Source organism: Aplidium turbinatum, chromosome 1, assembly GCF_918807975.1.
Source record: "Aplidium turbinatum chromosome 1, kaAplTurb1.1, whole genome shotgun sequence".
Lineage (NCBI taxonomy): Eukaryota > Metazoa > Chordata > Ascidiacea > Aplousobranchia > Polyclinidae > Aplidium > Aplidium turbinatum.
The window spans coordinates 2,028,197-2,172,375 of NC_137472.1; the positions used below are offsets into that span (position 1 = coordinate 2,028,197).

The 144,179-nt window shown below is 37.9% G+C and overlaps 1 protein-coding gene across 1 annotated transcript; it reads right to left on the reverse strand.

The window, feature by feature from the left end:
- Window positions 1–40,522: 40,522 nt before the first annotated feature.
- LOC145769167 (membrane cofactor protein-like) lies at window positions 40,523–118,975 on the reverse strand. The gene is made up of 8 exons (XM_082580761.1): window positions 118,867–118,975; window positions 118,390–118,581; window positions 117,842–118,027; window positions 115,723–115,902; window positions 77,105–77,221; window positions 71,450–71,563; window positions 69,191–69,304; window positions 40,523–40,977 (listed from the first exon to the last, which is right to left on the reverse strand). Exons 1-8 carry the CDS (start codon window positions 118,946–118,948, stop codon window positions 40,775–40,777), a joined length of 1,188 nt encoding a protein of 395 aa, XP_082436887.1. The 5' UTR covers window positions 118,949–118,975; the 3' UTR covers window positions 40,523–40,774.
- Between the last annotated feature and the right edge of the window lie 25,204 nt (window positions 118,976–144,179).

Here is a 144,179-nt window from a genome sequence, read left to right on the forward strand (position 1 = left end):
GTTGACAAGGTAATTTATAAGGTAATCCGACCCTTGATACGTTTTTGTATGGCCGCACCTGCCGTTGCACAACGAGTTATTGTGGGCTCGCAGACACACAGAAATCATACAAATTCAATTTACATTATTTGACAAAGTAGTAAGGACATTATTTTTTCTGACAACAGTCATGCAAGCAAATTTAGAACCATTGTTGCATCATAATTGCGAAATCACATATCATCTCCTAGAGAGTGTACAGCAGATCAATTAATTGAATCTTAACCCTCGGACTGAGAAAGCTTCTTTAAGTGCTAAATTCTGGCAGTTTCGCATACTAGTAGAGGTTTTGAATCACTGATGCAGGCCCGGTCACCGAGATTGACAGAGTGAAGTTTCTGATGGTTGAAGTGTTGTTGCGGGCAATTATACCATCCATTAGTTGCTGCTGAATGGAGAGCAGTCCTTAACGTGTGGTGCTCAAGCGCACACTCCGAGAGTCAAACCAGCGCCGCTTGACCTTGAAGCTTCTTTGTTCACGAAGTCACGCGCTAACCAACTGAGCTATCGGGGTGGACTGGAGTAATGAATGATACAGGCGAGCATTCATTTATTCAATTTTTTCGAATCTTTCTGCTTGAAAGTTAATGAGGCTCCAACTCTCCTGCAACTAATTGATTTCTGCGACGCCGCAACCGACACCAACATCTTTCTCTCGTGTCTTTTCACCAGCCAACAAATAAAATGAAAACAAATTTTCAAATTGCAAAAGTTTGCAAAGAAAGTGTTGATCTTTGTTCATATTTATGTGAGCAGACGTTTTCAGTTATGAACGTGAACAAAAAACGTTTGAGATCAAAACTGGGCGAATCCCACTTACGTGATCTTATTCTATATGGGGGGGGGATAATTTAAATTTTAACATTAGCCCTGATTTTAGGATGCAACACTATATTCTAATATCTCTGGTAACATTCTTCTGAAATTCCATCCAATTTTCGATTCATACTTTTCGTTTTTGGATCCACATCGGTATGGTATCGGGATAGCAACAATTTTCCACTTAATCGTAAATTTTCTCTTTTGATTGTTCAATGAACAAATAAGTTTGAAAAGTTTAGTTCACGTAGTTTCGAAATCTTCTGAGCCCATCATATTTCTATTTGGTTGTTATGATAATAACATTTCAAAATCATGGCAATATTTCACTTATCTGATTGTTCGGGATCGCCAAATACAGTTAAACAACAAGCATTTCTGAAAGCAGTGGTTGATTGTTTTATTTCTGATTCGCCTCACCGCCCTCATACTTTGTTTATTATGTTCTCAGGAATATCAAGGACGCTTTAAATCCAACAATCATATGGATTGGAATGACTGACATCGACGTAGAGGGAACGTGGAGATGGATCAATAGCGATCTTGTAACTGATGCTGGTGCTTTGTGGTATAGTTCATTTGTATTAAGCATATTTGTATTAAGCATATAAATTGTTTTCAAAATCAGGAGTGACAGGCCCACAAGTAACATGCTAAAATGTAACATATCCGAAATATTCAAATTGTCAAAATCAACAACTTGGCAGTTCATTTTAAATATGTAAATTAGTTAAGAAATTGTGATGCAACCTAATGCCAAGTTGTTGATTTTGAAACGTTATGATAGCCTATAGGTATTTTGTAACATATGTCAAGCAGATCACAAGCAATTAGTAACGGTAGCCACTTCAACAAGAAAAACTTCAGCCATGCCACTGAAACCTTAAGCAGTCATACGCTATGTTTTCTGTGATGTGAAAAAGGGCGAAAAGAAGATGATACAAAGCAAAGTAGTGGTTAACCGGTTATTGCATTAAATCAGTGTTTGCTAGTAGTCTCAAAGTTTAGACTGATGACCTACAAAAAAACGGCATGCTAATAAAAAATTACAACACAAAGGAAATAAACAAAACATAACCTTTGTCAGCATAACTGCCTTAACTGGTCCATTCAATCAAATTTCCAGTCTGTACATAACCAATTAATTTAAGATGCTATGTCGCAAACTAGGTTCCCCAAATATGGAACAAGTTACGGTAGGTATCTGATTCTGCTGTATCTTCCTTCAGCCTAACTAGTTTTAAGTTAAATCTCAGGACTTTTAATATTTGTGACATTGTTGCTTTAAATTACTGAACCTACATACTTACCGATACTCAAATTGTCTTGCTAATGCTCTTTGTTTATAAATTATTTTTGGGAGCAGCTATTTTGAGTATCACAGACTGAAACCTATGACCGTTTTGTTGTATCACTAAATAAAACCACTTTATACACCTTTTTAAAATAAGTGTCAACTGAATTAGTTGATCAATCAATGTTTTTGGAAATGATGCTGGCTAAGTAGCATCTGCCAATTACGGTACTAATTTCAAGCCTACTTCAACTTAAAGCTTCCACAAATCTTTAGTAATTAATCCCTTCAATTATTAAGCTGATGAATATACTTGGTACATTGAAACTTATGAACTTTAAAGACCACTACTTCAAACTATAAACTAATCAATTCCTTAGTAATTTGAAAACTCACATTATCTTTTAACTACTTGTAGTCATGCTAACCTAAGCCTCAGAAAAGTAGACCAAACGAATTTTTCTAGATAATAACTGTAACTAACATCCTAAACATTCTACAATAGTTTAAAACAAGTCTGCAACCACAATATCATGCACAGTTTTACCGTTGATAGCAGACAATATGCCTGTATTTGCATACCTTCCAAGCAGATTCTGTGATTTAACCATAGCTTTCCTAGGTGGCGCTGTAAACAACAAACTCAGGCAGATTTGCCATTGACTTTCCAGACTATGTATATAGTGGCTCTGGTTAAATATTACTGGTTGGCTGCATGAACAACATGAGCTTGTAATTTTATTTAAATAACTTTTCTACCGCATCTAAGTAGATACTATTGTAGCCTATGTTTAAGATATTTTCTATACACTGCCTAAGTTCTTTGAAGTTCACGTGTTTACGAATGGCGATATATTGATAAATGCCCTTTTTGACGACATAGCAGCTTTCTCCTGACGACTGCAATTCATCAACTGCATCAATCATCAACTGCAATTGATTAACTGAAAAGTTTCTTGGTTTGAAACAACATAGAAAACAACACTTTGTTTTGGGAAATATTTTGCTGATTTCATATGCCCTTGCAAAACATGGCGGTTCCAAGCTTTTGTGAAGTAGTCATCCAACTTTTGTCGTCATCCAACTTTATTGTTTATTTATTATTTAATCATTGCCGTCTAACTTTATTGTTGCCTCCCTAATACTACTGTCTTCATTACAATAAGACTAAGAATGCTGCTAATTAGCCTTGATGGCTGCCATGGCACAAAGACATCAATAATTATCCTTTGCTAACGTTTAATTTTACTGGTTGGCTGTATGAACAACATGAGCTTGTAAATTCATTTCAATAACTTTTGCACCGCATCTAAGTGGATACTATTGTAACCTACGCTTTCTATTTTTGCATTTCTCTTTTATTGTGTGATTTGAATATAGACATTTTTGTCTGATGCAAATAGATAATAATTAATAATTATAAACTATCATTATAATCTTATAATAGTTACGAACTTACGCAGCAATGCGTCATTTGAACAGCGTTTATTGCAAATCAAAAACTCAACTTCTTTTGAATTGTGTTTGCAATAAATTTGTTTGATTGAAACAAAATTCTTCAATGAAAAAAAATAATTTGTTGTGAAACTAGAAATAAAGAAACTTTCTGGAAAACAAAATTTTTTAAAATATTTTTAACAGTGACGCAATAATACACAATAATAATACGTTTGAATGTAATCGTATGTGGAAAAAACATTGCATGGGTTAGTCTTTCAGACGGTTTGTTGATACCGAGTGGAATTATGCAAATTAGGAGGTTTATGTAAGATTGAAGTGTTTTCATTTCTACATGATTCTCTCTATAAATCAATTAGTTTTATTTAAAATTAATTTAAATCAGATTTATAAAGATTGCTTCCAAATGTTTATCAAAGAAATATCGGTTGGATAATAATCAACATGATAGTTCCTCTCTATTACTTAGAAAACTTCCTTTGGGATGTAATTCTTTGGTAGATTGCATTCTTAACAATATCAACAATTGAACACCAGCAGTTATATTTGTATTGAAGGAGTCTATTGAACACATTATAAATTAAGTTACCAACCACCAGCTTGTTTCCATCTCGTTGCATTATGACGTAGTGATCAGTCACAAGGGTCAACTGAATCATCACCTCACTTCCATTTACAAATGTTGAAAATCCAGAAAATCAAAGAGTAAACTTGGTTAAAAAAAGTGCACAGTATCACACTAAATCGACAAATTCAAGTTTATTAAGAAGAGCTTTTGCCAGACAAGTGTGCCTTCTTCGGTATAGTCTTATTATTCAAATAGAATCTTTAGTTCGCCTAGATTATTTTCCTCAACATGAATTTTGGTTCCACAAAATATTTTAACTCTTATTGCTATCATCGTTGATGTGCGTCAAGTGTTTGTGACGGATGTGACGTGCAAGACGCATGTTAAGTTTTAAACCTGGATTTCCAATAAATTGTTTGTCCACAATCGACTTAATAACTGTCTGCAATCGGCCAAATAGACCATTTGCACAATCGTTTTTTTACCAGAAGGCCGACGTTATAATTGATATCGAAACCTGAAGAATTACTTTAGCGCCTTAAAATGAACATGTTTATTAGGGTGCCACAGGTGCCCTCATGTGACCGAAATCACCTGAACTTTTTTTCTGGTGTGACATTTCACATATTAAGGCACTTTGCAAAGTTTGCAAAGTTTGCAAATGTTCATGAAATATTTCGTTTTAGTTTTGGCTTCTACCATTCATTTGTCTAATGGTGGTAATCGGAAGGAATGTTCGATGGTTTGCAGAACGTTTAACCCTAAAACAGAATCCCAACCAAGCAGCAAGTATGTGTTCAGACCATGTTCACGGCTGGATCAAATGGACAGCAATGTGGACAAACACCACTCGATGGGTTCAAGAAAGAGGAGATGCAAATCTGGTTTCAGCAAGGGGTAACACCTCATACTGCCAACGAAACCCTTGCTTGGTTGAGCCAGAGGTTTGAAGAGAGATTCATAAGCAGAAGATGCGATGTGGAATGGGCCCCGCACTCACCAGATTTTAACCCCCCAGATTTTTATCTGTGGGGTTTCCTCAAAGACAATGTATACCAGGGAAATCCACAAACAATTGAGGAACTGAAAACTGCCATCACAGCAAAAATAAAAGCCATCCAGAAAGAGGCGGGTTTAAAAGTGATTGACAATTTTGTCAGACGAGTACAGGTTTGCTTGCAACGAAATGGTGGACATTTGAAACACATTTTGGGAAAACCGTAAATTGACTAAAAATTGACAGAAAAAGCTAAAACTCTGGTCAATGGTCTCCCATAAACTGAATAATGTGTGGTTGTAATTTGAAATAAATAGCTTTTAAATCAAAGTCACAATTGAAATTTTCATGGGTACGCATCTTTTTGGGTCACCCTATACCATAAATGACTTTCCTTATAGTGGTTAAGATGAGATTGGTTCCAAACATGAACGACTGGACGTGTTTATGAAAGATGGTTGCGCAATTTATAAAACTCCACCTTGACAAAGAAAGAACAGTGACCAACTGACCATCTTTCGAGCAAATAATGGTCAGTTATGATGTTAAATCTCTGTTCACGAACGCACTTTTCAAAAGAAACTGTTGACATCATTGCTGACCATTATGAAACACAACCAACTCAATTGCCTGTCAAGAGTGACATGTTTTCTAAATTGATGCATTTATCTACTGAAGGGATTTTATGTACAAAGACCAATTGTAAATTGGTTTTTCTTCTCATAAATTAACAATGTTTCCTTGGGATCCTCATTTGGCTTTACTTTTTGTACGCTTTTTTCTGGTAAATTTTGAAACAAATCTAATTAAAAACCATTTAACAAGTCACCCTGAATTGTTCTTGCATTGCATTGATGAAATTTGTTTACGGTATTTAATAAGGAGACCTCATGTGAAGCTTTTTTGAATTTGCTGAACGCTCAAAATAAAGTATCAAATTTACGATGGAAAAACAGGCGAAACCTTGTCATTTTTAGACGTAAAATTTAAAGTTAATGCCACTGGATTTAATATTTGGGTTTGGCTCAAGCCAACCCATACTGCTTTGTTTCTTAAATTTAATGCACTGTGCCCTTCGAAATGGAAATCTGATTTGATCATGCGCCTTTTAGCTCGTTTCTAATGTAAATATTATTTTCTAGCGAAAAGCATCAACTTTTTCTCTGTCCTTCACGACTGATACTGCTAATGTTTTCGTATGAACACCAAATGAGGTGTTATCTTGATTTATCATATTCGTTCTTTAGAAACTCTCATTTTTGGTACCTCCCTTCAATAAGTAAACTAGAACCAGCAAGTGCGATCCTTATGACCAGTCCAAGATTTTTAATGCAGAAAGGTCATCTTCTGCCGTCAATTAATGTTCAACGCTAACCTTATTTTTGAAGCAATTTATAAACATCACAAAATCTTTAAGACTCGTTTAATTGCGGCCCACGTTCCATAGCCACTTCATTGTAGTCTGCTTGTAATAAACCAAAACCAAAGAAAGTTGCAAGAATTTTTTGCTAACATTTTTCTGAAAACTGTAATAAAAATGTGTTTGATTTTGAATTCTCTAGCGAAGGGCATCAACTTTTTCTCTGTCAATTTTGATTCATATGAACACGAACTGATGTGTTATCTTGTTTCGGTATCGCGTTTCCTTCAGTTATAACCAAGAATTCCGATACAGAAAGCTAATGTCAATTTATTGTCAATTTATTTTTTTTTATTTGTCAATTAATATCAGATTTGCAGATGACATCAGTTTTTTTGCATAGTCAGAATGCACTCTGTAACAAGTACTTGAGGAACTGAGCTGGGAAGGGAACAAGATGAAATGAAGATGAACAAGAAAAAGACAAAAATTATGTGTGACAGCAAGGAAACAACCAAGAACGGGTATTTTGTTTGATTGAGAAATATAGAGGAGGTTGATCAATACAAATATCTAGGAAAAAAGATAACACCAGAAAACGACATGGAAACTGAGATTACCCAAAGGATAACATCAGATTGGTCTATATAGAACTTTTTTAAAGAGTATAGAAACAATCTAATTAGCTTAAAGCGAATCATCATGGGAAGAGTTATTGACATATGGAGCAGAAACGTGGTCGCTCCCAAAACAGCAAACAAGAAAACTGGCAGCACCGCAAAGAATAATGTTAAACATAAATAGAAAAGACAAGATTACAAATGAAGTTATCACAAACAAAACACATATCAAAGATGTCATTAAAACAGCAACAAGTCTGAAGTGGCAATGGGCATTGGGCGGCTCCACTGCCCGCTATTGTCATCATCGTTGATGACGTAAATGACCCATGTTCAGGTTTTAGCCTCGATTTCTAATAAATTGTTTGCCACAATCGACTAAATAATTGTCTGCAATCGACCACATATATCTTTTGAATAATCGTTTGTCTACTAGAAGGCCGACGTTATAATTGAAATCGAAACCTGAAGAATTACTTTAACGTCTTAAAATGAACATGTTCGTGAAATATTTCATTTTAGTTTTGGCTCCTACCATTCATTTGTCGATTGGTGGTATCCGGAAGGAATGTTCGATGGTTTGCAAAACGTTTGATCCTGAAATAGAATCCCAACCAAGCAGCAAGTGTGTTCAGACTATGTTCACGGCTGGATCAAATGGACAACAATGTGGACAAACACCACTCGATGGGTGCAAGAAAGAAGAGATGCAACAAATAATTGAGAAAGCTGTTGAAGGTAAGTGGTCGATTTAATTTCTGGGAAAATTAATCATAAATTTGAAATTTTCTGCCATGAAGTTACAAACGAAAGATTTTTTAAAACATTTATCTAAATACAATCACTACTTTATCTAAAGTAATTCTTAATTCAAAAATGTTGGTTTGCAGTGAACTAAATTTAACACTTTGCTCCTCAAAGGGAGGCCGGATTTGGCCCCCCCCTCATATTTCCTTTAATTATTTGAAGCACAGTAACGCCATGCACTTGGTTTTTCTTGACTTTTCCTAAAATTGCCAGGCGGATCTGATGATATTAAATTTGATGCTAAAAGTTGTGTAGTTTTCTTGTAAATTCAAGATTTTGGTGAATTTTTGCTATTTCTAGCTAACTTCCAGCAAAGCGTGAAATGGATTACATTGCGATGACAAGCCATAAGCTCATAATTGCTTCGTGCATCGATATGCGCGAGCAGAGAGAAGCATTCTCTTGCTTTCTTTTGTTTGGTTTGACCTCAATAATACAAAGCGCGTTATTTCTTATGCTACAAAGAAAAGCCAGTGATCGCAAAGCTGTTAATTAGAAACAATAATAGCAAACGTTTTTTGCGTTATCAGCTCTACAAAGAAGAATAGCAATCCACGATCAAAATAGTAGACTATGGAGGCCACAAACTATTCAAAACAGTTGTTTCAAGCAGATAATATTCATTGACGAATAAAAAACGTTACAATAAGAAATCTTCTCTTGGATAAAGACACGAAAACTTGGTTTCGAAATAAACGTTCTATGGAAATGCTCTCATTGACAAAACTTGCAATTGAGGAAATGTATCACTGCAAATGCTTTTGGGAGAAGCCGGAGAAATAGCGTTTTTGCAAACAGTAATTGTGAGATACTCAAAATTATGAGATAGGCTTCATTTACACGTAGCAGCTAACTCGATGGCGTCCCTTCACTGATTTATGTCGCCTACTTGTTGTTATGTCCTGTATTTTTGTTTCACAGTGCACTGTGTTTTGTTCCAAAGAGCGCAAAATAAAGATGATAATGCTTCATCTACATTACAAAATATTTTGTAATGTAGGCCTACAAACAAAATGTACAATGTACACAATGTACATTACAAAATATTTTGTACTGTAGACGAGGCATAAAGTTAGGCGTCACATAAGACAAACAACAAATCAGCTTTCTTCATCATTGATTCAACATCTGAATACGTTGCGCCAATGTATAAGAGGCCGGCTATTGTGAAGACCCGCCATTTAGGCTATAAACGATCCGATTATACCAAAAGTGGGACAAACTAGTGGATCAAAGAATGAATAAACAATGCTGAGAAAACTAAATCTAAGTGACGAACAATACCGATGTCTTCATTTATCTTGGAAAAATGCTGCCCAAACTTATCAACAAAAAATACCGTAAATAACGGCAAGGATCCCGAAAGCAGAATTTGCTCAACTTTGGCATGAATTTAGTCAGACATCTACAGTAATAATTCCACACATACAATAACGGGCTCTCAACTGCTGTAAGATAACACGATGGTTCTGGTTCTGGGCGATTTGTGTAACAGTTTAGGGGAAGACACTACTTGAAATGATGCACCACACAAAAGATTTTCAATGAAGACTGAGTCTAAAAACCGGTGTGGATTGTGCTGCACAATGACTTCAAGTTCAGGACAGACAAGGCACAAAAATATCACGATAAAAATAAAGACCTTGTGGGAGATTTTCGAGAATCATAACACGATGCAAATACCAAAAACGCATGGTTTGCATGCTGCTCTAAGCTGGCCGGCAACCACAAAGGTAGACAATACAGGCAGTTTATAATTCGATAACAGCGCAATAAACATTATAAATACGTAAACCGACAATTTTCTTTTACAAACGTTTTACGTCTAATAGTAAATTTTCCCTCAACAATTTTTTGTGAAGCACTTGCAAACCACGGTTTTATAAAATAATTCATCATTATTATTTTTTACTTCTCGGATATTGTAAAACGTCATCAGCAAAATCACAAAAAAAATTTCATTACTTCAATGTAGTAGGCCTAAGAATTTCTTATAGAATTGTAGCCACGTTGTTTCAACAAAGAAGCCATTTTTTAGCAATATAGAGTTATAGAAAATAATTTGCAATCATGCAAATGGTTGGAAAGAATCTAGGAAGTCTTCTCACAATCTGGCACAAAATGATTATGTTTATTGTATCTCTGTAAAATGTTTTACGACAAACTTTGAAGCTTCGTTATAATCATTTTTATCTTTGAAGTCAAAAGTTATTTTTTTTTTTTTGGCCAGAAACATAATCACTGCCTTGCTGATGTTGTCGATATTACGCGTATTTTTAGTGCTTCAAACAATAAGGACCCAGTCAGCAATCCAGTCCTTTTACATTGATTCAACATTTGTAAACGTTAAATTTATGTAGATTTGCTGACTGTGGGTTATTTCACATTTCCTTTGTTTACGCACGTTCCTCAATTCGCTGTTGCATTATTTCGACGCTGGCGGCAATTCGCTGTTGCATTATTTCGAATTGATTGACACAATCTTCAATAAAAAGTGAGCTTCGAACTTAGCTTTGTTGATATAAATGCTGTATTTTTTGTGGATGTAATTTATGAGTCATGTTTATAAACACCCGTAAGCGAAATGACTTATGATGTGGCCTGCATGATATTTGTGATGCGACTTGACACAAATCCACAATTTCAAAAGCACCTAATTTGAACTTAGAAATTTCAGATAATTTCAACAACTTGTTCAACTGTCTTCTCTCTACTAAAAATATTCATACTACAAACTCAATTGTAGACCTAAATACACAAACGAAGATGTAAACAGCTATTCAAGCAGGCTAAGGTGTTACTTATGAGAAATTTGGTTCCATAAAACTAGAAGCTAGCCATGAGTTTGGGAATGCATTAGTTTAGGATAAAAATGTAAGACAACAAACGCAGTTTTGTTTTTTTTTCAAATTCGTGTAACAATGTTACTTTGATTGTAACTATTTTAGAATCAGTGAGTAGCTTACAATAAGATTTGCTCGCAAGTCGTAAATTCTAATCAATGCAATGATTCGGCACACCGCACACACACTTCGTGCGTTCGATCGAGCTCTTTGTTATTCAGAAGTTTGCATGAAATCGGATTAGCACGGTAATTAAATAGCGGCAAGTTAAATCAAAATTGTCGTTTTTGGGTACCTTTGCAAAAATTGAAATATCAAGTTTAACATATAAAATTTTAAAATAATGACTTTTCAAACTTATATACAAATGATTTGCTTTCACACCAGTGCAACTTCTGTTCAAATAGCATCAGCGGATAACACGTAACAGCTGATTGAATTTGATCCAAAAACGGCCCCCCCTTGAGCAGTTAACTTCCAAAAAAACGTTGAAAAGCAAAGGGTTAAAGTATATCATAAATGACTTTTCTTATACTGGTTAAGATGAGATTGGTTTCAGACATGAACGACTGAACGTGTTTATGACTAGATGGTTGCGCAATTTATAAAACTTCACCTTGACAAAGAAAGAACAATGACCAACTCACCATCAACAATTGTTTCACAACAATCAAGTTGACCACAAAATGGTAGAAGAGAAAAACTAACAAAATAAAAAGGAAAACCGTTAAAAAGTTGCTTGCAGCACTGAAGCAGAAGAAAGAGCCTCTACACTAGGGTGGATCGTTTTTCAACTTTTTTTCTTAATCGCTTATTAATAGTGCGGAAAAGTTGTGCACTGACATTTTAAGCACTATACAAAAAAAAATTTTCAAAAATTTTAATATCTTGGGTCGCCCCAAAGAAGTTGAAATATTAGAAAAAGTGGAAAATTTCCAAAAATTTTATTTTTTGTTTTAGTTTTTAATCGCTTGTTAAGAGTGCGGAAAAGTTGTGCACTGACATTGTAAGCACAACATAAAAAAAAAATTTCAAAAATTTTAATATCTTGGGTTGCCCCAAAGAAATTGAAATATTAGAAAAAGTGGAAAATTTCCAAAAATTTTATTTTTTGTTTTAATTTTTAATCGCTTATTAAGAGCGCGGAAAGGTTGTGCACTGACATTGTAAGCACAAAGCAAAAATAAATTTCCAAAAAAATTAATATCTTGGGGTGCCCCAACAAAGTTTAAAATTCAAAAAAGAATCGCAAATTTTTAATAATTCAATTTTTACACATTTGTAACTGCACTACCTCCTGCGAATCATTGTAAATTACACAGAAAATCAATAGTTACAAGTAGAATTACAAGTACATGAAGGATACGCAAACCTTTTAAGAACATAATCTAAAATCTTGTTTTGTATTGAGACGCGGCATGTCTTTTCTGGATTGTAGCCGACTTCTGATGAATCCATCGCGGTTAGCGGCACCACATACTGCAACAGAGGCCTCCGTGACAACCTTGACACCTCGCTCGACTGCTTGCGTGTGACAGGGAAAATTAAAAAAATGTTGGCTTGTGTTGATGTTTTTGAACGACCACAGTTCTTCTTTTGTCATTTTCATAGTTATTGGAGGTTCGGTTTTGTCGTTATCGGTTTGCCAGCATATCATATCAATATAACTGACAGCAGTAAAATTGAATTTTGGCAGTTTGAAGCGCCGGATTTCATTGCAAACGGGAGTTTCTCGTGCAAGCAGTATACGACGTATTCCCAGCTCACGCACATGTGATTTTTTGTCAAACAGCATTGACAAAAGTATGTTTTCGCTGTGGCCAAAAAATCCATTTCTTTGAATAACAGGGTCGACAATGGCCTTTAGTTTAAGCGTTTTTAAATTATCAGAGGGTTCTGTGGTCCCTATATACAACCGCAGAATGCGATTCCCCGCAGTTAGCCAGCGTGAGTGATTAAGCTTACCTGGACTTCTTGTGGCGAGTGAACTGGGAATTTCTCCTGTACAAACGCAATGACAAATGTCCCGGAGGTATCTTTTGTCCGTGCTTAAATCGGTCACACCCATATGAGGAAAATTACTTGGTATTGATTCAAATCGTCGGATAGGCATTTTATCACATGTAAGTAAAGCCTTTCCAATCTGTCCGGAATACCCACGAGGACCAGTTGTACTGCCATCCAAAAACTCAAAAAGATGTCGCAGGGGTAATTCGTTTGCGTGGAGTTGACATACCAACCATTGCAGCGGTTTTCGAAACTCTAATTCCGACAGTCGGATAACACCGCCTGCATGACCCGTATTTACCACAGTACCATCACACCCCACGGCTGTTATTAAGCTGGTGTCTGTTCCTCTATCATGAACTGCTGATATTATGGAGTCGGCAATGCTTCTGGCTGTTCCCGCGGTTGGACTTACATGGCCAAAATACTGAGATCCAGGTTCAGCGATAATACACACATGCTCTTCAACAACAGATCTTCTGTGAGACACCCCATGATCATCTACTTCAATCTTTAGTGTATTGTCTTTTCTGCCATCAAAATACAAACCGTGTAAAACGTCCGACCTGGACTCTTGCAATTCTTCTCGATTTCTACTTCTTGATCTCCTAACTTTGTTTCTATCAATAATACCAGTTTTATCAGCACTAACCATTACCATACCTACGTCGTGCAATGCAGCAGACGCTACAGCGGCCGCTGCTCGATCAGAGATGGCATACCGATCACACATAAGTGCCATCGAACGCATCGCCACAGGTCTGGTGGTCTGGTATCGTGGGACGAAATTAGAGTCATGGTCGTCGTCACTGGAGGAGTCGTCGTCCATGTGATATGTAGTATTCGAGCTACAAGCTTTTGGTTCGGGTGTCATTTGTGTTATCGCGGAAGTTCTGCGTGCAACCCTTCTTTGCAAAGAAGGCGTTTCCTTCGTGTCAATTCCTCCAATGATCATTTTACGCACAGTACGTTGGTCTATCAGGAATGCTTGCTCAATGGTTGGAACTTTTCGCGTCTTTTTACATAAACATTTATCCATTTCAGCACATTTACATGAACAAATATCAAAAAGTTTACCGGCTGAATCTCGGAAAAGATCAACTTTTTTGTCGTAGTTTGCACATTTACCAGATCTACCTTTGTAGGGTTTCTGCAGCTTCATGTATTTCTTGTAATATGTAATCAGAAGTTGCACAACTCGCGCATGACTCACGGTCGGTAATGACGCTTTCTCCCACATATACTCAACTTTTGAACTTACATTCTTGGCTATTTGAGCAAATGGTGGGTTCCTGCCATTCAGTTCATCTTTAAGTCTAAATTTTTCGGATAAACAGGCTTTAATAACATTAACATATGCTGGAAGCTGCCTGTCAGGTAACTCACAGGCCGCACCAAATATTGCGCATGATTCCTTTGATCTTCTCGCCATCTAAACCAGAGATGAAAGCAATAAATAGTTGTTCTATATCTTTCAGTAAATTACAAAAACCCAAACGTAAAGCCTCACAATAATGAGAACTTAGACTATGCCAGTGGTTCTCAAACTTTTAAGTCCTGTTGCCCTCTTACAATGGCGCATTGTATCCAACTCTCAACACGAGGAAGGAACATTATGATGATGATGCCCCCCTTACAACAATCTACATATCATCATCACCCTCCAACACAGCAAAAAATTCCTTAGAAAAAATTCCTTAGATCACTAGAGTAATAAGCTCGAAGAAAAACGTAAGGATAGGTTTCAGTCTATGGTAGGCTATAGTCTATTCTATAGTGTCAATGACTGAACTAAACTGACTTCCAATTAAGCTGAACTCAAGTCACAAACTAGCCTAACCCCTACAGTAACTCATGAATATAAAAATTTGGGCTACTCACAACGAGCATTCCAGCAAGTCCGACCTACCACAATTGAACCATGTTATTTGAAACCTTCTCACAAGTAGCCTAATTATGCAATTCGAGTACAACTAACAGGTAAACAAATAAAACAAAGTCATCGCCCCGTCCGGGTTTTCACCCCCTATTGTAACTCTTTCGCCCCCAAGGAGGAGATATCGCCCACTTTTAGAACCACTGGGCTATACAACAGTTGCAGCCACTGTCCTATAAGCTAACTTTATGTAGAGTAACTGGCTAAAAAGTTGGCGATGCAGAAACACAATAATACTACCAAACACTGCTGCTGCTAAACTAGCATCACTACCGTAGTATAATAATAATGCTACCAGCACAGCAGTCGGTTTACTTTCAAACACTATAACTCTGTGGTTAGCCTATTCGGTAAACCTCTACCACGAGTAAAATTGACAAACAGGCAATTTAAAGGTCACCTAGCAAGTCAAAGGTCACACAAAAAACATAATCACAAAGGATTTATGAAAGGGAAAAATGTGGAGATAGAAACCTAGCCCCTGGACTCAAACAACGATATGTATGCAACACCTAAGTCCTACACTAAAGCACATAAGATCGATTTGCAATCCGAGTAGCTGCGTGAGAGCGATACAGCTTGAAACCTGCAATAAGTCAAGTGTGTGCTGTGTTGCCTACACATAACACACAAAAGGCCCGCACTAAGGGGAAGGCAGCAAACGTTGGTGAATGTTCATGTTATTAAACAGGATACAAACAACCATGACATCAGCAATGCGAAGTAAATATTGATTTTCAGAAATTTTCTGAAGCGCTTAAAAACTAAAACAAAAAATAAAATTTTTGGAAATTTTCCACTTTTTCTAATATTTCGACTTCTTTGGGGCAACCGAAAATATTAAATTTTTTGAAATTTTTTTTTTATGTTGTGCTTACAATGTCAGTGCACAACTTTTCCGCGCTCTTAACAAACGATTAAAAACTAAAACAAAAAAAACAAAATTTGGAAATTTTCCACTTTTTCTAATATTTCAACTTCTTTGGGGCGACCCAAGATATTAAAATTTTTGAAAATTTTTTTTTGTGTAGTGCTTAAAATGTCAGTGCACAACTTTTCCGCACTATTAATAAGCGATTAAGAAAAAAAGTTGAAAAACGATCCACCCTACTCTACACTCCATTAAGCTTCATAAAACTGGTGATGAAACTATGAGTGGTTACTAAAGCAAGACCAAAAAAATTGCTCTAATTCTAAGCATCTTATAGCTAAGTATCTGTCGCCGATGCCAACAAGACTGGGGCAAGTGTAAAAGTTTACAATTATACTAAATGTGTTGTTCAATACTGTTGTTGACCAAATGACCAGAACGTGCAAGGTCAGAAGTTTTACCAGAAAATAGTCTGTGATGACTTAATTTTCTACGTGTGGCTAACATGTAGGGTTGGGACCCCGGGAAATCCCGATCCTGGAATCCCCGGATTTTAGCCCATTTTTTTGATCCCGATCCCGGGATTAATTTTGTTAAAATCTCGGAATTTCTAGAAAACATCCACAAAAGCTGATGTAGCGCCATATCGCTTGACGCTCATATTATTTTGGTTTTAAAGCAGCTTTACACTATCAGCCGGTTGTTTTGAACAGAACACTCCACATTAGTATGCTATTTACCAACTATGACAATACAATGAACTACGTAATCGCTTCAGTCGTAGCATTAGTGCAACTGGGTATCGTTAGTATCGTAGTTCGAAAGACGGTTGTGCTGTTAATACAGTTTCTGCTACTTCTGCCCTAGTTTTTTGTAAAAGATAAATTAAAAGTTAGCTCAGAAAGGCGAATTTTGAAGATGTAAGTTCAAAGAGAAAATCCGAGGTGTGACAAAACTTTTTGTATTGTAAATGTACGGAAAAAGCAAAATGCAACTTGTGTCAAGCCGTTTTGAAAGCTTCAGGGTCCAGTACAAAGGGACTAATAAATCGGAAATAAGCAAGAACTTGAAAAAAGGCTTTAGGTTTGGAATCGATGAGCGTCGGAATGTCAAACTGGTTCACCTTTATGGGTAGCCTACCTCAAGAAACCTTCCTACATCGATCAACCGCAGGATCATCTTGGTCATAAAATAAAGCGTCAGAAATTCGCTGCCCTGGCCACGAACGTTCTTTGAAGATTATTCCCAAGCCCAACTGTTGAATTGGATCGAGGCTCTACTGAACAACATGAAGATGCCATGACAGAAGATAGTAGCCTTGAGCTGATGAACCATGAACTTTAGCTCAAGAGTCGCATGCTTTCGTAGTAGAAGATGAAAGTGAAGAAGCATAAAACTGTGATGTCGGCGCTCGAGTGATGCAAAAAGAAATGCTGTTATATGAAGCAAGCAAAAAAGGCCAGAAAAACCTGAACGATTTATATGCAGCATTGTAATTTTTAAAGTATTAAGCCAACGTCTGTTGAGGCTGAACGTGCATGTTCAGTTCTTGGATATTTTGCGCGCAACATCAAAAATCGTCTTTAACGATGATACTCATGATGCTCTCATGTTTTTGCGTCAGTATTACAATAAATAAGTGTGGTTTTGTGTAGCTTGCATGTGTATTTTCCTCTTTTTCTAATCCCGAGAAATCCCGGGATTAAGGAGTAAAAATCCCGGGATTTCAAATTTGATCCCGAAATCCCAACCCTAGTAACATGTTGCTGAAGTACTTTGGTGTGGCTTGAAATGCAATAAGTCCTCAACACAATACTAGAAGGTTTTCCCACATAATCTATGAGTGGGACTTGGCTTTTTTTAACGACTCTGACTGCGGACACGTCAAAATTCCTCCGACTCTACGATTCCACGACGTCGACTCCACAGCTCTGGCAAAATTCGATAAACCACCCTAATGTTTGCAAAATATTTATTATAATAGATTAGACAAGATTCGATATCCAAGGTACAAAAATTCTTGCTTGTGGTGTTTTATAGATTTTGAAAAAATCACCTGTGATTCTACTCTTAACTTTTCTCTTATTGAACACAGCGTGAGACCTTAAGGTTTAAGAGATGATATAAAGTGGTTTTAGAATGCACTGAGCAAGCTCTAGTACAGAGCTTGAGCCCTGACGAAAGCTCTGGCACCTTTATCAATTGTTCTGTTACTCATCAGAAATTCAATTTAAAGTGTCTAATATGATTGTCATAACCGTTCAAACATGTTTGTCAATTTGTGCTTTTTGGTTTTACTTTGTCAAGTCTTTGGTTTCACATTGTTAAAGATTTTTATTTAGATCATTAAGATTATTTTACAAACATTTCACTCAATTACATGTTATTATTGTTTCAGATGAAATATCATCTCTTAATGAACAAACGGCATATCAATCAGGTAAAAAGAAACAGTTTAATCGAATTATTTGAAGTAGGTGATGACCTTGCAACACATAAGACCATACAACACCGATTAAAATTTTGTTGTTTATCAACAACTTTTGTGTAATGTAACGCAATATTGACGTTCTTAATGATGTGTAGATACAAATTACAAACGCTTCAACATGTGGCTAAATGAAAACCTGTTTCATTCGACAATGTATGATGTGTCCACATAATACGTGGAAGTTACAGCATGAGTAGGTTGGATGATGCCAAAGTACAGTGCAATCGAGTACTGTACTTTGCATTAGTGCATTCGAGTATAGTACACAATTGCTGCTATTGTTAGCAGTAAACTACCATCATTCTCATCTGCAGGATAGTGATATCTTGACGTCATCAATATAGTCATCACAATCATTGTTGTCGGCAAAACAGCAAAGTTTGGTCAACAGAAACTATCATCTAGTTTTAATTAAAAGAAAATTGTTACTGCACAATGATCAAAGCGCAATGGCTATTAGTGTGGTGGTTGATAGAGTAATTGTATGAGTGCCCCAAACTCTCAAAGTTTGTGTTTAAGAATATGTCAACTTAGAGCTATTTCTAAACTGACGCAATTATTTGTCGCTAAGGCCAAAGACCAGGGCAAGTGTAATAGATTACAATTATACTAAATCTGGTGTTCAATATTGTTGTTGACTAAATGACCAGAACGTGCAAGGTCAGAAGTTTTTCTGGAGGATAATCTGTGATGCCTCTTGAATGTGGTGCCTTTGCATATGTTTAACGACATCTTGGACATGATTTGCGATCTCACAACTTCGACTCCACAGTCCTGGTACAACAATTGCATGTTTTGATAAACCACCCTAAAGTTTGCCAAATATTTATTGTAATAAATTAGACAAGATTCCGTGTCCAAGATACAAAAATTGTTGAGTGTGGTGTCTTACATATTTTGAAACAGTCACTTTGTGATTATACTCCTAAAGCCGACATTCTCCTACAGAGTGTAAGACGTTTTGAATTTAAAGGATGAAATAAATGTTGAACAAAGCCTGAGACTTTAAGGTTTAGGGGATGATATAAATTGGTTTTAGAATACACTGAGCATGCTCCAGTACGTAGCTTCAACCATTGACGAAAGATCTGGCGCCTTCATCAGTTGTTTTGTTTTTCAACAAAAATACAATCCAGAGCAATGATTCTCAACTCTTGTATCTTGGCGAACCCCTTTTGTTGCCCTCATAGCGATTGCGGACCCTTGAAAGAAAATTTATTTTAAGTTTTAGTACAGTATATAGAAACAAACGTTTCATAAGTTTCGAAGCGACATACTTAGAAGAATTTGCTGAACTCGCGATGCACTGATGACACAGATGAAGTTATGTAATGAGGAATATGTTGAAATATAAAATGAATAATTTATAATATTTTTAATATGCTGATTTGATGTGTTTTCTATAAATGTTATTGAAAAATGATAAAATCTTGCAACATTTAGAAAGGGTTTCTCTCTTTTTTCATTTGAAATCAATATTTCGTTGTAATCACAATCATGACAACACTGTGAGTGCTGATATTCTGCTGATTAACGTTTGCATTTCTAAATCAGTCATTGATCAACAATCTGCTGTTTCAAAAGAATTAAGCTTCAAATGCATGCCCTAGTTTGAGAATCAATGCATTGCACTAATAAAACAGAACCAATTTTTAAATGTGGTACTTTATCAATCATGCGCTTAATGCAGAATGTTTATAGAGCCATTAACCCTATTCGGACTAAGCTATTTTTGTGAGGTAATGGCCTGACGTGTGGACTTATACCATCCACACTTTCAGTTGCTAATAACTTTTGATATAAAAACGTAACGAGGTTGCTTTTTTCGCAAAGTTAAAGCAAAATCATTGACAAACTGGTTAAAATTTTAAGTGGACGCACATACTTTACCAGTTTTTTGCTATTGCTTTTTTGCTAAAAGTAGTTATTTTTTTAAAAAAATTTCTGATGTCTCAGTCATAATCTCCTGAAAACGCTAATATCTTCGTTAAAGGCACACGGTCTGGTGGCGGCGGTGTTAGAAGCAGCACCACTTGTGGCGCTTAGGTAGGAGCGATAGAGAGCTTCACACTCAGAGTCCCAGCATGGTGTATAGCTGGTTCGATGGCCACGTGGTATTGTGGCCTTTGCCGCAGTTATTATGGCATTGCAGAAGTCCTGCTATGCCTCGTCTGCGTTGCATGTTTCAGGTGATGGTAACTTTGCAGCAGACTCATTGGTCAGGAGGCTGTATTGATTCCAATCGGCTTTTTTGAAGTTCCATCGCTTCATCGGTGAATTTGGGACAGGAGCCACAAGTTTTGGGGCGATGATGAGGGACGGCCGGTGTTGGGACCGCGGGAACTTCTCAAGCACACGTCTGTCTGGAAGAGAGCTGTCGACACTCGCGAAGGCCAAGTCAGGGTTTGTCCCTGTTCCCCAGCGGCCGGAGTGATAACTGGCTGGTTCCTTTGGGTTAAATAGGAGGGCAAGATGGTTTGTAGAGGCCCAGTCAGCCAGCAATTCTCCATCGCTGCTTGTGTTGTTGTAGCCCCAGTCGATGTGCTGGCAGTTGAAATCGCCAGCGTAGAGACTGGGGGAGGGGAACGTTGGAAGGGATGGTGGCAACATTCGCGAGGGTGGGGGCTTGTAGATGTTGACGATGTTGTAGTCTGAGATACAAACGCACACCCACTCAATCTCAGCATCAATTGGAGATTGGTCGACAAGGGTCCACTTCAGGCTCTCATGCACAAACGTGGCAATGCCGTGCTTCCTGCTTAAGGTAGACCCGGCTAGCGTGTAGTTGGGAATAGCTAGCCTATCTGCAGAGGTGCAGTGGGTCTCTTGGAGGAGGATGACGAGTGCCCGGTTGGTTTGGGCAAGCTGCTCCACAACTTTGATCTTGCTTGTTGTGTAGCCTTCTATGTTGAGTTGAGCTGCAGTGTATGGTCTATGTATGGTCTATGTCATGCGTTCTAACATTTTTGAATGTTCTCACATTATATATTGCAACAAGCAACCAGTTCTTTCACTTATTACCTCCAAACTCAGAATTGGCTACATTGTGTTGTAAGCTGCAACAATGCAATGTGAATACTGTAATACAAGCTAAGAATAGTGCATTTCTAAATAACACACATACAATTAATGTTTTATTAAAATTGTTAAGTTTTTAAAGTGCAAAAATGAACAATGCACTTACTAAAAACTATCCAAAGCAAACCCAAAGTGAGATGTAGGTAGCCCATTGTATTAGCTATTGCACCGCCTTGCTTTACAAATACAAAATATCTTGAATAACTTAGGCAAAGAAGCAAGTTTGTTAGCAACACGTTTTATTTATAGGCTACTAAAACGTTAATTTTTGTAGCTGCAAAAAATGCAATTATTACATCAAATGCAATGATATTGCAACAATATTTTCGAAACAGTATTTTTTTCTGTGTCCTGGCTTAGATTAGCAAAGAAGCAAGTTTGTTAGCAACACGTTTTATTTATAGGCTACTAAAACGTTAATTTTTGTAGCTGCAAAAAATGCAATTATTACATCAAATGCAATGATATTGCAACAATATTTTCGAAACAGTATTTTTTTCTGTGTCCTGGCTTAGATTAGCAAAGAAGCTAAGTTTTGTGTCCACTAGGATGTGCCAAAAATGGCGAGGTTCATGGATTTTTGTAGTGGACTTTTACCAAAAAGCGTAAAAAAAATTGAGAATAATGACGTCACATGGTCGCGCTGTGCGTTTCTATGGTTACCAATACCCATTTTCATAAAAATTTTCATAATAATGCATTAACTAATGATGCAAATGCATTTGTCAAAAATAGTTCCCGTAACAAAGTCTCAGGAAAGAACAATGTAGCAATCTTCCACAAATCAGCAAACACTAGTAGAATCGGCATTTCTCACCAAGAAGGTTTTCTAACAATATGAATAAGGTGTGAAACAAGTAAAATTTAATATGTCATTTTTTCTATCCTAAGAAAATATCAAAGATCGGTGATCTATTTCTCAAAAACAAAAGTAAACGCCACAAGTTAAAGATGATTGGCTACAGTTGCATTAGGCTGGGTGACAAGTTAAAAGTTGCAGGTTGTACAGTGTACACAATGTGTTAGATGTGTGTACTCGGTATCAGACAAACAATATCACCAAAGAGTTTGCCATCCACTAAATAGAGCAGGTCTACTTGTCTTGGATGACAAAATCAAACATTGGTTGACTTCAGTGAGGTTCAGCTAAGCAACGATAATAATCAAAAAAGTGCAATGATGAGATTCCTCTAACGATGATAAATGTAACTGCAAAATGTAAACTGGCTATAGATTCTTGTTAGGTCCTTATTTCTCTTTACGCTCGACCTCTGTCATTCGATTGGAAACACTGGCGTGTATATGCACAAAAAATTAGGCTATTATAAGACGAAAAAATGACAAACTGTATGTTTTTTCGCAGTTGGCCATGCGTTTTGAGCAGCAGCAAAAATACAAAAACGAGAGCAGACTGCTGTTTGCAGGAAGACATGCAGTATATAACGATGAAAAGAGTTAGCAATCATGATTACTAAAACAGTCAGGACAACCAGCCATAAATCATCTCACCATCAGCTTTACTGAGTGCACATTGTTCTGCAAAAGCTACTACAGCTGATTTGAGGAAACCCACAGCAACGATTCTACTTGTTCTTTCTTCACTCAAATATCGCTATTCCATACTCGTTGCTGAGGGTGTAGGCAGCAAGGTCTGATTGTGGAATATTAAGCTTCTCCGGGGTCAAACAACGGGTTTCCTGGATCATGATCACCGCTGCATCGTTGTTGTTGGAAAGCTGGGTGATCATGTCCAGTTCAGCGTTGGTGATGCTTTCAACATGCAGTTGGAGAATAGTCACTCCTTGACCAACAGTACAACTGCTCGTACTGTTCACCCTGAAAAAGGCGCTGTGCTAAGTCTGGGAGTGCCCTTCTAATTGTTGTTTTTCCGCATGATGATTTCACAACCAATGAGGCAAACATTTTAAATAACACGCTAAAATTGGCAATAACAGTGTAGCCTTTTTGTACAAACATCTTCGACTCCTAAAGCTCAAGCTTTAATGATAAAACGTAGACAAACAACTTTGTGATCGATTTTGCGGATCGGTGTAAGAAAATTTACGATATCGGTTGTTTTCGACCAAGACTGATAAACTGTTTAACCTCGGCAGCAATAAAACCTTTTTAATTTTTTTGACTTCGTCTATTGCACAAATTGTGACAGAGAAATATTTTTGTCAGGTCATACTGGTCACAGCGGTAAATCATAATATCTTCGTGGGAAATTTGTAACATAAAATTCACGGATCCGTTCGTCTGTATGCAATGACACCGAAAAAAGAATACTCTTCTGGAAACGTCTGTTCAAGAATTTTATTTCCGCAAAAAGTAGTCACAGGCTTTCGAAAATTAGTGCAACGTGTATGCACTACGCAGTAGAAAACTTGTCACCACAATACAAATTTCTTGGATAGAAGACGGAAATTTCGTCTACTTGGTAAGCACAAGCAAAGCAGTTTTAATAATCGACCTACTTTTACAACTACAATTCTAAAATGAGAGAATTGATTGCGATATTTCAAATGCACGTAACCAGCTTCTGTGACGTAATAGTCCATACGCATTGTTATGCAATTTCACAGGTGTTCAAACGGTTTGTGCAATGTTTTAGAGATGTTACGAAGAGATGATGCAATTTCTGCTCATTTTTAGAAATATTCCAGTACGTCAGACGCTAGGTTCAGTAGACCTAAACGGTTTTATGTGACGTCTGATTTGTAGAAACGATTGTCCGTAACACTTACTATTAAAGGCGCAGCTTCTTCTTTTGATATTCGTCCGTATTTCCATTCAATTTGTAAATAAATTTAATGTCTATGTTTTCAGCAATATATGATTCTCACAAAATCTTGCTCGCGCGGTTGAAAATGAAGTGCCTTTTGCTCAATATTTAACAGTAGGCCTATATAAATAATTCTCTGAGAATTTCCTCGATTGAAATCTTAGTTTTTCTAAACAAGTCATGCAGCAACACACTGAAAAGACATTGGGATTCATGGTTGATTGTGAAAATCTCTCATAGGACTGAGAAAACCTTTATGAATGTTAATCCTTGTAGTTTCGCATACTTGAACAAGGGGCTTTAAATCACTGACGCAGGCGAGACACCGAAATTGATGGCTACAAGTTTCAGTTTGTTATATGTAAATTATTCCACTCACTAGGAGGAATGAAAAGCTATCTTTGAAGTGTGTTGCTCAATCTCTAGTCTTAAAAGTCGAACCACCGTCTAAAAGCTTTCGAGTCTTCATCAGCAGAATAATTATTTGTATGAATTCTCAAGCAACTATAAAATTTATCATGTACGTTGTAAGATATTTTCTCTACACTGCCTAAATTCTTTGAAGTTCACCTGTTAACGAATGGCAATATATTAATAAATGCCTTCTTTGACAGCATAGCAGCTTTCTCCGGACGATTCATCAACTGCAATTGATTAACTGGAAAGTTTCTTGGATTGAAACAATATAGAAGAAACACTTTGGTTTGGGAAATATTTTGGTGATTTCATACGCCCTTGCAAAACATGGCTGTTCCAAGTTTTTGTGACGTAACAATTTACTGAAATCATAACCCTTAGGGATTTAGTTCATGGCGTACAGAAACAACATTCCATGATTTCATCGAAAATACATTTTTTGATTTGTTGCTTTTTATTGAAACTTGAAATCCTAAATGAAAATCCATTGACCTCTTGTACTTACTTAACTGAGTGTACAAAAGCAACACAATATATAGCAAGAAAAGAAACGCAAGGCATGTAACTGAGAGACGTGATACAGAACGCTAATTTATTCCGACGCGCAGTGGGAAGGTAATCAATTCCAACGCCCCTGGACTGAGTGTACAAAAGCAACGCAATATATACTGTAGTAAGAAAAGAAACGCAAAGCATGCAACTGAGGAACGTGGTACAGAACGCTAATTGATTACGACGCGCAGTGCGGTGGTAATCAATTCCAACGTCTGTACCAGAAAACGCTGAAAGTAATTTTGCAGTGACGCTGGTCACGAGTTACATAATATGAACGTACATTGAATGGCGACTACAACACCTCCCGATAATTTTTATACACAAATATAAAAAATGAACAGGACACCGCATTAAACAATAAAACTCAAAGTCAGAAACGAGCCGGAGGTCTGCGGCGACGCCTCGACCTTCGTGGATTGTGTGGCCCGAATTCCGGTACAGTAGTTGTCTCTTCCGAATTCGTGCGAGCTGAGGAGGAAACAACGGAGGAGTGGACCGTTGGTGTAGGGGTTGCTCCCTCCGATGATGCCTAGCAAGGTTGTAGTTGGTCCATATGGCACCTCCACGTGGGATCATGTGGCAGTAGACGTACCAGGAATATTCGGCTGCCCTTTCGATTAATTACCTCAGCTGGAACCCAACGAGGGTCCTGGCTCCGTCGTGGAGTGAAGGATAGCGCGCAGCAGGAGTTTCCCGGTTTAAAATGTCGTTTCGTATTTTCGGAAGCGTCCGTGTTGCTAGTGTTTGTCTATGTACGACTTGAAACGATGTGGGGAGAAGCGTGTCGATCCTGGTTCGTATCTGACGATTGTTAAGTAATTGGCTTGGAGAGTAGCCACCCGGAGTGGGCGTGCGTCGATACTGCTGTAGGAAACCAAAAGACGGCCTGTTTCGAAGGTAGGAAAAATTTGCGCAATGCTTGCTTGAATGTACGTACGAGGTGTTCCGCCGCTCCATTGGTTTCCGGATGGTAAGGGGCACCCGTGATGTGTACCAGAAAACGCAGAAGGTGATTATGTAGTGACGTTGGTCACGAGTTACATAATATGAACGTACATTAAATGGGGACTACAACAAATCCTGTGTAAAGAATTTCAGACTGTAGTTTTAGCATGATTTTTGTAAACCTAATATCCGCCATTTTGCCGAAAATGACTTATTTGCATTTTTCTACGTTTAAAGACTTCATGTATCTCCTGAGAAAAATTTGTGCCCTAATGTAGTATGGTTTTCGAGATAATTGGTGTGTAAAACCCAACATATTCTAATCTGTGCAAGAATAATTTTCTGAAACCTAACATACTCGTCTACTCCAATCACGTAACAGGATGTCGTTACGTGACAAGCAAAATTTGGGCAGCCGAGCAATAGGCTACTTCACCACATTTTACATCTCTTGAGTTGCATGAAACGGATTTAAAAGCGTTCGATAAACTAGATTGGGCTAAATAGTTGTTTAGCACTAAGTAAGTTTAATTATGTAGGCTAGACTAAAAGTGTCCGTCCAAACACACTAGCTTTTCTTTTCATTAAATGCCGCATCATTTACGTCTCGTCGATCAGTTTGATTTTTCCTAGCCTACCGGTGTGCTGATGGCTTAGTTGACTTTACGGTACGCTGAATAACTTAGCTTGCATACGATCATTAAAATTTTAAAAGCAGAGGCCAGGAGTACGCTACTCAGTGTGTTTGGTCATTTTTAATCAACCGTAACAGAAGCTGTGTAGTAGGGTGGATCAAAAATGGCAAAAAAAAATTTTTTCTCTATTTTAATTAGCTAGATAAGGAAAAAGTTGCTAATATATCACCAAAACACAAAATAAAAAATTGAAGAGGTTTGAACAAGTTTTTGATCTCCCCCCGCAACATACAAATTTAGGCACTCATACATACAAGAATTGCATGGCAATTTTTTTTTTCTATTTTAACTCGCTATGTAGACATGGCAAAAGGTTGTAATATAACACCAAATACAATAAAAATGTGTGTACTTAAGAGTTTTGACTTCACCCTCTTTCAGCATATGAATTTTAAAGTGACTTGGCAGATGGACCACCAGCGGTTCCAACAGATAAACGCCTATTAACATTCACCATCAGATGGCCGACTATAGACTCAAAAGCTTAAACTTTATATGACTGGGTTGACAGGTGGCCCATTGGCATAGCCACTTCCTATTAATTTATGCGCTCATGCATAAAAAGACTGCAAGCAATATAATAAACAGTTACAAATTGAAGTGAGTAAAGTCATGTTTAGACTCAAATGTTGGCATTAACTGACGAGAAGCAAATCGGGCACGAATGAAGCCATCTCGATATTTCGGTCCACAAACTGCTTTAGATGCGTCGGTAACCAGCTTCACAAGCCTTTCAACGGCGGCGTGAGACATGGAAATTTGGGAAAAAAAATACAGCGAGAGTCACATCTATCATGATGAATTGCAGGAGCTCGGCATCCGCCATTGTTTTAATTACAGGAGGCTTGGTGATAGGAAGATCTGTCCAGTAAATCAGTTCGAAGTATTTCACTGCATCAAAATTAAGCTTTGCGGGAACTTTAAATTTTCGTATTTTTCCGCTGGGTTTTGCAGCTCTTAGCTTTCATCACTCCACGCAGGCCTAGTTCTCGAATATGTGGTCGATGGTAGGCCTACTACTGTAAGTTATCATAGCCAAAATTATGTTTTCCGGATGAGCAAAGTATGAGTTTCGGTGTATAAATGGGTCGATAGTTTTGATGTGCTTCTGACTAAGATATCGTGATGTGGTTATCATTTGGTGAATGTGTCTAGCTCCATCTTTGCAAGATGAGTGTGGTTTTATTGGGAACCACACTGGAGCATAAACACGGATAAGGAACATAACCAATGCTTGCAGTTTCTCATACGGATTGTTATCGCTGACATATAATCTCAGGGTTAAAAAAAACAATGAAAACTATTAATACTACAAAAAGTGCTCAATGCTAAGCAAAAAGGCAAAGTAGAGCGAATTAAATCAAATATAGTTATTACTATCTGAATCCTTAACAGCCTGTTTCACCTATACGGATCATCAGAAGTTCTTATTCAAATAGAATCTAATTGATCTAAAGGTTCTATTAATTAGCTGTTGTCAGCCATCGTGAGTATCTGAGTGATTCAAGCATCCTGGGTTTCGCATCGCCAGATCAATGCTACATTCACCAGTGCAGTCAAACTGGTACGCTGAATGGTGAAGATTGATGAAGGGAAGCACCAAGTAGGCTAATAATAAAACTAGGTTATTGTCCAGTAGGGTTACCGGTAGGCTACTAGTCTAAATGAACTGCCTTTTAATCTGTGATGGTGATGATGATGGCGTATGTGCGATCTTTCCAGGCTAGATTGGAGGGCAGGAAATTTTCAGCCACTCAGCAGTCTCGTCGTCCAGGATTCTCAGACCATGCGCACCGTGTGGAGGCCGGTGGATTAGGCAGTGGTGGATGACATGGTCTGCGGTCTGTTCCGTGGCACCACACTCGCATTCTGATGAAGGAGCCAGGCCCCACTTGTGCATGTCCGAACGAAAGCTGCCGACGCCAGTTCGCAGGCGGTTAAGCCTGACCCATGCAAGCCTTGCGAGGGACATCCCTGGTGGACGGGGATCGACGTCGGGTATGAAGTCATGGAGCGTGGAGGTGTGATTTTGCCACTCCGTGTTCCACATGTGGTTCGTCCAGTGTGCCGCACTTAAACCAAGTTCTTCTGCGTTTTTAAGGAGTTGTTGTGCGGCAGGCACAAAGGGGCGTCTTGATTTCAGCCGCTGCTTTATAGGTGGTGATCTCTTGAATGTTGAATGTAAGAGATGGTCCGGGTCCAAAGCGCGGCAAGCGAGAGAAATTGTGGCTCCTTTACGGCGTAGCTCAGCGGGTTGGATGCCTGCTAGAATGGGTAGGCAGTCCGTTGGAGTGGGACGCAGGCATCCAGTCACAGTACGCAGTGCATCGTTGATGGCGGTATCAATCTGGTGGGTGTGAGAACTACGACACCAGACCGGCGCGCTGTACTCAGCGGTGGAATGAACAAGGACTAGGGTAGCTGTACGAAGAGTTTTAGCACCAGCTCCCCAGCCGAAACCCGCCAATCGCCTCAAAAGTGCGACGCGTGTAGATAGTTTTTTGCGCAGTGACTTCAAGTGCCGGCGGTACGTGAGTGACCTGTCCAGGGTTATGCCGAGGTATGTAGGTTCGGCACAGTAGGGCAGGCGTTCCCCATCAATCTTGATGTTTATCTCACGCTGTGCCTCCCGGTTTTTGAGGTGGAAGGCCGCCGACACTGTCTTTAACTTGCTGAGCTGTAGCTTCCATTTCTGGAGGTATGCTGATAGTGTTTGCATGTCTTGGTTGAGGTTCCTCTCCACTGACTGCCAGTTTCCTGCTGAGTGCAGGAGTGCCAGGTCGTCTGCGTAAGCATATTTCCTGGAGATGGTGGGGGGAAAGTCGTAGGTGTATATGTTGAACAGGAGAGGAACCAAGACTGAGCCCTGTGGGACGCCGTTTTTAAGTCGGCGTAGTCTGCTTCGACGACCGCTACCGGTTGTGAGGGTAAAACTGCGGTTTTGCACAAGTTCCATCATCATATGGACCATGTGTCTGTCAGGGAGCAGACGGAGTAACTTGCAGGTAAGGCCGCTATGCCATACGGTGTCATAGGCAGCCGTGAGATCAACAAACACGGCGCCAGCCTTCGTCTTAGCCGAAAAGCTGTCCTCAATTTCTTGGGTCATAAGTGTGACCTGATCTACGGTTGATCGTCCGTGTCGGAAACCAGCTTGTTCACGGGGGAGCTGCGGATATATTATTGGTTCGACACGGGCGTAGATGAGTCTCTCGAGGATCTTGAAGGGGATGCAGAGCAGTGAGATTGGACGGTAACTCTTCGGGTCCCCTGGGGGCTTCTTCGGCTTAGGGACTGCAACCACAAGGGCTCTTCTTCAGATTCTGGGAATTCTCAGGTGGCGCAAGCAGCAGGAAAGAAGTCTTTTAACCAGGACTTTAAGGAGGCAGCAGCATGGAGTATCAACTCCGGGCATAGGTGGTCAGGGCCCGGGGCTTTACCTGGCTTTATGTGCTGGAGGGCGGCGGAAAATTCTTCCGGGGTGAACTCACCCGAGATGTTGTCCCCGTCTGGGGTTGTTACCCTCCAGAGGTCCGTCATTTCTTGCAAGACGGATCTATCTGATTCACGGTCTCTCGATTTGTATTTCCCGTTCTCCACAAGTTGTGAGGCGATGGAATTTGCTTAAACGGGACATTGTTGGCGAGAGGCACGTGATCTGCCAGTTAGGTTGTTCAGTGTACTCCATGCTATGCGGCTGGAGTGCGTGAAGTCGATTGATTCAACGGCTTCTGTCCAGCGCTCCTTCCTCTTTAAGTTCAGCCTTGCCAGCAGAGCTGTGGCTGAGCTGTTGGTGTCATTGCCCTGAGGGGCGTGGAGGAAGTCAGAGTAGAGGCTTTCGCACTCCTTATCCCAGCACGGTATGTAGGTCTTTCGTCGGCCGCGGGAGATGGATTGTTTTGCCGCTGATGTTATTGCATCACAAAAGTCCTGGTAGGCTTCTTCCACGTTGTTGGTGTGAGGGGATGGGATATACTGTGTGGCTTCATTGGTGAGGACGCTATAGTACTCCCAGTTAGCCATTCTGAAGTTCCATCGATTAACAGGCTTGCTCGGGACAGGCATTATGAGCGTTGGAGCCGTGATAATCGAGGGTCGATGTTGGGACCTGGGGAACTTCTCTAGCACACGTCTGTCCGGTTGGCAATTATCGGGGTCATCACTTGCGAAAGCCAGATCGGGGTTTGTACCAGTGTTCCAGCGTCCGGAGAAGAAGCTCGCTACACCCTTGGAATCGTGCAGTAGGGTGAGGTTGTTATTGGCTGACCATGAGGCCAGGCTTTCTCCGTCGGTGTTGGTGGTGTTGTAGCCCCAGTCAACGTGGTGGCAATTAAAATCGCCAGCATAGAGGCTGGGTTGGGGGAACACTGGGATGGCTGTTGGTGTTAAGCGTGAGGGTGGTGGCTTATAGACATTGATGATGTGATAGCCTGATATGTCTATGCATAACCACTCTATCTCCGATTGGGCACTGGACTGGTCTATTAGCGTCCAGCTCAGTTGCTCATGGACAAACGTGGCGAGGCCGTGTTTCCTGCTGATGGTTGCGCCTGCGAGTGTGAAGTTGGGTAATACCAACTTATCCACAGATGTGCAGTGGGTCTCCTGGAGGAGAATAACGAGGGCCTGATGTTTTGTGGCCAGATACTCGATGATGCTGAGCTTGCTGGCCGTAATGCCCTCGGTATTCAGCTGCAGTACGGTGGGTCGTCGGTACTTTTCGACAGAGGAGCTGCCGCGCCCTGAGAAGGGCGTTCCCTATCCACCCTGGGCTGAACCTGGGCCTGGTTTGCTCGAGTGTGACAAGCTTCGCTTCGCATATCTTTTTCTTAAAGATATGGTACTGACGGGAGTGACCACGAGAAGGTGCTTGTTCTTCCCCCCCAAATCTGTTTTTAATCTGTAAGAAGCGCATATAACTTTTATTAAACTTTGTGGAACCTGCAGTGCAAGCAAATTCCAATAATTGTACTATAAAGCTTCTTTTATATCTAGAATTCTTTTGAAGAATTAAATGCTACATCAGCTAATTGTTGAGATACACAACCAAGTATTTTAGCCATAGTGATAAAACGGCCAATTGTAGTCTATCTGTTTAAATACAAGTCGCTTATTATGACATCATAAAGCGCATAAGTGAGTCACACAGTATTTATGCTTTTGACCAATTTTGTGGGAGACTTTCTCGAACCTGATATTAGGGAAATTAAAACCTTGCGGGGGGCGATCAAAAAATTGTCAAAACCCAACAAAAATTTGCATGTATGTTATTATGGGTATTTCGCACCTTTTTGACATACTAGCTTAGAAAAATAAAAATTTTGTATTTTTTGATCCACCCTACTGTGTAGCCAATGTAGTACGGTAGCCTTAAATGAAGGCATGGTTATCAAGTAGGCTACCAGAATCCGATTTTAAATCGGCGATAGCCTTTAACCTAGCAAGCTTCTGTGATATCAGCAAAGTTATCTACAGATTACAGTGAAGAAATGAGACACAGTTCTGGGAGAAATCCAGAGGCTTACCGGTATTTTAGGTTTGATTTAGGCTTACAAAATCAACATTTAGCAATTAGGGTTTACCATACAAACGCAATACATTAACCCATTTACGGCCGGTGTCCTTTTAAAAGGACATCGTTTTGAATGCATCAGTGTTGCATCATTTTATTTTGATTGAATCATTTTGGACTTGCTAGTAGTTGTTTAGGGTCTGTTTTGGAAGGTGTTGATAAATATTTGCAAACAACGTACTTTTTCTGAATTTTGTACAAGTTTGAAAATTGTTGAAAAATGAGAAGAGCTGGATGAAGTGAAGTGAGGAGGAACATGCATGTTTTATTGCCTATTGGTGATAGATATGAATTAGGTCTCTTCATAGTTTGACACTCTATAGTATTGTGCTTCCTACTACTCTCTAATTTGTGTAAGGTTTTGGTTCTTTTATTTGTTTATTTTGCTTTATATTTATTGTTGCCTTTTAAAAGGACACCGGCCACATGACCACATTTTTTTGGTTGTTTGTAACACTGTCAAAGAATATTGAACATCGTGTAAAAGCAGCACATTGTGCCTATGGAAGACTTAACCATCGTGTTTTCAACAACCATGCTATATCTATCCGCACAAAAATTATGGTCCTCCGTAGTCGTTCTATCCACCCTTCTCTATGTTTGTGAAACCTGGACATTATAGGCTACCGCCGTGACATCAAACGTCTTGAAAATTTTCAGCAGAGGAAACTGGGTCAAATGCAAGGCACTCGTTGGGAAGATTGTCTCACCAAAGATGCAATCCTTGATCGCGCTAGGTTGCCCAGTTCAGAAGCCACCATATTGCAACACTGCCTTCGCTGGACAGGACATGTCATGAACAGGGACAACGAGGAGGGACAACTAGAGATAGGAACCCCCCCCCCCCCCCAGAAGACCAAAGATGAGATACAAAGATCAGCTGAAAGTATCCCTAAACCATGCAAACATTGATCTGGATTCATGGGAAAGCCTTGCTAGTGACAGATTACTCTGGAGAAAAAGATCTAAGAAAGGCACGGAAATTTTCGAAAAAAAAAGATACAAAAAACGAAAGAAAAACGAACACTAGAAAAGCTAAAACTACCACGTCCCTCCCTCCATACAATCCATATCCCCCATACAATGTGACTTTTGCCCACGTCTTTTCCATCATAGACTGGTCTCCAAAGCCATATATGACATCACCATTCAAAGCCAAATTCGATTTTATGACGAAGCCAATGCTCGGTCACGAGCTGGAGCCGACAACTGTCAGTGGCGCATCGCTATGGTTTGTGACCCCTGCAGCGGACCATGATTTTGCACCCCTGAACGCGTGAAGTAGGAACCAGCAAATAGAATTCGAGCCAAATCCGTTTCAAAAAATATTTTTACTATGTGTTTTCGTTTACGTTTAAAAGTATTCGGCTGCCCTAAGCTTCCGACTGGGGGGGGACTGCCTAATGGGGGGGGGGGGGCACCCTCCCACTAGCTACGCCGACGGTTATCGTGAATATAATATGTTCATACAATAACTTTGAAACGTCCTTCAAGAAAGATCTGAGAAATTTCTACCGAAACAAACACCTTCTTATGTTAAGGTATCGCGAGATTTACATTTGACTATGTGGCCGGTGTCCTTTTAAAAGGCAAACAAAAAAATGCATCAAAAAAACAAAAATCATCAAATTTTTTTAAACTAATTCAAAAGTTATGACAATACAACTTTGTGGCTGAAATTTTTCCTCAAAAGAGCAACGGGAACTTGTGGCGGCTTTTAATGGGTTAAATAAGCCAATAAGGCGGTTAAAGTCAACATCGAGAGTATATATTAGGATTTAAACATAATACATGTTTTAAAACTAGTTATCTGGCAAAACCAAATATACGTCATGTTTAAATAAACAAACAAGAACCTGGCTCAAATTTCATTCCTAAAAACTTTGTTTGGTTGTCCGTTCCAGCCTTACAAAAGTCTACTTCGAGTGTTTTACTTTACAGTATATAGTAATTTTACAGCTTTAATCACAAAAAGTAGTTTATCTTGAACACTTGAAAATGGCGGATATTAGGTTATGCCAAATCACGGCAGAGCTATTGTCGAAATTCCACCGACTTACTTGGCAAAAATTGGTATGGACATTTTAATCATGTGTATTTAGTTGCTGATTTAATGTTCTTCACAGTGCTTCATAAAGCGCTATCGACGTATATTCAAGATATAGTAATATAAAAAACTCGCAATAATCATTATTGCCTTGTAGATTTAGGAAAATGCATGAGTTGTGCTTTTATGTTATTTCAGAAAACGACTTCTCTTGTCACTGTTCTTGTTAGGTTCACACGGAATTGTGGTTTGAGAGATTGTTAACGAAAACGTCAAGTATCATTGTAATTTGCTCCAATTCAATAAGCCATTTCCATCTATATTCGACAAACAACAGTCGGATTACCCTTGCGGTCGAGCCTAGTGATGTAGGATAATATCACATACGTAAAGATTCAAAGCTGGTACAATATGTGCAACAAGGTGGGCCGTTTTTGATTTTTTTTCGAAATTCAAAAACGGCTAGTCATAAAAAGTGGCACATGCATGAAAAAATTACCTGTGCAAAATTTTGTCAGTTTGGGGGTGCATTTTCTGCCCCCGCAGGGGGTCAAACTTTCAATTTTTTGAAAAAAATGGGGAAATTTAACTTTCCGTTTTAACATAATTGTTTTTATAATTTTACTTCTGGCTAGTTATAAATTGTAAGTGGGATGTACCCAGAACTTTCCTATGTAAAGGCATGTTCGAAGCTTAAGGTTTACTGCCCCCGCATCGACGACCAAAATGCTGAATTTTCACTAATTTGAAATGCTATTTTGTCATTGCTCAATAAACAAACTTGTCGCAAAAGGGCGAGATGGTGTTAACGCTGTACACTCATTTATGTTCTGTCCACTAACTTTGCAGGATGATACAAACTGACAAACTATAAGACGTAGTCTTGCTTAAATTAAATGCAATAGTAGCCTACGTTTGATCAGTTGCAGCTATAAAACGCAACCTATAATTTACTTCAGAATAAAAGCAAGATGATTTGCAGGTTCCGTAAATGGAATGTACTGTACAGTGTACAGTTCCACGTGAATTGTTATCATGATTTTGTTAATTAAACGTTAAACGTTCACTTGATAGGCTACTACAGAACCACATAAAAGAGTAAACTTTGTTTGACAGCAATGTAACGATAAAAAAGAACTTGTGTTAACCAAAAAAACGAAATTGTGTCAAAAATACAACAAACGACAATGTCTTTTAGCCAGTTCCCCAGATTATTGCTCAAATTTAGTTCTGGCTGAAGTCTAATGAATCATAAAATCTTGTCTCGACTGGAACCTAGGAATTTTTTTTCCTTGATTGTAATATTGCTTTAATGTAGACTACCCAATTAGGGTGCCACAGGCGCCCTCATGTGGCCGAAATTACCTGAACTTTTCTGGTGTGACATTTCACATATTAAGGCACTTTGCAAAGTTTGATTGAGATTGGACAAAAATTGGATGTGCAAATTGAAAACGAACGTCTAAACTGAAATACAGTAACATTAGGGGATTTCCTTAGTTTGAACATCAGTTTTTTTGCTATTTCTCATCTTTTTCTCAACATTGAAACAAGGTAAATTCAAGAATTAGGTTAGGAGACCAGTGCCAGTATGTCAAGATCTCAATTGAGGTCAAGCATGACAGCTCCGCGCCTGTTACATTGATTCACCATCTTGCAACATTGAATCAACATAGCTGGCTTGACCTCACTCAGGGTCTTGGAATAATGGCTTTAGTATTTCTTCTTCTGTTGTATCAGTGTTGCAGCACCCAGGAAAGCTTAGTATTAAACCCATGCAAGTTGTGACTTAATCTCTGAGAATATAGCAGACAGCAAAGATAAGGCAGGTAGCCTACTATAAGAAAGGGTTATGTTACCTTCGCTTCTTGCATAGGAAAGGCGAATAATGTTGCAAAAATTATGGTTGTATTGTTTTTTAGGTTATTCTACTAATGATAATTGATACGGTAGTGCTTTTACAAATCGGTCTGGTTAGTATTACAATAATGAACAGCCAGTCTCAGAATGCTGAGAAACAGTATCTTCTTCTTTCTACTATTCCAACAAAAGATGATCAGAAAATCAAGGGAAGTAAACTGCCAACTTATCATCAAGTGATTTTAAGCTTTCTTGCCTTTAAGCAGGAGCTTGAATCTCAAAATCCCACGAAAAGGAAAATCCAAATATCAGTAGATGCAGCAAACGAGAAAGTGAAGGACATCTTAACATTTTACTACACAGCTAATATTCCAACAATTCATCCAAAAAAAAAGGCTAAAAAAATTCAATCTTTTCGAGATGAAATAAGTCTTATCTTCAAAATTCAGATCGAATACTTCCATAGGAGTGATGGAAAGCAATCGGAAAGGATTAAGGAATTTAAAAAGAAACTTCAATTGACCTTTCCTTTCTGGCCTCGCGATGTAATGAAGAAGATGTCAATTGAGGAAGATAAAGAATTTTTGTAGAGCGTGCAAACTACCAGAGAGGCGTCAATGACAGGGAGAGACAATGCTTTGCGTAAGACGTTGAAACGAAAACATTCTAAAAAAGAAGCAGAAGTGCAAAGGAAAGAAAAAGAAATAAAACGTCAAAAGGCTGAATCCAGCAGCAAAAGTAACATTTCACTTTCTTCTAGCGATGATACCAGTGATGAAGTGACTGCAGTTAACACTGCCGAGCCTTCTAGATCCACAGGAAGTAAAAGGAGTCACCGTCGAGTTGTAAAAACCGGTACCACAATATTTGTACCACACGACATTTTACGATCACCTGGTTTAGTGGCCACAAGTTTACGAAACAGAATAACACCAACTGCATTATCTGCAACACTACACTCGTTACCGTTGGGATGGTAAAATGATGGAGTCACTAACAAACCCTAATAAGCAAGTTGATAGGCTTCCGATATTATTATCAGGTATTGGAGGCTCAAAACTGCTTGGTGTTCCTTATTTGCCTGCACAAACATCCGATCCAAAAGGAAAGCAAATAGCCAATGCAAGCATGGAATTGTTAAACAATTGGAACTGTACTGCATGTCTTGCTGCAATGGTGTTTGACACCACAAGTAGCAATACGGGTCACAAAACTGCGGCCTGTATCCAAATACAAGATCATCTTGGAAAAGGCCTAGGCCTACTTTGGGCAGCATGCAGGCATCATATTGCGGAGATAATACTGACGCATGTTTGGGAAGAACTCAAAATAGAAAGCAGCAGTGGACCCAACATTTCCATATTTCAACGCTTTAAAAGCATTTTTCAAACTCTTTCTGATAGCGCATCAGGTTGTTTTCATACATCAAAATCGCACGAGGAAATTGATCTGCTTACCAGCAAGCGGGAAGAATTGTCTGAGCTGATAAATCAGATGAAGCTCCATCCAGAATCATCCAAATTTTTAAGAAGCGACTACTAAGAACTTTTGAATTTGTGTCAATTGTACTTGAACATTGAGCAACCTACCAGTAAGGATATGTCTCTCCAAAGACCTGGTGCATTACACAGAGCCAGGTGGATGAGAAAACTTATATATTGACTGAAAATTGTGCTCTTCCAAGACGAAATTCATAAATTGCCCCAAAAAATGGCATCATGAAAGCATCTCAACTCGAAAAGTTAAAGAGGTTTCTATAATTTACAGTTTATTTCTATGTATCATGGTGGTTTACATCCTCCATTAGCTGTGATGCTCCGCTGAATGACCTACAATTATTACAAGCATTTTCTGCATACAGAGAAATTGATTCAACAGTTTCTCAATGCGCACTCAAAGCTTTTAAGAAACATTTGTGGTATTTAACAGAGGAAATGATTCCATTATCACTGTTTGGTGCCAATATTTCTAATGCTGACAAGGATGCAATTTCTCAGCAATTGCAACAACAACAGAACAATAATGGGATTTTACTGAAAAGATTTGGAATTGGATTTGGAAAGCCAATTTTTCCAGATGTCACTGAACTTAGTGAAAATGCTTCCCTGCCTGATTTTATCGGTCCCGATTCGTGGAACTTTTTTCATCTCATGAAGATAAACTCCTCATTTCTTTCTAAGTCATCCGATGAGTGGCATGAAGAACAATCATATGTTGAGGCGAAAAAGAAAGATGATGCTTTCAGAGTCGTTAATGATGCCGCTGAGCGAGGCGTCAAGTTGGCCCATGACTTCTTGTCAACTTCAAACCTTGAAGAATGCTACCAAAACATTCTCCAAGTAGTCGAAAATGCGAGGAAGGTATTACCTAATCAACGTACTCGACAACTACAGTCTGAGGGCACATGGTTTTTAACCATGTAATTGTCAAAGTACTGACTGTATAACTCCATAAAGTGTTGTCAGCTTGCACAACGATGCAATCAGCATTGTTTGCAGCCTGTCATAGCATACCAGTAGCCTATTATGCTGCATTTTATTTTGTAATGAGATACTAGATAGTTGTGTGTTATTAATTGCCATTTTACTTTTCCATTTCACTATTATTGCAAGCGTTAAAATAAATGTAGGCCTCCATAAATTTTACGCTATTGTGATTTTGTTGTTAAGTAGTGGATGTCTGGAGTCTGGACTCTAAGCATTGTGCTTTGTGTTTATCTTCCTGTGTTACGTTTTTACTGACTATGTTTAGTGCGTAAAGATCCAAATTTTTGTTTTGAGTCCAAGTTCCGTACAAACATAGCTGAGATTTTGATCTTCAAAGACCAAAAAGTTTTCAATAAACAAAAACGATTAGTTAATGATTTTACTTTTGATTCTTCAAATGCTGTAGTAATTTCATCTCAATAGTCATTTTCTTTTACATGGATCCTTTTTTATAATGCATGAAGCCTCATATTTTTAGGCATTTTTCATAAATTGTTGAACATATACAATTGACACATGGTCTGTACGATTGTAAATTAGTAAGTAAGTTCACCAGAAAGTGTTCGAAGTTGAAATACTCTGTAACTGAGAAGAAATGTCTGAGTTTTGATGATCTAGAGAAGATTTTACTATTGAAATTGTGCAAATTTACCTTTAAAAACTTTAAACTTAATCTGCACGTCCAAATTTTATCAAAACTTATTGAAATTTCTCACATATGCTTTTTTTACCAAGTGTCACATATAAAAAAAAGTTCAGGTGTATCGGACCCAATTTTAATTTTTTAGGGGCGCCTGTGGCACCCTACTACCCATCTCTTTCAACGCTGTCCATCACATGTGATGAGCAGCTGTTGTATGTGGCAGAGAAAAGGTAGAAAACAACTGTTGTGAAGGCATCTTTGTTTTGGTGTGCTCTTTTATCACATTGCTGTCAACACCACGCATCGCTGGGGCTTCCGTAACTGGAATATTTTGCCAGTCTATCATCTTAAAGTAACGTTCGGAACTGAACTGCAATATGGGTGAAATTTTGCTGAAGAGTGCTGTGAGATGATAATATTCTTGAATTGAAAATTCTTCTCCATCCCAGTTCCCTTACATATAATCTTGGGTATAATATATGATTGCAATCAAAATGTTTTCAGGATGGGCATAAAACGCATTCCTTTATATTACTTTGTTGAGGAAATTGCGAGCTTTATTCGATAGCTTCTGAGCAGAGTGTAGAATTTTAAAGAAATGTTTTTGGCCATTAGTGAAATTGCTTTCTTTTATAATGGCAAACAATACTGGAATATAAACATTAATAATACAGACCACACGTTCCACCAATACAGCTGACGCGTTAGATGCAACATATAAACGTAGAATTCTATTGGCTGTGTTCAACCATCTTGAGAGGTTTATCATACCTGCACTCCTATATGCGAAATGATTTGATATATCTCCACTTTTCACTGCTCTGTGCATGTGTAGAAGATATTTTTGGTCAGTGCTGAGGTTATTTTCATCAATATCAATCTCTGGAGCCGGAACTGCTTTATATTTTACAACATCTAGTTGTGTTGAAAAGGAGCGATCTTCCTGGCGTCAGCACTACCTGATTACTCACTACAGAACAGTTACGCTGTTGAACAAATTGAAAATGATTTTCAATGCTCTTGTGTTGTCAAATAACTTATCTGCATCATGTGAAAATTTGATTGATCTATCTTGAGTAGTTTTTGAGTTACACGAGTTCAAAGTACTAGTGTCGAACCGACCCTCCCCCTCTCTTCCGCAGGTCAACTGAAAAAAAAACTTCACAGGAATTAGGGTTAATCAAAGCAAATCAGAATATGAGTTTGCAGACATTTAGCGTAATAATTACGATTGAAAGCTTTATAACAAAGCCAACTCATAAGATATCTTTGTTGCAGTTCTATGTACTGAGACGCTCAACAAGCATATTAGTTCCATATAATTTGACAACAAAAAGACAAGCTAGTAACAAACTAAAATATCAGTGTAAGTTGAGAACATAGTCCTATTTCCAAATTTGCAAACCTATATAGGTACCACAAAAATGTTATTCGATGCGGAATAACCACTTGAATATTTTTTAGGAAAAGTCATAAAGTTTCAACCACATTGGTTGGATAAATCTTTATTAAGATCGTTTTAAAAAATACCACGGACAAAATGACCAGTCCCACAGAATAAAGAGTTAAACAATTTTTCTTTCAATAGTTATCTGCCCGGCATTGTAGATTATCTTGGCCACTCCATTCAGCATTATATTGACAAGTAGTTTGGTCAGAAGTAGGTTGACTTCCGTTTGAATAGAACAATTGTCCATTGTTAGAACAAGTAAATGTTCCAACGGCATTGTATCCAGCAAATTTGGATTGAACAGTGACGTTGTCTTCGAGTGTTTGTGGACAATCTGAAAAAAAAAGTTTCTCTTGAACAAAACAACATTACTTAGAAGAAACAACAAATCATCAGCAGCAAATCTAAAATAAAAACTGTGGGGAAAACGTATTTTTATCCAAACAAAAATATTACCAAAGAATGTACATTCAACAAAAACGCTGAGGTTTGAAAAAACGCCATTTTAGTAGAGGAATTAAGTTGCTTAAGTAAAATTTTTGAAAAATCTTTCACTTTTTTGGTATTTTTTATGTATCCAATATTGATGGCGCAATAATCATTTCGGCTTGACGCACAATATTTGTTGGATGAAACCAAAGCTAAATGTTTTTAAAAGTTGGAACTAAATATACACTTACAACTAAGTTTTAATGACAAAAAGTACTCAAACCAACTAACATCACTTCGCTTCAACTTCTGCCTGGAATTGCTCTCCCCAACATCAGAAAAAACGTGAACAGAAGAAAGAAAAGATCTTGTCATGACAGGGATAAGAGACACCCACTGCATGACCAAACTTTAGCACGCAGGCGATTGAAGAAAAGAACGAGTTTTATCGTTTCAATTGTCTCACTGGGTCAAAACAGGGTCGCCGCCAATGTGCGGATTCAACTATGGCAGCCGGCAGCCGTGCCGACATTGGCCAATATGGAGTTCTTTCCCATAGAAGGCCTTTCTCCTGGAAAGTGTGAACCATGGAACTATTGGCGACGCCTCAACCACCTGCGAACTTATAATGGCGGGTGTAAAAAGTAATTGTCACAACGTTTTAGCAGAAACTAATAATCTCCAACGGAGATGCAAGGCAGTTGGAACTACAAACTTTGTGAAGTGATAATATAGGTCTAACTAAAACTATATTCCACACATGGGTCTCCTAGTCGTCTGCTCTTTAGATTCCAAAGCAAAAATAAGCAATGTTTATAAATTATTTCACAAAATGTAGATAACCTACAATTCGCTGTAGTAGTAGCGGTTTGCACTAGCATTCGAAACACAGTTCCCTAGTCATGTGCTATGACAAACCAGGCTAAAACAGGTCGTTTGTATCTACACCTGTTAAGTAAACAAACTATCATGTTGCTAAAAGCGAAACTCAATCTAGCCTATTGTTTACAAATTGCTTTATTGTCCTTTCCTAAAAATAAATGCAACTATCTCTGCTCTGTTTATAAAAGTAATATAAGTAATAATGACACTTCACCACTTACTGTATGCCTAATTAAAGTGCCTCTGACAGGTAAATAAATTCGCGAAATTTACCTAAGATACCAAAAAGTTGACACTAACAAACTTCCCTGACCAGCAAATTGTAAAAAATATCAACAGGCTACTAAGTTACACGCTTGCAAACTTTCGCTGACATCGGAGAATCTGGCACTCATTCAATTGCGAAAATAAAAACGGCAATACCGCTGTGACGTCACCGTAAGCGGGAAGGATACATTCTTTCTCTGTGGTGACTTGGTAAGGTACAGTATAGTATGGCTACTGCAAAACGTGAATATGTGGGGCTCTGTTGGTCTAAAGCATGTGCAAATTAAGAATTACCGAAATGAAAAAGTGAACTTATTATTACTACCAGGTTTCGATCAAATAGGTTAAGTTTATTTTTATCAAACAGCATCTCAATTCAATTGAAATTGCAGTTTCATAGGGCTACAATTTTGATAATTTTTTATTTGTCCTAATCTGGCTATAGCCATTTGCAGTGTAACAACAGTATCTCACAAACAGTACCTTTAATTTATGGTAGAGGCAATGCCTACAAATTGCTGTTTATGTGTTAGTGACAAAGACCGTGTTCTTTCTTTTCACGCTTTCCCACAAAACAAGGTGCTGAGAAGAAAATGGTCAAAGTTTTCTTCAAGTGTTCGAAAGTGGGATGGGCCATACAAAACTAGTCGAATATGCTCTCTTCACTTCACTAAGATGATTTTGTTAATACTACTCAAGTAAAAATGGGCTTGAGCAAACTTTACATTTTGAAGAAATCTGCCATATCATCTATAAAAGTAAAGATGCAACCAGTTGCTGATGATGATTCCAGCACTTCTAAACAACAACGTTTACAAAAACGTACCGTTGCACTGGTGAAGTAGGCTTTTACATGTATAGACTCTGCTATGTACGTAAATTGGATCTTCCCAGCAATGAGTGGCGTGCTGGGAACTCTAGGTGGTGCGTTTGCCACAAGTGCCAGTCTATACCCCAGCCCAATGAATGTGTATGTTGCCATGAAGTACCACAGACGAAAGAACTTTTAAAGAAGGACGCATCTAGTTGTGTTACAGAAAACGGAAACCTATCCAACGAGTAAGGATGCTACATTAAGCTAAAAATACCCTAAACGCTAAAGAATGCACACGAAAAGAAGTGATTTTATTTCCTTGCAGGCAGTATCGGTTAGTTGCCTACAGGCATGTGTTGGAGTGGATACTACAAGGTGATGCTCTCGGAAGCAACAACCGGATTGTGCTGCCGTCATGCAGTGTTTGGCGAATCTGAAACAATTTTCCAGATCCAGATGGTCGTTACACCGGATTTCAATGGCCAACTGAAGGCACATTATGAGAGAGAGAGAACTTTTATTTATTTTTGAATAGTGATGAATGATGATGAATTAAATATAAATGATGATTCGTACGATTTCTTCATTTTTCACTTCAAGTATATTTTAGGTTTTGTAGGAACGTATCCAGTACAGTTTTATTAAACTGCAAAAAACAATAGATCTTTGAAAAAAGCAACCACTTGTACCAACTCCGACCAAATTGTGATCCACCAATTACACCTAGGAAACGTTTTGTCACAATCATGTGTATTGCCTCGGGATGGGTTGCTTTGTATCTTCAACGAGCGTGTTGTTTTGGTTGTAGAATAGGGTGGCTCGTTTTTGAACTTTTTTTTTAAATTCTTTCGGGGTAGTGGGGAAATGGTGCCAATGAGTGAGAAAACGATTATGACAAAATTTGAGATTTGTAAAAAATTGTCTTCAGCCTCCTCATGGGGCCCAAAAATCGAAAAATGGGGTCAAAAACGCAATTTTTTTTTTAATATTTTTAGTTTGGGTAGATACAATATTGTTTAGATATATCTAATTAACCTAAGAAAAAATATTGGAGTCATTTGAACTATTCCTTTAGCTTCCTTACAGCTTCTGAAAATTTCCATTTTGCTGAAAATTTTGCATTTTTGTGGGTGGGTACATGCTACATAATTGCGTTAGACATTTTGCCAGCTATAAAACGTCATTGTATTTCTCTTTATAGACCTGCCCTGAGCTGTTGCGTCATTTTTTAATGAAATTGGGTTAATTTGGTAGGAAAAAGTGACGTCTTTTATTTGAATTTACGTCACTGACGAAGTTTGTAGTTATGTAACCACAAACAAAAATGCGAAATTTTCAGCAAAATGGAAATTTTCAGAAGCTGTGAGGAAGCTGAAGGAATCATTCAAATGACTTCAATTTTTTTTTATAGGTTATTTAGACATATCTAAACAATATTGTACCTACCCAAACTAAAAATATTAAAAAAAAAATTGCGTTTTTGACTCCATTTTTCGATTTTTGGGCCCCATGAGAAGGCTGAAGACAATTTTTTACAAATCTCAAATTTTGTTATGATTGTTTTCTCACTCATTGGCACCATTTCCCCACTACCCCGAGAGAATTAAAAAAAAAAGTTCAAAAACGAGCCACCCTATTGTAGAATTCTGGTGCGATGTGTTATTATCGGTTATGACCTGAAGTAACTTCTGATTACGAAATCTGTATTATGTAAAGTGTGTTTTCTAGAATAATTTTCCCTACGTGACTTTCTAGAGACTTCTGTTGTTTACATTTAAATGCTGCTTGATAGAACGATGGTTCTTTATGATGTAACCTTATGTAACCTTCTCGAAGTTACTGGACTGAACAACCAACTATAAATAGTGGTGTAAATATTCTGAGATTATTATGAGTTGATTATGAGAGTTGTGTTATGAGTTGTGGCTTGATAAAAGGTGCAGAATTTATTGTTGATTGAGATTTGAAGTAATTGAATACAAGTAGATGAGAATTGGTGCTGATATAAATTGTGTTTGAAGTTAGAGTTATTTGAGAAGCCATTCGTTAAAGTCCTTCAAGAATTTTCAGTATCATTTCACCAGTAAAACTTATCCGACATTTAATTGACTGCTTTTCGGTTTAACCCATAAAACTATGTCATTGAACCTTTCCAAGTCTTTTTCCTGGTAAGAGATAGAAAGAAATCGTGACACGTTTGTTTCATCCGTTACTAAGAACGCCCCTTAGGATGACGTAATACCACCAAAGTCGACCCAGAGCAGTGAAATATGGAGTTTCGCATGAGGTGGCACTGCGGAGCGGTCGTTTGATATAAATTACGCCCTAACCAGACGAGCTACGAGGTTAAGATTAAAAATTTGCAAAGTATAATTCTGCGCTAGGAAATGCTTAAAAAAGTTACTATACTTGGATTCAACCTGTCAGGGGCACTTTAAAACAAACAATGTTGATTTACTGCTAGTACTTCTCAGATTAAAAGATTTTTGTAGATTGCAGTGAATACTGCATGTAAATTGTTTGTGAATGTTTCTGCTGCTGTTGCCTGCCTGGTTGTTTACATAAAGTCAACATATCTGGAAATGTAAACAAAATGGTGACATACGCGTGGATACATCAATGCGTCATCAAACGAGCAGTTTTACGTAATCAGTTTCAAGAAACCAGAAAGTATGCTTTTAATTTTGCAATTTGCTATCTCATTGTATTATTGATAAAATCATGGAACGACTTACTTCGACAGATGGGTATCCCTCGAGTCTAATGTAAATATCACTAGACTAAACGGAAAAAGCCATCTAGTTGATAAAATTGAAACCCAAAGACGATGTGCTGCTTGTGGAAATTGTAACAAATAGGCATGTGTCAAATGCACTGTAGGACTGCAACCAGAAACTTTGTAAAATTCCATCAGTAGCCTTATACTGTGCTATATTGCCAATGTGTAGGCTATCGGGAGCATATCCAAGGTCTTCAAATTAGAGGTGCAACCCTGAAATACCTCATGGTACTGTCAATTTACACAATTTTGTGTTTTTAGGTGTCAAAACACACTCTCAATAAGGGGTCAAAATCAAACCCCAGGATACACCACTGTTGACTACATTAACCATGATGTATCACTACATCATTTCGACAGCTTATAGGTCTAGGTCTATAGAAGACTAGGTAATGTTCTATAAAAGTAGATGTGTGATATTATGGGTGAAACACGTGTCTATCGCTGTCAATTCTTGCTACAATCGGCTGCAGAGAAACATGTAGTTGATTGGATGGTCTGAATGGCTAGCGTGGAAGCTACACAGTTATGGTTAGCGAATCGCAACTGCTCTCTGTACCAGTGAGTGCTAAGCCATGTGCTGATGGCAAGGAAGAACGCCCCTTCTTTACAATGTCCTCCCCTTGGCGCTTGCTGGTTTTGTTGAGTCTTTTCTTTACACAAAGATAAGAGCTAAACTGACAGGTAAAAGCATAGGTCGAATACCCTTGCGGCATGAATTAGTGGTGTGATACGAGCTCATTAAAATTTTGAATGATATTGTGCTCTGGCGGTATTGAGACAGTGCTGCCAAAAGTGCTTACCGATAAACTTTGCTTTCCTCGCTAGAGCGAGCAAGTTAGAGCACTATCTACCCCACTTTCTGCTAGCCTTTTTGGATTGTTTTTAAAAGTTAGCTATACAACCTAATACCCAGAAAGTTTAGAAAATAGCCTATGTCAGCTAGATCAGTGGCTCTCTCATGCTGGGAACCACTGATCTAGGATAGTTGTTAGTTTTTTCCCATCCTAGTTTTATTTTTTTGGAAGCGGCCATTACCCTTCAACAGAATCAGCTGTTTTCCACGTAGACAGGTCCTGTGAGAATAGCCAGCTAGCTACAGCGCGTAGACATTACGTGTATTCGCACGCCGCGATCGTGACGCGGTAAACGGTATTTTTTTCTTTTTTCTCGCGTTTCTGCATTTTGCACTGTCTTGTACAAAAAGTAGTCTCTTGTATAAAAGCAAACATTGTCAGTGATTGACATTTAATTTTACATCAAAATAAAAGAAAACTTTGTAAAATGAATGCAGCAGTGGTGTCTTATATAAATTAAATCCAAAAAATGTCCATCTTTAGCTCTGAGACGGTCACGGTCAGGGGTGGGAAAAGATATTTTTGGCCAAGTTTTGGGTACTTTGGAATTTGTGCTGATTCCAACATCTCACGGACTAACATGACTTTGAAGTTTGGCAAAGTCAATCGTCCGTGCCCTTGAAAGAGCATTTTGAATAGCAGAAATGAATTCACCAATGCAATGTCCACTATATAAAAAAACAACTTTTTGTACCACCTTGTGTGCTTTCTTACAGAGCGGCAGGTTGCTGAAAGCTGATCTGAACGATCAACTCCTCCCATCCCTTGATTGTAAGAAATCACATGTGGGTTTTATGATGGGATTTCCATTGAGGTTGGTTTTACCGAATGGCGCGGAACGGTTTTGCACTGGGAGGGGGCTGGATTATGAAAAAAGGGCACTTTTGTTGCTGAAAGGCCATTTTTTTTAAAAGTTTTAAGACAAGACATAGCAATAATTCTCATTCATCAGCTCATCATCGAGTAATGATACAACTGTACAGTATACAAAGAACAATGGCACGGGAGGGCATTATGTTATGTTATGATGATGTAGGCTAATTACCTACTGTGATACAGAATTTTGTGTCGTAAATATTATTTTGAGGCAGAAATGAAAGATTATAATTAGGCTTAAAGCTAATAGCTGAAATTGTTATATCGTATTGCAAAATGTACAGTAGCTTCTAACATGACCTTAAAAGGGCACCATTGCCCTCCCACCTACAGAAAATTGGAGGCCAGGGAGGCATCAGCCCCCCCTTCCAGCGCCCCTAGTTTTACCTGTTGGACATAGTTTTGATGAATGCCATGTAGAGATTATTTTTACATCCTTTCTGTCCTTCCACACCATTGCCATTACACGGATGGATGGATGGTCATTTTATTTTTGTTTGGATGCAAAACGCCAAAACGTACATAAAACAAAAACGTACAGTGTGCATCCAATGAGACAGTGCGAATGACCGTAGCCCTGAAGGCGTAGGAGGTCGTCGAGTCTGCACTCTCTCATTCAAATAGTTATACAAAAGAAAGTAGGCTATTGCGTTTTTAAATACTGTAACAAATTGACACAAAAAAGAAGAAGGAAGGAAGAAAAAAAAAAAAAAAAACACAAACAAATATAGATAGAGACGCAAGAAACACAAAAAAACAATAACAATGGACATAAAGTCAGGTAGTGGATGTCGTTTCTATAGCTCTTGATTATTGAAGAAGTGTTTTTTGCACATTTTACTGAAGAATTTGTAGCCTTTTTTCATGTTTTTTTCTTCATATTTTGAGGTAAACTGTCCCATACCTTGATTCCCATGCATTTTAAACTTTTTTGAAATAATTGGGTATTTGCCTGTTTAGTATAAAGCGAATTGGAACTTGAGCGTCGGGTGTTATACGAATGAATAGCTGATACATGTGTAAAGAAAGTTTTGAAGTTTTCCGGTAGTTTGTTGTTATAAAATTTGAACATAAATTTACTTATTTCTAGTTTATAAGTATAATTAACAGTTAGTATTTCATTTTCTTGATAGAGTGGCAGTAATTTAGTTTTCATTTCAAATGCTCCTGTAACGATTTGAATTATCTTATTTTGTCTAACTTGGATTTTATTCAAGTATTTTGTGGGTGCGCATCCCCTGGGTGCGGGTGTACAATGCTATAATAAATATTGATGAGAACTTTTCTAGAAGTAAATTTTCTAAGTTTACTCAGTACGCCTGAAGAAGAGGATAGTTTTTTCGAGAGGCTATCAATGTGTTTATTCCAGTTGAGTTTGTTATCTATTGTGATTCCTAAGTAGCGCGTGTGGTCAACTTCCTTAATTATTGTACCATTTAATTTAATTTGCATATCGGAGAGTTTAGTCTTTTTCTTGTTAAAGAGTATGTAGTTAGTTTTACTCAAGTTGAGTGTCAACTGATTGTTATAGAGCCAAGTGTAGAGTTTGCATAATTCTTTATGACCAGATTAGGTTTAGAAAATTCGCAAAGAATAAAAACTAAAAGTCAAGAAATTTCACATTTCTAGCATATTTCCTTCTGTGAAATATTTCACTACTAGAGTGGGGCGTCCTCATAAAGACCCGTGTCGTTACAGACAAGATTAAACATAAGAAAATTACTTGAACATTCTACTTGGTTACATAGTAACATTTCCGCGTGATGATTTCTTGTGACAAGTACAAATCAACGACACCAATTTATTCAACAGAACCATTAAGTGATGATTTGTTTATCATTACCGCAACTACTTCTATTGTGTTTTCACCATTCACCACTGAATCAGTTCCTCAGAATTTCTTTTGTCGTGTCTTACATAATGTTTATTTCTTAACAATATGTTATTTGAACAATTTTCCGCTTTTTATGCATATCCTCATCTCAAACAAATTGCTTGTGAAGACTGTATTTTTTAATTGTTTCCATATTTTAGTACAGAGTTCCATGTTTCCTTTCACTCTTTTATCTTACTCCTGCATCTAAACTTATTGTTTGGTTCCTCTTGAATTGTCTTTTGGCCACATGTTCCCGGTGCCTCATCTTTAACACCTATCTCACTTAGAATACACTGGTTTGTGGTTAGTCTATGTGATACTGACATATGCACTTTGTACTAGTTTTTACTTCCAGACAATAGATTCATCCTCTTTATTCTCACGTAATCTTACAGTACAACCGCTTTAAATTCTTCCAACCATCTCTTCTTTAGTCTTCCTCTGATCTTATTGGCTCAAAACTTAATAAGTTTACCAACTAGTCTTTTTGTCTTCACGTATCCATGGTATTTTACCACCATTTGTGTGTTTTTCACAGATGCAAATCCAAAGGTAAAGCTTTAATTTTGTGTAACATTTTCAAAATAACTTCAAACGATTTTTTAACCCTATTCGGACCAAGCTATTTTTGGCAGCTAATGGCCTGACGTATGGACTTATTCCATCCACATTTTTATTTTCTAATAACTTTTGATATAAAAACGTTACGAGTTTGCTTTCTTCGCAAAGTTAGAGCAAAATTATTGACAAACTGGTTAAAATTTTAAGTGGACAATCATGTTCGATCTACCAGTTTTTTGCTATTTCTTTTTTGCTAAAAGTAGTCAATTTTTTTTTAATTTTGCCTGATGTCTCGGCCATAAACTCCTTGAAATCGCTAATTTCTTCGTTAAAGGCACGCACGGTCCGGGCATACTTTCTTGACATGACCTACTTTCTTCCGACAACTGCTGACGCAAAATCTAGCGGTGGAGTTAATCTTTTTTAATCCCTATTCAATTCCACGCTGATTATTGTTTTACTTGTTTTGCAGACAATTTTGGCAGTAGGGTGTCAAAAACTGCTGATAACTAAAAAATTGTACAAGACAAAAATGTAATTTTTATGCTAAGTCAAAAATGAACAATTTTTAGGAAAAATCATAAAACTTCAGTTAATTTGAGCCATTAGCTTTTATGTAATCGATGAATGTTTTAGGTATGGACGGAGCCCGTCCACCCATCAGTCCCAATAGGGTTAAGACATGCACAAAATATCATAAAATTGTGTTTGAACCTAAAAACAAGAAGAAAAAGATGTACAGTAGTCTATGTAATACTTTTCGCTAAACACAGATGCAAAATAGTGAAGTCACTCAGTTTTGATGATCACTGTCTGTTACACAATAACAATCTATCTTTTGCTTGAGAAAAAACGTTTTTTTCTTTTAGATAAGTCACATATCTGTACACACCTTTCCACAGTGATTGTCTACCATAGTGGTGCTCCTTCCACATCACTTGTTCGAGATGTTTGTGGTGACGTACTTGTATTTAATATGATTATGCTAACTGCAAGCTATCAAACAAAATCTAAGACAATGTAAAGCATTCACCAAAGCACATTTGCCAAAAAAAACTAGAATGTACTATAGAGAAAAATACTTTAATCCATTCTATATAATTTTTAATAGGTATAATATGAATATAATAGAAACGTATAATTTTATAGGAAATACTAGAATATACTATATAGAAAAATACTTTAATATATTCTATATAATTTCAATGGGTATAATATGATATATATATAATAAGAATATAATAGAAAGATAACTGCAGACAGTGCACACCGTTTCGACCTCCCGGTCTCATCAGTGCAGTAGTTAGTCTTAAACTGTTTTATTTGCATCAACAGCGCACGGGTACAAATAATTGACACGGCGAGAGAGCACAAACAAACATAGCCAGGTCGAAGACTTTCAGAAACCGGCCTGCCACACCCCGCGGCGGCGGGGAGCGGCGTGATTTAGGGGTGACGATGCACCCGGAGGGTAAGTCCACCAGCTTAGGTCGCGGGGGCCAGGCTGGGGAGTCGAGGTACCTGTGAAGGGAGAGTGTGGATCGAAAACGTTACATGACCCGTCCGCAAATTTAGAATGGCGGAGCGGGCCAGGGAGACAGACTCTTTCTGCATTGCCCAGAAAGATGGCCTGCAACGGGCCGGGCGACCCGTCGCGTGTGGACGCTGGAACCGGCAGTAATTGACCGCCGGGCGGCGCCCACGTCTCCCTCACGCGACCTCGGCGCAGGTACTTGACTCTTATGCCCGGTCTGCCAGTAGGCAGAGCGGATCAAATTGGGGTCTACCACGAGGAAGAGAGTCAACTATTTAAGGATAATTTGGCTCTCATAGCAGACAAAATTCAAATAAAAATGTGGAGCAGAGGCTCGATTAATCAATAGAAACAAAAAATATAGGTGGGAATGTAATACATACTCACTGGAGAAGAGTAAGCTTTGATTCGGCGAGCACGGATGTGCACTGGCCAGACGTTGAGGTAGGTTCGCCCAGCTGGGTTGGAGAGGCTAGCGATCGAAACCAGAGGCACTGATAGGCTACATTACCAGGAAAAAGTAGAAAATTGGGGTGGAAATTTTGAGGCTGCATCGAGTTGATCAGGGAATCGTGTTGATCAATGCGTTGAAAGCAGAGCGAGGTTGATCCGAGCGGGCAAGAACAGCGTTACAAGGCGAAGGCAGCGTAGGATAATTCGAAACAAGTGATTGATTAATACATAGAGATATAGCGATGATGGAAGTTACTTAATTGCTGTTAAACCAGTCTCGATTCACAATGTACATTAGATATTTTATTCCTTTCCTTTGTTCATTTTTGAATGCTTGGGGTTGATGAGACTGGAACATTATAAAAAAGATGACATTGGTTTATAGACATAAGTTGATGATATAAGGTGATGAATTTTAAGACTATTATTGATATAAGGTTATGACGTCTAAACGGTTTGCTGTCTTGCGCGCTCGCATACTTACTGCAACGTTTCTGTTATTGGGGAATAAGTTTCTGATCGCTGAAGTCGTCTTTTCTATGACGTAGCCCCTCCACAAGTGAGTCCGGCGTTCCAAGCTTTCCAGACGCGGAAGGATCCTTTGATTGAGATGGAAGCCACTTTTCTAGCCACCTCTGCTACCCCACGCGAAGGAACGCCCAAGGCCGTCAGAGCTCGTCGGGGCATAGCTCCCGAGGGAGCCTACGACGAACGGAAATGACAGGACGTCCCTGCAAGGGCGCTTCCTGTCTTCCTTTATGTTGACACATAACTCGCCGTACTTCTCGTGTTTCCTGTCGGCGGCTTTTCGAAGAGAATCCGCGCCGTTGTCGAACGAACATGTGACGTCACATACGACCGTGACACCGTCAGGGCGTTGCAGGACGGAGATATATATAGCTTCATGTGACATTTTCCCATTTGTGGTACCTAATCAGTAACCAAAAATGGTACTACTGCCAACCTTGCCAAAGTGCTCATAAATTTATATGATAATCTAGATATAATATGTTTTTCTGCAAATGCGCTTTGGTGAAAGTTTTACATTGTCTTAGATTTTGTTTGATAGCTTGCAGTTAGCATAACATAATCATATTAAATACATGTACGTCACCACAAACATCTCGAACAAGTATTGTGGAAAGAGCACCACCATGGTAGACAATCACTGTAGAAAGGTGTGTACAGATATGTGACTTATTTAAAAGAAAAAACGTTTTTTTCAGGCAAAACATAGATTGTTATTGTGTAACAGACAGTGATCATCAAAACAGAGTGATTTCACTATTTTGCATCTGTGTTTAGCGAAAATTATTACATAGACTACTGTACATCTTTTTCTTCTTGTTTTTAGGTTTAAACACAATTTAATGATATTTTGTATATGTCTTAAAAAATCGTTTGAAGTTATTTCGAAAATGTTACACAAAATTAAAGCTTTACCTTTGGATTTGTATCTGTGAAAAATCACACGAGTGGTGGTAATACCATACATATGTAAAGACAAAAAGACTAGTTGGTAAACTTATTAAGTTTTGAGCCAATAAGATTAAAGAAAGGCTAAAAAAGAGGTGTTTAGAAGAAATTAAAGCGATGGTAGTGTAAGATTAAGTGAGGATAAAGAGGATGAATCTAATGTCTGGAAGTAAAAACTAGTACAAAGTGCATATGTCAGTATTACATAGACTAACCACAAACCAGTGTATTCTAAGTGAGATAGGGTGTTAACCCTTAGAAGGTTGGGCTCCTGGAGTCTTGCTCAGTTTGGGGCAGGGGGCTGTCGATTCTTTTTATGCTTTAGGAGTGATATCTCTGTTATTTTTTATAGCACGGTTTAAAAACTTGGGTTCCACTTTGTAAAATTATTCACGCTGAGCATATCAGAAAATTAAAACTATGTAAATTTTAGAACTGCTCATATACCTTGAAATGTTGAGGTGATTGATGACTTTGGATTAAAGCAATTGTAGCGTGAGTTTACACTTTATTTTTTGGTAGAGCAATGAAGAAACAATGTTGTGATTAAAAATTTTTTACATAATTTTACATACAGCCAATTCCCTTCACGCTGTGAAACAGTTAGGATTAACGAAGCATGTGCCAAATTAATTACTTTCATCCAGCCGGTGGGAAAAATTTGAACAATAGAATATGAAATATTTCAGAGGATGTACTGAGAAATACCTTATATCTCTCAATTTATAACCTTACTCGCTCAAAATTTCAGCTCGATGGAGGTGAATAAAAGTTAGGAAAGTCAAGAAATCTCGTAGTTGCAGCCTCAGTGGTTTTAGAGATACAACTGTTGATACAAAAAAGTGGAGTTGACAGACCCCCCCAACCTTCAAAGGGTTAAAGATGAGGCACCGGGAACATGTGGCCAAAAGACAGTTCAAGAGGAACCAAACAATAAATTTAGATGTAAGAGTAAGATAAAAGAGTGAAATGAAACATGGAAATCTGTACTTAAATATGGAATCAATTGAAATATACAGTCTTCACAAGCAATCTATTTGAGATGAGGATATGCATAAAAAGCGGATAATTGTTCAAATAACATATTTTTAAGAATTAAACATTCTTCAATAACATATATGATTCAGGAGAGATGCTTACCGACATGAACAAATCAATTTTTATAGCATTACCTAAAAAACCTGGTGCAAAGGAATGTGAAAACCACTGCACAATCAGCTTGACGTCAAATATTACAAAAATTTTACTACGCATTATCATGAACCGAATCAAGAACAAAATCAACGATGAAATTGATGAAGAACAGTACGGATTCATGCGGCACAAGAAATGCTGTGTTTGTATTAAAAAATATCGCTCAAAGATCAATTGAAATGAAGAAAGATCTGTACATCGCTTTCATTGATTATCACTGGTCAACAGCCAATTTGCTTCTGAAACGAATAGGGTCAATCTTGGCTAATTTGGGCTCGCTGATCACGAATATCAATTTGAAATTGGTTGATTAGCTCTAGTTTTTGAGATATGGTACCATGCCAAGGGTCTGCTACTATTCGGTGAGTCCGATTCGGTGAGTTCCCTATTCAGTGAATTAAAAAAAAAAATTGAAAATTATTGGGTACCGTAGCCTAATTATCATTGCCGCTTTTATATCGTTTTAACGTCGCTAAACATTGAAATAAGACCCTAACCCTAAACTCTAAACCTAACCCCTAACCCTTAAACGGCAGTGATAATTAGGCTACGATACCCGATAATTTAAAAAAAAATTCAAAAAATCACCGAATCGGAAACTCACCGAAAAAGGCTCTCACCGAATAGGGAACTCACTGAATCGGACTCACCGAATCGGACTCACTGAAACGGGCCATTCCGCCATGCCAAAATGTGCTTTACTTGCTGACGCGGAAAGCAGTGTGAGTTTATCTGTTGTAGCTTCCATCGGTCAGATAGAGTTGGGCACTTAACCCATTAAAAGCCGCCACAAGTTCCCATTGCTCTTTTTAGGAAATATTTCAGCCACAAAGTTGTATTGCCATAACTTTTGAATTAGTTTAAAAAAATTTGACGATTTTTGCTTTTTTGATGCATTTTTTTGTTTGCCTTTTAAAAGGACACCGGCCACATAGTCAAATGTAAATCTCGCGATACCTTAACATAAGAAGGTGTTTGTTTCTGTAGAAATTTGTCAGATTTTTCTTGAAGGACGTTTCAAAGTTATTGTATGAACAATTGAATGTATTATATTCACGATAACCATCGGCGTAGCTAGTGGGAAGGTGCCCCCCCCCCATTAGGCAGTCCCCCCCCCCCGGTAGGAAGCTTGTAGCGGTAGAATATTTTTAAACCTAAACGAAAAAAGCATAGTAAAAATATTTTTTGAAACGGATTTGGCTCGAATTCTATTTGCTTGTTCCTACTTCACGCGTTCAGGGGTGCAAAATCATGGTCCGCCGCGGGCGCCACAAACCATAGCGATACCTCACTGAGAGTCGTCGGCTCCAGCTCGTGACCGAGCATTGGTTTCGTCATCAAATCGAATTTGGCTTTGGATGGTGATGTCATATATGGCTTTGGAGGCCAATCTATGATGGAAAAGACATAGGCAAAAGTCACATTGTATGGGAGGTATGGATTGTATGGAGGGAGGGACGTGGTAGTTTTAGCTTTTCTAGTGTTCGTTTTTCTTGGGCTTTTTGTATCCTTTTTTTTGAAAACTTCAGTGCCTTCCTTAGATCTTTTTCTCCAGAGTAATCTGTCACTAGCAAGGTTTTCCCATGAATCCAGATCAATGTTTGCATGGTTGAGGGATACTTTCAGCTGATCTTTGTATCTCATTTTTGGTCTTCTGAGGGAGGTTTCCTGTCTCTAGTTGTCCCTCCTCGTTGTCCCTCTCATGACATGTCCTGTCCAGCGAAGGCAGTGTTGCAATATGGTGGCTTCTGAACTGGGCAACCTAGCGCGATCAAGGAATGCATCTTTGGTGAGACAATCGTCCCAACGAGTGCCTATTTTTTGACCCAGTTTCTTTCCTCTGCTCAAAATTTTTAAGACGTTTGATGTCACGGCGGTATAATGTCCAGGTTTCACAAGCATAGAGAAGAGTGGATAGAACGACTGCCCGGAGGACCATAATTTTGTGCGGATAGATATAGCATGGTTGTTGAAAACACGATGGTTAAGTCTTCCATAGGCGCAATGTGCTGCTTTTACACGATGTTCAATATTCTTTGACAGTGTTACAAACAACCAAAAAAATGTGGTCATGTGGCCGGTGTCCTTTTAAAAGGCAACAACAAATGTAAAGCAAAATAAACAAATAAAAGAACCAAAACCTTACACAAGTTAGAGTGTAGTAGGAAGCACAATATTATAAAGTGTCAAACTATGAAGCAACATAATTCATATCTATTACCAATAGGCAATAAAACATGCATGTTCCTCCTCACTTCACTTCATCCGGCTCTTCTCATTTTTCAACAATTTTCAAACTTTCACAAAATTCAGAAAAAGTACGTTGTTCGCAAATATTTATCAACACCTTCCAAAACAGACCCTAAACAACTACTAGCAAGTCCAAAAGGATTCAATCAAAATAAGATGATGCAATACTGATGCATTCAAAACGATGTCCTTTTAAAAGGACACCGGCCGTAAATGGGTTACAGTACATTAGTTGGAAGGTAGATGACGTGTCTATTCATATTATTTTTATTTTGACATATGTTTGAGTTGAGTTGTTTGCTTGCTTCTTTTGTAAAAACTTCATGTGTTTAGCCTTAACTGCTCTTTCTGTAGATGCCTCAAAATGCATCAATAAAGCAGGCAATTTCTCCTACATTTGTGGTGAAATAACTTTTTCTTCACAAAAACGAAGTAGAACGGCCCTTACGGCTGTGGTCAGGAAAGCATGCCACTTGTATTTTGGATGTAAAGTTGGTGATCAGGGCAAGAGTCGGGCCCCTCACATATGCTGTAACTCAAATCTTCGGCAATGACTAAACGGAAACTGACAACATAAAGCAACTTCTAAGATGCATAAAACATGACCAACATCAATGGCAGCTGTGTGGTGACAAAAGTAGTAGCTCTTGTTATGGGTCTGCAGCTAGGTTATACAGTACTAATGTGAATGGAGATAGTCGAGCGAAACATTCCCACTACAACTACATCAAGAAAGAATGGCCTCTCCGTCAATCATTGACTCCAGGGGAGAAAAACGTTCTACAACCATCACTTGTTGAATCAAATAAGATTCTGTTGCCACCGTTGCACATAAAACTGGGTTTAGTGAAGAGCTTCGTCAAGGCAATGGACAAAGCAGGAGCTGGTTTCATGTATCTCGACAAAAAATGTCACTGAATGAGCGAAGCGAAAATAAAGGAAGGTGTGTTTTTAGGTCCCCAGATAAGGAACCTTCTCGAAGACGGCGAATTTGATCAAGTGTTATTTGGCAAAGAGAAAATTGCATGGCTGAAGAGCTGACAACTAGACATGAAAGTGGTGTCCAATCTCATTAAAGCATACAGATGCATGGGGTGCAATATGTCACTGAGGATGCATCTTTTGGACTCGCACCTGGATTTTTTTCCACCAAACTTTGGAAAAGTTAGCGATGAGCTTGGTGATTGGTGAGCGATTTCACCAATACATATCTACAATGGAAAAGAGGTACCAGGGAAAACAGAATCAACCAATGCTTGCTGACTTTTGCTGGATGATAGCTATCTAGGGATGCTCCATTAACCGTATACAAGCGACAGGGCAAAAGGAGAAGAACAGATAAAATAGATTAGAAATTTATATTTGAAGAGTGACAGTTATTTGTTGCATGCTATGCTGAACTATTAGCGCATGCGATTATTACACTGTTTGTAGATTGTTACTGTAGTGTTCAATAAAGTGCACCCAGGCTTGCCATATGTAGATCAACATACAAAAATGAAACAAGTTTTTATCTTTTAAACTAGAGCTAATCAGCAATTTTAACCGACATTTTTGGATTCAGCGTCCAAAAATACATAAAAATCAAATGTTTTCTTACCGGAAGCAAACAACTTTTGAAAAATTGTTGAACAGTGTTATAAGAAAGCTTTCGATCGAGTAAAACATACCAAATTACTGGAGATGCTAGATAACATTTGAATTGACGATAAGGATCTACGTATTATTCAAAACCTTTACTTTGATCAAATTGCAGCAATAAAGATCAATCACAACATCAGCGATTGGATATCAATCAAGAGAAGCGTTAGACAGGAATGCGCGCTCTCTCCAAGCCTTTTTTCATTATACAGTGAGATCATCCTCCGATGTCTTGATGATGAATCTGGCGTAAATGTTGGGGGTGTAATATATTGGAAATGTGCCTTTAAACTTTTAATCTTTGGAGAACTTGCCTTTTAAGTTTGTACCTCGTGTTTCACGTTTTGCCTTACGCGTTTTCCATGACCTCTTGATTGGCCGCTGTTAAATACGCTTTCCTGACAGCGTTGCGCTCTTTCATTTCATTCTCCAACTCGAGTTCAACTAGTTGTCAAAGTCAATCGTTAGTGCCGCAGCTATGTGGGCGTGTACATTGTCAATTTATGTTTGAGATTCAAATAAAGTTATCTGTTCGTCTTTGAGAGTTCGTCCGAAACAGTCAGACGTAAAGGCGAGCACGAAACATTACATGGTGTCAGAAGTGGATTCGAAGTGCGCGAAACATAACATGGTGTCAGAAGTTGGATTCGAAGTTGTCGAAGTCCACGGAACATTACACGGTGTCAGATGGATTCGACGCACGCAACAAAGACAGCAATGAACTTCCAACAAGGAAATGTTGCGAAGAATTTTAAAAAGTGGAGGAGGATGGTCGAGTTAAAGTTCGAATTTGCGAATTTTTGTGATAGTTGGAATTGGAAAACTAATCACCGAATGTTTAGCACTCCATTACACCCCAAGTTAACCCTGACGAGGTTGGGCTCCCTGGAGTCTTGCTCAGTTTGGGGGGGGGCTGTCGATTCTTCTTATGCTTTAGGAGTGATATCTCTGTTATTTTTTAAGGTACGGTTTCAAACTTTGGGATTCACTTTGTAAAATTATTTACGCTGAGCATATCCGAAAATTAAACCTATGTGAATTTTAGAACTGCTCATAGACGTTGAAATGTTGAGATGACATGATTTTTGGATTATTTTGCGATTAAAGCAATTGTAGCGTGAATTTACACATTATTTTTTGATAGAGTAATGAAGAACATGCATTGCAATGTTGTGATTAAATTTTTTTTACATAATCTCAATTTGAATCTATATTTTTCATGCAAAATAATAACTTTTCCCACGCTCAAAATAAACCTCGCTACTTGACTAAAAGAACAATGCTTCATCTATTACATGCAGTAATGAGATTTCTGAACGCGTGTCACACCAATTTGGATTATGATCTTGTGACCTCGGTTCCAAGAACAGCAACTCCTACGCTTTATTAACAAATGTAGACCAGCTGAAGAAGCAGGGTCGCGTTTATCAAATACTATTATGTAATCCACGAAACGAATGGAAGATCATGCAACAAAAAACGAGGTTTAAATGCAATGTATTGTAGTTGCAACAGCGTCTCTCAATGTAAGTTCAATGTGAACTCGGCTACATACAAGGCTAGTACTAGGAGTAAGATTACCCGATAAAGTCGATGATGCTCTACGTAAACAGAAGTCAGAAAGAAATTCAAAATAAAACAGTTACGGTTCATTAATAAACAGAACGTCACAACGCTTTTCACCAAAAGGAAAATCTGTAATGCCTCGGGTCATTTTCTTGTGGATTCAATAAGCTCTCTAAGATTCATATGCCACACACTAAAATCCAAACAATATTTAGATTTATTCAAAGTAGTATTTATTATGCGTCAAATCATTGTGAACCTGGAGAAATACTTTACAAAGAATTAGCTGCCTAATGGGCGTTTATGCGATAAAAATGTCAGTTTGGCAGCAAAATATTGATAAGTATTTTGATTTGGTTACAGCAATACCGGACTGCAGCAATTGGCACAAGGCTCTTGCAGCAACGTTTTTCAACTTGATTCAATGGTAAAGCAACCTGTGTTCTGTCAGGTTATGTACACACAAGTTCAGAAATATTTAGGAATATGCAATGAGGCACATTGAAATTACAAGTGGCTGCACATTTACAGTTCGATAATACGAGGAATTGAATACAAGCTAATACAATCATTTCGACGTGAATTCAACATTGCAAGACAATGTGAACATGCGCGGGTTTGCAATTAGATTACTTCTCTTCTATCCTTGTTTGTATAAAAGTCATAAAATCAGTCGTTGTATCCGTGCTAAAATTCAGCTATGTTCAAACCGCATTATATTGATATTTTCTAAATAGAAAATGGATTTATAAAATATGAATACAATACTGTTTCAGCATATAAAAATGCTGAATTTTACATCCAGTATTACGATTAGTTTTATGACCCACTTTTTATACAAAGAAGGATAGATGATTTTGATAAGCAATCAAATTGCAAAACCGCGCATGTTTACAAATATTCAACGTCTTGGTATGTTGAATCAACCTAAAAATAGCTATCTGTCTAATGAAAGGAAAAACTTTCATTGAGCTCCGCGTTTTATTTAGGCTGTGGTTGAAGCCAATGTTTATAAAACCGCAATCATTCAAATAGTTTATTCTGCCCAAAAGCAAGCTTGACATACTCGTGTGGAATGTGCAGGGCATAAAGGCTTTTCACAGCACTGACATTGGCCACGGTTTTTTGGTAGTTTATTTTTTCTGGCTTTGGCACCTTCTCCCATAATAGCGTGTTTGCATACGTCGCATCTACGTCGTGTCGACGATAGTTGTGGCAGAGTGGCCCTTCTGCCGCTTGGAGTTGTTGTTGAAGATTGTTTCCCTATTACTGCTTCAATCTTATGTATGGTGTGATAGTTCAGGCCCTGGAGAGATCGCGACTTTATGAATGGCTTCACGAGTTCCATGGCCAGTTCCCAACCGAAGTCGAAGGATTTTCGCTTGCGTGGATCAGTCCCTTCATTTAGTGCTAAAACTGTAGATGCGTTGACGCGGCAAGTATCCAAAAAATAAGCAAACGCAGTAGTTGTCCACCGTGGGGACTTCGCTTTGCACGTGAATGAACCCATCCTTTGGTCGATGATATCGGTGCCACCCTTTGTGAAGTCGTAAAGCTTATACAAGCCTGGCTACTTTTTGCCGTCATCCTTGGTAATCCCCAATAGAGGTTGCATGGTCGTCAACATCAAAACATTCCGCATGCCAGAACTCTTCGTTTTTACTACATAAGAATGTAGACTAAGATCAGCCTCACTCGTCTGCCAATAAATTTCGTACGAAAATTTCTCCCTACCACTCACTTGCTTCACTTCCAGGGGTATTCCTCTACGTATAGCGTTGAGGGTTCCCACTGACGTTATACCCCTGTCAAGCAACCACTGCGCGAGTGGTATGGAGGTGTACAAGCGGTCATACGAAATATTCCGACCTTGAAGGTCACCGTGTTGTTCCAGGCTCATCACCATTCCTTTTACCACTTCTTCTGTTCCACGAACGTAAAAATGAAATGGCTCTTCCTTCAGTTTACCTGAATAGACCGATGCCGTAAATGTGTATGGGAATCTGCTGGCGTTTACCGACTTGAACAGAAGGCCATATTTCGCAGGCTTGTTTGGATTATATTGCTTGAAGGCAATTTGTGTCCTCATGGGGTATAGCGTTTTGTCCAACGACAAGTAGTCACCTGGAATGACATGTTTGCCGCAGTTTTCGTTAAACATTTCGAAAATGACTCGAAATGCGGCAAACCGGTCATTCTTCCAACGTTGCGGCCTAGTATTTTGGTCGTCAAACGAAATGTTCGAAAATAAAAATTTAAAGCGGTTCTTGCTCATTGTTGCACTAAACACGGGATGCCCTTGCAGTTGATTGAACAATACATCCGTGGAATGACCAGCCTGTCCTAAAAGCCCCCGAAAATACCACAATCCAACAAAGGCCAGCATCTCCTCGTTGTTGGTTGGGCCAAAATAGCAGTACCTGCTGTCATGTAAAATTCTCTCTGGCAATTGAGAAATGAGTGTGGCAATTTTTCTATTTGTTTCTTGAACAATAATGTTCAAAATGTTTAAAGAAAAAAATAGTTCCCATGCTTGCCGAGGAGTTTTGGCTTCTTTGGCTTCTCCTCTAACACCAGTCGGGCCAGATATAATGTTAGCCCGGCCCCTTCTCCCATTGTGCACCGGTCTCGCATTAGACTAAGTAATGCTGACGCCGCCCTCTTGTCTGTTCTTTGGCTTTTCTACAAAAGTTGTATAAGACTTCAGTGTGTCGGGAAACTCAACAGCATCGTAGTTGTTCATGTCGAGAGAGGAATCTATGCTGTTCATCAGTCTTTTCGATGTTATAATCCGTCGTGGTGGCGCAAACTCCGCTTGAACATCGCCCATGAAAGGTAACTGGTCGTTAATCTCGATCGGAATTGCTGTTGCGGAAGTTGACGGAGAAGAATCCGCTTCTTCATCTGCATCGGAGTGCCATGAATCCTCCAAATCATCCGCCTGGCTTTCGTCGTCAGAATCCAGTAAAACATGTTGCAGTATTTCTACAGCACTGAATCCTTGCCTTGCCATGTTTTATTTAAAAGTGAAAAGGAAGTAATTTTTTTAATAATGGCGTTGAAATACTAAAGAAAATGTATAATGAAACAAATTGTTAGTCACATATAAACTAGTTAGAAAAAAGCTGTTATACAGAATTATAGAAGTCAAGAATAAACCAAAACTTTGCAATATAATAAATTGTCAGACTGTTGTCAAAAATTGTTAAGTGGACTTTACATATTTTCTGATGATGAAACTATATGAATATTATGGTTATCTACGGTGATTCAGATTAGCATCTTGAGAAATGCTTTCACGTTTATGATAAACTACACGTAGAAGGGAAATCCAACAGGCGTTTGCATAATTTCGTCGTTTAGCGACGTAGATTCGATGAAAGCGGCATAATAATTAGTAGGCCTACCTGGTATCAATATTGGCTGTTTCTGCAATGTTGCGTTATGAACATGAACGCCGCGTGGCTTGAAAAACAACATTGTAACGCTGAATGAAACCATGTGCATGAAACTGATAATCATCTAATAAAATTATCTCTGATGTAAACTCAACGATTGGGCAATGGTATGTCTCAACAAAATTACCAAATATTCCATCATTTTGACGGCTAGAATGCAGTGTTGAACCTAAACCGAAAAATATAGATGCGCTGTTCATCCATAATTTTTGATATTTGTTTATATGTTTAGTGAAAATAAGCTGTCATTCTTGTTATTATATTGAAAATTAAAAAAAAGTTTGCAAAACGTCTATATTACCATGAATGCGGTTTCATCTATTTTGATTGTCCCTTGCTGTAGGCGTACTTAGGCAAGTTGTAATTATCACAATCTAACTTTTCCCAACTATGAGCACTATATCTCGATGCGCATTTGTGTATTGTGTAAAATTTTGATGGTGTCCAAAAATCAAATATTATTTACAAAATAACTCGATCTCTTAGAATATCCTCATATGTCACATCAACAAATACTTTCCTGACTTACAAATAGGCCTAACTAAGGTAATAAAGAAACATTCTACTAACGGACAATTCAGTGATAAAAAAAATCCAAAAGTTTGATATTTCTTGCAAATGCAAACAATATAAGTTTTTCATAACAAGATGAAGTTCAATAGCATTACAAGAATTCCATCACCATAATTCAAAAAGAACCTTTCCATTACTTGGGTTGACCCTTGCAATTAATCCGCATATGGGGTATGTTATGTACCACTATGGTTCACCGTACTGCCGATTGTCTAAAGCATGAAAAAAGTTGCATCTGTCTGCGGTTATAAGTTATATTTTTTTCTAAATTGAACTAAAACAGCTATTCGCATTATGAAACAGTTGGATAAGTGCCATAAATCAAACTATGGAATAAGTTTGTTTCCCTATAAAAACGCCTGCCTGCAAGATGATACCATGTTCATAAAAATTACTCGATGTAGCCTGCATAACGCAATATACTTTATGATATTATATTTTCTGATTATACATTTCCAGTCCTTGTCACAGACTGCATAATGCTCACTCATTCACTTGCAATGTAACTGAAAATAGTTGTTAGATAAAACCTATATATCACACGCGCTATCAAGTAAAAGCGTTCTATTTTACATTGATTCGATTGGCTCAATATGAGATGGCTACTTCTAAACTACACTTATGAAGGCAGAGTCTGCAATTACTTGAATTTTTGCAGGTGTGACCTACAATAAATAATGCGATTAATCGAATACAATTCTCACATAACTCGTGAATATGTCTAGTCAATCAGCGCTGACATAATGCTGGATGATGCATTATTGTTTATTGAATAATTTAGTAAATATGCGTAACTTCATCTGTTTGTTATTGTGAGACGAAACTAGGAAGAATGGAAATAGAAATAGATAAAATAAAGGTATTTTTATTCAATGTAAACGCGCTGCCGCGTGTCATTATCTAACTAAAATATCTCTCGCCGCTAGCCTATCTCGATTCACCGTTTTCTGACGTCACGTCCATTCGACAACAAACGATTTCTTTCATGCATTCTCAGTTCAGGTTGGCAGTTACCCGCCTTTCCGTCGATTCAACATTGCAAGACGTCGCATAAGTTCATATCTTTAGTTTGGTAAACAGAGATAATATTTCATTGTGACATTGCTATGTAAACTTATATTTCACATGAGACAACTTGACAAGTAAATATACAAGTTTTCACAATTTACGACGAGTTATAGCACATGGAAATGTTACGCTACAATTGCTTTGCGAGGTACTGCATTGTGGTTTAGTTTATCAGTGACAGTGAACCTGGTACAAGAAGCCTCGAATATATTGATTCAACTAAGCTGCATCACGTATAAACGTGGTGGAACGATCGTCCTTTTCACAAAAGCGTGATGTTCTGGTTTATCCTACACAAATGAGAAGCGTATTGCATTTCAAATCTTTACATGTCGACTTGGAAATAAATGTTTACAAGTATATGTGAGAAGCTTTGGGAACATCGACGCCTTTTCTGCTTTTGATAGTGTGTCGGACAAAAGGAAAGATTTGAAACCAAAATCATAATATGTTACAGCGCAGCTTCTACAGTAGCTAAATTTCTAATTATTCAAAAAAGCGTTGTGGCCCAAACAGTACAATCTAAAACCAGTCCACAACGTTGAATATGTCACGAGAAAGGAAAATGCAATCAAAAGAAACCAGCCAATCACTTTCAATACTTATCTCACATTTTATATCAAATCTACTCCAAATGACGCTGAGTCATTGCAATAACGTTGTAGCCTATGCTTTGTTTGATTGAAAGGACATCATTTTCTGCGAAAAACAATTGTCGCGCTAGATGTATTGTCACCAAGTCTTATGTTTAATTTTACGCAATTTCAACCGCAAGCGACGGTAAATCATCGTATCAAAGTTGAAGCTTTTCCTGTATCGACGTCGCTTATAAGCCGTGGTGAGAACAAAAGATCCACGCATTCTGCCAATTTCCTTCACGCTGTGAAGCAGTTAGGATTAACGAGACATGGACCAAATTAATTACTTTCATCCAACTGGTGGGAAAGTTTTGAACAATAGAATATGAAATATTTCAGAGGATGTGCTGAGAAATGCCTCATATCTCTCAATTTATAACCTTTATTCGCTCAAAATTTCAGCTCAATAGAGGTGAATGAAAGTTAGGAAAAGTCAAGAAATCTCGTAGTCGCAGCCTCAGTGGTTTTAGAGATACAACTGTTGATGCAAAAAAGTTGAATTGACAGCCCCCCCCCAACCTTCAAACAGTTAAATGTCGAGAAATGCAGCAACTTGCAGCTGATGAAAAAGCTGCTGCTGATGAAAAGTTGTTGCTGATGGAAACGTTGCGCTGCTGATGAAAAGTTAAAGGAAAGTTGATTTACTTTTGTGCTGTTTGTTTTGAAAGCTTTTAATTTGCTACTTTTGTTTTGCAATATGTTAATGTATTGTTTTGATTGCAGAAAACAATGTAATCCCCTTATCTTGGTGAAATCATAGTTTCAAAGACAAATTCATTCTTAGTCAAATTCCACTGTAAAAGCAGAATCAACTGCAGAAATGCTTTGTTTGAGTTAATGAAATGCTAACAACGAGGGTATACGTGCTATAAGTTGTTCTTGCTGTTCACCTAAGCTTTTGAAAAGTAAATTGTGTAGTAGATGTGATTTCGTTATTTCATGTGTATTTGGCAGTGTACCACTCTTCATAAGTTCAATTTAATCTGTTTGTGTATTGTGAAATAGTTTTTTCCTCAGACAAAGGGAGATGTAATATATTGGAAATGTGCCTTTAAACTTTTAATCTTTGGAGAACTTGCCTTTTAAGTTTGTACCTCGTGTTTCACGTTTTGCCTTACGCGTTTTCCATGACCTCTTGATTGGCCGCTGTTAAATACGCTTTCCTGACAGCGTTGCGCTCTTTCATTTCATTCTCCAACTCGAGTTCAACTAGTTGTCAAAGTCAATCGTTAGTGCCGCAGCTATGTGGGCGTGTACATTGTCAATTTATGTTTGAGATTCAAATAAAGTTATCTGTTCGTCTTTGAGAGTTCGTCCGAAACAGTCAGACGTAAAGGCCAGCGCGAAACATTACAGGGGGAACTTTAATAACCTGAGGAATGCTGACGACACTGTCTGGGTGGCTGATTCGGAAGCAAAATTACAAAATTTGTTGAACAAAGTAAATGAAAGAAGTGAAGAATTTGGAATGGAAATGAATGAAAAGAAAACGGAAACGATGGTAATCACAAAGAAAAAAGAAAGTGAAATTCCAATCTGTCAAATTAAAATGAATGGAACAACTATAAAACAAGTAAAAAGTTTTCGATATCTTGGGACAACAATAAACTGGGACGCCAAAGATGACAAGAAGTTCAATATTCGTATTGCTCAAGCAAAAGCCTCTTTCCAGCAAATGAAAACAATATTATGCAACAAGAACATATCTTTCGCAACCAGACTCAGAGTATTGAAGTGTTACATTTACCCAATTTTTAAATGTAATTCAGACACCTTGACAATTACCAAATCAATTAATAAAAGAATAAATGGGTTTGAAATGTGGGCATTCCGAAAAATGCAGAGGATTTCCTGGACTGACAGAAAAAGCAACCAAACTGTTTTAAATCAAGTCAAACAAACAAACAATCTACTAAAAAATATCAACAAAAAAACAAGTTCAGTTTTTAGGACAAGTGTTGCGAAAAGGAAAGTTAGAACATCTCTCTCTCACAGGCAAAATTGAAGGGAAGCGTGCCCAAGGTAGACAAAGATTAACTTACTTGAACCAACAAACCGACAAAACTAACACCAACATACAACTAATACACAAAGCAAACAACAGAGAATCTTGGAAACTTTTCATACAAGATGCAGTCAATGCTTGGAATCAAGTGCGAAAATAAAAGAAGAACAAGAAATCATCACGCGTAAATGCTATAGTACTATGTAACCAAGTAGAATGTTCAAGTAATTTTCTTATGTTTAAGCGTAAGTTGATGGTAAACAAACCGGTAAGTAAACTGGTACAGACCAAAACAATTATTAAAATCTACGAACACAAAGTTTTTTGATGTTGTGAAACAAAATTATTGCAACTGGTTTGGTTCGTGGTTGATATACGTGGGTCATTTAATAAAGCATCATCATGTGTTTTCAAGCATATTTTCATCAAAACCAGTTTAGACCTGTTCAAAAGCTACCATAAAATGTATCAGATTGATTGATTTTTGTTTAGATCTTACCAAACACTTAAAGTTACACAAAAGACTGGGCTATTTACAAAAAAATTACCAAACAATAACACGGTGAAATAAAAAATGTACCTATGCATGATGTAAATAAATGAACATTTACTGAAAACTCAAGAAAAAAAACCTTTGTCACAAAATCAACTTGAAACTTTGTTGTGATCGATTTAACATAAACCGCTAATCTCAAATAAATCGTGTTCAGACTTGTTTAAAAAAATAGGTTTCATCGATTCTAACAGAATGGTTGGGATTATATAGCTGGAAAAATTAATAATTTTGGTATTGCTGTATACAAGCCAGTAAACTGTCATTGCTATATGTGTTTAACTTTGGTTCAGTTTCAAAATTGACATTTTTTTATGCACAAATTTATCGCAAATCACAAAGTATATGCCATTCTAAGTTGAGTTTCTTTATTTTCATCCGAAATTTTTATTATAAATGTACTCGTGATAAGTAGATTGTAGCTAGAACACACATAAAACTTAATAAGTTGTTGCAAAAGTGTTGACAAAACCTGAATGCTTGCCAGAAATAATAAAATAAATCACAGGTAAAAGACATAACATTCGTTCTTACAAGTTCATTCGATCTAGGGTCCGTACCGGTGGTTCTTACATCATCACGTCATAACATTCTTTCTTACAAGCTCGTACCACAAAGTTCAGACCAAACAACCTTATGTAGGGTTCTTACCGAAAGCGAGGGTTTTTACCGAAGGGCAGGGTTCTTACCAAGCGAGGGTTCTTGCCGAAAGCTAGGGGTTTTTCAGGGATCTAACCGAGGGTTTTTACATTTATTCCCAATACCATGCATCAACCACTACTTACACTTACGTGTACCTATTTCGCAATTATATCCTCCATATCCCCTGGCACACTCGCACGTGTAAGATTGAAGGTTTCCTCTACACCTTCCTTGGTTTTGGCAAGGCGAGCTCCAGCAGAGGCTTTCAACTGAAACAACAAAACCAAAAGTGATAAAATGGAAATTTAACCCTATTTGTAGCGACACGGGTTATGAGGTCGCCTCACTCTAGTAGTTAAATATTTTACAAAATGAAATATGCTAGAAATGTGAAATTTCTTGACTTTTAATGTTTATTCTTTGCGACTTTTTTATCCTAGGCATTTCGTCTCAGGTGGCTAGACATTTTCGTGCAATGCTAGTTACATATATGTTAATGCAATATAAATGTTAGTGCAATTACTTTGTAATGTAAAAACGCTCAAACATGCCTTATATTTATGAGGAAAAGTAATTTTTTGTTTAGTTTAGCATTACTCTATGTCAGGGGTCACCAAACTACGGCCCGCGGGCCAGAACCGGCCCGCGAACTGATTTCATCCGGCCTGCCACGTGCTGCGGAAATAACAGCTGCACTACAATTGTTTTTTATGATTTTTTTTTATCATTGTTTCTATCATTAGGCCACCACAAATGGGGACGGCCTAGGCCAAATTTGGAATAATGAAATGTTTTTTCAAGAGCACGGTGCCCTGCAGTGTATCACAGCAGGGGATAACTTTTCCAGCAACCTTTCGATTTTTAGCACAACTTTGCTATTCCACCGCTGACTTTGTTATTTATTGTGCTCAATTTAAGTCAATGGAGATTCTAAATAGTTGTATATGGTTGGTTGGTTTTGAATCAATTATCCTCGGACTGATAAAGCCTTGATAGGTTCACTGATATTCCTGGTAGTTTCACATACTTGTAGACTTGTAGAGGCTCTTGACGCAGGGCCGGTTACCGAGATTGGCAGAGTGCAGTTTTCCGATTGTTGAAGTCTTGTTGCCGGGGAATTATTCCATTCACTAGGTGCCGCTAAATGGAGAGCAGTCCTGAAATGTGTTGCTCAAGCGCACACCCCGAGAGTCGAACCAGCGCCGCGTGATCTTGAGCCGGGCGCGTAACCACTGAGCTAGAGGGGCAGACGTATATCTTTTCGCAATTTGCATCCGGCCCGCAGCTGTTAATCTCGCAACAATCCGGCCCTCAGAGAAAAACGATTGGTGACCCCTGCTCAATGTTATAATTCAAAAATTTCAATTTTGAAGCTATTTTCGGGAGATTAGAATAAAAACCGACTTTCTGAGATTTTTCGTCTCAAACACTTTATTTCAATAAATTTGTTGGGCAAAACAATACACATGGCTATTGTCTTGTAAAATATTTTGGCTGTGTTATTATCATAGCTCTCGTTATTAGCGATTAATTAGCGCGGGGCTAAGATAGCCCATGACGTACTTTCCACGTACGAAAACAGCTCGTACTACTAACATAGGGTTAAACTTTGTCAGAATGTATAAATTTTTAATACTAACTGACATTGCAAAATCTGATACACTACAGAGCGTGCGCAACAGATAAAGCTGCGCCAATGCAAGATATTTGGTTCATGCTGAATACTCATCTGGAGAAGGCCTACACGCCACATGATTATATGACTAGGTGAACAATTCTATATCGAGGACAATGTATACACTGCCTTCCATAGTGGCACGTTGAAGACAAGCACAAGCTTTCAAACAGTCACAACATAAACAATATTACTAGAATTTCTTCTTGTGGTTATTTTTCATTAACTTAATTTGTTTGTTTGAATAAAGGAAAGAATAAGTGTGACTGTGACGTAATTTCAATCAAGAAGTAAGTATTAGAAGATCAATCACGAACAATCAATCAAGAAGATCAATCAAGAACTAAACAGTCATTCAATATTAATTGCAATGATATTGAAACGTTGCAATAGCATTATAACATAGATTTGTGGAAACAGAATATTACTTTTCCAAGCCGATTACTTTTCCAAGCGCCGTGGCTACGCCCTGATGCTGGTGTTCTCAAAATATTTTGTGCTCGCTTCGCTAGCCTAGCACGCCTCTGAATTTTTACAACAGTTCACTTCTCACTATATTTCTAAACTCTACAGGTGCGACATAAAATAAAAAAGGTTAAGAAACACTTCATTATGTGCTTGGGGTTCCACGGACTCCAAAACCAAACCATGTAATTTTTTTCTAGGATTGTAAGATTAAAAGTTTTAACGTGCGTGTGCCACCTGCTGATTTTCTTCAGTTACTGTGGATACTTTTTACCTGTTTGGCAACTATCTCCCTCATATCCACTGCTACACTCGCACGTGTAAGATTCACGGTTTCCTCTGCATCTCCCTCGGTTTAAACAAGGCGAGCTCCAGCAGAGGCTTTCGACTGAAACAACAAAACTAAAAGTGATAAAATGGAAATTTAAACTTTGTCAGAATGCATAAATTTTTACATACTAACTGACATCGCAAAACTGCACACTGCACAGCGTGTGCAACAGATAAAGCTGCGCCAATGCAAGATATTTGGTTCATGCTGAATACTCATCTGGAGAGAGCCTACACGCCACATGATTATATGACTAGTTGAAGAATTCTACATCGAGGACAATGTATACACTGCCTTCCATAGTGGCACGTTGAAGACAAGCACAAGCTTCCGGACAGTCACAACATAAACAATATTATTAGAATTTCTTCTTGTGGTTGTTTTGTTTATAGGCAAATTTTTCGTAAGCAATTGTTCGTAAAGCAATTGTTCGTAAACAGTTTTTCGTAAAACAATTGTTCGTAAACTGTTGTTCGTAAAATGAAATCCGTAAAACAATTCTTCGTAAAGCATTTCTCGTATACATCAAATTTCAACTGCATGCATGAAAAAATGCTTTAGGAAGAGTTGTTTTACGAATAATCAATTTTACGAACAACTGTTTTATGAACAATTGCTTACGAACAATTGTTTTACGAAAAACTGTTTACGAAAAAAACGTCGGACACCGGTTGTTTTGCATTAACTTAATTTGTTTGTTTGAATAAAGGAAAGACTAAATGTGACTAAGACGTAATTTCAATCAAGAAGTAAGTATTAGAAAAAATGTGTATAAAATTGAATTTAATATAAAAATACAGCATATGTATAAACGTTTTAATCATATTTCAGTAGATAAACATTAACCCTATTTGTAGTGACACGGGGTTTTATGAGTACGCCCCACTGTAGAAGTGAAATATTTCTCAGAAGGAAATATGCTAGAAATTTGAAATTTCTTGACTTTTAGTTTTTATTCTTTGAGAATTTTTTAAACCTAAACTTGTTATTTTTCGACCTTCCTGCCCTTCACAATAAGCATTTCGTCTCAGGTGGCTAGACAATTTCGTGCAATGCTAGATATATATAATTTAATGTAACTGCAGACAGTGCACACCGTTTCCAATTTTTTTATCGCCCAACGTTCGGAGTTCAAGTTGGATACCACTACATCTTGCAGGTTTACAATTTTCCATACGAAATGGTTTTGTTACCTGTCTCATCATTAATGCGTCCGCTCCGGGAGCCGTCCACACACCTAAACACTCAGCAGGCACACCAAACTTACGTGGAAGATACCTACTAGGGAGGCAAGGTACTTACTCCGGCCGAAGGACCCACCGCGGTAGATGGTAATCTGTGGATGTCAAAATGATGGTTATTGGCTGCCTCAAGCTGATCTGTCTGTCTCGACTTTCCTCTTGCTGATGTTGGAGCAGACTAGGAGATGGCAGGCCAAGCTAGAGAACTAGCGCGTCTTGGTAGGGAGTTAATTTTATTTGAGTTTGTTTGTGTGTGTGTATCTTCTTGTTGCCCGCTTGAAGAAGGGCCCCTGCTTGTGGGAAACGGGCCATTGCAGTCTGGCATCTCATTTGGCGGAGATGCCAGAGAGGAGCGGCCAAAGGAAGGGTAGCTTTCGCGGACCCCAGAGTCTTCTTGGGATGGGCTGCAAAAATTCTGTCTTCTCAGGGCTTCTCTTGACAGGAGGAAGTGTTTTGCTTCTCTGGAGTTGTTAAAATGGTGAAGGATACGAAAAGAAGTTGAAAAGAATTTTGTTGAGTTCTTTGAGGTGCTGCTGTGTTGGCATCAGCACACTACTCAGAGGCAAAGTGACGGGTACCAAGAGAGTGTTGATGATGGAAATCTTTCCGTAGAAGGAGAGTCTTCGTGGTTTGTGGATGTTGGCGATCGTATGAGATTTTTGATGGCGGTCTGCTGGTTCATTTTGTCAAGTTCTGTTTTTTTTTTGTTCCTAGCCAGATGCCCAGGATCTTGATGTTGTTCAATATCGCAGCTTCAGGAAAGAGCTGCTGAGCTTTTTGGGCCAGATCAGGTTTGGAAGCCAGGATTTGGGTCTTTCCCTGGTTCACTTTCTGGCCGGACATCGTCCGGTAGATGGCTAGTTCTCTGTAGATTTTTTTGAGAGATGGTATGTCTCTTGTTATGAATGTAGAGTCGTCCGCAAATTGCAGAATTTTGATTGTCAGCTTGGAAAAACGAAAACCGTTTAGCAGATATTGTTTTTCTATGCGACGGGTAAGCGCGTCGGCACAGATTATGAAATAGAGCATGCTGAGGGGGCAACCTTGTCGAATGCCTCTTTTGACGTTAATTCGTTTTGTTAAGGCTCCGTTTATTTCTATCTTTCGTTTTGTTTTGTAGTAAACCAAACCCAGGTAATTCATCATTAAATTTGATTTACGCCTAGTTTCTTCAAGATTCCATAGAGAAAGGAGTGACTAACTCTATCAAATGCTTTTTCAAAATCTGTTATCATGTTGTACAAGTCCCTGTGTTGTGTTTGAGATGCTTCCAGGGCAGCTTGTATGTTCATAGTGACATGCTCTATTCTGCGGTTTGGCAGTCCACAATTCTGATTTGGACAAATCAGGTTTGTAATCATGGGTGTGAGTCTGTTAGAGAAGATTTTACTCAAAATCTTGTAATCGATATTGAGTAGAGAGATCGGTCTCCAGTTTTAGAGCTTTTCTTTTTCACCTTTTTTAAAGATTAACTTCACTTTTGCTTCTCTCATTGATGGAGTCATTATTTTCCTCAAGTAGCAAATCGTAAGCATTTCTAAAATGTCGTGTTTCAGGAAATGCCAGCATTCTTGGTAGAATAATGCACCGAGACCATCGGATCCAGGCGAAGAATTTAAGAGAAACGATGGCGGTTTTTACATCTTTTAGACTTGAGCTGTTCCGCTTGTTCAGCTGTGTCTTCCTCAATTTTGGCCTCTCCAAGAATGTTCAAGTATCTGTTTTGTTCTTGAGAATCGATGTCGTCTTCTATACCCCATAGGGAGTGGTAGAAGCTGTGTACTTCTTTGAGAATGTCATCTTTCTTAGTGAGAGTTGTGTTGTTTGCATCGTGTATCTCAGTGATAGAGCTGCTTTTACAATTTTGTTCCTCTGTTTTGAAGAAGCTTTTACAGGGCACTTCGTCGCTTGTTGGAGTCGTTCTGGGTCTGATTTGAAATTCGATAACTGTGTAGTCGTCGAAATTATTGATTGTTTCCAAGAACTCCGGTCGACGCTCTTCCAGGATGTGATTCGGGTAAGCGTCCAGAGTGTAGAGCATGTTTTTGGCCTGATTGTAATCTTCTCTTCGTTTGTTTTTTTTTTTTTTTTTATGTTTACAAAGTGATTTTGTTTGCGTAATAACGCACGATTAAATTACAATACTGGCAAAAAAATAAACGAGTAGATAATGCAAGAAAATTATGTAGCCTACATATGGTGACATTGCTTGGCAAGTTTAAGGGTTTATATCAAGATTTAGTGCAGTTTGCAAGAATCCACTGAAGTCTGAAGGTTCTTACTTTATGAACAGTCAAGTCTAATGTAAAAGACGTTGGAACAATGCATGATTCACATTTATATTGCGTAATGGTGATTGTAATGGTCACTTCAGGTCATGGTAAGCAACTGATAAGATTACATGCTAAAAATAATGCTTTACGATAAATGAAGCATACACTGTGTTGGAGGTGGTGTTACGTAGTGTGATTGTAGTGCGATATGATGTTTTTAATTGAGTTGATTGTGTATTTGTGTATGTCTGTGTTGTTGGCTAGTGATAGTGTATAACATGCATGTATGGATGACTTAATAGGCTTTAGTATGCTATTACTGGTGAATGTGCGATTTTCATATATTATTTTATTGCGTGCTTTTCATATGTGGTATTTTGTGATGGTGATGAGGTATACTATTTGATCGAGTTATGTGGGGTTGAAAATGTCTTGATTGACATTGTAGTTGATTGGGGTCAAATCTCCGATGATGTCTAGATCTAGTGTGGTTAGCTTTTGTATAACCCCTTGAGTGTAGCTCCATATGGGGAGAAGCGTTTGGCATCTGACCAGGGAGTGCATGGCCGAGCCTGGGTTGTTGAAGCAGAAAACGCACTTTGTGAAGCTGTCATCATATTGATATGTTTTGTATTTTGTGCGGAAGGGTAGGGTGTCTTGGATTGTTTTGTAGTTGAAAGTTTTCAAGTAGTTAGGGAGAATTGGGTTGTGGATGTTTTTTTCCATTTGTTTGGCCGGTTTATTGGTCTTTTGGGTGTTTGTGATGTAAAGATTCTTTGATATATTGGTTTTAATTTGCCTAGTGTGAGTTCTTTCAGTGTGATTTTGTATCTCTTCAAAAGTGTTAAGGAATGTGCGAAAAAGGGTGATGGAGTGGCGGTGTGAGGTATGTGATTTTCTTGAGATAGTTTGTATAAGTTAGATAATTGGTTTCCTATGTAGTATTCTATGATTTGTGTGGTAGTACTTGTGGGGTGGTGGTAGACTCTGAGATGAAAATACTTAGTTATGTTTTTTAAGTATGTGAGATCAGCATAGATTGCTAAGCTTGCAATGTTGTATCCTCCATCTAGGCGGTCTCTTTAGAGGACGGAAATCGGTATTTTTAAACCGCTTTTCCCTGCTATGAAAGCTTCTATTGCATTGTTGAGGGTATTTACTTGTTGTTGTGGAGGGAGTGAGAGTTTGCTGTGCAAAGAACAAGTGGAATGATCTTGGATTTAACAAGAATAAATTTGGCGTCAAGTGTGAGTGGAGCTGTATTTAGTCGTTTTGCTTCAAGCTTTAGGTTTGGGATGAGTTCGTTCCAGATTGTGTCTTCATTTGCATGGCCAATAGTTGTGCCGAGAAGAAGAAGCGGATTTTGTGTCCATTCTATAAGAGGCAGTGGAATGGTCGAGTGTTTGCTGTTTATGATTACGCCCTTTGATTTGAAGCAGTTCAGTTGTAATGCGCTGGCGAGGGTAAACTGTTTTAAAGTTTCAAAGGCTTTTAAGATTGAGTATCTTCTATTGAGAGTGAATGTAATATCATCAGCATAGCTTGGGCATTTAATATTTTGTCTGCCATGTGTTCCGAGTCCTTCAACTTGAGGATTTTTGTTGATGGTGTTTGCTAGAGGTTCTGCTGCTAGCAAGAATAAGTAAAGACTAAGGGGTATCCCTTGTTGTGCAGGCAGGTTGCACTACATTATGTCGCACTGGAGTTTTTTTTTCCATTTTAGAAATCGAATTAGTGACTATGAAGAAAACAATATAAGATATGAAATTGTTAACATTGTAAGTTAAAAAAGCGAAGAAGATTTGTTTGTTGTGAAGTTTTCGCCTTTTCCATATTGAAAGCCTACAAGTAATAAGGAGGACAAATGATGTAACGGCCAGGACCAATTCGTCCTTATTAGTTTAAGATGACAGGTTCATGGAAATGGATTTTATTGCAAAGCTGACTTCTTCGAAGAAGCGATTTGGATAATTTAATTGATATTAGAAATAATTACACAACAACCAGTATTTGAAAACAAACAAATAACTTTTACATCTACTGTGTATAATAACTAATTGTGAATATTTTAGAGTAAATCTTACTGCTTTCACAATTATCTCCAGAGAAATAACGATGACAGTGACAAAAGCATTCATGTGATGAACAATCCACCATTATTCCTCCGTTCATGCATGGATTGTTGTCACATGCCTGAACTCCTGAAAATATGCAATAATGAACCTTTGGTGCGTCACAATGCGTGTCACAAGGTTTAAAATATATGATATAAGGTTATTGTAGGCGATGTTGCCATACGTAGGGATTTTGGGACATCTGTAAGGAATCTCTAAGGAATTTTTACAGTAAGCTAACTAAACTTGTGTCATTTTTCAACTTGACACTCACAATTAACAAATCAAGTAAGTAGATTATTCAAAAAATGATCTTTAGTAGTCACTCCCTCTTGTTTAAATCTATAATTAATTGACTTGACCAATACATTGATTGGCATTAAGTTATAATCCAGTCAGGGCTGGATTAAGATGGGGTCTAAAGGGGCTGCAGCCCCAAGCCCACCAAAAAATACGTCCACCGATAACAACTTACTAAGAGCACGTTGCATATTTCTCATCAACTGCATGCGAGGAATTTATTGACATATGTGCAACGAAACCGTTATTTTAATTGAGTTATGGTCGTGCATAATGGAATGATTTCATAAAACTAGTCGGGCGGTGCAGGATAGCAAAAAAATTACTTTGAATAAGGCAACAAATTTGCTTCAGGGTCTACATGACTTTGTTCAAACATTAACCCTTTGAAGGTTGGGGGGACTGTCAATTCAACTTTTTTGTATCAACAGTTGTACCTCTAAAACCACTGAGGCTGCAACTACGAGATTTCTTGACTTTTCCTAACTTTCATTCACCTCCATTGAGCTGAAATTTTGAGCGAATAAAGGGTATAAACTGAGAGATATAAGGCATTTCTCAGCACATCCTCTGAAATATTTCATATTCTATTGTTCACAATTTTCCCACCAGCTGGATGAAAGTAATTAATTTGGCCCTCCTAACTGTTTCACAGCATGAAGGGAATTGGCTGTATGTAAAATTATGTAAAAAATTTTTAATCACAACATTGCAATGCATGTTCTTCATTACTCTGCCAAAAATAATGTGTAAACTCACGCTACAATTACAGTCATAAGTCACCTCAATATTTCAACGTGTATGAGCAGTTCTAAAATTCACATAGTTTTAATTTTCGGATATGATCAGCATTAATAATTTTACAAAGTGAATCCCAAATTTTGAAATCGTGCTTTAAAAAATAACAGAGATATCATTCCTAAAGCATAAGAAGAATCGACAGCCCCCCCCCCAAACTGAACAAGACTCCAGGAGTCAAACCTTCAAAAGGTTAAGATCTCAATTTCAAGAATTTGAAGAAAAGGGTCGAGTATTAATTGGCTGTCATTATTATATTGAAGAAATTTCAAGAAACAAGAGAAGAAAAGTATGCTTGGAAAGCGAAGGTTGGTCTGAAGACACATCACTTGATCCATGGAGCAGATTCAAAGTAGACCCATAGTTGCCAATCATTGACCAAATTATTTTGTGTATGAAATCCTGAATTGCAGCATACGATCGTCTTCAAATAAGATTTTAATTTCTGGCGGAATTAAATACCATTACTAACTGTAAAATTGAAAAGAGTACTAAAACATTGCTTCACAATTATCCAGATGATCTAATCTAGAAGAATCACTGCCTTAAGAGATGATTCATTTTTCTGCACTGCTAAAACAACACGCTCATGGTCGAGCACAATGGCACATTGTATCCAACCCTCAATACGAGGAAGGAACATTATGATGATGATTGATAATGAAAACAACACCATTTTAACAGCAAATGCAGCAAAGAAACTAAAATGTTTAGATTAATCAATGAAAATGAGTTTATGTATGCATTTCCTAATGTATCTGTTGTCCTGAGAATATATCTTTGTCTGAAAATTTCTAATTGTTCAGGCTAGCGTTCATTTTCAGTGCTTAAAAGAATAAAGAATCAACTACGTTCATCCATGGGCCAGAAAAGGTTGCATTCCTTAGCTCTACTCTGCATTGAAAAGAAAATTTTGAAAAAAATAGACACTGATGATGTTATTCACAGCTTTGCTTTGTCTAAATCCAAAAACACATGTCATTTGAATGTGTTTAATAAGTAAATACTGTACTTCGGGTATAAGTTTTGTTATTTCATTTTAATTGTGATTGGTAGCCTACAATGAGGGGAATACAATATAGGCCTCAGATTGCCATATAACCCCAGGTCCATCAAAACATTAATCCGGCCCTGAGTCCATTGAACTCCATTTAATTACTTGTGACATAAATATATTGCTTTTTCTATTATTAAAATTGGGTAACCAAATTAACTTCCAATCTGCCTTGAGCCAGCATGGAACTATGGACGCAGTACGGCTCATAAAATCACATGGAACCCAGTCAAGTAACCCATGTTGATGCGCAATCTGCTGCAAGCGGAGATAGCGAATGATTATTAACCAAACTAAACAAAGATAGATTGATTAACCTTGATTGATTAACTGGATTGATCGATTAGATTGATTAGATTGATTGATAGATTGATTGATTGATTAGATTGATTAACTGGATTGTAGCTTTTCAAGCTATGGTACGTCTTTGGTACGTTCAGAAGTTCTCTACATCAAAATAAAATACATTTATAGCAGTAAATATCCATTTTTAAAGAAAATCAGTGACCGATCAGTGCCGACGCTTGCGTTGGGACATGTAAGGGTTTTAGAATAAGGTTTGGGAAGGTTTAGCAATTTTTTGCGTGGCAACACTGATTGTAAGTCAATTATAACACCTCAGGTTATTGGTGATAATTTTTGTGCTCAACCCTAGAACTACCAAATTCGTTAACACTTTGCTCTTCATAGGGGAGGCCAGATTTGACCCTCCCTCATATTTCCTTTGATTACTTGAAGCACAGTAACGCCATGCACTTAGTTTTTCTTTGACTTTTCCTAAAATTGCCAGGCAGATCTGATGACATTAAATTTAATGCAAACATTTGTGTAGTTTTCTTGTAAATTCAAGATTTTGGTGAATATTTGCTATCTCTAACTAACTTCCAGCAAAGCGTGAAACGGATTACATTGCGATAACAAGCCATAAGCTCATAATTGCTTCGTGCATCAATATGCGCGAGCAGAGAGGCGCATCGTCTAACTCTGGTTTTCCATTGTTTTGTTTGACCTCAACAACACAAAACGCGTTATTTCTTATGCTACAATATAAAAGCTAGTGATCACAAGGTTGTTAATTAGAAACAATAATAGCAAACGTTTTTGCGTTATCAGCTCTACGAAGAATAGCAATCCACGATCAAAATAGTATGTAGGCCACAAACTATTCAAAAAAGTTGTTTCAACCAGCAAATATCCATTCACGAATTAAAAACGTTACAATAAGAAATTTTCCCTTGGGTAAAGACACGAAAAACCTGGTTTCGAAATAAACGTTCTATGGAAATACTCTCATTGACAAAACTTGCAATTGAGGAAATGTATCACTGCAAATGCTTTTGGGAGAAGCCGAAGAAAAACAGTAATTGTGAGATACACTCAAAATTATGAGATAGCTGCTACGTGTAAATGGAGAATAACTCGATGACTACATGTCCCTTCGCTGTTTTATGTAGCCTACTTGTTGTTATGTCCTGCCATGTACTTCTAGACTACCTGTACTGGACACAGGTTTTTATTGAATACGCTAGTGGCCCCATGCGACGAAAACCGTTATTACCGAACAAAAAACACCGCAGTACTGTTTAGGTGTGAGTTATGTAGAATATAGCAAAGAGTTAGCTGCAAATGTTTGTTTATTAATTTTAGTACGTTAAACAGCACAGAAAATTGCTATGCAACGTGAATTTAAGGAGAGGTGTGACATTGATGCAACACAAACAACAAGGTAGGCTACGCGGAACAATGTCAAAGAAAGTTATCACTGAATTATTCCCATCGCATTCTTGGCTGAAACTTTGTGTTGGTATAGCTTTAATTAATTTCTCAATGTTCGAGGTATGATTTCACTGACGACGACGCTCAAAATATCGCTTGTCCGTTAATAGACATAGACTACCAATATTGAACTAATTCAATAGCACATTTGTAAGCAGTTAAATAAAAATATAAAGTCATATCTCTGGTTGTTGTTAGCATCCAGTATCCATCAGTTTTTATTATGTTATGGTTGTCAATATCAGGAAAAGAAAATACTCTTCGATTATGCAAATTGTTGTAAATGTTTTTTAAATTGTGCACTGAGTCGAACAATAAAAACAAAGGCTTTTTTGTGATTGGATAAGAAACAATCGGATTCAGAACATCTTCATACAAGACGTTTTTAAAGGACGAACGATTCACAGGGTGATTGTCACAGCAGAGTGATACAACATTAAAATTAGATTCAGCCAATAAGTGTAAGACATCCCACGACCCACATGGCAAGTTTAAGTTTCTATCTATCCAGATAATAAGTAGGGACCGATGCTATCACATCTTGGAATTTACCGCATAAAGAAGAGGCCATAAAACACAGAATAGTGGAAGCAACTTTCCCTCCATTAGTCAGGCCCACTAGCCTTCCAGATGCAGATGCATACTCAATTCTGCTAGCTGTGTAAATTTCATCCAGCATGAGGTTGACATTAGATATACAGTAAGTGAAGTTTACTCAGATCGCCAATCGCCATGCTTTTAAATATTTAACAGAAGCATTTTGAGTGACATTGATTGACATTTTATTTTTTTGTTGCGACTATAAACACACATATTCAGCAAGTCAGATAAAACAAACGGTAACGTAGAATGTGTGGATACTGCAACAGGTGGCTGCGAAGTGACCTGAAAGGTCTTCTAGTCGAGCAGCCACCTTCAACAAAAGAAAAAGTTACAAATTAAACATCAAAGAAGCGAGGCAAAAGAATCTAAAACATAAATTTACGTTATAGTTGCTTGAATGAACACATAACACATCATCTAATAAAAGTTTTACATAGGCCTGTAGCCATCATCATTGACATTAGTAATATGATAATAGTAAATTTTTGTAAAGATTTTTAAATGAGTTAGGTGAGTTTTTTCATATTTCCAATGGGATTGAATTCCAAATTTCCACTCCTGTATACTTGAAACTACGTTGAAGTTTTGAAGATGAGTAATGAGGAACATAAAAATTATCCTTGTCAATTGCATTTCTGGTATTGCCAGAATGAACATTTTTTGCTTTTTTAAAATAATTAGAAAAAGTACATGGTAGTGAGTTGTTTTCATATTTGTGCATTAATTTTGAAGTTTCGAGTTTGAACAAATCTTTTATTTTTAGAACATTTAGTTGTTTGAAATATGGAGTCACGTGATCCGACCATCGACCTCCCGCGACTATTTTTATTGCTTTGTTTTGGAATGCTTGGAGTTTGTCGACATGTGTCTTAAAAGTGGAACCCCATATTGTTATTGCATATTGTATATGAGGATGACAAGCGAGTGATACAATTGAAGTCTTGTTTTTGGAGGAATGAAAGATTTCAATTTAGACAAGATGCCGACGGACCGAGCAAGTTTCAATTTTATATCATCGAAGTGGGGTTTAACCCTTTGAAGGTTGGGGGGGAGCTGTCAATTCAACTTTTTTGTATCAACATTTGTATCTTTAAAACCACTGCGACTATGAGACTTCTTGACTTTTTCTAACTTTCATTCACCTCTATTGAGCTGAAACTTTGAGCGAATAAAGGTTATAAATTGAGAGATATAAGGTATTTCTCAGCACATCCTCTGAAATATTTCATATTCTATTGATCAAAATTTTCCCACCAGCTGGATAAAAGTAATTAATTTGGCCTCGTTAATCAAATGATTCGTTAATCAAATGATTCAAATTGAGATTATGTAAAAAAAATTTAATCACGACATTGCAATGCATGTTCTTCATTACTCTACCAAAAAATACCAAATAACCCAAACGTCATAAGTCACCTCAACATTTCAACGTATATGAGCAGTTCTAAAACTCATATAGTTTTAATTTTCGGATAATATTAGAGATATCACTCCTAAAGCATAAGAAGAATCGACAGCCCCCCCCCCAAACTGATCAAGACTCCAGAGAGCCCAACCTTCTAAGGGTTAACCGAAAGCTGATTGTTATTCCAAGGTATTTAGCGTGGTCAACTATTTCTAATTTATCATCGTTGTAGAGAACATGGATTTCATCAAGATTACTGTAGTTTTTTTTTAGACGGAATTACTAATAAATTTGATTTGGAAGCATTGATAGTTAACTTGTTGGCATTTATCCAGCTACTGATTTCGACTAGATCCGAGTTGAGCTTGTTTTCTAACAGACTTAAGTTTTCAGCTTTGACAATGAGACACGTGTCATCAGCAAACAATCTTGGTATTGATGATATGCTATTGGACAAATCATTTATATATAACAAGAAGAGCAATGGACCTAGTGTTGATCCCTGTGGAACGCCGTACTCAATAAGCTGATGAGTGGAAGAGTAATTGTTAATCCCAACATAATTGTTGACGGCTATTTAAATAGGATGAGACAAGGTCGTTTGCTACTCCCCGGATACCATAGTGGTCAAGTTTGCGCAAGAGTCGTTTATGGCAAACAATATCGAAAGCCTTTTTTAGATCCAATAAAGCAAGCCCTGTAAAATCGTTGTTTTTCATTTGATCGTAGGAAGTGCTGATGATATCGAGAGCGGCATGTGTTGTAGAGCGATTAGTACGGAATCCATATTGCGTAGGAATGAGTACAGAATTTTTACCAATAAAACAGGAAATCCGTTTAAATATTATCTTTTCGAATACTTTTGAGAAGCACGATAACAACGAGATAGGTCGATAGTTAGATACATCTTGTTTGTTACCAGACTTATAAACTGGTATAACTTTGGCAACTTTTAACTTGTCTGGAAAAATGCCATATGTGAATGAATAGTTGATCAAAGCTGTCAAAGGAGGTGCGATAATGCTTGTTACAGGTCGGATGAAATATGGCGATATATTATCATAACCATACGCTTTATTAGTATCTAAAAGACGTAACTCATTGTCTACTTCAGTTTCATCCGTTGATTCAAAATAGATGGAAGATTGGACTCGATTATTCAGGTACCTAAGATAATAATCATTTCTGGGTTCAACATTATCGGCCAAGTGTTTTCCAATCTTACAGAAATGATTATTGAAGTTATCAGCTATAATATTTGGCTGGGAGATCTGTGTTACTTCTACATTAATAGTAGGCCTACCAACAGTAGCTTGGGATGATTTTTTATTTGGTAAAAGCAAGTTAATAGTTTGCCATGTTTTCCTGGCATCATTACGATTTGCATATAGTTTTTGTTCGAAGTAATACTTTTTTGCTAAAGATTTTACTTTTGTTAGTTTATTGGAGTACTTTTTCTAAAGGAACCTACTTATGTCATTGCCCTTTAAGAAATGAGTTTTATACATCTTTTGCTTATTTTTATTGGACACATAAATTCCTTTAGATATCCAGGGTTTTCTATGCAATTTAGCCTTTTTACGCGAGATTTTTCTAAGGGGTGCATGGTTATCTATTACATTTTTGAATATTTCAATTAGCTCGGAGAATTTATCGTTTAGACTTACAGATGATATAGCTAGTGTTGATATAGCTAGAGTTGGTGCATCAAGTCTGTGTGTGATACGGCGAAGTGTTCTTTCTGAAGGCAAAATTAAATTTCATTTTTTAAAAGAACTCTGTAAGCACTTGCACTTGTTGACCATACCAGATATGCAAAAACAGTGGTTAATCTAGAGTATTTTCGTCGGTTTGTAGAACCTCCAATAAGCTTCAGTTATGAAATTTATTCTTTTACAATCAGGAAAAAATGCTTCAAAATAAGTTGTAAAATCATGAAGAACATCATCAAAGCTAGTTGTGTGACAAGACGGTAACTGACATTTAAGTCAGCAAGCAGGTTTGTGACTTCACTGAAACGACTTATTGTGCCATTTGCAATATTAATGTCATTGTTCTTTCTTTTTTTTACAACTCAAAAAGGACTCGTATGACAAATCAACAAAAATTCGCAACCCCATGCTTAAAGATGGAATTTCAGCAGTCATGTCAACAATACAAAGAAATAAAATGTCATCTTTCAACAACGCAGTAATTTCAGATGGCATGGCTTGTTCTGTCTGTATTCGCTCATATGTCTTCAATTGACCTCACCTGGTCTTTTTCTAAAAATAATTTGCTCATTTTCTTTACATTTTCTGTATCTTGTTTGTTTCTGGCACTGGCAGATGTACTTTTGAATCGTTAGGGTGGTGGCTCACTGGACATGTAAATTGGGCAGTTGGGAAATAATGTTGGCAATTAGAATGCATCACTCCTCAGGTTTCTGTAAAAGTGACAATACAAAAACTATGCTTCTCTTTTAAGATTAGAGTTTTATGATAGGCTAAACAACACATACCGGTACTCTATGAGTCAAAACATTCAATGGAAGGTCTCAATTTCATATTCAATAAGCCTAAGGCTGCATATTATTGGTAGGCCCAACATGATTAACACTACTTTTAACAGCCTACTAGGCCTATATGGAGAAAATAAGATATGAGGTAGCACAGCAACATAAATCTTAAAAGATAATTAACTAGAATTTATTTATTTGTTTGAATTTATTTGTGTTTTGAATAATTTTGTTTTGTTTTTTTCCTCTCTCTTGTCAACAAAACCAATAAACTGAACTAAACTAAGCTTTGGGTCTTGTGTACTTTAAGCCGTCCACGTTCAATGCGGACATCTTTTGTACTAAAGACCATTACCTTTTTTCTGTACAATCTGAGGCACCTTCTTGTGAGATCTGAAGTTCCTTTCTTCTTAATTCGACTTGTATTGGAATCTTCCGATAAACTCACACAGCAATCATCAGTAAAACGCAAAGAATACACCTTAGAACTTTTGCTTGAAAGAAAATTTTTTTGAGAAAGTTTACAGATCCATTTTTTTAACAGTTCATGATTTTGAAAAGGAAAACTGTGCTTTGACACACCTTTTGGTGTTTTGTGCCTACCATAACCACTTTTACAGCCATAAGCAGAACAACATTCCATAATTCGAAATTTGTACCAAGCTACACAACTTGCAATAATTCATCAGGTGTCTTTATTTGTAAATTGAATGAAATTCGCCGCTTTGTGAAATTTATTGCATTTTGTTATATCCCGTGGTGGCGAACTGCTCCTGAACCATCAGCTGCTCCAAAAAATGACCAACTGTTCATTCACTCCTTCCTTAATTATCATGCAATTGATGGTGCCATTGCGGGTGTAGCTCTGAAAAGTTTTGGAAAACATATGTGGTATCTGACAGAAGAGCTTGTACCGTTGGCTTTTTTGAGTCAGAGTGTGAAAACTTCAACCAAAGAACTGATGGCACAAAAAATGATCTTAGTTAAAAATGACGGTGTGTGCACAAAAAGGTTTGGCTCTGGATTTGGAAAACCTTGTTTCACTGAACTCCCAGCAGACACATATAGGGATTTCCAGGACTATATTGGAGAAGTCTCTTGGTTATTTTTTAAAATCTTGAAAATTGACTCAGCATTTTTAAGTGAACCTATCGAAAGCTGGGATGACAATGAGACTTACAAAATTGCAAAAACAATTGTGAATAACATCAGTGTGGTTAATGTCACAGCAGAGCGAGGAGTCAAACTGGTCCAGGATTTTCATGGGACTGCTCTCAAAGAAGAACGATACCAAAACATTTTACAAGTAGTAGAGAATTCCCGAAAAAAATTACCAAACCAAAGAAATAGGAAAATAGATTCAGCGTCATGGTATCTGACAATCTAATTGCGAGTTTACTGTTTCATTTCCTGTGTTACCTTTATGATGTGAAATTCGTGTAAGGTTATTGCTGTACAATATCTATCACAATTACAATAGATGTTGCACTGTTCTTTCTTTGTTTGTTTTCAATGATATACATCTCAATGAGTTGCATTTGTTGAAACTTTGCATATTTGAAGTCAATTTAGTCCAAGCGGTTACGTTAGCTTAAACTTATGAAAAGCAGGCTTTCTGCCACTTAGTGGCTAGAATCATTAAAGTTAGCAGCAAAAATGAACTCACTACCCCTGAAAATGGGGGGTTAGACACCAGTTTTGCTTCAGTTGGCTGAACATTTAAGGAGATAATTGTTGTTATGTTTTGGCCACTATAGGCAGTATTGCGCTAGGGGAGAGCACAAAACTGCCCATATTTCTGCTTCCCATTGGCCAATTCAAATTAAAAAAAATTTAAATTATGCAGAATGAAGAAGGGTATGTTTCCAAAGTAAATATGCAGTTGCATCTTGTAAGCAGCTCCATCTAGTGGCGATAATGTGAAGAAAATGTCATTAGTCCCCTTAGAAAATGGCCGGTTGGGGGGTTAAAATTTGTCCAATCAAAATGAAACTTTGCAAAAGTTGTTTTCTAAGATAACCTCATCAGCAAAAAAAAGTTCAAGCTTTTTACTAAAGTTCGTGGGGCAAATTGTGCACCCTAACGGATATAGCGATATTGACAGGTATCATCTCGGAAAATGCTTAATATAACAAAAACGGTCAGGCTAGTGCAAGTAAGAGGTTTATTTTTGAAACCTACACAAAATTTCAGTCTAGAAACACTTGTCAAACCTTACTGACCCAGACAGTCAAATAAATCGACCTGGCTCCCGGTCTAATAAATCTCCAGTCTCAGCAGTCAGGCTCTCAGCAGCAGACAGCAATCGCTCGCGCGCGCGTGTGTGCGACACACAACGCGTTTTCCCTAACTAACCATTCAGAGCGCGCTATCTGGATCACGTTGATTGATGCGTTGTGATAGTACTTTTTGTGGAATCACCTTGCAAGAATTAGAAAATACTAACCTTAAAATGCTTACATGTTTACGGATACTGGATTTTATTGCATAAAACTTCACAAAAATACTCTACACAACAGTAGTCACCCTGTGTGATAATTCGATTTTGTCCATTCAAATTTCACATCGCCTTACTGAACAGTGAAAAGTGGAGATATATCAACTCATTTCGCATCTAGGAGTCAAGGTATGATGAACCAGTAAAGATGGTTCACCACAGCCAATAAAAATTCCACGCTTATACAGTATGTTGCATCTAACGAACCGTCAGCTGTATTGATGAAACTTGAGGACTATATTATGAACGTTTACATTCCAGTATGGTTTCCCATTAAAATGAAAACAATTTAATCACTAATACAATTTTGGTAGAGAGATGACTTTTTTTAACCATAGACAGATAAAATTAAATTTCAATAAAATTTCATTAATGTCCTAAAACATTTCTTTAAAATTCTACTCTCTGCTCAGAAGCTATCGAATGAAGCTCGCAATATCGTCAACAAAGTACTACAGAGGAATGCGTTTTTTGCCCATCCTGAAAACATTTTGATTGCAATGATACGTGATACCGAAGACTAAATGTAAGGTCACTAGGATGGGGAAGAATTTTCAATTCAAGGATATTATCATCTCACAGCACTCGTCAGCAAACATTCACCCTGCCAACTGTAGCGCTAGAGAGCTCTGTAGTCTCTGACGTCACACGTATACGTCACTACATTTGTCCAGAAGGTTGAGCCTTGAGCGCATAATTGCACGTCTCGGGAATTCAATTCAGTAATCGGGAATTCAATTTCAGTAATCAATCGTTTGCAATGCGCTATGCCGAATTCCTACCTTGGTTCATCGTTATGTGGATTCGCAGTCATGTTGCGTTGTGTGACCGTATGTAAAACTCGCCATTCCACACTAGAACCTTCTTGAAGAAGTTTAAATCATGATTTTAAATCAGTTGAACTCAATATCAAAAATCAGTTTTTCAATATTAAAAATGAGACCTTAAAAATCAGTATCAAAAAATCAGTCTTGGTAATTCTAAATCAATATATCATTTTCGTTGTTGCTACTGCTTCTATTTTTGCCGCTGCAAGTATGACGTTTGAATCAGTTTAGTGTTATGTTTAGAGTCTGTATATTATGATTTTTGGTGCAGCAGCTAGGGCTTCTAAAGCAAGGCTGTTAAGAATGTAGAGGCGACAACATTTTGTATCCAGTTTTTGGTGGTGGAGTTTTAATTATTCCGTGTTTTTCTTTACTTTTTTGTGTTGCTGGATCGAAGATTAAAAGTCATAAACGATTACATTATGAGCAAGCATTGATCTTCTGAGTTTTAGTTAGTAGACAATACAGCAGCGTAGTCGACCTCGTGTCCTATCATTCCTAGCCGACTTCGCCTAGGAATGTTGCCATCCCACTGATGGCTGTGTATAGGTGGATATGCTGAAAAGCAGCGTCCGCTACACCAACATTACAATTCAGTTCCGAACGTTACTTTGAGATAATAGGCTGGCAAAATATTCCAGTTATAGAACCCCCAGTGATGCCTGGTGTTGACAGTAGTGTGATAGAAGAGCACATCAAAACAAAGATGTCTCCCACAACAGTTGTTTCCTATGTTTTCCTGCCACACACAAGCCGTTGAAAAAGCCATTAAACTCATGACAGATGCTCATCACATGTGGTGGTGTTCCAGACAATTGTTCACCAAATCAAACGTCATATAAAAACCGTTCAGGTCTACTGAATCTTAGCGTATTATGTCATGGAATTTTTCCTAAAAAATGAGCTAATATTGCACCATCGTTCGTAAGACTTGATGAAACATTGCATCACCACCTTTGAACACCTGTTTGAATTGCTTGACAATGTTTCACTATTACGTCACAGTAACTGTTTACGTGAGTTTGAGATACTGAAATTTATTCTCTCATTCTTAAAATTGTTACTTGGAAGTTGGTCGCATATTTAACTGTTTTGCTTATTGCTTGAATAAGCTGGACAAAATTTCCGTTTTTTATCTAAGTAGTTTGTTGTAGTGACAAGTTTTTAGTGGTGTATTGCGTTGCACCCCATTTTCGATAGCCGCGGGCTAATTTTACAGAAATACACTTTTTGAATAGACGTTTCAAAGGAGTGTTTCTTTTTCGGTCATTACATACAGACGAACGGATCCAAGAATCTTATGTTACAATTTTCCCACGAAGAGATTATGGTTTACCGCTGTGACCATAAATAATAAAAGACGAGTTCTTGTCAGTTGGTAGGCTGCAGAAGCAAAAATAATAAAAGACGATTCTCTGGCTAGTGTTTGTACGGAAGCACAACCAAGACATAAATAATAAAAGACGTCACTTTGTCTAGTGTTTGGTACTGAAGCAAAATAATAAAAGACGAAGTTGTTGGTTGGTAGGCTACAGAAGCAAAGAAATAATAAAAGAAGATCTTGTTGGTTGGTAGTCTACAGAAGCAAAAAAAATTAAAGACTTTTCTTCTCAGTTGGTACTGAAGAACTTCAAGCTAAAAATTAAAGGCGTTTCTTTGTTGATTCTGAAGGAAAACAACTTTGACATTTATGGCAAGAAAGAAGATTAAAGACAATCCATCTGTGCTTGAAGATTCAAGTGGACAAATCCAAGCAAGTTTTGTGGAACTTTAAGACTTCATATATCAGTACAACTACGGTATTGTGCATTTAAATTCTTTTTGTATGTTTATGGACTTTGCAGTTAAGTTTCTTATAACTTAATTTTGTGTGTTTGTGTAACGTAATTTTTTTAATTGTTAAATTTAGCCCCAACATTTAATATGTCTACACTCGGTGGCGACAGGGACTCGGCCGCCGTCGACTCCACAGAGTTTAAGCCTGATGATGTTCTTTGCGGTCGGGCAGGCCATTCTGGGGAGGGACCCAGTAACGATGAGGCTAAGTCAGTTCGAGAAGCCCGGCATCTTAGAAAGGATATTTTGACTCAAATTGGGGAACTTTCTGTAGCCCTAGCTTCTTTGGGTGATAAGCAATTGTTAATTTTTAGATCTAAATTATCTACTTTAGAAGAGGAATTACGGCATTTCCATGCTCTTTTGAGTAAAATTTTCAATTCTACATTTTTGGCAGAACTTCGTGATAGGGTAGATCCCGAATTTAACTCGTTGAAAAATAACTTCGAACAAAAAGTAATTGAGTTCTCAGATATGTTGGATGCTGACATACATCTTGAGAATAGCGCCTCAAATGTAAGCACTAGGATGTCTAGGAGTTTGTCTCGGATATTGGCACAAATTAACCTACAGCTAAGACGAGAGAAGCTCCATATACATGCCGAAGCCGAAGCGAGAGCTGCTGAGGCTGCCATGATAGCGGAGGCCATACGAGCTGAGGCCACCGCGAGAGCTGAGGCCATACGAGCTGAGGCTGCCGCGAGAGCTGATGCCGAAACGAGAGCTGCTGAGGCTGCCATACGAGCTGAGGCCACCGCAAGAGCTGAGGCCGTACGAGCTGAGGCTGCCGCGAGAGCTGAGGCCGAAGCGAAAGCTGCTGAGGCCGCCGCGAGAGCTGCTGATGCCGTACGAACTGAGGCTGCCGCGAAAGCTGAAGCGAGAGCTGCTGAGTTCGCACTCAAAGACGCACAGTTGAGGGCTGAACAATGTAAAGAAGTAGTTTTAGCTGAATATCGTTCAGAGTTGGGCTCCCGGCGTAGTTCTAAGAAGGGCTCTTCTAGCCATTCCAGAAGTGAACATCAATCGCAGTTTAATTTACATAACCTTTTCCAGACGCCTGTTCAGTCCGTGAGAGGACCAGTGCAATCCACAGGTTTTCCAGCTGTTTCAGGAGGTCTCGGGGCCGCGGCTAAGGGTCTTCCGAAGGCTGTAGAGCCAAGGCCAGCGAATTATAACCGAACTCCTCCCCCAGAGCGTACAGGTCACGGGGCCGCCATTAGCAGTAATGCTTTGCCCCCTTCACAGTTTTCTGCGCCGATAGTTTTTGATCGCCCAGCTGCACGTAATTTGCGTGATTGTGAAAGGCGTAACGCGTCTCCTGATTTTAACGTTTGTGAAGATCGTGAACAGGCTGTGCGTATGACTGAGCCCCCTCAGCCCCTTAAGGGATATAGCTTGTCTTCTCCCGCTAAATCGAGTTCTCAACAACAGGATTGCTTTTTTGAATACCAAAATAGTAGGACGTTTTTTGATAAGGCGGCCTTGATTGGTTACGATGGTAATAATATGCCATTTGTCTTCTTTAAAAATCGTGTTACTGCCTTAATGGCAGCTTCGCCATTTAATGGAACTCGTTTGACTTTGTTACAAGCAGCTTGTGTTAGAACAGCTGCGCAAACGATTGCTAATTTGGTTTCTGACACTCCTGGCTTGTCAGAAGAAGACAGGATAGAAATGTCGTTAACTCGCTTGTCCCAGCGTTTTGGAGTTCGTGGAGGTCTTTTTGACAAACCAGAAATTAGAAAGTACCGCTATGGTAGCAAATTGACTTCGATCTCTTCCAGTGATTTGAAAGAGTTTAACCCTATTCGGACTAACGGGTGGATGGGTGCCGTCCATACCTAAAACTTTCATCGATTACATAAAAGTTACTGTCTCAAATTAGCTGAAGTTTTATGACTTTTCCTAAAAATTATTCATCTTTGTTTTAGTAATAAAATGACATTTTTATGTGGTATATTTTTTTAGTTATCAGCAGTTTTTGACACCCTACTCCTAAAATTGCCTGGTCACCTGAAAAACTTTATCATCTTGTACAAGCAAGTTAGCAAACATTTGTATTGTTTTGTGCCTTCCAAGATTTACTGCGTGACCTACATGACCACTGACCATTTCGGATTACATGCATGACTGGACCGTGTGCCTTTAACGAATATATTAGCGATTTCAGGAGATTATGACGGAGACATTAGAAAATTTAAAAATAAATGACTACTTTTAGCAAAAAAGCAATAGCAAAAAACTGGTAGAGTATGTGTATCCACTTAAAATTTTAACCAGTTTGTCAATAATTTTACTTTAACTTTGCGAAAAAAGCAACCTCGCAACGTTTTTATATCAAAAGTTATTAGCAAATGAAAGTGTGGATGGAATAAGTCCACACGTTAGGCCATTACCTCACAAAAATAGCTTAGTCCGAATAGGGTTAAAGATGAATTGTCGCAGTGTCTGCTTTAGGCGCAAGCTTATGGTCAGCGTGACAAATTGGAATGACGTTTTGTTTTGGATTTGGCTAAGCGACTCCCGTTTGACGCTAGGCAGCGTTATCTTGATATTTTGGGTGATCAGTATGGTGGCACTAATGAGCCTACTTTTCAGAGTTTGTTCGATTTTGTTGTACAAGAGGAAACGCGCAAGTCGTCTGATGTTAGCATTATGCTAATGGGCGATTCTGGTGAGTCGCAGCATTTTAAAAAGTTTGGCAAAGGAAATTGCCTTCATGTCCGGTTAGGCAGACGTCGGTAAAACCCCATGATAATGTGATTTCAGGGAGGGAGTTCGCAGTACTCGACTGCTGTTGGCGCACCGCGCGGTGGTGTGGCCAGTCGTAGTGACATACCGGCATCTTTTTATTGTTCGTCACGTGGTCAAGTTGAATATCATTTTTTGTCTAATTGTAAAGATTTTTTGCGCTGGACACCTAAAGATCGGAGAGATGTCATTGTGAAAGCTGGCAAATGCTTGAATTGTTTGCGCCAGCTTATGGTTAGGGATTGCGTTCATGCAAACAACTGTCGTAAGTGTGGCCCTAACAACCATAGGAAACACTTTTTTCTTCTGCATGATTTTTATGTGACGTCACGTGATTCTCTGGATTCGGTCGGCAAAGAGGATGCTGGTGCCAGAGTTCCTGTGCGTAATGATAAGATTGGAAATGTTAAAGCAGCTTTTAACCGCATTACTGCTGCTCATGTTTTGAATCCAATAACTAGCAAATCGAAGTTGGTGTATTGTCAGCATGATCCTGGTTCGCAGCTGTCACGATTCTTTCTATCTCTTACCAGGAAAAAGACTTGGAAAGGTTCAATGACGTAGTTTAATGGGTCAAACCGAACAGCAGTCAATTAAATGTCGAATGATTCTACTAGTGAAATGATAACCTGACTTCTTGAAGGACTTTAACGAACGGCTTCTCAAATAACTCTAATTTCGAATACAATTTATATCAGCACCAATTCTCATCTACTTGTATTCAATTACTTCAAGTCTCAATCACCAATAATTTCTGCACCAACTACCAACCACAACTCATAACACAACTCTCATAATCAACTCATAATAATCTCAGAATAATCATTACGCAAATTACACCACTATTTATAGAAGGTTGCTTCGGTCTAGTAACATCGAGAAGGTTACGTAATGTCACATTGTTCTGTCAAGTTGCAATAAATGTCAACAAGCAGAAGCTTAAAGAAGTCTAAAGAAAGTCACGTTTGCAAGAAGATTCTTACATAATAACGATTTCACAATCGGACATCTACTGATAAACAACCTTATGACGTCATGACAAACGACGCTCAGAAATCATGAAAAACAACAGAACCTTCCAGATTTGCATACTAACAGACGATTCTAGAAATACGTTACATAATACAGATTTCTCATTCAAAGGTTACTTCAGGTCAATACCCGATAATAACACATCGCTCAAAATTCCATAATGAAAACAGCACATTCTGTCAAGACGCAAAGCAGCCCGACGCGAGGCCTTGCACAATGATTGTGACAGCAGTTGACATTTGTTTCGAGTGATTTGGTGTGCAAACTTGGCCTTAAACCGTATGATAAAGCGTCGTTTAAATTCGATAATCTGGCTGGTCAGAAACCTACTTGTGCTAACCTTGTTAAACTCAACATTCAGTCGTTAGAGACGAATGAACTGTTTTGTGATATAACTTCGGTGGTTAACCCAGCTTGGGCTGACGATGTTAAAACTTTACCACATAAGCATGATTTAAAACACTATCTCGCCCTTTTGCGACAAGTTTGTTTATTGAGCAATGACAAATTGCATCTCAAATTGGTGAAAAGTCAGCATTTTGGTCGTCGGGCGTGGGTAGTAAACCTTAAGCTTCGAAAATGCTTTTATATAGGAAAGTTCTGGATATATCTCACTTACAATTTGTTTTTCCCACTTCGTAATTTTGTTTCGGCTCTGGAGTAGCAGCTCTAACAGTAGTTGCAACTGACGCTTCTACAAAAAAGGAATAGGACTAGACCAGGGGTGTCCATCCTTTTTAAAAAACGAAAAAAACAAACGCACTGCGGAATCCAAATCAAGTACAATGTCGCGTTATTGCAAAAGGAAGGTTTTTTACCTGTTGCTCTTGAATACTACTATTTGTCAGCAAAAGAGTGAAGTATACTATTGAATAAAGACAAAATTTCAACCTTACTCACTTTTTCTGAATATCCGAACTACTGAATAACTTGAAACTGAACTGAACACTTCGCACAACTGAACTAATAACAGAAACAAAATAACGGTATCAACTGAATTGAATATTGAAGCCGATTAAACTGAATTGAAAATGAATCCTTAAAATTACCTTGCAATCGCTTAAATAGGAATTATATCGTTCGAGCAAATTCTCGGAGCATCTCGCATAATACGTCATAAAAGAGAATGTAAGTGAAGTCATACAGCGTCAATAATAGGATGTCACAATAAAAATATTACTTCCAGGTCATACGCAGACAAAACAAGTTAACACTAGAAGCCCGGAAAAATTTTCTTACCAATAAGGACGATTGTGGTCATTTGTTACCGGTTGTATGAAACACGTTTTTTTACCGTTTTTTCTTTATTTTAGTTCAAACATTGATATGAAACAACCAGGCAATAATTTTTTTGTGTTTTCTAGACGGACAATTACAACGAAAACAATATATTAAAGCACTAAAAGCCCTGAAATATTCCCTACCTGCAAGGACGATTGCGGTCATTGTATGAAACGCGTTTTTTTAACGTTTTTTCTTTATTTTAGTTCAAACACAGATGTTCGTACAAAGATGTACTGTACAAGATATACAAGACATACAAACAAAGATTGTTCGAACATCAGAAATCTTCTTATCACGCACCTGTCATTTTTGACCGGTCAGGGCTTATATGTGTGAAATGTTCTGTTTGTGAAAGTTTTAGTGAAAAATTATTACAGGTACTAAAACTTTAATAAAAGTTAGGAAAACTCAAAGAGTATGACCAATAGGGTGGGTGAAAAAGTACTAATTTTGGATTTGAGCATTCTCTCGCAGATATTTCTTGTGGAGGTTTGAGAAAACATCACACAAAAAATTTCAGCGATTTTTGACAACAGAAACCTTCCCACTTTTTGAGTTGAAATTTCATAATATTTCAAAAAATCCCTAAAATTTCAAAGTTTTTTTTGCATTATTTAAAGTTGATATAATATTGTAATATTCCTTTTATACCTAAAACTATTAGTTTACTTATGTGTTTTTCCCAATATGGGGCCAATAGATGCAAATTAAAGTAGGGAAATGAATCATAAAAAGTATAAAAATCTTGAATTTTTTTCGAAAAATTTACCAAAGTCAAAAGTTACAGTATCTAGCTTTGAATAGGCCAATAATTTCCGCATTCAATAGTTTCCGTATCGAATAAGGCCTCGTCGAAAAGTGCCGCGTCAAATAGTCGTTTACCCATTTGTGATTGTCTGACAAGAGACGGTCTTCTTTTTTCGTTTGAGACTAGATCAAATTTCAGGGCAGGTGGTGGAGAGCCAGGTGAGTGTAGCTTCGTCCAGCGTTGCTATACCATGCGTTCCATTTGGTGCCTTGTAGATGGGACATTCGAGAACGACATGGTCAGCAGTTTGTTCCTCCGCGCCGCATTCGCAGGCCGATGAGGGAGCCAGACCCCACTTGTGCATGTTGGAATGGAAGCGACCGACTCCGGTTTGGATTCTGTTGAGCTTGACCCAAGTCGGCCGAGGCAGGTCCATACCAGAGGGGCACGCCACCGGGTGGGGTATAAAACCATGTAGTTTGGTGTCGGTGGCGCAACACGCTGCTTTCCAAGTATCTTCCATGAAGTGTGCTGCGCTGATGGCATGATCGCTGAATGGATGTAGTAATTCAACAGCAGCCCCGGCACAAAGGGGTGTCTTGACTTTAGTTGACGGGGGAATTCCTGAGGAGGGATGTTGAGTTTTGCATGGAGCAAGTGGTTAGGATCCTCCGCCCGGCGAGCCAGGTGTATGATGGCTCCCTTTCGGCGGAGCTCAGCAGGTTGGATGCCTGCAAAGATTTATAAGTATTCTGTTGGAGTTGGGCGCAGGCATTCAGTCTTCAGTCACAGTTCGCAATGCGTCGTTGATTGGGCTGTCGATGAGGCGGGTGTGGGCACTGCGGCACCAGGCAGGGGCGCAGTATTCAGCAGTGGAGTGAACCAGAGCCAGGGTTGCAGTGCGCAAGGTGTCAGCACCTGCACCCCAAGTTGTGCCTGCCAGACGTCTCAGCAGGGCGACACGAGACGTCAGCTTTTTGCGTAGTGACTGTAAACGGTAGGCTATGTGAGTGACCGTAGGATTTAATTAAGTTAATTTTATAAGAGTTTTGTTAATTTTTTATCGGTTTGGTTGTTGCCATGTTTTTTCGTAAAGCTGTTTGCTTGCAAGAATAGAGTTTTCAATATTGATTCTGATGGATAGGTCTATTGGTTGGATTCCAGGTCTTTCCGAATACTCTGTTTCATTCTTATGGGGAGTGGATCTTTCGAGTTTCATAACTTGTCATTGATTGGTGGAATCTTTTTGGTGGTTTTATTGGGATATGAGGTTTCACTGTTGTTTCGAATGTTTAGATTGATTGAAGATTTCGTTGTACTTTGATGAGTCTTTTGATAAAAATCATTGAAACATTGGTTTTAGGTAATCATTGATAGTGTAATTTTGATAAATATAACTAACCTGGAAATTAAATTTGTTGGTATGATGTCACTTAAAGCTTATAAAAATAATAGCTTTTTCAAAACAACGTTACTCTAAGTTTTTTATTGTTTATTTGTACGAATAAATTTTACATTTTTATTTCAGATGATGCTAATACCAACTAAACAATCAACATTCCCTTTATGCAATGAGAACACCCAAATTAATTGGAAGACAAGGAAGACAAGGAAGACAAGCCCCTTCACGTGGCCCCCCCGTCAGTAACATACGAAATTATACAAAATACGAATGCAAAACGAAGCTTGTCAAACAAGAGCTAATGAGTCTGTTCAGCACAGGGTGGGTAAGGAAATGCCCTTTTTGGGCACGGCAGTGCTCGCACTGTCGAAAAGTACCGACGACCCACCGTACTGCAGCTGAACACCGAGGGCATCACGGCCAGCAAGCTCAACATCATCGAGCACCTGGCCACCAAGCATCAAGCCCTCATCATCTTCTTTCAGGAGACTCACTGTACATCTGTGGATAAGTTGGTAATAACCAACTTCACACTCGTAGGCGCAACCTGCAGCATTAAACATGGCCTCGCCATGTTTGTCCATGACCGGCTGAGCTGGTCCTTGGTTGACCAATCCCAAGCCCAACAAATTACCAAACAATAACATGGTGAAATGAAAAAATATGTACCTATGCATGATGTAAATAAATGAACATTTACTGAAAACTAAAAAACCTTAATTGTCACAAAATGAACTTGAAACGTTGTTGTGATCGATTTAACATAAACCGCTAATCTCATATAAATCGTGTTCAGACTTGTTTAAAAAATAGGTTACATCGATTCTAACAGAATAGATATTGCTATATGGCTGGAAATAATTAATAAATTTGGTTTTGCTGTATAAAAACAAGCACAAAGTTATTGCTATATGTGTTTAACTTTGACTCAGTTTCAAAATTGACATTTTGTAGCCTATGCGCAAACTTATCGCAAATCACGAAGGTTATACAATTCTATGTTGAGTTTCTTTATTTTTAACCGCCATTTTTAATAAGTGAATTCGTGAAGAGTAGATTATAGCTAGAACACACATAAAAACTTAATAAGTTGTTGCAAAAGTGTTGCCAAAACATGAATGTTTGCCAGAAAATAGCAAAATAGATCAAAGGTAAAGAGATTTTTTTATCCATTTATTTTGGAATCTGAGCAAACGAAAGGTGACTTATTATAAATTTTTAAATTTCTACTGTATGTTTTTATGTGAAAAAGTGAATCTTGTTATAACTAAAAAAAACCTTATGAACTTATAAGCTACCAACCCCTGAATGGTAAATTTATATCGATACTACAAAAGTTCTGGAGTTTGCCTAATGCAACGCATATGTACGTAGGGTGGGCCGTTTTTGATTTTTTTTTTTAAATTCAAAAATGGCTAGTCATAAAAAGTGGCACATGCATGAAAAAATTACCTGTGCAAAATTTTGTCAGTTTGGGGGTGCATCTTCTGCCCCCGCAGGGGGGTCAAACTTTCAATTTTTTGAAAAAAATGGGGAAATTTCACTTTCCGTTTTAACATATTTTTTTTATAATTTTTCTACTGGCTAGTTATATATTGTAAGTGGGATGTACCCAGAAGTTTCCTATGTAAAGGCATGTTCGAAGCTTAAAGTTTACTGCACCTGCATCGACGACCAAAATGCTGAATTTTCACTACTTTGAAATGCTATTTTGTCATTGCTCAATAAACAAACTTGTCGCAAAAGGCCGACATGGTGTTAACATTGTACGTTCATTTATGTTCTGTCCACTAACTTTGCAGGAGGATACGAACTGACAAACTATAAGACGTAGTCTTGCTTAAACTAAAAGCAATAGTAGCCTACGTTTGATCAGTTGCAGCTATAAAACGTGTAATGAAATTGCGCTCTTCTGATTCGCGTGTGTGACGTCATTATTATTTTATTTCGGACGCAGGCATTCTTTCTTTATTGGTACACGCGGTGTTTTGTGTTTTCAACTCGTTGCAGTCTTGAGTTTGTTCGCTGGTGTTAGGTTCCTATGTTTACAGAGTAATGATGTTCTTTTCTTTTTACGTATGTATTTATGTTCTGTATTTAGATATCATACTTTTAAGTTAATTAAAACTTCAGTAAGTGAAATGTCTGGTTATTGTAACAGAACAATTAATTAACTTATTTGAAAATGGAAAGCAAGTTTTATAAACCTAACGTCTTCAAGGCTGATCCAAGTTCTGCGCAATCCAAGAAAACCTGGCTTCATTGGTACTAACAATTCACGGGATTCTTAGAAGGTACACCGGATGCGACTGATGTGGACAAGCTGAGATGCTTGATTGCGCATGTAGATGCCGACGTTTATGACTATATTAGTGAGTGCGACACGTTTGACAATGCAGTCGCTACACTACGTGCTCTTTATGAGAAACCTATCAACAGTAGTTTCTCACGTTACCAATTGAAAACTTGCAAACAAGAAACAAGTCAATCGCTAGATGACTATCTACAAAAGCTAAAAACGTTAGCCAAAGATTGGGATTACAGACAGGTGACAGCAATAGAATATCGAAACGAAGCTATATGCGAAACGTTCATTTCTGGTATTGTCTCTCACGAGATTCGATAGTGTCTTTTGGAAAACAACACACCAGAGACCACAACGCTAGAAGCTATTTTCAAGCAAGCTCGTTCCCTAGAAATTGCTCATCGAAACTCCAAACAATATGACAGGCCGTTTGGGTCAAAGCCGATTTTTGAGTATCATGATGAACCCAGTACTGCTGCTCTTCCAAACCAACTTGCGGGTAGTTCCAATCAATCCAGCTTCAAATCAAAATGTGGATATTGTGGAAGTTTTCCAAAACATGCTAGGTCGCTGTGCCCTGCCAAAAAAGTTAAGTGCTACAAATGCAACGCTTACGGACACTACGCGGTGGTTTGTCGCACGAGTTGGAAGAAGTCTTCTGCAATGGAATCGCTCGCGGTGGTATCATCGTCGGAACCAACAGGAGATCCCCCGACAAAGGTAAATGTTAGAATTAGCATCAATGGCATTTGGGCTAATGCATTAATTGACACCCGATCCAGTTTAAGCCATGTGGATAAAGAGTTTGTTCGAAGGCATAATCTTGTAGTTCACCCACAATCATGTAAAATTGGAATGGCGATAAAAGGAAAAGCGTCCAGTAGTCAAGGTTATTGTCAAGTAAACATTGAACTCGGGCAACACAAGTATGTTGATGTCAATCTGGTGATTTTGAAACACTTACTAACTGACGTAATTTTGGGCCAAGACTTCTTAAAACAACATGAGTCAATAAAAATTGATTTTGGTGGAAAGGAACCATTACTTCAGCTTGGCGCTCTAGGAAAAATTAAGACACCTCTCATGCCAAAACTTTTTGAACATTTGACTGCAGATTGCAAACCTATTGCCACAAAATCAAGAAAACAATTTATTACTAATAAAAAATTTATTGAGAATGCCATTCGAACGCAACTAGCTAATAGAATAATTCGTCCAAGTACCTCCCCATCGAGAGCCCAAGTTCTTGTTGTGTCTGGGGAAAATGAAGAAATTCAGCGGAAAAGAATGTGTGTGGATTATAGCCGCACAATTAACAAATTCACTGATTTAGACGCTTACCCATTACCCAATATGCAAGATCAAGTAAATAAAATTGCACAATACACGTTCTTCAGCACACTCGATCTCAAAAGTGCTTATCAGCAAATTGAAATTCCCGAAGCTGATCGCTTGTACACCGCTTTTGAAGTAAATGGTCAAATGTACGAGTACAATGTCATTCCATTCGGCTTAACTAACGCGATGCCATGGTTTCAAAGAATTATAGATGACATTATTGATCGACATTCTTGTAAAAGTACTTTTGCTTACTTAGACAATGTAACAGTGTGTGGCAAAACAAAACAGGAGCATGATGAAAATCTGCGTCACTTCCTGGATGTTGCAAAAGACTGCAGCCTTACTTTTAATGAAATGAAGTGCAAGTACTCATGTGAAACAATTGATCTTCTAGGGTACAGAGTTCAAAATGGAAATATAATTCCAGATCCAGAAAGAGTAAGGCCCCTCCTTCAAATACCTGTGCCCCGGAGTACAAAGTCTCTACGACGAATTGTCGGGTTATCAGCATACTATGCACGTTGGATACCAAAGTATTCGGATAAAATAAAGCCTCTAAAGGAAACAGCATCATTTCCATTGAATCAAGATGCTGAAAACGCGTTTAAAACCTTAAAACAAGTGTTGGTGGACGCGACGTTGCAAGCTATTGATGAAAATTTGCCTTTTTGTGTTGAAACCGATGCGTCGGACGTAGCACTGTCAGCAATACTTCAACAAAACTGTAAACCGGTTGCATTTTTCTCTCGCACCTTGAATCGCAATGAGAAGCATCATGCAAGTGTTGAGAAAGAGGCCACAGCAATAGTGGAAGCTGTTCGAAAATGGTCGCATTTTCTCCACGGCCGTCGTTTTAGCCTCGTCACCGATCAAAATTCGGTAAAGTTTATGTTTGACAAAAAAATCATGGCAAAATTAAAAACTACAAAATTCTCCAATGGAGAGCTGAACTTTCACAATTTTCTTACGACATTATCTACAGGCCTGGGACTTTGAACGTAGCACCAGATGCTATTTCAAGAGCATATTGTGCCAGCACAGCAGACACTACACTGTACGAAATTCACGACAAATTATGTCACCCAGGGGTAACAAGAATGTTTCATTTTATTCGTATGAAAAATTTACCGTATTCAGTTGAAGACGTTCGACGTTTGACTGCTAATTGTGCAGTATGCTGTGAAGTAAAGCCACGATTTTATAAGCCACCGAATGCTACTTTAACACTTTGCTCCTCAAAGGGAGGCCAGATTTGGCCCCCCCCTCATATTTCCTTTGATTATTTGAAGCACAGTAACGCCATGCACTTGGTTTTTCTTGACTTTTCCTAAAATTGCCAGGCGGATCTGATGATATTAAATTTGATGCTAACAGTTGTGTAGTTTTCTTGTAAATTCAAGATTTTGGTGAATTTTTGCTATTTCTAGCTAACTTCCAGCAAAGCGTGAAATGGATTACATTGCGATAACAAGCCATAAGCTCATAATTGCTTCGTGCATCGATATGCGCGAGCAGAGAGAAACGTCCTCTTGTTTTCCTTTGTTTGGTTTGACCTCAATAATACAAAGCGCGTTATTTCTTACGTTACAAAAGAAAGGCCAGTGATCACAAAGCTATTAATTAGAAAAAATAATAGCAAACGTTTTTTGCGTTATCAGCTCTACAAAGAAGAATAGCAATCCATGATCAAAATAGTAGGCTATGTAGGCCACAAACTATTCAAAACAGTTGTTTCAAGCAGATAATATTCATTGACGAATAAAAAGCGTTACAATAAGAAATCTTGGGTAAAGGCACGAAAACATGGTTTCGAAATAAATGTTCTATGGAAATACTCTCATTGACAAGCATTGCAATTGCGGAAATGTATGACTGCAAATGCTTTTGGGAGAAGCCGTAGAGAAATAGCGTTTTTGCAAACAGTAATTGTGAGATACACTCAAAATTATGAGATAGGCTCCATTTACACGTAGCAGCTAACTCGATGGCGTCCCTTCCCTGCTTTATGTCGCCTACTTGTTGTTATGTCCTGCATTTTTGTTTCACCGTGCACTGTGTGTTGTTCCAAAGAGCGCAAAATAAAGATGATAATGCCTCATGTACAATACAAAATATTTTGTAATGTAGACAAGACATAAAGTTAGGCGTCACATTAGACAAAAAACAAATCAGCTTTCTTGATCATTGATTCAACATCTGAATACGTTGCGCCAATGTACAGTATAAGAGGCCGGCTATTGTGAAGATCCGCCATTTATAAACGATCCGATTATACCAAAAGTGAGACAAACTAGTGGATCAAAGAATGAACAGACAATGCTGAGGAAACTAAATCTAAGTGACGAACAATACCGATGTCTTCATTTATCTTGGAAAAATGCTGCCTGAACTTATCAACAAAAAATACAGTAAATAACGGCAAGGATCCCGAAAGCAGAATTTGCTCGACTTTGGCATGAATTTAGTCAGACATCTACAGTAATAATTCCACACATACAATAACGGGCTCTCAACGGCTGTAAGATACATAATAATCAACCTGGTTCTGGGCGGTTTGTGTAACAGCTTAGGGGAAGACACTACTTGAAATGATGCACCACACAAAAGATTTTCAATGAAGACTGAGTCTAAAAACCGATGTGGATTGTGCTTCACAATGACTTCAAGTTTAGGACAGAAAAGGCACAAAAATATCACGATAAAAATAAAGACCTTTGGGAAATTTTCGAGAATCATAACACGATGCAAATACCAAAAACGCGTAGTTTGCATGCTGGTCTAAGCTGGCCGGCAACAACAAAGGTAGACAATACAGGCAGTTTATAATTCGATAACAGCGCAATAAACATTATAAATACGTAAACCGACAATTTTCTTTTACAAACATATTACGTCTAATAGTAAATTTTCCCCCAACAATTTTTTGTAAAGCGCTTGCAAACCACGGTTTTGTAAAATAATTCATCATTATTATTTTTTTTTACTTCTCGGATATTGTAAAACGTCATCAGCAAAATCACAAAAAGATTTCATTACTTCAATGTAGTAGGCCTAAGAATTTTTTATAGAATTGTAGCCACGTTGTTTCAACAAAGAAGCCATTTTTTGGCAATATAAAGTTATAGAAAATAATTTGCAATCATGCAAATGTTTGGAAAGAATTTAGGAAGTCTTCTCACAATCTGGCACAAAATGATTATGTTTATTGTATCTCTGCAATATTTTTTACGACAAACTTTGAAACTTCGTTATAATCATTTTTATCTTTGAAGTCAAAAGTTAATTTTTTTTTGGCCAGAAACATAATCGCTGCCTTGCTGATGTTGTCGCCTTTACGCGTATTTTTTGTGCTTCAAACAATAAGGAACCAGTCAGCAATCCAGTCCTTTTACATTGATTCAACATTTGTAAACGTTAAATTTATGTAGATTTGCTGACTGTGGGTTATTTCACATTTCCTTTGTTTACGCATGTTCCTCGATTCGCTGTTGCATTATTTCGACGCTGGCGGACTAAAAATGTTATTTCAAATTGATTGACACAATCTTCAATAAAAAGTGAGCTTCGAACTTAGCTTTGTTGATGTAAATGCTGTATTTTTGTGGATGTAATTTATGAGTCATGTTTATAAACACCCGTAAGCGAAATCACTTATGATGTGGCCTGCATGATATTTGTGTTGCGACTTGACACAAATCCACAATTTCAAAAGCACCTAATTTGAACTTAGAAATTTCAGATAATTTCAACAACTTGTTCAATTGTCTTCTCTCTACTAAAAATATTCATACTACAAACTCAATTGTAGACATAAAATACACAAACGAAGATGTAAACAGCTATTCAAGCAGGCTAAGGTGTTACTTATGAGAAATTTGGTTCCATAAAACTAGAAGCTAGCCATGAGTTTCGGAATGCATTAGTTTAGGATAAAAATGTAAGACAACAAACGCAGTTTTTTTTTTTTTTCAAATTCGTGTAACAATGTTACTCTGATTGTAACTATTTTAGAATCAGTGAGTAGCTTACAATAAGATTTTCTCGCAAGTCGTAAATTCTAATCAATGCAATGATTCGGCACACCGCACACACACTTCGTGCGTTCGATCGAGCTCTTTGTTATTCAGAAGTTTGCATGAAATCGGATTAGCACGGTAATTAAATAGCGGCAAGTTAAATCAAAATTGTCATTTTTGGGTACCTTTGCAAAAATTGAAATATCAAGTTTAACATATAAAATTTTAAAATAATGACTTTTCAAACTTATAGACAAATGATTTGCTTTCACACCAGTGCAACTTCTGTTGAAATAGCACCAGCGGATAACACGTAACAGCTGATTGAATTTGATCCAAAAATGGCCCCCCCTTGAGCAGTTAACTTCCAAAAAAACGTTGAAAAGCAAAGGGTTAATCAAATCTACCCAACCGTTTGAGAGACTGAACATAAAGGCCCGATACCATCAGTTTCTAAAAATCGTTATTTTCTTACTATCGTGGATGAGTATTCTTGTTTTCAGTTTGTATTTCCTTGTGCTGATACCAGTGGCGATACTGTGATTTCATGTTTGCATAATTTGTTTTCAGTATACGGTACGCCTAGCATTATCCATTCTGATAACGCCAAAGCGTTTAAATTCTCTAAGAGGTTAAAAGAGTACTTGAGAAATTTGTCTGTTGCGACTAGTTTCACTTCTGTAAATAACCTCCAAGGAAATGCTCAATGTGAACGTTACAATGGTACTGCCATAAAACTGTGTTTAAGATCGAAAAAATTACGTACTGCCCACTGGGAAGCTGTGTTACCCAAGGCTTTACATTCGATCCGATCATTGCTTAAAACTGCCACAAACGAAACCCCTCACGATCGCTTGTTTAAGTTTTCACGACGATCATCGTTTGGCACTTCTGTCCCGACTTGGCTCGAAGATGGCCCTGTGTATGTTAGACGGCATGTGAGAAACAGTAAATATGAACCTCTTGTTGACAGTGCCGAGATTCTCAAAAGTAATCTGAATTATGCCCGTGTACGTTTCGAAAATTGTCATGAAGCCACTGTATCTGCCAGAGATCTTGCCCCCACAGGACATTCGTCTTCACCTCCATCACAAGAGGGCGTGCTTGAACCTGATAGCATGGGAGTTAGCCCAGCAGATAATAGGCCTACCGACTTACTGCTCGCCGAAGTTGACGACTCGCCCAACAAGGTTGTGAAAGCACAAACTGAAGTGGGTTGGCAATCATCAAGAGAAGGTAAACCTCCTGATAAGCTATCTTACTAAATGTGTTCTCTTTAAGCAACCGTGTGATTATATTTGCTATGTATTCGCTATTAATATTCTCACTATTTTGGTGGAGGAGATTGTAATGAAATTGCGCTCTTCTGATTCGCGTGTGTGACGTCATTATTATTTTATTTCAGACGCAGGCATTCTTTCTTTATTGGTACACGCGGTGTTTTGTGTTTTCAACTCGTTGCAGTCTTGAGTTTGTTAGCTGGTGTTAGGTTCCTATGTTTACAGAGTAATGATGTTCTTTTCTGTTTACGTATGTATTTATGTTCTGTATTTAGATATCATACTTTTAAGTTAATTAAAACTTCAGTAAGTGAAATGTCTGGTTACTATTATTGTGGTTATTGTATTATTATTAGTGGTTATTGTACAACAACCTATAATTTACTTCAGAATAAAAGCAATATGATCTGCAGGTTCCGTAAATGGAATGTACTGTACAGTTCCACCTGAATTGTTATCATGATTTTGTTTACACAAGTTTGTCATTTCGAAATGTTTTCAGGATGGGCATAAAACGCATTCCTCTATATTACTTTGTTGAGGATATTGGGGGTTTATTCGATAGCTTCTGAGGAGAGTGTAGAATTTTAAAGAAATGTTTTTGGCCATTAGTGAAATTGCTTTCCTTTATAATGGCAAACCATACTGGAATATAAATATTCATAATATAGTCCACACGTTCCACTAATACAGCTGACGGTTCGTTAGATGCAACATCTAAACGTAGGATTATATGGCTTGTGGCTGTGGTCAACCATCCTGAGATTGGCTGTGGTCAACCATCTTGAGTGGTTTGTCATACCTGGACTCCTATATGCGAAATGAATTGATATATCTCTAATTGTCACTGCTCTGTGTATGTGTAGAGGATATTTTTGGTCAGTGCTGAGGTCATTTTCATCAATTTCAATCTCTGGTGCAGGAACTGCTTTATATTTTACAACATCTAGTTGTGTAACAGTGGCTAGCTGCTTTATAATGGGCCCAGTGAAGCTATTAGGTCTGCTAGTATTGCCATATCTTTTATAAGATGCCTAAGAGGCAATTCATTACTATGGAGTAGGCATATTAACCATTGAAGTGGCTTTTGGAAATGATCTTCTAGGAGATTTATCACGACGCATTTTTGACATGTGTTTAGTGCGGTTCCATCGCATCCAATTGCCATTACATTATTGCAGCTAATTTTATTGGATCCAAGATATTCAAGAATCCCGGTAGCTAATGACATATTGGATCGGTTGGCTGCAGTAAAATGACCAATAAAATGATAACTTGGCTCCTCAAGTAAAGTAATGTGTTCTTCAAGTGCGAAATGTTTTCGAAGTCGCCCAGCAATTTCATTTTGTTTGATGGTTTCATCTTTTCGGCCATCAAAATATATGCTTTGCAAATTTATGCACATGATAGGCCTACTTTCCATTTGAGTTGTAAACCTCATTTTTTTCTCGCTCTTCTCACTTTGCTTTTATCTATGACTGATTAAGATTTGCTATCCGTTACAAATCCGGCATCTTGTAGAAATGATGAAGCAATAAGTGCTGCAGACCTATCTGATACTACTAATACTACAGCAAATACTACTAAACTGAAAGTAACCTTGCTTTTTCTGGGTTTTCGGAGGCAAAACTGGGTTGATAATCAAAATCTTCGAAGCGTTCTTCATTGGATGACAAAGTTTCTGAGCTTGAATAGTTTTAACCAAAGCGCTACTTGTGCCTGCTTCTGGATCTTTACGTAAAGAACGGAATTGTTCTGATCTTGCGACTCTCCTCGGAAAACGTTAAAGTTAGATTTTGTGGCCGATTTATCATGTTTATCAATTACCATTATGCGAGTTGTTCTTTGATCAAGAAGGAACTGTTGTTCTGTAACAGGGACACGATATTCCTGCGGGCAAGTACATTGCAGAAAATTGGAACACTTAGGCTACAACAACCGATTTCAAATATTTTTACTTTGCAGATTCTTTCATTTGGTCCAAATTTTACTGAAATTTAGGCCCACCTCTAGAATTTGACTTCAAAATGTTATTCATTTTTTTGTAACTCTTTATCATAAATATGTACTGATGTTCGTACCTCATTCGTATCATCCTGCAAAGTTAATGGAGAGAACATAAATGAGCGTACAGCGTTAACACCATCTCGCCCTTTTGCGACAAGTTTGTTTATTGAGTAATGACAAAATAGCATCTCAAATTGGAGAAAATTCAGCATTTTGGTCGTCGATGCAGGGACAGTAAACCTTAAGCTTCGAACATGCCTTTACATAGGAAAGTTCTGGGTACATCCCACTTACAATTTATAACTAGCCAGTAGAAAAAGTATAAAAAAATTATGTTAAAACGGAAAGTGAAATTTCCCCATTTTTTTCAAAAATTGAAAGTTTGACCCCCCTGCGGGGGCAGAAGATGCACCCCCAAACTGACAAAATTTTGCACAGGTAATTTTTTCATGCATGTGCCACTTTTTATGACTAGCCGTTTTTGAATTTCGAAAAAAAGTCAAAAACGGCCCACCCTAATATGTAGCCTACCAAAGACGTTTTTTAATAAAACAGCTTTAAAACTAATTTATGCAATACAACTTACCACGATTCAAAAATGTTGTGTTGTTATTTTAAAACAGTAAGTTATAGGTAATCATTATCTTTTCAGATGAATTGTACTTATGGAATAGGAAGAATATACATAAGTAATCTCTGAATGGCTAAGAATGAACATGAAATTAATTGTTGTTGTAGCAGGTAGAAACTATAAATCACTTCATAAAACTGCCAGTATAAAAGTTTTAGCATCAACAAATTAAACCATGCCTGTGTTTAACAAAATTAACAGGGGTTGAAAATGTGAGAAAAAAAATACTTGACACTAATCCTTTTTTACAAATGTAAGCGTGGGATCGATCACGGATCCAATAGCTCAACAATAAAACTTTCAGAACAGAATGGAGTTGAAACTTTAACTAAACGGTGTTGCCGTTTAAAAGTCTCATGTGACACATTCAAAGTCTTTTATTATTTTTAGATGAAGATCATAAAAACAATTTAGGCGTTTGCAAATCATAAGTGTGCTTTAAGTTGCTGGAGATACCTCATCTTGATTTTCTACGCAAAAGCGTTACAAACTGAATTGTATAGCATATAAAAAATTAGCAAATAAATATATAAGCAGATGTATTATCCTTGAGAGGTATAAAAGAATTATTTCAACAAACTGTAAACTGAAAGTTTTTGCTCTAAAATTATTGACTTTCGCGGATTATACCACCTTCGCGGATAACATCAACAGCCATCCCAGCGTTCCCCCACCCCAGCCTCTACACTGGCGATTTTAACTGACACCACACTGACTGGGGCTACAACTCCATCAACAACGACGGAGAAAGTCTGGCCGCTTGGGCGACCAACAACAACCTCGCCCTCTTATACGATCCTAAGGGCGCACCGAGCTTCCTTTCCGGTTGTTGGAACACTGGAACGAACCCAGACCTGGCTTTCGCAAGTGATGACTCCGATGATCGCCAGCCGGACAGACGTGTGCTAGAGAAGTTCCCAAGGTCTCAACACCGACCCTCGCTAATCACGCCCCCCTTGCTTGCCACACCTATTCCGAGAAAGCCTGTCAAGCGATGGAACTTCAGAAAGGCCGATTGGGAATACTACAGCTTCCTCACAAACGAAGCTACGCAGTACCTCCCATCCCCACACACCATCAAAGTGGATGAAGCCTACCAGGACTTCTGTGATGCAATCATATCTGCGGAAAAATATTCCATCCCGCGAGGTCAACGGAAAAACTACATACCTTGCTGGGATGTGGAGTGCGACAGGCTCTACCGCGACTTCCTCCGTTCCCCCCAGGGCACCGCCACAACCAACTCAGTAACAGTCCTGCTGGCAAGATTGGATTCAAAGAGGAAGAAGTGCTGGACAGAAGCCATAGACTCTTGAAATCGACTTCGCGCACTCCAGCCGCACAGCATGGAGTACACTCAACAACCTCACTGGCAGATCACGTGCCTCTGGTCGCCAATGCCCCATTTCAGCAAATACCATCGCCTCACAACTTGTGAAAAATGGAGTGCACAGAACGAGAGACCGTGAATCAGACAAGTCCGTCCTCAAGGAAATGACGGACCTCTGGAAGGTCCCAACACCTGTCGAGGGCAACATCTTGAGTGAGTTTACCTCAGAAGAATTTGCCTCCGCTCTCCAGCACCTAAAGCCAGGCAAATTCCCGGGCTTTGACCACCTATGCTCGGAACTAATACTCCAAACTGCCCCCTCTATGAGGTCCTGGTTAAAAGACTTCCTTTCCTGCTGCTTGTGTCACCTGCGCATCCCAAGAATCTGGAGAAGAGCCCTAGTGGTTGCAGTCCCAAAGCCGAAGAAGCCCTCAGGGGATCCGAAGAGCTATCGCCCCAACTCTCTGCTCTGTATCCTCTTCAAGATACTCGAGAGACTTATCTACGCCCGTGTCGAACTGATAATAGACCCTCAGCTCCCTCGGGAACAAGCCGGCTTTCGCCACGGAAGATCAACCGTAGACCAGGTCACTCTGATGACCCAAGACATCGAGGACAGCTTCTCGGCAAAAAAGAAGGCTGGCGCCGTGTTTGTCGATCTCACAGCTGCCTATGACACTGTATGGCACAGCGGCCTTACCTGCAAACTACTCCGTCTCCTTCCTGACAGGCACATGGTCCATATGATTATGGAACTTGTGCAAAACCGCAGCTTTACCCTTTCCACCGGTAGCGGCCGACGAAGTAAACTACGTCGACTAAGGAACGGCGTCCCACAGGGCTCTGTCCTGACTCCCCTCCTCTTTAACACTTACATCTATGACCTGCCTGACACCATCTCCAGGAAGTATGCTTACGCAGACGATCTGGCTCTCCTGCATCCAGCCGGAGATTGGCAGCCAATGGAGAGGAACTTAAGCCAGGATATGTCAACTATATCAACATATCTCCAGAAATGGAAGCTACAGCTCAGCAAGGCAAAGACAGTGTCGGCGGCCTTCCATCTAAACAACAAGGAAGCAAAACGTGAGATCAACATTATCACCCACGACGAACACCTCCCCTACTGCGCCGAACCCATCTACCTCGGCGTAACCCTGGACAGGTCACTCACGTACCGACGACACCTGGAGTCACTGCGCAAAAAACTATCTGCGCGCGTTGCACTTTTGAGGCGGCTGGCGGGTTCCGGCTGGGGAGCTGATGCGAAAACCCTTCGCACAGCTACCTTGGCCCTCGTCCATTCTACCGCTGAGTACTGCGCACCAGTGTGGTGCCATAGCTCTCACACCCGCCACATTGACACCGCCATCAATGACGCACTACGCACTGTGACTGGATGCCTGCGTCCCACTCCAACGGACTGCCTTCCCATCCTTGCAGGCATCCAACCTGCTGAGCTTCGCCGTAAAGGAGCCATGATTTCCCTTGCTCGTCGCGCACTGGACCCTGACCACCTCCTCCACAGTACACTCCAGCGCCTACCTGGAGGACAGCAGCGACTGAAATCAAGACGCCTATTTGTGCCTACCGCACGACAGCTTCTGAACAACGTTGAAGATCTTGGAATAAGTGCAGCACACTGGACGAACTACACATGGAACATGGAGTGGCAAATTAACACCTCTCGACTCCGTGATTTCCTACCCGACGTCGATCTCCACCCTCCGGGAATGTCCCTCGCAAGACTTGCGTGGGTCCGGCTTAACCGCCTACGAACCGGCGTCGGTCGCTTTCGTTCAGACGTGTGCAGATGGGGCCTGGCTCCCTCACCGGGATGCGAGTGTGGCGCCACAGAACAGATAGTAGATCATGTCGTCCATGGCTGCCCAATCCATCAACCATCACATGGTTATTACCAACTTATCCACAGATGTACAGTGAGTCTCCTGGAGGAGGATGATGAGAGATTGATGCTTGGTGGCCAGGTGCTCGATGATGTTGAGCTTCGATGAGCTTCGTTGAGCTCGATGATGTTGAGCTCGATGATGTTGATGTTCAACTTGGCCTTTCTTTTTTCCAGTGTACAAGTCAAATTCATACAGATATCCTGATTTTGAATCGCACCGACATCACATTTTGAAGCGCCATTTTATAGGCTTTCCTTTCACATATTGGCGTAAGATGTTGTGCTCTTTAAATTTAATCATGTGCTCATCGATTGCTTGATGCTCTCTTGGTGATAAGGTTGCTAAAAAAGAACGATTAAAGTGATCTAAAACAGGCCTTAGCTTATAAGCTCTGTCATGTTTGGGGTCATCACGACTTGTCATAAATTGATTGTCATTGAAGTGAAGATACGCACGGAGCTCTTCAAGTCTTCTCAGTGACATGATGTTTGCAATATAAGGAACAGCAAGGTCAGCGTCACTACACCAATAGTTTCGCAAACAGGAATGAACGTGCGTAGCCCATGATTATGTGCATTCCAAAGAACGCTTTCATTCCTTCCAAGCCTACGGAAAGAACATGGCCTTTCTGCTGACTATACAACATAGTCTGATGGATTACAATTTCAGTCAGAAACTGTTCAAAACTTGCCATTGAAACAAAAATTTCATATGGAGTTGAACATCACATTATCAAGAACTTGTCCATATGCATAATTAGATAATAGGTCATCATTTTTGTAGAGGCCAGCTGCTTCGTTCAGAGGTACTTTTTTCCAGAGAAATACATTTTCCTTTGATGTAGTTGCCACATCTTCTGTTCGACCATGAAATGTTACATCATCCTTTAATTGTGGTGCATCTGGTGGGTCAATAATAACTTCAATCGGCTCGTCAATACAACCAATGCTTTCAAATTGTACGACATCATTTTCCAAAAATTCCAAATCTTCTTCATCGAGAACAAGATCACACTACGACGACGACTAAATATTTTTGAGTAAAATTTTACGGAATTACTCTAAAGTCTAAATAGCAGTAGTCACTTTGTGCATCAACTTAAACTTTGATTTCTTAAACATTTTTGACTTTCACTTCTGAGCGTTTATTGATTAGTCACTTTTACACTTTGTTTCTCTTATTTCCTTCTAGAATTCACATTTATGTTTATTTTATTCTGATGATATCTCTTGAAAAGAGTCAGACGACACATCAGCTTCCAGCTTGTGAGGGACATTCTGCTCGCTATTTTCGATTAACCCTATTCGGACTAACGGGTGGACGGGTTCCGTCCATACCTAAAACTTTTATCGATTGCATGAAAGTTACTGGCTCAAATTAGCTGAAGTTTTATGACTTTTCCTAAAAATTATCCATCTTTGTTTTAGTAATAAAATGACATTTTTATGTGGTATAGTTTTTTAGTTATCAGCAGTTTTTGACACCCTACTCCTAAAATTGCCAGGTCATCTGAAAAACTTTATCATCTTGTACAAGCAAGTTAGCAAACATTTGTATTGTTTTGTGCCTTCAAAGATTTGCTGCGTGACCTACATGACTACTGACCATTTCGGATTGCATGCATGACTGGACCGTGTGCCTTTAACGAAGATATTAGCGTTTTCAGGAAAATATGACGGAGACATCAGAAAAATTAAAAAAAAAATGACTACTTTTAGCAAAAAAGCAATAGCAAAAAACTGGTAAAGTATGTGCGTCCACTTAAAATTTTAACTAGTTTGTCAATGATTTTGCTTTAACTTTGCGAAAAAAGAAACCTCGTAACGTTTTTATATCAAAAGTTATTAGCAAATGAAAGTGTGGATGGAATAAGTCCACACGTCAGGCCATTACCTCACAAAAATAGCTTAGTCCGAATAGGGTTAATTGACTGCGACAATATATCATGCAGCATCTCGATAATAGCCAGCTATCACCTCTCCCTCTCAATGCTATTAGATCAAATCTTTTAAGATCTAAAGACAAACAAAACAAAGTAACCTTAGCGGGTTTAACATGTTTTGTTACAAAGAGATATAGCATAATTAAAATGATCAACTCAAACGTTTTTGACACGTACGTGTGTCGTCATCAGGAATTACATATCTGCAGTATACATAAAATTATAAGATAAATCTGACTATGCACTATAACTGTAACGACACTCCTGACTGTAAAGTACAAACTGAACAAGTGATACTAAAATGATTAGTGAATACTGAAAAGTATCGTTCCTTTTGTGTGTGTTCTAATTGTTTGGCACATGCCTATACTTTACATATCTGTGATATATTTCCCACTGTATAATTTATTCGTAATTATTCTTGTATCACTTGTTAAGTTTGTGCTTTTCAATCCGGAGTGTCGTTATAGTTATAATGCTAAGTCAAATTTATCTTATAATTTTCATTTTATGTGTATTGCGGATTTAAAATTCCTGATGAGGGCACACATACGTGTCGAAAACGTTTGAGTTGATGTTTTTAATAAAGTTATATCTCTTTATAATAAAATATGTTAAAGCCGCAAAAGTTATTTTGTTTTCTTTGTCTGTGGCACAACAAAGCATACTGTAGCATTATATTTTTAAGATCTGTCGACGTTTTGTTAATATTAAATTGTTTCTTTTTAGACAGCGGAAATAAATTAATCATAATATTCGCTTAAGACATCATCTTCGTTACAACCACAGTAATTTTTAATACAATTAAATACCGAGATAACTGGAAAGAACTATGCATGAATGCTGAAGCGTGGAAAAGGCATAGTACACAAAGAAAGAAGATATATCAAGGTGTTGTTTCATGGCAAAATATTATATCATTATTTAAGATCTAACGAATATTGTTCAAAAGTTATAGTAAGTTCCATACGATCACATACATGAAATAATTCCACCAGAATACCGTCAGAACTCACCCATGCACGAGGGAGGTTCCGAGCTCCATCGCCCGTTTCTTTGACAAGTGGATTCAGACTCACCAAACAATCGACGGTTCGCGACGCAACTGTACGCTACTGTATCCCCGACAACCCATCTGTCATTGTTGATGTCAACTTGGGAATTTTGAGGCACAGCTCTATCACGGCAGGTTATTACTAAAACAAATGGAAATGTGACAAATGAAACAATTTATCTTTAGCGTAGTAATCGTGCATGGGAATTAAATTTTCTCGACTTTTATCAAATAATTATAATGTTTGAACTTCTATAAGTTTTAAAATCTGAATTACCTCTTTTCATTATTGTTTCGGGAGAGAGTTTGCTTTCTTGTACCAAAGACAAGCAAGCCACAACAATACAGCCGTGTTGAGCGTTATAACAATATATTTTACATATTTACAAATAGTTTTAACTGTCGAACATTTTCGGCTTAACTTAAACCCTCATCAGGAATCTGAAAATATTTATAAAAATGCAATAAATATCAACTGTTTGAAGGTAACTAGCTAAATGACTACAGGCACATGATCATTTGCCTTACAATAAACTATAACCGATCCACAGATCAAAAGACTCATCAATGTACAACGAAATCTTCAATCAACCTAAACATTCGAAGCGTGTCCCTTGCCAACTCCAGAAGATCAACACCAATTAGAAGAAATCCTCAAATATTTAAAAGTCCTAAAACTAAAGGATCAATCACCAAGCGCTTTTCGACCTCAAAAACGCATTAAATTAGATTTTATTCTGTTATGGTTTTGTACGATTTGTCAATAAAATATGATTGAAACTGTACTGTTTTGTTTCTTTTGTCAGTCAGCACATAAGTTTTATTAAACAGAAAGATTTCCAGTAAAAATTAAAACACAGCAAAAAATAAGTCGTAAAGCACATACACAAAGAAACATACACAAATTATATTGATGACGGCAAAGTAGTGACATCATCAGAACAGACGATACGTTTCGTATAAAAATACGCCAATCCTTTTTTTAGTTTGATGATAGGTGTAAATTTTGTTATCTCTGACACAAAAGGAAACATTAACTCATTGGCCACTTTCATGTGTACTCAATACATTTAGATAGGAATTTTTGTCAAATTTGTTTTTTTGACAATAATTCCTATCTTTAGAAAGTTGCTTGTCAACAGCACCAAAGCAATAATACGTTTTCGAACACAAGCCCACAAAACCTGTGCCTTCCCATTCTTCCTTAAATAAACCAGGAGTACGCTTATCATTTTTTTGTTGGGCAATACAACACTCCTATGGAACAAATTCACTGCCATTACACTTCATTGAAACGAAATGGAATCGAACTAATAGACCTATCCATCAGAATCAATAATGAAAACTCTACTCCTGCAAGCAAATAGCTTTACGAAAATCCATGGCTACAACCAAACCGATAAAAAATAAACAAAACTTTTATGAAATTAACTTAATTAAAATCTACATATTAACCGATCTACAATTTTTAGGTCCATACGCATGCAGACAGTTTGCTAATTTAAACGCGATCAGCCCGCCCTACGTATTGTACGGGGAGAAGAACAAACATGCGTTGATATAGGCTATATGGTATTTCAAATCGTGATGTTCTGTATGCCTAGAACCAAAAGATCTGCAGATCTGCAGTGCTCACTTTGATATATCGTCATCAAGCGAAAAATGCGTTATTTTTGATATAGCGTTGTCGGTCGAAAAATGTGCCCAGAATCTAGCGTCACCACTTAGCGTCACTACATTTACTTGTTGGATCCTACATCTAATACTACTGACATCATTGGGACGTTCAATTTTTCCTCGAACCATGCGAATAGACAGGTTTTTAGAAATCATGAAATTCCTAAATTTTGATTAAAAAACGAACAGAAGAAGAAATCCTCTACATGACAAGTTGGCACTTGCTTGAACATTTTTACCTGCCTTGACAAACTGTAAGTGGTGAAAATATAAAAAGATTAAATTTATCTAGAACAATTTATTAAAGTAAACATTTAAACAAATGGGAAGTCAAAGAACAAAAATACAGACAAACGAACAAATATAGCAGCAAACAACAATATCGATGTTAATTACAAACAAACCTCTACAACTTGGAACATCATGTGACCAGGTACCATCTCTACCGCAAGTAACTCTCTCATCTCCAACCAGTCTGTAATTATCCGGACATCTGTAAGTAATGGTATCCCCTAACCCAGCCACACTTCCCTCAAAGCTTTGACGGATCGATGCAAACTGTGGCCGATTAGGGATGGGACATTGAACACCTAGACAACAAATTGAGGAAAACAATGCTTCAAACCTCACATAACTATAAATTAATTTGCAATAATGTAGAAACGATATAATAAAAATTATATAGTTGATTTATTTGAAGGCTCATTCAACATTTATAAGAGAAATTACAAGCATTGGATAAGAATTGGCCCAAACTGAGCATGAAGTTATAGAATCTAGCTGCAACTTTTCTTGTTGTTAGACTTTCGACAGTTTGTGCTTTTAAAAGTAATTATGCTGAGTGGCATTCCTTCAAACGTTACTGTGAGGTGACATTAAATAAATTCTTTTCCAAAGTTAAGGTATTTGTAAGATTGACTGGTCAAGTGAGGCAGATAATAAGGCAACCCACGTGTGCAAGTTGGGACATCGAAAGTCCAAGTCTTGTCTCTCTCGCATGCCACAGTCAAACTATCCCTTTGTCTTCCTTCCATCCTATGTCCTTCATTGCATTCGTAAGTGAAGCGCTCACCAAGGCGCAATCTTGGTTCTATCGTTGATATCTTTCCAAAATCAAAACTATCAGGAACGATGCATTCGATTACTGCATTTGAAAATATAGATGGTCACTTTGTCGTAAAAAATTCAATCAATTACTATCTTAGCGATAAACTTCTAATATTAGAAACGTTCTGTATCAAGGCGTTCAATAATCTCTTTACCACACTGTACGTTTTTATGTTTTGACATTTACAGAGTTGCAGCGAATGTAACAGTTGATGTGAGATAATATTTCAATGACATTAAATCTGCGGAAGTTGCAGTAAAGTTAAAAACTGACTAAGAACTAATCTAAGTTTATCGCCAATAAGATGAAGAGCTTTGTTACGTCGACAAGTTGGCAGCCTTCTAGACCATTGTCTGTTCCTTTGACAAGTCACAGTCATTTCTCTACTTTCTTGATTCTCCATTTCGTAACCATGGTTACACGTATAAGTCAGCTTTCCTCCCAAAGCAATATAGTTGCTCTTCGTGTATCGGCTGTCAGTTGATGACGATCCGAAGCGAGGTCTGTTTACACGACAATCGATCTCTGCACAAATCCAAAGTGACATCAACACAAACACAGGATAACATCTCAGCAAGTGGCAACAAATCGTAAGCCACCAGTTTGAAATATCACAACTTTGAACTTCATAACAAGCTATCAGATCCACAAAGTTCCACAAAACAACTTATCCAATTCACTGGTTGCTGGATACTAGTTGTCTTTGAACTGCTAAGTTCATCAGAAGCGCATCCAGCAAGTAGGTTTAGAGAAGGAGGCGATTTAAAAAAACGCAGTGACATGTAGTTCTACATTAACTCGATCTTGCAAACACACCGGGAATAAAGTTACTTTTCTATGTTTTGAGAGAATCATCAAAATGTTGAGGAATGAGCAATATACACGTGCAATCATCAAACACACCATGAATAAAGTTACTTTTCTATGTTTTGAAAGAATCACCAAAATGTTGAGAAATGATCAATATTTGCTTGATTACAATGTTGGTGGTCTGCACACAAATAGACAAAGTTTCAATAGTTTACTTTGATCTGACAAACATGATTTTGCCATCACAATAAATATAACTGACCAACACAAGTAGGTTCACCACGACTCCAGGACGAATCTGCTCTGCAAGTCGCTTTCACCTCTCCGCTCGGGTTGCTTTCCATTCTGTATCTATCCGCGCAAGTATACGTGATGACGTCATCCAGGGTAAACGAAGCTCTTTGAGGTGAGACCAAAACAAACTGGGGGTGGTTTGGGACAAAGCATAGAATTTCTGTAATAACATCGAAACGGATGAGTTTTAATAAATTTATTTTGTATAAATGTTTGACTGTGCTAATGCGGACGCAAAGTTATGAGAGCTTCTGGACCTTTAATTACATTTACTAAAATGCAGGTGATGGATGCATAAACGTGCATCAACATCAACGTTGTGCATCAACGCGGTGGATGCATCAAGAGTAACAAGAATGGAACGCAAGACGCGGATTAATTAGTCAAACAAAGTCATCATTACTTTCACAAGTAGGTGTTCTCTCGCTCCACGTCCTGTTTATCTGACAAGATGCTCTCAGCCTTCCACTTTCCACACCAACCATCTTGTATGTGTAATCACACGAGTGCTCAATCACGCTCTTGTAGAAGAGGAAGCGTTGTCCTTCCTGGTCTTCGTCTACTGGACTTACCGATCCAGATTCAGGAGACCGGGGGATTCTGCATCGAATCTCTATACAAAAGCGTTGTTGTTAAGACTTTACAATGAAGGTATTCTTGTAAACGATTGTTTTAATTTTAAAAGCAAATACAAATGTTATGTTCCATCATGGAAAATTATGCAGATGTCAACAAGAATTGTGACGTAGTTGCAAAACAAAGCTTCACTCAAACAAAAATTCTTGTCCTACCTGTTTCGCATCTTTCTCCCTCGTAGCCATCCACACAATAACAACGGAAGCTTTTTATTCGGTTCACACAAGTTCCCCTGTTTAAACAAGTCTCCCCTGCACATTCGTCAGCTAAAGAAACAGAAGGCTCTTTACTTAATGGTATAGTATAAAAAATTTCACTATAATTCCTGTGCTTGTAAATTAAACTTCAATATTATTTACTAAAATTATGACCATGTTTTAAGATTGTATTTCGCATTACTTGTCAGGCGACATGCTAATACATTCACAAGATGGAGTTATCATATTTATAATAAGCGATATTTTTTTTATAACTATTTGATGTGCCAGGATGTATAAATACCAACATCTGATTCCCTCTTCGAAGAGGTAGTTGCGAGTTACACTTGACGCGAAATTTTTAATGGGTTGGATAGAAAGATATCCCAAAATTCTATTTTAATAATTTAGCTCAGTGACGTAGCCACAAAGACAATTTTTTAAAAAGAAACTGCTGGGGAGCATATTTTAATACTTAATATTTTACAGTAATATTTCAAATATTTTAATCTGTCGTAACTAAAAATAGATTTTTATTGTGGGGGTAAGGTAAAATTTTACGGGAGGGTCCTTTTGCTTTCCAAGCCCCCATAGCCATGTCTCTGATAGAAATATTTAAAACTTGAAAATGCAGTTCTGAAAATGCTTTGGAGCAGAAAATGTTACCTAATTTGTATCGTTTACTATGGAGAGTGGGAGGGTTAAATATAATTTCAACTTTAACACTGAGTTTAGGATACAACAGTACATTCTAAGACCCTAAGAAAGATTATTTTGAAATTTCCGCCAAACTTTCGCCTCGACCCTGAAAAAAAATTTTCGTGTAAAAGTGTCTTGTATTTTATTGACGCCACTTTTTGCTTATGGAATAATAATTTCAAATATTGTTTGCAACTGTACTAAAACACGCTAATAATGTTGCATGACATCCGCAATTTTTTTTCTTCTGTTTTGGTTCATCGTAAAACACACAAAAGTGATCATTCTTATTTGTGCGCATGACCGCGTACATGCTCAAAAGCGTACCGAAAATACAGATATTCTGTATTGAAGAAATAGAGAAAAGCATACCACATTAAATTGATCCGAAGGTAATGTAATGTACGGCTTTATTCACACAAGTATGCCTTCTTCATCCTATCTTAATACGAGCTGTTTTCGTACGCGGAAAGCACGTCACTGGCTATCTTAGCTCCATGCTAATTAATCGCTAATAACGGGAGCTATGAAAATGAGAGGGCCAAAATATTTCACAAGATAATAGTCATGTGCATTGTGCGTATAGAAATTAAATTTTTACCCAACAATTTTATTGAAATAAATAGTTTGAGATGAAAAGACGTCAGAGAGACAGTTTTTATTCTACTTTTCCAAAAATACCTTTTTTAATTATAACATAAAGTAGGCTAATGCTAAACTAATCAAAAAATTACTTTTGCTCATATATATAAGCCATTTTTGGCCGTTTTTACATTTCAAGGTAATTACACTAACATTTATATTGAACTTACATTAATTTATATATATCTAGCATTGTACGAAAATGTCTAGCCACCTGAGACGAAATGCTTATTGTAAAGGGCAAGAAGGTAGAAATATGACCAGTTTAGGTTTAGAAAATTTGCAAAGAATAAAAACTAAAAGTCAAGAAAATTTACATTTCTAGCACATTTCCTTCTGAGAAATATTTCACTACCAGAGTGGGGCGGCTTCATAAAGCCCCGTGTCGCTACAGATAGAGGTAAATAGCCTACACATACCATTCTTACAAAAGTAAAACTTTAAACCCTCTGTGATGACAGATGTATAGTCACTAACGAAGCCACAATTGTGTGACAAAAGCTTCACAATACACTTGAATTTGTTAATTACATGCGGCAGCCTATTCTCCATTTCTTTGATCAGTATTGATTGTAGTACGCATCTATTTGGATCACTGGTAAAATTAAAGGAAGATTGAAAAGTTTATTCACAAAGTTTTGTTTTTAATTTTGTATTGAGCTTGCCCAATTAAATTGCTGGCCTAATAATTATAATCATATTCACTTAAAATCTATTTCAAAACTTTCTCAGGGTTTTTGCTTTATCGTAGAGTGCTTAAATATTTCTGTAGGCTTATATTATTTTTGTGCGAATAAGCTATATGAAGTCTCTGACCAACGTATTTATAATAGGCCTAGCTTATGCAACCTTTTCTCCCACGATAGAAATAGTCTACTTTGGTACGGTAAATAATTTTTCGTACAACAACGTTGTTGAAATGTTCTCCGCTTACCGAGATGCCATAAAATATTATCGAGAAAATAAAATGAGAAATGTAATTTTTAAGGTAGGGGGGTTTATGGAGAGAAATTTAATTATTTTGCAAAGGTCTTAGAATGTCTGTTGTGTTTAAAAATCAATGCTAAATAAGAAATTTCTTCTCTATGATTAATGTATTATTTGATTATCAAAGATCAAATGTTAGTAAATGTTTTGTCTCCACGTTTTCGTTTATAACTTAGTTTTGTACCATGTACAGTAAAACCGACCTTGCATACGACTACACATATTCCTGGGGAAATTTTTAGTGTGTTGGCTGAAAACTAGCAATTGGCTAGAAACACAATGAGTTATCTAGATGCTACCCGCTTTCATATGTTGTACGTGACACAACATACCAAGCATTTGTCAAATGCACTACAGCTAGTTGCTTTACGTAATGACACAGAATGGTCTCATATTCATACAGAAAACAAGCGCATGAAGTTGACTTCCGTATAACAATTATGAGTATAAAGAGTTTTCAGAATTCTGTTAAAATCTAAACATAAATGAGCAGTTCTGAGGTCTCTGTACTGATGACCTGCTCTAAGATGAATATCATCGCTTAACTCATCATGCAGGCTACGAGAGTCCGAGTTTAATCATAAACTTGAATCAAGCAGAAGAAGTGTTTTCTGGCTGTTATGGTGCATACAAGCCATTTGAAAGCTTTCACCTTCTTAAAAACCACACATAAATTTTGAATCTTTATAAAGTTGGTCAAAAATAAACAAAAAAATGACCAAAGTTCAATTTTAATGATAATAGTAGTGGGAAATATATTATATTTACTTTCATGTGTGCAATAAGGGTCAAAACCAATTTTGTCATCACTGAAAATGCACATACAGAAACTCTTAATCACATCTGGAGAGTGATTTTAAAAAAGGAACCACCAGCAAAATACCTTTGAAGTTCCCGTGTAATTGTTACGTTTACCAATGTCATGGTTTCTTTCTATCTCTTACCAGGAAAGAGACTTGGAAAGGTTCAATGACGTAGTTTAATGGGTTATAACCGAAAAGCAGCCAATCAAATGTCGAATAGTTATACTAGTGAAATGATAATGAAAATTCTTGAAGGACTTTAACGAAGGGTTCAGCACTTCCAGCAACAAATCAAAGTAATAGTAACAGTGAACAGCAATAGATTCCAACGCTTGCAACTATTAATCGAGTTTAACGTAATCCACTCACAGCTTCTCATACGATTCTAATTTCAATCAGAAATTATATTAGCATCAACTTTGCTTTTCTCGTATTCAATACTTCAACTCTCTATCAACAATAATCTTTGCTTCTATTGCCAACTACCACTACTGCAGTAATGATCTCTCATAATAATCACGCAAATTACACCACGATTTATAGCAGGTTGTTTGGTCTAGTAACTTCGAGAAGGTTACGTAATGTTACATCATGAGGCCTCATTGTTCTGTCAAGTTGCATTAAATCATTGTTGTAGTAGTGGCAGTTGTTAATAGACGCAAAGATTAATGTTGACCGAGAGTTGAAGTATTGAATACGAGTAAAGCAAAGTTGATGCTAATATAATTTCTGATCGAAAATAGAATTGTATGAGAAGTTGTGAGGGGATTACGTTAAACTCGATCAATTGTGCAAGCGTTGGAATCTATTGCTGTTTACTGTTACTGTTACATCGATTAATTGCTGGAAGTGGTGAACCATTCGTTGGAGTCCTTTAAGCGTTTTCATATATCATTTCACTAGTAGAACTATTCGACGTTTAATTGACTGCTTTTCGGTTACCACCCATTAAACTACGTCATTGAACCTTTCCAAGTCTCTTTTTCCTTGTAAAAGATAGAAAGAAACCGTGACAGCATGTTACAGAATGATCTGAAAGTACGCTACATAATAAAGGTTTCGCAATCAAAGGTTACTACAAGACAGTAACAGATAATAACACATCGCTGAAGAATTCCACAATCAAAACAGCACGTTCGGTCAAGATGCAAAACAGCCCGTCGGGAGGCCTTGCACATTAGGGTGGGCCGTTTTTGACTTTTTTTCGAAATTCAAAAACGGCTAGTCATAAAAAGTGGCACATGCATGAATAAATTACGTGTGCAAAATTTCATCAGTTTGGGGGTGCATCTTCTGCCCCCGCAGGGGGGTCAAACTTTCAATTTTATGAAAAAAAAAGGGAAATTTCACTTTCCGTTTTAACATAATTTTTTTTATAATTTTTCTACTGGCTAGAGGCTAGTTATAAATTGTAACTGGGATGTACCCAGAACTTTCCTATGTAAAGGCAGGTTCGAAGCTTAAGGTTTACTGCCCCCGCATCGACAAACAAAATGCTGAATTTTCACCAATTTGAGATGCTATTTTGTCATTGCTCAATAAACAAACTTGTCGCAAATAAGCGAGATGGTGTTAACGCTGTACGCTCATTTATGTTTTGTCCATTAACTTTGCAGGATGATACGAATGAGGTACGAACATCAGTACATATTTATGATAAAGAGTTACAAAAACAATGAATAACCTTTTGTAGTCAAATTCTAGAGGTGGGCCTAAATTTCAGTAAAATTTGGACCAAATGAAAGAATCTGCAAAGTAAAAATATTTGAAATCGGTTGTTGTAGCTTAAGTGTTCCAATTTTCTGCAATGTACTTGTCCGCAGGAAAATCGTGTTCCTGTTACAGAACAACAGTTCATTCTTGATCAAAGAACAACTCGCATAATGGTGATTGATAAACATGATAAATCGGCCACAAAATCTAACTTTAACGTTTTCCGAGGAGAGTCGCAAGATCAGAACAATTCCGTTCTTTACGTGAAGGCCCAGGAGCAGGCACAAGTAGCGCTTCGGTTAAAACACCTTTAACTTCTTATTCAAGCTCAGAAACTTTGTCATCCAATGAAGAACGCTGGGAAGATTTTGATTATCAACCCAGTTTTGCCTCGGAAAACCCCAGAAAAAGCAAGGTTACTTCCAGTTTAGTAGTATTTGCTGAATCATGCGATCGTACTGGTATTTCAGATAGGTCTGCAGCACTTATTGCTTCATTATTTCTACAAGATGCGGGAGTTGTAACGAATAGCAAATCTCAATCAGTCATAGATAAAACAAAGTGAGAAGAGCGAGAAAAAAAATGAGATTTACAACTCAAATGAAAAGTAGGCCTATCATGTGCATAAATTTGCAAAACAGATATTTTGATGGCCGAAAAGATTAAACCATCAAACAAAATGAAATTGCTGAGCGACATCGAAAACATTTCGCAGTTGAAGAACACATTACTTTACTTGAGGAGCCAAGTTATCATTTCATTGGTCATTTTACTGCAGCCAACTGATCTAATGTGTCAATAGCTACCGGGATTCTTGAATATCTTAGATCCAATAAAATTAGCTACGATAATGTAATTGCAACTGGATGCGATGGAACCGCAATAAACACAGGTCAAAAAGGTGGTGTGATAAAGCTCCTGGAAGATCATTTCCAAAAACCACTTCAATGGTTAATATGCCTACTCCATAGTAATGAATTGCCTCTTAGGCATCTTATAAAAGATATGGCAATACTAGCAGACCTAATAGCTTCACTGGGCCCATTATAAAGCAGCTAGCCACTGTCACACAACTAGATGTTGTAAAATTTAAAGCAGTTCCTGCACCAGAGATTGCAATTGAGGAAAATGACCTCAGCACTGACTAAAAATATCTTCTACACATGCACAGAGCAGTGACAATTGGAGATATATCAATTCATTTCGCATCTTGGAGTCCAGGTATGATGAACCACTCAAGATGGTTGAACACAGCCAATAGAATTCTACGTTTATATGTTGCATGTAACGCGTCAGCTGTATTGGTGGAACGTGTGGGCTATATTATGAATGTTTATATTCCAGTATGGTTTGCCATTATAAAGAAAAGTAGTTTCACTAATGGCCAAAAACATTTCTTTAACCCTTAAACGCCTATGTGTTTCACCAACCGTTATTACCTATCTGGGTCTCAAATGACCCGGCCTGTTAAAGGGTATTGCTTTATCTTTCAATTTGTACATCTTTCTTAAATATGGTTATGAAACAAATCACTGTGTTGCAATTTCATTATTATACACTCCAAAGCATAATACTTCGAAAAAAACTAACAAAATTTGCAATAATTGCAAATGTAAAATGTTTTCTTTGTGCAAAAGTAACCGAATTTAAGATCAACACTGCAAACTGTTAACAACAGAAAAGAATTGAAATAATGTAACTTGAAATATTATAACTTATAACTTCAAAACTCAACAAATGCTAAAGTTAGTGAAAGAAAAGCAATTAATTGCAATTTTCTACTAGGCTACTAGGTGCTCTAATGTGGTAGGGGCCTAGCCTAGCCATGATGACGCTAAGCACAAGAATAATGCAGCACAGTAGGAGCATAAAACCGTGACTTGTAGGTGATCGATACAACACGGCTCATTACTTTCCTCGCACACATGAGGTGTTTTACGATCCAGAGAAGATGGACAGATGTGGCACCGCCGTCTTTTACGCTTTCCACCCCCATGTGTAGCTGATGATTGAGAAGAGTCGATGTCAATTTTGTATCCACATTTTTGCAGCGATAGTTTAGCAGCTCTTGGAAGCTGTTTTACTTGCACTCGACGTTGTAGCCATGGATGAAGCAAACTCATGCCTAAGTTTGCCAGAAATATTTGGCGTCAATGACTTGCTTCTTTTTCCCTTCCTGGAAATTTAGCTCGGAAGACCACCATGCTATTGATACCCGCAATATTGAGGCAGTTGTAGAAGTAGGCAAGTGGCCAGCGATTTGTTCTTTTCTGCACACAGTAGTTGTGACAAAGTTGGTCAACTTTGTCAACAGCTGCTTTAGTAGCATTATAGTCTTGTATCATGTCAGGTAAACCTTTATCTGCATCAACTTTGCTATCATCAAGCCCGGATTTAGGAGGGCAGAGGGTGCAGGTGCCCCCGCTCCCCCCCCGACTTTTGAAGGGCCCCCTACGTGGAAAAATGTGATTTTATGTTATTATTATTTTTTTTCTTTCAGCCTTTGAAGTTTATTCAAAATGCTGTGCAGTGCAGTGCTGGATTAATGCTACTGTAGACGTAGAGGTGTTTTGTTTTGCGCGCCCCCCCCCCCCCGATCTAAAAGTGCCCCGGGCCCCCCATTAGCTAAATCCGGCTCTGGCTATCATAATGCATAGTTGATAGTAAAACTACAACTTTGTTTTTCTTTGGCACATACGATACTAACGTTTACCTGTCACTAAAACCAAACAAGCTTGATCCAACCCTTTTCGTCTTTTTTGTAACAAATTCAACGGGAAGTTCTCGCCTATTTTCAACTATACAAAACTTTCACCAATAATTGAAAAGATAGGAAGTTGCTTTATGGTTTATTTATTATACGAATTAAGTTTAATGTTTGTGGTAGCCTACTTTAAAGAGTTACTGCTGGCAAAATAAACTGTTATTCAAAAAAAGTTGCATTATTACCTAACATGGGTCTCTAGAGACCCTATAAGTTTTTTCTTCTAAAACAGCAGTAACTATTTTACCAGTGGAATATTTTAAAAATTATAAATGTGAAATGGGAGAAGAATAAATGCTTTGAGAATACTGGAAGTCACACAGAATATGGCTAGACGTCCCAAGAGATATGGGGGAAGTAAAGACAGCTCGGGTCACTAGAGACCCACATAGCCGTTTAAGGGTTAAAATTCTACACTCTGCTCAGAAGCTATCGATTGAACCCCCAATATCCTCAACAAAGTAATATAGAGGAATGCGTTTTATGCCCATCCTGAAAACATTGGTAAATGTTTGTAAATGACAAATTTGTGTAAACAAAATCATGATAACAATTCACGTGAAACTGTACAGTACATTCCATTTACAGAACCTGCAGATCATGTTGCTTTTACGCTATTCTGAAGTAAATTATAGGTTGCGTTTTATAGCTGCAACTGATCAAACGTTGGCTACTCTTGCTTTTAGTTTAAGCAAGACTACGTCTTGCTTACATTGCATTACATTGCTACATTAGTTTGTCAGTTCGTATCATCCTGCAAAGTTAATGGACAGAACATAAATGAGCGTACAGCGTTAACACCATCTCGCTCTTTTGCGACAAGGTTGTTTATTGAGCAATGACAAAATAGCATCTCAAATTGGTGAAAATTCAGCATTTTGGTCGTCGATGCGGGGGCAGTAAACCTTAAGCTTCGAACCTGCCTTTACATAGGAAAGTTCTGGGTACATCCCAGATACGATTTATAACTAGCCAGTAGAAAAATTATAAAAAAAATTATCTTAAAACGGAAAGTGAAATTTCCCTTTTTTTCCCAAAAAATTGAAAGTGTGACCCCCCTGCGGGGGCAGAAGATGCACCCCCAAACTGATGAAATTTTGCACACGTAATTTTTTCATGCATGTGCCACTTTTTATGACTAGCCGTTTTTGAATTTCGAAAAAAAGTCAAAAACGGCCCACCCTATTGCACATTGATTGTGACAACCAATGTTATTAGATTGTAAAATCGGCTTGTCAGCAACAACTTCATGAAAAATCTCACGAGATGGTCGCAATTTTTCAAATTTTGTAAAATGTACTGTAGCGACATTTCCGAAATATTTTGCCATTGATGATAATTTTAGCACGCCAAAACAAATCACATCAATAAGTAAAAACATTTCTTAAAGGAATATTCGTTTATTGAAAAGTAGAAAACACTGCTCTTTTGTGAATATTAAATGAAAAATTCACTCTTTCCTGTGTTGATGTCTCAGTTGATATTCAATAAGAGGGTTATACAAAAACCTTTTTTAATGGTACTGCTATTTTACATTCATTAAATGCTGGCATTTGCACAACAATCTAACCTCTTAGTGTTATTTATTAAGTAAGTATCGATTTCGCTATAGTAATAGCGTCTTCAGCTAATTCAAATAAACCTTTTTTAACGCTATCTTAATACGAGTTGTTTTCGTACGCGGAAAGTACGTCACGGGTTATCTTAGCCCCGTGCTAATTAATTGCTAATAACGGGAGGTATGAAAATCTCAGAGCCAAATATTTTACAAGATCATAGCCATGTGTATTGTGCGTATAGAAATTAAATTTTTACCCAACAACTTTATTGAAACAAATTGTTTGAGATGAAAAAACGTCAGAAAGTCGGTTTTCATTCTAACTTCCCGAAAAAAGCTTCAAATTTTAAATTTTTGAATTACAACATAAAGTAATGTTAAACTAAACAAGAAATTATTATTAGAACAAATTATTAGAACAAACGGATTAGAACGAATGTCCTAAAACGATATATCGGATAATTGGATCACAGAGTGGGAGAAAAACTTCCCACGACAATTAACTGCAATAATGTAGGCAGTTTTATGAAAATGTCTAGCCACGTGAGACGAAATGCTTATTGTGAAGGGCAAGAAGATAGGAAAATGACCAGTGCAGGTTTAGAAAATTTGCAAAAAAAAATAAAAACTAAAAGTCAAGAAATTTCACATTCCTAGCATATTTCCTTCTGTGAAATATTTCACTACTAGATTGGGGCGAGATGAAAAAACATCAGAAAGTCTGCTTCAAAATTGACGTTCCGATCGCATATTTTTGAATTACAACATAAAGTAATGCTAAACTAAACAAGAAATTACTTTTTCTCATATATAAGCCATTTTTAGGCGTTTTTACATTTCAAAGTAATTCCACTAACATTTATATTGCACTAACATTCACATATATACAACTAGCATTGCACGAAAATGTTTAGCCACCTGAGACGAAATGCTTATTGTGAAGGGCAGGAAGGTAGAAAAATGACCAGTGTAGGTTTAGAAAATTCGCAAAGAACAAAAACTTAAAGTCAAGAAATTTCACATTTCTAGCCTATTTCCTTCTATGAAATATTTCACTACTAGACTGTGGCGTCCTCATAAAGCCTCGTGTCGCTACAGATAAGGTTGATTTAACATTTTTTAACCCATTAACCGCTGATGTTGCGTTGCTGCAACGTTTATTTTGAGCCTCTATAAACGCATTTCAAAAGCAACTTTCTATCTAAAAAACTAAATATTCTTGTCATTTGAACTCTAAATAAAGTGTTTAAAACCTTATTTAAAAAAAATAATTTTTTTTGTATACTTAAAATCATCGCTCTTTTACAACACTTTTCACCCATTTCGAGCGCATTGTGTTAGTCGTATTTCAATATGCATTAATTCAATAAAATAATTTCAAAAATTGGCTGAAAAGTATAGTGTAGTGATGCTAGAACATACCACTGTAAGCACATCTTCGAAATGTGTGAAGCACCGGAGATATTTAAGTGCAAACTTTGCTGTACCATTTCTGCAACGTCAGCGTAAAACCGATACTTTATTATGCAGTGTAGTAGACACGCACCGTTATTTCGTGAAGAGATGCTGATTACGAAAATTTCTGTTTGTTTGCTAACAAAGCATTAACGAAACAATGAAGTGACAATTGACCTGATTTGCAAATGATTTCTGAGAATTACTAGCCAGTAACCAGTTGTCCAACACTAAGCGATACTTAGTTGTCTTACTGATGGCTTGACCGAAAAAGAGCTGGATTTTGTTTTCTGTCTCACACGGTAACTAATTCTTACAAGAGGCAGGCCGAGCCACTGCTATTTTTTCCGAACGGAAAAAAGTAGTTTTGAGAGTTAAGTGAGGCTTCCCGTGACTCACCGAGTATTGAACGCGGGCTGGTATAGCGAGGAACCACTCCACTAACCGCTACGCCGAACGCATTACGTTACACTAAGTAATGTCTCGCCAGAAGTTTCTTAGTGTAGAGGAGGTATTAGCCTCTTTCGAAGATATGGAATATTTTGAAGAAGATGAAATTGACATGGTCAATTTGGTCATAGCACCACCAGATCATGCTGTAGTTAGCGACCAAGAGAGTATGGACGAAAACGATTTGACAGAAAGTGAAGCAGTGCTACCTGCAGAGATTGAAATTCATTGAAACCCAGCACAAAGTGATGCCAACGACCCCAGTTCCGAAGAAAAAACGCAGCTTATCGGAAGTAAAATGGAGTAGGAAAAAGGCTTCTTTCTCATCTTCTCATGTAAGCAAAGAAGCTTACAAGCTGGAAGAAAACTATGTTTTTGCACTTGACTAAAACATGGTGTTAGATTTTTATATGTTCAGAGGAAAAAATAAAACTGTCAAAAGAGAGAAGCAGAAGACGCAAAGGGAAAGGAGTCTTAACACTCGATTAGTCAAACAATTAAAAAAAAAATTATCGCTTAACCGCTGACGTTGCGTTTCTGCAACGCCTCAGATTTTGTATAAACAAACAAAAAATTTTCAATTTTTTTCCTAATTATCGAAACAGGAAGGGTGCTAACAACATATCAGAAATTGAAAAAATAACTTCTTGAAATGGGTGCGGCGTTTAATGGGTTTATATTTAAAATTCATAGCTCAAAGTGTTTAAGAGATAACGAATTTTCTTTTGATGAAACAGCAAAACATAAAAATTCAACATAATGTTGATGATACAAACTCCCTTTCGTCACCAGCATGGCCTAACTACCGATAAGTTGTGAAGGGACTCATGTTGCCAATCTCTTTATGATGAGTCCTGGTAAGAAGTTTGTGAAGCGAATGACAACAACCAGAGTCCGCAACTCACAGGGCACGTGGGGCGGTAAAAAGATAAACCCTCGGACCCGGTGTCTAACGAGAGGAACTCATCCTCCTGATTCTGAGCGAGTGCACTTCCCAGTGCAAGCAGCTCCACATGTCGCAAGGACAGCTCCACATGAGTTAAAGAAATGGATGTCTAAATTTTTGACTCACAAAACGTGCAATATTTGCAAATGGGTTGTAATAAACCTCACCGCAGTCGCTAGCGTTGCTTCTCGTCATTGTGATGTCATCGATTTCAACAGTGGTTGGCACATTGTCTTGCCTTGCTATAAATTGAATCTGGAGTCCCTGATTTGAGGCCGGGAAAAGGTGGTCGGTGTTGAGCCACACTCTCTTCGCGTCTTTAGGGTTATAAAACATCCATATAACTTGTCTATAAAATAAATATAAAATAATTTGCAATATAGCATGGATGTATAGAAGAATGTCACAATCAATATGCGTAGTCTCGCGGCAGGTTAGATTTTTGTTCTAAAATAGGTAAATTATTTTATTGTGTAATTCTGTGGTAGCGTTTTATCGAATAATGTAACCTTTAGTTACGCAATCTTTTTTATGAAATCTACTTCTAGAAAGTTTAGTGTACGTGAGATTCTGAAAACTTTTTTGACTTGTTGACCAGAAGAATGAATTCTTGTGATGTAATATTACCCTAGTCTATGGAAGATTCTGGTCCAAGCAAACCTGTTATACTTCACAATGTAGATATTAACGACGTTTCTACATTGTAAAGTAAGCAACGATCTTGCTGCTAAAAACGAAACTCAATCTACTGTATTACAAAGTGCGCAGTACTCAGCGGTAGAACTGATACTGACCAATGGTAACCTTTAGTTACTAAGTCTTTTATTCTAAATCCTGCTTCTAGAAAGTTTTGAGTAGGCCTACGTAAGATTCTGAAAACTTTTTTGACATGTTGACCAGAAGAATGAGTTCTTGTGATGTAATATTACCCTAGTCTATGGAAGATTCTGGTCTAAGCAAACCTGTTATACATCACAATGTAGATATTAACGACGTTTCTACATTGTAACGAAAGCAACGGTCATGCTGCTAAAAGCGAAACTCAATCTATTACAAAACCTGTTATAAACAGCCAGGTGATTTGATTGCAATTATTATTAGAGTTGTGTTGAGAGTTGTATATATGGCGATTAGAAGTTGTAATGAAAAGTATATTGAAGACGATTGTAGTGTTTTAGCCGAAATTGAATTGAAGACTAGATTGTAAACGTGGACGTTATTGCCAAATGTAAAGTAACGGTTGCAAGAAGCAGTCTATTAGTATTTATTTTAAAATCGACGAAAAGGTTTGCTGTTCAGAATTTGATTTCTTCATGTGCTGAATGTGGAAAACTATTCGTCAGTTCAAGGTATTTCATCTATCATCTCACACGTAGAACTAATCGACCATTTATCAAACTGTTAAACGTTTGATTATCCAAACAATCTACGTCATCGATCTTTCCAAAGTTTCATGACATGTAAAAACGAGAAAGAATTGTGACAAAAAAGTTATTCTATGAATGCTTGCTTTAAACTTGAGATAATGTGATCCGTGCAATATCTTAAACTGATTTTCCTTCTTTAGTATCATGCACTTTATAACGTTAGCGCTTTATCGCTTCTACCTTTTTCTAGACATCTGCAATGCTTGGCATATATTTCTTTCGTTGTGATGGTTAGAAATAAAATCAATCTGAACTGAACTTAAACTTTAAATAGAGTTGAACACGAGTGGTTACTGTGCAGTTATCTAATTATAATAATTTATTCAAGTTATAAAAAAATTATTCAAAGTTTTTAAAGCTTCAGAATTTCTGGAAAAGTTATTTCAGATTGTTCCCATGATTCATGCAACCAAGAGACAATTTCTCAGAACAATTTTTCCAACAGTTCGGCACAGAGAAAATATAAATTATAATATTCACCGCTATAGGGCAGTGCTTTGTCATCATCTGAGAAAATATTTCTTTTGTTGATTGCGCGAATTCTACCTGTGATGAAAGTGCAACCTAACATCATGTTGCCATGGCACTGTTGTTGTTCAATGATGCAGTATTGATTGGAGGAATCTACCTGAGATGAAAGTGCAATCTAACATCATGTTGCTGTGGCACTGTTGTTGTTCAATGATGCAGTATTGATTGGAGGAATCTACCTGAGATGAAAGTGCAATCTAACATCATGTTGCTGTGGCACTGTTGTTGTTCAATGATGCAGTATTGATTGGGGAAATCTACCTGAGATGAAGTGCAATCTAACATAATGTTGGCATGGCACTGTTGTTGTTCAATGATGCAGTATTGATTGGGGGATTCTACCTGAGATGAAACTGCAACCTAGCATCATGTTGCCTTGGCACTGTTGTTGCTCAATGGGGCAGTATTGATTGGGGGAATCTACCTGAGATGAAACTGCAACCTAACATCATGTTGCCTTGGCACTGTTGTTGCTCAATGGTGCAGTATTGAATGGGGGAATCTTTATCTTTGGACTGAGAAAGCTTCTTTGAGAGATTTATCCTGAAAGTTTCGCAAAGTTATAGAGGCTTCAAACAACTTACGCAGGCCCGATTTTATCTGTGATTTTCCAATTCCAAATTTCAATTATATGAAGCTAAAAAGTTCACAAACGATGAACTGAAGTAGAATTATGTGTGGAAGTTATCCCTTATTGGTATACCTGTATACAATTTGTAAACACAAGGAATTGAATGCAACGTAAATTTCCTTATATGTGGTTTTGAATTGAATATCTAGGTTCCTTGCACTGATGCCTTCTTTCACCAACTCTAGTCATCCTTTTTGGTCTTCCAATCTTCTTTCCAGGGACAGAAATCTTCTTTGCCATCCCAGGAGCTTTGTCATCAGACATACGTCCCACATACCCATACTATCGCAAACGGTGGCTGCTTAGAAACTCACTGATGCTTTATAACTGTGTCATCTCTCTCATAGTTTAATTTCTGATTCTATCCTTCAAGGTTCTTTTTACACATCATTCAAAGCATTCTCATTTTTGTTGTTACTTTAAATACTTTACCCAGGAAAACTGTATTTTTGACACTACAGGCCCGATGCTAATTTGTCGGCCCAGTTGCCCAGTGAATGCTTCTTCTACTGTTCAATGCATATCCAGGAAGCATTATAAGGATTTGGGTTCAAGTTACTGTAAGGTTAGAGATAAATTTGGGGCACATTTCATACACAGGCATTATATTTTGTTTTACGGCTTGGTGTAAGGTGAAAGGTAACGAGTAAGCTTGATAGGGAGCAGTGGAATGGCTATTGTATGTACGTGTATTGTAGTATTACAGTGGGTAGGCTACTCTGAGTAAATTTTAAGAGTAGTCAAACAGTAATATGAAGTTTCAGAAACAAGAATAAAAATATAATTTGTTTTCTAGCTAAATGAGTGCACGGATTAAAAACAATTTCAAAACTATTTGAGGGTGCTAATTATAAAGCCATTATCGGTTTTGACATAACAGGTCAACTTTTTCAAAAAATACGATTTTAATTTTTTGCTACTGCACACTGAAAAGCATAAAAGTAAAGGTGTGAACACCAAAATAGGTACTAAGCGATGGATGTGGTATGTATTAACCCATATTAGCACAGGGATTTTAGATAACTTAATCGGCACAGATGTTGACAAATTGTCAACATGGCATTTTCTTGTGTTTTTGATACAAATGCGCTAGTTTCAAAGTGGAGTTGTTATTTTAGATGATTTGATGTTGATAAAACCTTAACAAAACAATCATTAATGCTAATTAGGAGGTCTGCTTCTTACCCAGGACATAGTTTTAACTTACTAGCTCCCAGATAAAAAGCAAAGAAATCTTAACAAACGAAGTTTTGCGACGTATATTTCAAACACAAAAACGTGGAGCACTACAACAAATTATTCAGCATTCCTAGCAATATTGGTTCTTCTGAAGTTTTTTGTGTAGCGGGAAAACCCGTCGGCTACAAGTGACTCATGCAGATCGAGTGTGCTTTGCACATCTGAAGCATCTTCCCCGTTTGATACTTTGAACTGTGCGATTGAAAGTGCTTGAAGTAGCAGCATCGATGAACCACAACTTTTCGGCAAGTAGTTTAGTTTCTCCAGCTAATTTTCTTTTGTTGACATACGGTTGAGCAAGCTGAAAGCTAAGTTGTTTGAGAAAATCTGTTTTTTTGCTACTTTTCCCATTGCCTCTCATTATGAGAAATGCGTTGTTACTGGCAAAATTTATCAAATTGTAATTTATAACCATTGGCCAACGATTTGTTTTCCTCAAGCAATTGAATTCTTCACAGTTTTCATCAAGAGTGTCAACTCCACCTTTATGCTTGTTATAATCCATGATAACTGTAGGTTTCCTGTGATAGTCAGTGATGGAAACAGAAGAGTCTGAAGAAGACATCATGAGGAAATTCCTGTTTCGTTTTGGTACATATGACAATAGCAGAATCTTGTTCAAATGGTCATACAACGCTTCAGTACTTTCCACCTCTCTTCCCCTTACTGATTTGAGCTGCGATGAAACTTCACGGCGATTAGCCATTACTGTTCCTACCAATGTAAGATTTTGAAGCAAAAGATTGCAAACCAGACTATGAGATGTAAAATATCTGTCAACGTATATATCCCGACCACTACCAAAGTAAACAGAACACAGGTTCATCACTATATCATTTGCAAGATTTCTGTGAGGAGCCGAGTCGGGTTCTCTTCCGGAATAAATAATGCCATTTAGAGCAAAACCTGATGTGGCTTCACACAGCCAAAAGAACTTCACACCACACTTCCTTGGTTTCGATGGCATGTATGTTCTTCCAGGAATGTTGCCTCGATATCCGACCAGTTGTTCATCCACAGTCAATGCTTCCTTAGGGATGTAGACGTTGCGCAGACTACTGTTGAATGCTACCCATACTTCTCGAATAGCAGCTAACCTGTCGTTCCTTTGTCTTTCTGGTCGATTGCGATAGTTATCAAAACGCATGCATCGTAGCAGAAATTTAAATCGATTTAGTGCCATAGCCACCCTATAAAATGGCCTACTGTCAAGAGGATCCCACAATCGACGTAAATCGGTGAAGTTATCTCTGTCCAAACCAGCACGTATCATAATTGCAAGACCTGCCTCAACTTCTTCAATTGTGAAATTTTTGTGTACAGAATTAGGCAACAGCTTATATTCGTGTCTCACGTCCCTTGCTTTTCTGTTCGTCTCACGTACTATCTGAAGTATAATTTCAGGCCGATAAAATAATTTGAAGGCATCCACTTCAAGTTCAGGAGCAGCATCAATCCGAGGCTGTCGCGTTAATATATTTCTTCTTCTGAGCCTGCCTGGAAAAGGATTTGCATAATAGGTTGCATTGCCAGCTGTTATTGGTACTTGTCACAATCAAGGTGCAATGCCTCGCGATGGCTTGCTTTGTATATTCAACTAGCGTGTTGTTTTGATTGTAAAATTCTGGTGCGATGTGTTATTATCGGTTATTGACCTGAAGTAACCTTTGATTGCAGGTCTCTATTATGTAATGTGTTTCCAGAGCATTCGGGACTTTCTTTCAGGACAAATCTGGAATGTACTGTTGTTTTTCACAATCGTCGATTAACGTTTGTCATGACGTCAGAAGGATGTTTACCGGTAGATCTGTGATTGCGAAATCTTTATTATGTAACGTGTTTTCTACAACCTTCGGCCCTACGTGAGAATCTCGAAGCTTCTTTATACCTGCTATAAATAGTGGTGTGAATTGATTATTATTATTATGGGAGTTGTATTATTATGAGTTGATTATGAGAGTTGTGCTATGAGTTGTGGATTGGTAGTTGATGCAGAAATTATTGGTGATTGAGACTTGAAGTAATTGAATACAAGTAGATGAGAATTGGTGCTGATATAAATTGTGTTCGAAATTAGAGTTATTTGAGAAGCCGTTCGTTAAAGTCCTTCAAGAAGTCAGATAATCATTTCACTAGTAGAATTATCCGTGAATTTAATTGACTGCTTTTCGGTTATAACCCATTAAACTACGTCATTGAACCTTTCCAAGTCTCTTTCCTGGAAGAGATAGAAAGAAATCGTGACATTCTGGGGGCTCGTCCGGGATCAACCGAATAAACCGAAGAATACCGAAGGATTTATTGAAAGAACAATAAATTAACAACAAGCTGTCAAAATGGCGGATACCGTTAAACATGAGATGATTGAAGACTTACGGAGCATGGCTGAACGAATGGGACTGAGTGACAATGAAAAGTCTCAGTTTGTGATGGAAGAGTATCACAAGATAATGGACCAAAAAGCTCAGCGAGAAGCTGACGAAAGAGAAGAAAGAAGAGCTGCTCGTGAAATAAGGAAAGCAGAACTTGAAGCTGAAGAGAAGCGAGCTCAACTTGAAGCTGAGGAGAAGTGAGCACAACTTGAAGCTGAAGAGAAGCGAGCACAACTTGAAGCTGAAGACAAGCGGGCGCAGCGCGAAGCAGAAGCTGAAGAGAAGCGGGCACAACGCGAAGCAGAAGAAAAACGTGCACAACGGCAGTACGAAGCAGAAGCTGAAGAAAGAAGAGCGCAATATGAATTGGAAAAGTTAAGGCTTGAGTTAGAAAGACAAAAGCTGTACATTGGTGAGCGATCTAACTCTACTGATGATAATGCTCGAAATGTTATTGTGGCGCAAGTTAGACGTCCAGATTTGCCATCATTTGTTGAGGAAAAAGATGAGTTAGATAGTTACTTGCAAAGATTTGAAAGATATGCTGCAATAGCCAAATTGGAGAAGTCAACGTGGGCTACCCAGCTAAGCATGTTATTATCGGGACAAGCTCTTGATGTATATTCAAGACTTTCGCAAGAAGAGGCCATGAACTACGACAGATTGAAGTTAGCTCTGTTAAAGCGATACAATTTTACCGAGCATGGATACCGCCAAAGATTCCGTGAGGCAAAGCCTGAACGACACGAAAGCCCAGGTCAATTTATTGAACGTTTAAGAAACCTTTTGTTAAAATGGTTTGAACTTTCGGGGGCTGAGCAATCATTGGACGGATTGGCAAACCTTATAGTTAAGGAACAATTCACAGATTCATGTTTAAAAGATCTGTCTGTTTATTTAATGGAGAGAAGTCCGAAGACTCTAGAAGAAATAGCCAGTGTGGCGGAACAGTATTTAGTTGCTCATGATGAGAAGTTGTCGACTGAAGAAACGTTGTCATGCGATAATGACGCGGAGCAAACAAATAATTTTAAAGGAGGTGCTGTTCCAAGAGAAGTACGTTGTTTTAACTGTAATGGCTTAGGTCATAGGGCTGTTAATTGCCGGAGTAAGACTAACAGAAATCATCAAGATTCAAGGAAGTGGTGCAATCGTTGCAATAGGCAATGGCACGAAGCGAAAGAATGCAAGGACAAATCGTTTTCTCTTTCCAATCAGTCTGGAAAGAACGGGAAAAACACAGACGTTTATCAATGCGGTTGTGCGTTAATGATTCATAAACCCACGTTTGAAAATGAGAGATCGGATGAAGATGATCAGTTGGAGAAGAAAACGGAAAAGAAGACAAAAAAAGATGCTTACGAATAAATAATACCTGAAGATCACCTGCCAGTAGTGAACGGAACAGTTGGAAACAAAAAGGTAAAAGTTTTACGTGATTCTGGTTCTACGGGTATAATGGTGAGGAGAAATTTGGTTAAAGAAAGTCAGTTAACGGGAAAAACTGGAATTGTGATGTCGATAAATAATACTTCAATCCAAGGACCGTTAGCGAAAATATATATCGAAACTCCGTATTGTAGTGGAACTGTGAAAGCATTATGTTTACAAAACCCTTTAGTTGATCTTATAATTGGAAATATTATTGAAAGAGATTCTGAAGTTACTTGTTATTCTTGTGGCAAGAATGGTCACTTTGCTCGAGATTGTTCTGCAGATAATCAGCGACGATCTCACAATGACGGATACTACAAGCGCGAAGAACCGAGGAGAGGAGGCAGGCGACGACCATTTGGAGTTTGCTATAGATGCGGTAGACGCGGACACTTCGCTAGGGAGTGCGTTGCTGACGGCGGACATTCAGAAAACAGACGTTGCCATGACAACCATTGCTGCCGATGTGGGGAGATTGGACACATAGCCAGGAGCTGCCCTTTTGATGAAAAGGCTTGCTACAACTGTCACAGAGAAGGTCATCTGGCCAAGGACTGTCCGGAGAGGAAGTGCTTCCGATGTAAGAAGATGGGTCATCTCGCTCGCCGGTGAACTGAAGACATTGAGGACGATGGAAACTTTTGCAGAAAACGTAATTATTGTCTTGAGAAACGCTGTCGTTGGTAGATTATGCAACGATGAACTTATGAGAACTGTTTTATCGAGTAATTAATTGTTTTTGTAATGTGTTTTGTATTGATTGTGTTGTAATATTGTTTGCAACAATATTCTAAGGGGGGGCGTATGTCGCAATCAAGGTGCAATGCCTCGCGATGGCTTGCTTTGTATATTCAACTAGCGTGTTGTTTTGATTGTAAAATTCTGGTGCGATGTGTTATTATCGGTTATTGACCTGAAGTAACCTTTGATTGCAGGTCTCTATTATGTAATGTGTTTCCAGAGCATTCGGGACATTCTTTCAGGACAAATCTGGAATGTACTGTTGTTTTTCACAATTGTCGAGTGACGTTTGTCATGACGTCAGAAGGATGTTTACCGGTAGATCTGTGATTGCGAAATCTTTATTATGTAACGTGTTTTCTACAACCTTCGGCCCTACGTGACAATCTCGAAGCTTCTTTATACCTGCTATAAATAGTGGTGTAAATTGATTATTATTATTATGGGAGTTGTATTATTATGAGTTGATTATGAGAGTTGTGCTATGAGTTGTGGATTGGTAGTTGATGCAGAAATTATTGGTGATTGAGACTTGAAGTAATTGAATACAAGTAGATGAGAATTGGTGCTGATATAAATTGTGTTCGAAATTAGAGTTATTTGAGAAGCCGTTCGTTAAAGTCCTTCAAGAAGTCAGATTATCATTTCACTAGTAGAATTATCCGTGAATTTAATTGACTGCTTTTCGGTTATAACCCATTAAACTACGTCATTGAACCTTTCCAAGTCTCTTTCCTGGTAAGAGATAGAAAGAAATCGTGACAGTACTTGATCTTCATCTTCTGAGGAACCATCATTAGATTCTTGATCTTCATCACTGCCAGTCTGGTCATCTTCACTTTCTTCCTCAAAGACATCTATATCGGACAGTTCCTCCTCTTCCAAAGGCAGTTCATCAACATCTGGTATGGACTCACATTCACTACTACTTGTAGCCTCAGCATTAGAGTCGCTATCAACATCATCAGAAGTTATTTTTAGTTGTCTTAGGGCCTCTTGAAATGAAAATCTTCTCTGTCTGTCCATCAGTAAATTTGCACCTTACTGTAACCAACCGAAACAACCTTTGAAATTCAAATAGTTAGCATTTCATGTAAGAGCTAATACACGTGTAAAATCTTGTAAGAGCTAGGGTAAACGTTTCCAACACAACTGCTTAGGCAGTATTTTTCTTCTGAGTTATATCAACTGGCATTCTAACTCCTCCTAGTCCACGGGTTCCCAAACTTTTTTGGTTTTGGCCCAAATGTCTACCCTAACCCTAACGATTTGTGGCTCACCACGTGCTGTACATTTGGGCACAAACAATTTCTATGAAGATTTAACTCAAAAACAGGCCTTATGTAACTTTCATTATACTTCCTTATAGCCATATTTGCAGCTATTATTTAGTAAATTTCACACAATGTTTCTGAAAAGTAAGCTAGTTCAATAAATGGCTACTTCTCAATTCCCGCTACTCACATCCTTGACTACTCAGTTACTCACCCACTTTGAACTGCTATCTCCCACACAGCAGCTAAGACCAATTGTTAGGAGAAAATGACATTTCTTGCTAAATAATTATTGTTTTGCAAGTATTATGTTTTGCTGAATAAAACGCATAATTTCTACAGTATAATAAAACAATAGAATTTGTTCAAATGGCTCTGTGGCCCATTGAAAATGTCTTGGTGGCCTAGTACTGGGACATGGCCTACAGTTTGGGAACCACTGTCCTAGTCAGATAGCGATTCACTAAATGCACGTGCAACATTCCTGTAAATAGCCGGTTATCACTTTGTGATAATACCTAGCTACTGCATAGTGGCTTTAAATTTCAAACTCCTATTGTTTCTGATTGTTGACATTTTGTCAACAGATGTGCCGATTAAGTTAAAACGCAAATAACTCATTGTGGAAACAATTTAACGTTTTGAAATCTCTACAGCAGTAAGCTACTCAAAAGTTTTCCTTCGTCACTGAATGTTGCTGAGCTAGTGCATGAGGGGCGAGAGCAATCTCACACAAAAAAGTCGATGTTGACAAAATGTCAACGCATGTGCTGATAAGGGTTAAAGCACAGAGAAAAAAATAAATACTTCAAATAATAACTTTATGGCAATAGTTTCCTTTTTTTTAGATTGATGGGAGTGTTGAAAATCCAAACATTACGTATCTAACTTAAGCAATAGTCTACTACCATACTGACTTAAACTTCTTCTTTTCGCGATTGTTTACAAAATGAAAACAGACATAATTCAACGTCTGTAATTTAAGTAAGGGTTGGACTTCAACCAACTGAGCTATGTTGGCCGACCGATAGCTGCTTCAGAATAAATTGCACTTAACACTTTGCTCCTCAAAGGGAGGCCGGATTTGGCCCCCCCCTCATATTTCCTTTAATTATTTGAAGCACAGTAACGCCATGCACTTGGTTTTTCTTGACTTTTCCTAAAATTGCCAGGCGGATCTGATGATATTAAATTTGATGCTAAAAGTTGTGTAGTTTTCTTGTAAATTCAAGATTTTGGTGAATTTTTGCTATTTCTAGCTAACTTCCAGCAAAGCGTGAAATGGATTACATTGCGATGACAAGCCATAAGCTCATAATTGCTTCGTGCATCGATATGCGCGAGCAGAGAGAAGCATTCTCTTGCTTTCTTTTGTTTGGTTTGACCTCAATAATACAAAGCGCGTTATTTCTTATGCTACAAAGAAAAGCCAGTGATCGCAAAGCTGTTAATTAGAAACAATAATAGCAAACGTTTTTTGCGTTATCAGCTCTACAAAGAAGAATAGCAATCCACGATCAAAATAGTAGACTATGGAGGCCACAAACTATTCAAAACAGTTGTTTCAAGCAGATAATATTCATTGACGAATAAAAAACGTTACAATAAGAAATCTTCTCTTGGATAAAGACACGAAAACTTGGTTTCGAAATAAACGTTCTATGGAAATGCTCTCATTGACAAAACTTGCAATTGAGGAAATGTATCACTGCAAATGCTTTTGGGAGAAGCCGGAGAAATAGCGTTTTTGCAAACAGTAATTGTGAGATACTCAAAATTATGAGATAGGCTTCATTTACACGTAGCAGCTAACTCGATGGCGTCCCTTCACTGATTTATGTCGCCTACTTGTTGTTATGTCCTGTATTTTTGTTTCACAGTGCACTGTGTTTTGTTCCAAAGAGCGCAAAATAAAGATGATAATGCTTCATCTACATTACAAAATATTTTGTAATGTAGGCCTACAAACAAAATGTACAATGTACACAATGTACATTACAAAATATTTTGTACTGTAGACGAGGCATAAAG

Excerpts from the sequence above, each read along its gene's own strand:
- LOC145769167 (XM_082580761.1), bottom strand. The coding sequence starts at position 118,948 with ATGGAGAATCAAGAAAGTAGAGAAATGACTGTGACTTGTCAAAGGAAC. Across the intron at positions 118,028-118,389 it reads CGATGTCCCAACTTGCACAC|GTGTTCAATGTCCCATCCCT; the intron begins GTGGGTTGCCTT and ends TTTGTTGTCTAG. Across the intron at positions 69,305-71,449 it reads GGGAGATAGTTGCCAAACAG|TTGAAAGCCTCTGCTGGAGC; the intron begins GTAAAAAGTATC and ends TTGTTGTTTCAG.